Consider the following 144,179-nt stretch of genomic DNA (forward strand, 5'->3'; position numbering starts at 1 on the left):
TGCCCTCCCTCCAGTGTGTACTCCGAAAGAGTGTTTAGTGCAGCCGCTCACCTTGTCAGCAATCGGCGTACGAGGTTACTTCCAGAAAATGTGGAGAAGATGATGTTCATCAAAATTAATTATAATCAATTCCTCCGTGGAGACATTCACCAGCAATTGTCTCCAGAAAGTACACAGGGACCTGAGATGGTGGATTCCAGTGGGGACGAATTAATAATCTGTGAGATAGGGGGATGTACACAGTGAAAGGGGTGAGGAATCGGAGGATGATGATGAGGTGGACATCTTGCCTCTGTAGAGCCAGTTTGTGCAAGGAGAGATTGATTGCTTCTTTTTTTGGTGGGGGCCCAAACCAACCAGTCATTTCAGTCACAGTCGTGTGGCAGAGCCTGTCGCTGAAATGATGGGTTCGTTAAAGTGTGCATGTCCTGTTTATACAACATAAGGGTGGGTGGGAGGGCCCAAGGACAATTCCATCTTGCACCTCTTTTTTCTTTCATTTTTCTTTGCAACATGTGCTGTTTGGGGACTATTTTTTTGAAGTGCCATCCTGTCTGACACTGCAGTGCCACTCCTAGATGGGCCAGGTGTTTGTGTCGGCCACTTGTGTCGCTTAGATTAGTCACACAGCGACCTTGGTGCGCCTCTTTTTTTCTTTGCATCATGTGCTGTTTGGGGACAATTTTTTTGAAGTGCCATCCTGCCTGACACTGCAGTGCCACTCCTAGATGGGCCAGGTGTTTGTGTCGGCCACTTGTGTCGCTTAGCTTAGCCATCCAGCGACCTCGGTGTAAATTTTAGGACTAAAAATAATATTGTGAGGTGTGAGGTGTTTTGTAAAAAAAACACCCGAATCCAAAACACACCCGAATCCGACAAAAAAAATTTGGTGAGGTTTTGCCAAAACGCGTCCGAATCCAAAACACGGCCGCGGAACCGAATCCAAAACCAAAACACAAAACCCGAAAAATGTCCGGTGCACATCACTAATATACACATGCATCCAGTCACACACCTACATATATAGTCAACACTTAAACATACTCATACATAGAGACATGCCTCATTCCTGATTACCTCTTGCCTTATAGCATAGCCAGATTAAGGGGATGGATGCAGAGCATACTGTACCCCGGGCCCCCCCCCCTCATCAGCCCCACCCCCTGGCCAGAGCACAATGACATGACTAGCTTTTCCTCTTATACAGCAGTAGAACAGGCAGCCAGAATGCAGCAGGACAGTATGAAGTGCAGGCAGAGACACAGGAGTTTCAGGTTTTATGAGCTACAGATGGAGCCACACTCATCTAGTGCAGCTCCATCACAGGCATCCACTCCCGGCGGGAATAGGTGATCTGGCACCTAGCCCCACTACGGGAGTGCACAGATACACTCCCATTAAAGTGAATGGGTGAATGGGGCGCGTGCACATCTCAGATGCACGTGCACCCCAGGCGCGGCGATGGGCACGCCCAGGCACAGACGGAGCCATGATTAGCGCGGCTCCATCTGTATCCATGGAGCTTTCCGACTGGAGGAGAGATAGGAGGGTGAGAGAGCTTTATGTGACACAGAGATCCTAGCTTCTCCTCCTCCCTGCCTGGCTGTCTGAATTCTGTGTATACTGTTATCTAACCAGGGTCTAGAGAGACACACACACACACACACACACACACACACACACACACAGAGAGTCCTCCTGAGTCCTGTCCCAGGGTGTAAGTACTTCAGTACAGAGCCTCCTGTTATTTTTGCATGTGATAAAATAAATTCTAGATTTTATTTTTCTGTGTGTAGTTTAAGGTTGTTTAAGTTGTCTTTGTTCCACTAGAAGAAAATGTAGTAGTTGTCTTTTAATAAGGTGGTTCTATAAACAGTACCCAGGCATTAGTAAACTATTATTTTAAAACATTAAATGTGATATACATCATTGGTTTGAATTTAATATACATAATCCATACCTCCCAACATGACCCATTCCAGGAGGGACAAAATGCCCTCTATCTGGGCTTCCCTCTTAATTTATGATTGCAATCACCTATGTTGAACTTGAAATACCTTTCTTATCAATTAAATAGTTTAGTGACACCAATCATATATTAAGAGGGGAGTCCAGGTATAGAGCATTTTGACCCTCTGGGAAAGGGTCATGTTGGGAGGTATGCACAGTATAATATACATCTCCCTTCCCCCGGACCCCTGTCTTAAGTGCCCCAGGCACCCCCAAGGCTTAATCTGGCCCTGTTGTATAGGCTGGCTGCTGTATAGTCCTCATCACCATATGGGGAGATTTATCAAAGTTTGGAGAGTGATAAAATGGAGATAGCTAAAGTAACAACCAGTCAGCTCCTGTCATTTTGCTGGCTGTGTTTTAAAAATGAGTTAAGAGCAGATTGGTTTGTACTTTATCTCTAAGCTTTGATAAAACTCCCCCTGGGTCTGCAGCAGCTCCTCCCCTCTCTGCTGCTGGCGCTTACTGTTCAGTGTCGAGTAGACCCGCACACTGGTCAGACTCCACCGTCCTCTTCTCTTCACCAGCTCCCAATGCTGCTGCAATTAAAGGATGGGAGGCCCTGAGACATGTGTCACATATAGTGTAATAAAGGCAAGAGAAATAAGTCTGCAATCCTCCTGGGTCCACATTTTTTTTTTTGTGTGTGTAGTGGTGGTGTTGGAAGGTGTTTGTGTGTGTGTGTGTGTGTGTGTGTGTGTGTGTGTGTGTGTGTGTGTGTGTGTGTGTGTGTGTGTGTGTGGGGCGGGGGGGGGGGGTAGGGTGATGGGGAACACAGCGCAGTTCCACTGCTGGTGTGACAGATACTATGCAGAACCTGCATATGTGATCACCACCGTCTGAATTACATGCTGTTAGAGCCACAGGCACTATTACTATATGGTTATTCAAAGCTGAAAGGGCAAAGGTTAGGTACCAATCATTAGGCTTAATGAACAATTTTGGTGACGTATGCTTTTATTTTATATGCCATAGAAGATCTGATTCAGTTTCTGAATGCTGGGTACACACCTATACAATCGTCTTGCAGATCATTAAAGATACACAATCTCTTGGTGAGATATTGTAAGAGTGTGTATGCACCCACAATTATGTTTTAGTGCAAGAAAACTGTCCGTGTCTGCTGATCTGGTTATATGGAGGTTCTAAAGTGTATGCAACGTGATGATACAATGTCGGACAAACCTGGAGGTGTATATGCACCCTGAATAATTCTATCCAATGCTTCTGCAGATGCTCCACCAGTCACAATGTTTGTAACAGATAGTTTTGAGAGGTGAGGATTGCGAATGGCAATGTAGATGATAATAGTGTGCAGGTATGAATCTGCATCATGGGCACTTTCATCCTAAGTGTAATTGTAGGAAGAATCGCACCTCAAACATGATAACTCACACACTTCATACAATACACTCTCAAGCCCAACAACAATTTCATCATTCCATTTACACCGAGGAATGTTCCTTCCAATCTGTGACTCTTTCTGTCACCATTTTACCATACAGCAGGGAAGTTGCCTGTCTACCTGACGCAGTATACAGATATACATTGCAGAAAAGTTAATTAAGTACTAGAGATGTGCGGCGGGTGCTTTCGTGTTTTGTTTTGTTTTTTCGTTTTGGATCTGGATCCCCGCTCATGTTTTGCATGTGGATTGGTTTTTGGTTTTGGATGATTTTTGAAAAAAACATAAAAACAGCTAAAAACACAGAATTTGGGGGTAATTTTGATCCTACGGTATTATTAACCTCAATAACATTAATTTCCAGTCTATTCTGAACACCTCACTCCTCACAATATTGTTCTTAGGCCAAATGGTCGCTGGATGACTAAGCTAAGCGACACAAGTGAGCGGCACAAACACGTTGCCCATTTAGGAATGGCACTGCAGTGGCAGACAGGATGGCAGTTTTAAAAAATAGGCCCCAAAGAGCATATCATGCAAAGAAAAAAAAAGAGGTGCACCGAGGTTGCTGGATGACTAAGCTAAGCGACACAAGTGGGCGGCACAATCACCTGGCCGATCTAGGAGTGGCACTGCAGTGACAGACAAGATGGCAGTTTTAAAAACTATGCCCCAAAGAGCACATAATGCAAAAAAAACCAAAAGGTTCAAGATGGAATTGTCTTGGGCCCGCCCACCCACCCTTATGTTATTTAAACAGGGCATGCACAGTTTAATAAACCCATCATTTCAGCGACAGGTGGTCCCCCTGGAAAAAGCTTGCCAAGTTCTCCGAATCATAGCTAGCTACAAACATACCACCTCCATATTTGCTGACTTTTCACATTATGAGAAGAGGCAAGAGGAAGAGGACAGTGTCAAGAAGGTGATTAAAAATTAGAGAGGCATATGCAATCAGGAACAACACACAGGCTTTCACCTCCACTCCTATATTGGTGTGGAACAGAAAGGACGTCAACCAAGCAATTATTTAATTATTAATTACCACATTATCCTGACAAACTGAAAAACTAGGGGCCAAAACTTAATTCTCCATTTTCAGGGATTAAGATAATCTCATATTTAATTGTGGTATGCAAATAAACTGGTGCATACCACAGGATCAAGATTGAATATTTTCCCCTCCACCGAGTCTGGAGACTTATTTTGTGAAAATCTTGTGGGTTTCTTTTTTTCCCATTTTTTTTATTTATTTTTATTTACATATTTTGGGGCAGAAGCCTTATTTATGTTTTTCACAGCTCCCAATTACACGCATGTGAGCATACCTGTGTGTGCCAGTTACACGCATGTGAGCATACCTGTGTGTCTTGTTTATTTTATTCATATTAAGTACTAAGCAGGACTGTGCAGTACATTTTTTTGTTATTGAGCCCCTGCCCTAGTGGAGCTTACCACTCTACAGTTCAAACTCATTTCATACTATAAGTAGGACTGTGGGAGGAGGCAATACTAACCCCTGTGCCCACAGCATGCCACAGCCTGGCAAACCAGACATCTTCCTGGCTGTAAGCCACCATGAGACTCCATACTGGGCCTTATTCAGTAACTGTTTGTGCCTCACAGGAGCTCCTGGCCCATCTAGAGCTGCAGTGCAATGGAAAGCTGATGCAATGCAAGATCACTGAAACTCTGTTCCTCTAACACAGCGAGGTCTTGCGATAACCCTATGCAGGCCTTAGGAAAAGAAGATCCCTGTACAACAAATGCGCATCTTCTAAATAAATAATCCCAAAATGTGGAACGTCAATAATAAATCAAAATTAAGGTTGACTAATTGGAGCCATTCATTTGAGTGAGTCCCTAACATGAAATAATTGAGAAGAACCTCTCTGTAATGCTCCGGCAGAAAACATCATGTTTACCTCTCCAGCAGTTGTGCTGGATTATGATTCAGTCTCTTCTGAGTCACTCTGACTTTGGCCACAAATGGATCAAGTACAGCAGCACCCCTGGACTTATACAGCATAGGCAGCACCCCTGGACTGATAGGGTAGAGGGGCAGCACCCCATATAGGGCAGCACTCCTGGAATGATGTGGCAAAGAAAAGACGTGCAAGATGGAATTGTCCTTGAGCCCTCCCACCCACCCTTATGTTGTATAAACAGGACATGCACACTTTAACAAATAATTTCAGCGACAGGGTCTACCACATGACTGTGGCTGAAATGATTGGTTTGTTTGGGCCCCCACCAAAAAAGAATCAATTAACCTCTCCTTGCACAAACTGGCTCTACAGTGGCAAGATGTTGTCCTCATCCCCCCTTCAGTGTTCACATCCTCATCCTCACAGAGAAATAATATTCAAACAAAACACATCATTTAGGTGTCAGTGGACTGCTTATGCTATTACCCAAAGTTTCTGAACTTGACAATGACTTATGATGAATGCGCTGCAGGTGATGTATAAGGGAGGATGTTCCTAGGTGGTTAATGTCCTTACCCCTACTTATTATGGATTGACAAATGCAACAGATGGCTTGACACCTATTGTCTGGATTTGTGGAGAAATAATTCCACACCGAAGAGGTGGATTTTTTGGTATTTTGCTCAGTCATGACAATGGGCTTTTTCATCCCATGGCCGACAGCTGTCTACACTGGTGCCTTATTCAAGCAAACCACATTACCATCAGAATCCTCATCATCAACTTCCTCCGAAGTGTCAGCTTTACCCATATCCTCCTCATCCTGGTGTACTTCTACAGTGACATCCTCAATCTCAATATCAGCAACTGGACTGGCGGCACTCCTCACAGCACTTGCAGGGGGCATGCAACTGGTGGTAGGAACCTCCTCTTCCCATACAGTGTTGTGAAGGTCAGGCCTAGACATAGCAACCGCAGACAGTGCCAGCACCCCTGTATTTTCACAACACCCCTGTAATTTTACAGCATACAAGAAAGGGCCAGTGTACATTGATTTTCACTGCACCCTAGAATTATTACAGCATACAGACAGGGCCAGTGTACATTGATTTTCACTGTACCCTAAAATTATCACAGCATACAGACAGGGCCAGTGTACATTGATTTTCACTGCACCCTAGAATTATTACAGCATATAAGACAGGGCCAGTGTACATTGATTTTCACTGCACCCCTGAATTTTTATAGCATACAGGGACTGTGTAATGTTATTTGAACAGCAACACCCCTATATTTTACAGCATACAATAGTGTGCTTTTAATTTTTAACAACTGCACCCCTGAATTTTTATAGCATACAGGGCCAGTGTAATGTTATTTGAACAGCAATACCCCTATATTTTGCAGCATACAGCAGTGTGCTTTTACTCTTTAACAACTGCACCCCTGAATTTTTAGAGCATACAGGGCTAGTGTAATGTTATTTGAACAGCAACATCCCTATATTTTACAGCATACAGCAGTGTGCTTTTAATTTTTAACAACTGCACCCCTGAATTTTTACAACATACAGGGCCAGTAGCACCCCTAAATTTAACAGCATACAGGATCAGTGTGCTTTTAATTTTTAACAACTGCACCCCAGAATTTTTACAACATACAGGGCCAGCAGCACCCCTATATTTTACAGCATATGGGAGCGGTGTGATTTTAATTTTTAACAACTGCACTCCTGAATTTTGACAACATACAGGGCCAGCAGCACCCCTATATTTTACAGCATACAGGAGCAGTGTGCTTTCAATTTTTAACAACTGCACCCTTGAATTTTTATGGCATTCAGGGCCAGTGTAATTTTACTTGAACAGCAGCACCCCAATATTTTACAGCATACAGGAGTAGTGTGCTTTTAATTTTTAACAACTGCACCTCTGAATTTTTATAACATACAGGGCCAGCAGCACCCCTATATTTTACAGCATACAGGAGCAGTGTGCTTTCAATTTTTAACAACTGCTTCCCTGAATTTTTACAACATGCAGATTTAGCAGCACCCTTAGATTTTACAGCAGACAGGAGGAGGACATTGTCCCTGCACCCTGTGCAACACAGTGACAGCCAGGATAGCAACACCCATGCACAGCTGCAGCACCCGGCCATAACAGCACATGAAACACTAGTGACAGCCAGGACAGCACCCATAACACAGCACAGGTACACTGCAGTGACTGCAGCAGCACCCCTACAGAGCACACACTAACCCCAACGCCACCACCCACAGAGAGAGACAGAGTTCATTCTCCCTCACTCTCCAAGTCCAGAGTGAAAATGGCGGCGACGCGAGAATCCGACAGTGGGACGATCACATTTTGCCATGTTCTGGTTTCCGAGTCTAGCGGGAAGTCCTGAGCTGGACTCGGATCTGGACTCGGAACGGGATGTTCGTGGGGGGGGGGGGGGGGGTTCGGTTCTCAGGGAACCGAACCCGCTAATCTCTATTAAGTACCAACATATCCTCTCCATACAGACAGCTATAGAAATACTGCAGCAGTCCTTTTCTGTACCCCTGCAGCAGCAGCTGATCTCCTCCTCCATGTATTCTGCTAGGTACTGTATAACCCACCCTCCCTGTCACTCAAGCACTGCTCATCCTGGGCTGTTAGTTGCAGGGAGAAAGCCAGCTCAGATCAATGCTTCTTTTGTCTCAAGCTCTCATCCAGCCACTGTACTGAAGAATTGCAGAAAAATAAGGCATTTGCACAGTGACAGTGACCCACAGGTAAGCGTCTCTTTTTATCCAGCTTGCTTTTAGCACGCTGCACAATTAATCATTCCTGTTTTACTCTTCGTTGTCATTGTTTAATCTTCACCCTCACTTATGCAGTAGCTCTATACTGAGTATGTTTGTAAGTGCAATATATGAGCTGTGATATCCACAAAACATAAACACATTATAGTATATATTATTGGACGTGAAATCGTGAAATTCTAATTTGTTTAACAAAGTATATGATCACCTTTTATTGCTATCTATCTATCTATCTATCTATCTATCTATCTATCTATCTATCTATCACCTGTCATTATCGCTATCTATCTATCTATCTATCTATCTATCTATCTATCATCTAACATACATGCATATGAATTCTGTTTATTAGTATACGATAGTCATTCATACATTTTCTTCTGTCTAGTGACTTATGAATATTTTCTATTGCCTCCAAAACTCCTCTGAGACAAGTGAATTCCCCCTGCACCTGCATAATGCAGAATGTGGATCATCTACATGAAATCTCTTAGATTGGAAGTCTTTAGAGGAGTCTCAGATGGGGAAACAATTCTGAATCTGCTTTATTTAGATTTTTGGATATTAGATGGATAAAGGGGTTATTGCAGGGGTCAGTAGAAATCAGGGCGCGGGCATTAGTTGGTTGAGAAGAATTTCTTGGGGTTTTACTTTTCAGTCTGATTTGTAAATTATTTACAAACACTTGCCAGATGAAATTGATGCCTTCAGGAAGCTATTTGATGTGATTCTATCGTCTGATCGCCTCCATCCTCTTAATGGGTTTACTGGTAGACTCTGTGAATCAATTACAAGCTTTTAAGGGGAGTGTGTATTCCCTTCTGACAATCAGATTACAAGCAGCACTCCATGCTACCCAAATCTCTTATGAGGGTGCTGTGCACTTCCTCTCTAGTAGCAGGGAATGAGTCAGTGCCACTTGGCAGGGATGAGAGGAACTTTCAGTATGCTTTCCTGGAATAGGCAATGCAAAGTGTTCATTATTTGGGTTGAATGGAGGGGTGAGGGTGTTATTATTATGCTATGTAAAGTATATACATAAGAAGAAAAAGTAACAAGGGGAACGGCAGAGAGTTCCAGAGCATAGCATCCTGTCTGTTCCTGGGAAACTGGCTTATTTCCTGCTGATCTCTCAAGTCTCAGACTCATTATACCCTTCTCAATAGGCTTGTTCTTTCTGCTTATATATATATATAAAAAAAAAAAAAAAGAATAGGCTGTTTGAAAGCTCTCGGTGCTGAGTATAATAGGCACCCCACGTTTCCTGTTTTTTGTGTACCTCTCTTGACATTTTCCAAAGCAGATCTTTTGTATTTGTGGCAGTCTCTTCAGAGTGGAATTGCTACAATTAGAGAATAAAGCTTAGTGGGGTATAAGACATATGTTCATATAAATAGAGTGTTTCAGCATAGGCAGAAGGAATTTATATTGGTGCTAATACTCGGATGACTTTTTATTTTTGAGCTACTGATTAGTGGGGTGTGCACAGCTCATAGTACAGCAGAAAGCGTAGCTTGGCGCAGTGCACATGCTTTGTTTTGGAGATAAGATTTGATCTACTGTACCTGTAGCTGTCAGGATTTGTTCTGTCTAATTAGCTTCAGCAGCAGCTCATATTGTAATATAGTTGTTTTCTACACTCCTATCATGGGCTCCCCACAGTATCTGAGAGACTGGGTTATGGAGCACTGGCAGAAGCTTTTGTGCTATACTCTGCAACAACTGCCAGGTCAGCTACTGTAGGTCCTATATCTCCGGGTGAGATTAGTTATGTTTGCCGTGAGGATCTGCTTACTAAAGTCTGCTCCTAACCACTGGTCGTACATGGAGCCTGCTTTCTCCAATTCAAATTGTGTTGTCTGAAAACAACTTTCTAATGAGCACCTGGATGTGGGGAATCAGGATTGTACTCAGTCAAAAGGGATTAGCAGTTTCTCCAATTTACCATACAAACATGCAGATGTAAGCCTGTCCAGATAAAGGAAAAGCTTTTCCAATTGTTTATTTTGAATTAAAGTTATTTGAAATAAAGTTCAAATTGCAAACCTACATAGCCCTTCCATATCCGAGTGTAATACCCACTACTCCGGGGTATCTGTAACAGTAAGAAACAAGAAGCACAGCCAATATACCTTATTCACCATGTAATGTATGTGGCAATATGCAAGAAAGCCTGGATGCATGTTTTGCAGGTCTCCTCACAGAATCGCAAGTGAAATAATTAGCTCCACCTGTGGACCTTTTAAAAAGTGTCAGTGAGTAATTAATACACCTGTGCACCTGCTGGGTTACCTGCAATACATGCACTGTGTGGGGTCCTGAGGACCGAGTTTGAGAACCTATGATCTATACCAAGTAATGGTTACATTGTTATACATACATCAAATATTATTATTATTCTTCTTTTTCTTTATTTTTTTTTTAAGTGCCAACATACTGTAGCACTCATATCTATATGATCATGAGGTATACAGCAATATCAATCCTGCACTGTAAGAATAAGGCGGCACTCCACAGACTTTGTAAATGTACAAAATATGTTCTTTTATTATTTGATGGTAAATAGGATTGATCTATATTCTATTAAATGTAATGTTTTATCCATAATTAAGAATATGTAATGCATGAAAATAAAAATAATAAACATAAATATTCTAAAAGGGAAGGTAATGAGTATAAAACAGACAGTAAATGGAAGTACAAGAACATCATTACAGAACAGCACATAACTATTGTATATGGTTGTGCTACACCATGTGTTCTACTTTCTGCCACTAAATCATGCAGGTAGGGAGGTCTTCTAAAATACACTTTTCAGTATTTGATACTTTAGTAGTTAAAAATGTACAATACCAATGCAAAATGATTTAATTCTCACAATGGAATAAATGAAGAAACCCTGGAGTAAAATAAAGTATTGGATAAATTTACATAGAGGGGAAATTCAATTAGCCGTTTTCGCTGTACAATCTGAGATTTTATTGCAGACAGCGATAACTCCCTATTGAATTGTCCGTGAAAAACATATCAGAAATAATTAAGTATAGGTTTATCTCAAATTTCACTTTACTGCCTCTGAGCTGGTGATAAGCTTGGGGAAAATCCCTATTTTAAGGTAAAAATGTCCAGATTTGGTTTAGACACCACCCTGAATCACTAATTAGGCACTTAGAAAAGTTAAATTATTTTTAATTAGCCAATAATGACATGTCATTTTTGGGGACAAAAATGGCAAATTGATAGAAAGTATGGGACAGGTACATAGGGGTGCTAAGTGGGACAAGTGTTTTAGGCTTGCTGGTGGGAGTAATCTTTTTTTTTAGTTATTTATGTAAAATGGCCCAAATACATACATTAATACATTTTTATATACCCCCTATTTAATTTGAACACTTATTTTGTGGAAAAACATTGGCTTTCTCTAATTTTCCATTTTTTTTTAGGAAAATGGATATAACAGCCATTTGACCCAATTTATGTTCCCCAGATTTTTTTTATTATGACCACTAATAGACTTCTATACTGTTTTCCTATCTTAGTTTGCGTTTTTGGGGGTTACAAGCAGATTTCCAGATTTTCTCATACACTTTTGTCTAGTTTTGACTGCAAGAATTATCGCATGAATCCCCTTTTGGCAAATTTGCAATAGGGTAGGTCAACTCACATGAGCATGTAATTCTGTGATAAGCTGCTTTTCGTGGTAATGTTTTGGCAATGTCTTCGAAAAGTCTGATCGTAGAAAATTACTGCGTTATCGTGGCTAATTGACTTCTTCCTTTAATGTAAAAATATTGTATGCAGCATGAAACATTCTTATTCATTGCAAATTTTTAGATATTTTTATGCACAGTAGTCAAGTATGAGTATAAAACAGTCTATTTACATCATTGTGAAGTACATGTATAGAAAAACGAGAACATTTAAAATGAATCATTTGCATATATTGTATACAGCCCTATAATTATGACAAGTAGGAAATCAATGTGTCACCATGGAATGTAGCCAAAACTTATCTGAATATAATAGATATGCATCTACAGTATAGTGAAGTTTTACTCTTTTAACTAAATCTGAAAGCAGAGCTGGCCCTAACCAATATGATGCCCTAGGCAAGATTTTGGCTGGTGCCCCTAGCACCGCTGCTAGTTCTGCAGGAGATGCCTGGCATGAGTCAGCTGGCAGCTCAGCTAACGTTGGGCGCCTTTTGTTTATGAAAATGCATCTTATTTGCATTACTATGTGGCTAGGATGCACAAGCAGCTTCTGCTGATTAAAATGATAGGCAGCATGCCTATATTCTGTGTGCGACTGCGGCTGTATCTGCATACGAATTGCTACATTACAGTGATTTCCAGGAATACACGCAACGTAGCATTTCGTATGCAGATGCAGCCACAGTCACACACAGAATATAGGCATGCCGCATATCATTTTAATCAACAAAATCTGCTGGTGCCCCTAAGCATACCAAATGCCCTAGGCATTTGCCTAGTTTGCCTATGCCTAAGGTCGGCTCTGTCTGCAAGTAACAAATAGGGTTTCTGGCATTTAGCTCCTACTGACGTGTCGTACCTATTTTAAGAAACACTGGGGAGGTGGAGGATGTCTGTGTGTAGACTATGTTAATGGTGAATGTGACACATCGGCTTTAAGGTGTTCAGCATATTATGTTTTTGATTTATTAGTCTGTGATTACAGTTTTTCTTCTTAATAACATACAGTACCATATAATGAAGTCACATTGTCTCCTGATTAATTATGTCATTCCTATTTATAGTGTAAATATTTATTATTAAAATTAATGACCATGTAGTGTTATGTGGTTGTTAATATGAGTGGATCAAGCAGACTTAGGTATCTTCTGTTACTTCTCATATCCAACTTTTCTGTAAATACAGAGTTGCTCAAGAGTGAAGTTGAGAAAGTTTTCATAGTTGTGAGTAAAGTAGGTTAGGACAGCTCAAGGGTGAGGTGTATAGAGTAAAGGTCATAAAGGAACGGTAAACATGTACAACCACAGTCTTAATATTCATTTGTGTTGTCCTACGCCTACAATGTTAACGTGCACAGATTTATATTTTGGACAAGATCGCAGTGTGTGCAGTAGGGCAATATTTTACACTGGCTGGTGAGAAGAGTAGAATGGATTTTCTCCCCATAAAAGGCCATATATTACCTGTCAACCAAGAGGTCCCTGAGATCTGATCTGATATCCAAAGGGAAGCAATGTTCATTTCTAGGCATGCTCCAACCAATTTAATTAATAAAAAACCCTTCATGCTCTCAAAACTGACCCATAAAGGGAAGCTCGGTGTTCCCACAATCTCATGACAGATTTAATCAATACATATAGCTAATCTAAGCAGTATTTGAAAATAATAATGTAGAAGAGTTGAAATGAATGGGGGATGGTTGGCACGTGGTAGCGGGCTGGTTTTCATTGGGTGTTTTTACTAATTTAACACTTCTTATATTTGCAGTCAGTCACCAATCTTGAAAATAAAATAAATTTAAATTTGATTTTATGGGGATGTTTAGAAGTAAATGATCACCTTCAAACAACAAGGTGGACACGTGGGTGGACATAAAGAAGTAGTGCAGTTCTGAAGATTTGGCTGCACATAAATAACCAAGTATAGGTTCGAAATAGACTACTACAAGAGAACATTTTCTACTATTTCCATTGTCACTTTTTTAGCACTGTCAATAAACCAGTTTAATTTGCTTCTGGATTTCTTAATTGCATCTAGTAGAATTCACAATCATGGACATTGTAATCCAGGAGGCTACAGAATGTTGAACAGCAAATTCACTTCACATGGATTAGAATGGTTAGGAAAGAGTGAATCTGTCTTATGCCTGGAAACCGAACAAAAACATTGATGGATTTATTTGGTCTGGATAAAACACGGAGTGACAAGTGTTGGATCACTGAGTTGGATACAGCAAATTAATATAGTTTATTCCAACAACTACCGTACAAATCTAATACCATGAGAATCACCAGGTGCCGGGTGCCCCACCTATTGGCAGTTACATCAGCTCTCAAGAACACGCTTTACAGCATCCTGCAAGGCTTTACCAGCAGCTGAAGGCAATCATTTCTGAAAACAAGGAGAGCCCCAGAACATGTCTATATGGCAAACTATCCTGAGCCTGAAAACATTAATTAGTAGACAACAGGATCTGTCAGCAAAACAAGGTGGAAAATTGAGCTCCATTCATAATATAGAGACTATGGCAGAGAAGCCAGCCTCATTTCCCGGCACAAGGATGGAGGCAAAAAGCTAGAACGATAGATGAGGGTCTAGATGTGATTAGGTCTAGCCAATAAGATCAAAGGATTTGTGGAAATGTAATCGGCAACTAGGAAACAGCTTCACCTCGAGAAAGACTCAACAGCTGGTATCATACAACTTTAAGGCAATGGTGAGAGAAATAGACACACCAAGCACACTAGTCACTTAGAGGAATAAAGCTGTATCATTCGCACATGGAAAGATGATAGGGCCCAGTCTTCAGGAAATGTGCTTGAGAACAAACCTCACAGATTACTTCTCTTGATAACTTCCCATCCGTACCCATCACGACCAGTCTAAAGAGGTGGGGTATGATATAGTCACAGTCATCATATAGACAGTGATGAAATGTCGACATGCTAGAATGTTGACAGATTGTCCCTGTTGGACCAGTGGCGACTTGCTTGCTCCAGATGGCTGCAGTGGCTCCAGCAACATCTTCCCGGTCCTGTTGGTCATGTGCTCATCACTTCCAGATCAGACATCCGGTCCTCCAGCATTCTGGTAAATATTTCTCCCCTGTACCTAATCTTAATTTCTAACCCTAAATCTCCCTCTAGTCCAACCCTAACCCTAACTTCCCTCCAAATTTCGGCATTCTGATAATGTTACTACGTCGCCTTCGACATTTTAACAATGATGGCATTATAACTGTCGACATTGTTATGTCGGCAATATGATTGTTGCCATTATGTTTGTCATACCATTTGACTAAAACTAGGTACACAGTTGACAGATTAGAGAAACAACCACATTTTTTATAAGAAGAAACGGTCCTATAATCATCCTATGTCCAGTGTATACACTACTCATTTATTGTTCCTATCTGGACCATAATAGTCCCTAAAATTTGCTGAAGTGGCGTTTCAGATAATCTCTGTACACCCCACATTTGCTACACCATGGCCCTCATTCCGAGTTGTTCGCTCGGTATTTTTCATCGCATCGCAGTGAAAATCCGCTTAGTACGCATGCGCAATGTTCGCACTGCGACTGCGCCAAGTAACTTTACTATGAAGAAAGTATTTTTACTCACGGCTTTTTCTTCGCTCCGGCGATCGTAATGTGATTGACAGGAAATGGGTGTTACTGGGCGGAAACACGGCGTTTCAGGGGCGTGTGGATGAAAACGCTACCGTTTCCGGAAAAAACGCAGGAGTGGCCGGGGAAACGGTGGGAGTGCCTGGGCGAACGCTGGGTGTGTTTGTGACGTCAACCAGGAACGACAAGCACTGAACTGATCGCACAGGCAGAGTAAGTCTGGAGCTACTCTGAAACTGCTAAGTAGTTAGTAATCGCAATATTGCGAATACATCGGTCGCAATTTTAAGAAGCTAAGATTCACTCCCAGTAGGCGGCGGCTTAGCGTGTGTAACTCTGCTAAATTCGCCTTGCGACCGATCAACTCGGAATGAGGGCCCATATCGGCTTATTGGGCTGAGAGTGTCATGCAGCACTCCTGATATCAGGAAGAGATCTGACAGGTTTTGGAACGTTTGTTTGCTGTGTACACATGGGCCCTCATTCCGAGTTGTTCGCTCGCAAGCTGCTTTTAGCAGCATTGCACACGCTAAGCCGCCGCCTACTGGGAGTGAATCTTAGCATAGCAAAATTGCGAATGAAAGATTCGCAATATTGCGAAAAGACTTCTCTGTGCAGTTTCTGAGTAGCTCGTGACTTACTCTTCCAGCTGGTCATTCCGAATTGTTCGCTCTGTAATTTTCTTCGCATCGCAGCGATTTTCCGCTAATTGCGCATGCGCAATGTTCGCACTGCGACTGCGCCAAGTAAATTTGCTATGCAGTTAGGAATTTTACTCACGGCATTACGTGGTTTTTTCTTCGTTCTCGTGATCGTAATGTGATTGACAGGAAGTGGGTGTTTCTGGGCGGAAACTGGCCGTTTTATGGGTGTGTGAAACGCTGCCGTTTCTGGGAAAAACGCGGGAGTGTCTGAAGAAACGGGGGAGTGTCTGGGCGAACGCTGGGTGTGTTTGTGACGTCAAACCAGGAACGAAACTGACTGAACTGATCGCAGTTGCCGAGTAAGTGTGGAGCTACTCAGAAACTGCTAAGAAGTGTCTATTCGCAATTCTGCTAATCTTTCGTTCGCAATTTTACTATGCTAAGATTCACTCCCAGTAGGCGGCGGCTTAGCGTGTGCAAAGCTGCTAAAAGCAGCTTGCGAGCGAACAACTCGGAATGAGGGCCCCAGTGCGATCAGTTCAGTGCTTGTCGTTCCTGGTTTGACGTCACAAACACACCCAGCGTTCGCCCAGACACTCCTCCGTTTCTCCAGCCACTCCCGCGTTTTTCCCAGAAACGGTAGCGTTTTTTCACACACACTCATAAAACGGCCAGTTTCCGCCCAGAAACACCCACTTCCTGTCAATCACATTACGATCACCAGAACGAAGAAAAAAACCTCGTAATGCCGTGAGTAAAAAACCTAACTGCATAGCAAATTTACTTGGCGCAGTCGCACTGCGGACATTGCGCATGCGCTTTAGCGACTATCGCTCCGTTGCGAAAAAAAAATAACGAGCTAACAACTCGGAATGACCACCATTGTGCAAGAATCGGACCAGACAGCCGAGAATTGTTTGTTCGGCCAGAATATTAAATTTTTATTTTTTTATTTTCAGGTTGGAGAAGTGCTCATCTGCACCCTTCCCCGCTCCTCAGGCCATAAATACAAGCATTCAGTGACCCCTTTTTATTGTCATTGTTGTACTGTTCACAGTTTACACCATACAGAATTGGCTTTATCTAAGAGTATACTAGGGATTGTTGCCTGTTAGAACTGCAGGAGACTATAAGGGATGCGATTAAAATTCCAGCTGTCGGGATCCCGGCAGTCGGAATACCGACGCCAGAATGCTGACACTCATCAGAATGCCGACACTGCCGGGACAGCTCTAATAGAATGGGGTCAGCTGCTTTGAAAGTTAAGGTTTTGTCAATGCAAGTTAGATTGTTAACTTGCACGACGTCACACCTACAGTATTGCTAAATAGGCACCTTACATACCACACAGAATGACCAGCACACTTCAATGAAGATGCCTCCACAATCTGACAGCGACTCTTAGGTCTGTGCGGAAGTGGAAGGAGACCATTGTGCATAAATATAAAGATTTCTTTTTATTACGCAGTTTTGGATTCTTCTAAAATAAAAATAAAATAGTTAAGCACTCATAAAAAAATAGAGAGAATCTATAAAAACAACTAAAAATAGGATTTTGATTACCTACCGGTAAATCCTTTTCTCGTAGTCCGTAGAGGATGCTTGGGTCCACATTAGTACCATGGGGTATAGACGGGTCCACTAGGAGCCACTGGCACTTTAAGAGTTTCAGAGTGTGGGCTAGCTCCTCCCTCTATGCCCCTCCTACCAGACTCAGTCTAGAGACTGTACCCGAGGAGATGGACAACTTTGGATTTTACACAGATAGTGGCGAGATTCACACCAGATCACACATACAAGGCAAACCAAGCTAACCAGCCTGAAAACTCAGCAACGGCTGGACAAGATTACTTAACCAAGTAACCAAACAGTACTTAACCAAGAACTAAGCAGTACTAAACTAAGTAACCACTGCAGGATCATGAAGCGCTGGCCGGGCGCCCAGCATCCTCTACGTACTACGAGAAAAGGATTTACCGGTAGGTAATTAAAATCCTATTTTCTCTTACGTCCTAGAGGATGCTGGGGTCCACATTAGTACCATGGGGATGTACCAAAGCTCCCAGAATGGGAGGGAGAGCACGGAGGCTCCTGCAGAACTGATTGACCAAACTTCAGGTCCTCAGAGGCCAAAGTATCGAACCTGTAAAACTTAGCAAACGTGTTCGACCCAAACCAAGTAGCTGCTTGGCAAAGCTATAAAGCCGAGACACCCCGGGCAGCCGCCCAGGAAGAACCCACCTTACGAGTAGAGTGGGCCTTAACAGACATAGGACACAGCAATCCTGCCATAGAATACGCTTGCTGGATAGTGAACCTGATCCAGCGAGATATAGTCTGCTTAGAAGCAGGACACCCAAGTTTCTTGGGATCATACAGGACAAACAGCGAGTCCAATTTCCTGTGACGAGCCCTTACAACATCCAAGGACTTTGATGAAATTGAGGAGTCAGTAGCCACTGGCACCACAATAGGTTGGTTGATATGAAATGCCGACACAACCTTCGGAAGGGACTGCTGATGTGTCCGGAGCTCAGCTCTATCTTCGTGGAAGACCAAGTAGGGGCTTTTACAAGACAAAGCCCCCAACTCTAACACACATCTAGCAGAAGCTAAGGCCAACAAAGTGACAGCCTTCTACGTGAGAAACTTGACCTCAACCTCCTGGTGAGGCTAGAACCAATCTGATTGGAGGAAATGTAACACCACGTTAAGATCCCAGGGTGCCGTAGGCTGCACAAAGGGAGGCTGGATATGCAGAACCCCTTTCAAGAAAGTCTGAACCTCAGGGAGGGCAGCCAGCTGTTTCTGGAAGAAAATGGATAAGGCCGAAATCTGGACCTTCACGGATCCCAATCTCAGGCCTATATCCACACCTGCTTGCAGGAAGAGGAGAAACCGTCCCAGTTGAAACTCCACCGTAGGAAACTTCTTGGATTCACACCAAGAGACATACTTTTACCAAATGCAATGGTAATGTTTAGACATTACTCCTTTCCTAGCCTGTGTAGGAATAACCTTGCTCAGAATGCACTTCCGAGCTAATATCTGGCGTTCAACTTCCATGCCGTCAAACGTAGCCGCGGTAAGTCTTGATAAGCAAACGGTCCCTGTTGCAGTAGGTCCTCCAGAGGAGGAAGAGGCCTCGGATCTTCCAGCAGAAGACCCAGAAGATCCGCGTGGCCAGTCCGGAGCAATGAGGATTGCCTGAACTTGTTCTCCTTATGAGTTTTAGAACTCTTGGAATAAGTGGAAGTGGAGGAAACATGTACACTGACTGGAACACCCACGGAGTCACTAGGGCATCCACCGCCACGGCTTGCGGGTCCCTTGACCTGGAACAATACCTCCGAAGCTTCTTGTTGAGACGGGAGGCCATCATGTCTATTTGAGGTACACCCCAAAGATCTGTTACTTCCGTGAACACCTCCGGATGGAGATCGTGTCTGCTGAGGAAGTCCGCTTCCCAGTTGTCTACTCCCGGAATGAAGATTGCTGACAGCGCCACCGTGTGCTTTTCTGCCCAGAGGATAATTCTTGTTACCTCTGACATTGCAGCTCTGCTCTTTGTTCCACCCTGTCAGTTTATGTAGGCCACCGTCGTTATATTGTCCGACTGCAGTTGAATGGCTCGATCTTGCAGAAGATGAGCTGCTTGGAGAAGACCGTTGTAGACGGCTCTTCGTTCCAAAATGTTTATTTGAAGACTGGATTCCAGGCTTGACCACCTTCCTTGGAAGGTTTACCCCTGAGTGACTGCGCTCCAGCCCCGGAGACTTGCATCTGTGGTAATAAGGACCCTGTCCTGAATCCCGAACCTGTGGCCTTCCAGAAATTGAGGCATTTGCAGCCGCCACAGGAGTGAAATCCTGGCTTTCAGCGACAGACGTATCCTCTGGTGCATGTGTAGGTGAGGACCCAACCATTTGTCTAGGAGATCCAGTTGGAAGGACCGAGCATGAAACCTTCCGTACTGCAGAGCCTCGTAGGAGGCAACCATCTTTCCCAGAAGGCGAATGCACTGATGAACCGAACCCGGGTTGGCTTCAGGACATCACGGACCATTGTTTTAATCACCAATGCTTTGTCCTCTGGCAGAAACATCCTCTACACTTCCGTGTTGAGGATCATTCCCAGAAAAGACAATCTCCTTGTCGGCTCCAAATGTGACTTTGGAAGGTTCAGGATCCAAACGTGTTCCCTGAGCAGATAACTCGTGAGAACAATGGACTGCAACAACGTCTCCCGGGATGATGCCTTTATCAGCAGATTGTCCAGATATGGGATTATATTCACCCCCTGTCTGCGGAGGAGAACCATCATCTCGGCCATCACCTTGGTGAACACCCTCGGTGCTGTGGAGAGGCCGAATGGCAGTGCCTGATATTGATAGTGACTGTCTAACAGTGCAAATCTGAGATAAGCCTGGTGTGGTGGCCAAATCGGAATGTGGAGGTACACATCCTTGATATCCAGGGATAACAGGAACTCTCCCACCTCTAGACCTGAAATCACTGCTCTGAGAGACTCCATTTTTAATTTGAACTCCTTCAGGTAAGGAGGAAGCTGGATCACTCTGTTGCCAGCGAAACGCGTTGAGCTTATTCTTCCACCTGGACACCACTCTCCGACATCATTTATTGGGACTTTGATACTTTTGGCTACAATTGGACATTGTTCCTATCACTGGGAAATTTCTACAAACAAGGACCTGATCCACACATACAGCTAGCAATGGACTCTTCCTAAAGCTGATGCCATCATATACATCTACTGTGGAACTGGTAATTATCTTGTGTTACAGTGAATGCTATCTGGAGATTGACCTAGCCGTAACAACATATGTCCCAGAGGAGAGTGGATTCATAATAGATCTCATCCAGGGAGAGACTATGACCATAAGTGTTATTAATATTAGGTATTAGGAATCGATTCCTGGTTTTTTAATGGTTTAATAAATTGTTATTTTATATCCAGCAAACCGTCTTTTATAATTTTTACAGCCAGCGCTGGTACCTTGTGTGTTTTTTCTCCTTCAGGTAAGGGATCAACGATTTCAAGTTCAAAATTGGTCTGACCGAACCATCTGGTTTCGGTACCACGAAAAGGTTTGAATAATAACCGTTGTTTTGCATATGAGGTGGAACTGGGACAATGACTTGTGACTTTTCCAATTTTAGGATGGCTTCCCATAGGATAGCCCTGTCTGTCAACAAAGCTGGCAAGCCTGATTTGAAGAATCGGTGAGGCGGGAGTTTTTGAAACTCCAGTCTGTACCCCTGGGACACAATATCCTGTACCCAGGTATCCAGGCCGAATGACACCCAGACGTGTCTGAAACGTCTAAGCCTCGCATCCACCAGCCCGTCCTACAGGCTGTGCGGTCCACCGTCATGCTGGGGATTTTGAGGAACCAGAAGCAGGTTTCTGGTCCTGGGAGCCTGCGGGTGCAGGCTTTTTGGATTTTGCACGACCACCTCTAAAGAAAGTGGTAGGAGGCTTGGGCTTTTTTGCCTTAGCGGTCCGAAAGGACTGCGACACAGCTGAAGAAAATGGTTTCTTCGTAGAAGGTGTAGCAGAGGGAAGGAAAGGTGAAGGGAAGGAAATCCACGCATCCAACGCTTTCCCAAAAAGAGCCTGACCTGTGTAGGGTAGGTTCTCCACACTTCTCCTGGATTCCGCGTCTGCAGACCATTGGCGTAGCCAGAGTCCCCTGCGAGCTGAGACCGACATGGAAGATATCCGTGCAGTCAGCGTACCCAGGTCCTTCATGGTTTCCACCATGAACCCCGCAGATTCCTGTATGTTACGTAGAAACAATTCAATGTCACTTCTATCCATTGTATCCAAATCCTCTAGTAATGTGCCTGACCACTTTACTATGGCTTTAGAAATCCATGCACAGGCAACAGTGGGCCTTAACGCCACTCCTGAAGCAGTGTATATGGATTTGAGCGTAGTGTCAATTTTACGATCAGCCGGTTCTTTTAACGCAGTAGACCAAGGGACAGGTAAAACCACCTTTTTAGACAGTCTGGAGACAGATGCGTCAACTATGGGTGGGTTTTCCCATTTTTTCCTATCCTCCTCAGGGAAGGGAAAAGCAACCAGAACCCTTTTTGGGATCTGGAATTTTTTCTTCGGATTTTCCCAGGATTTTGCAAATATAGCATTTAATTCTTTTGACGCAGGGAAGGTTAGCAAGGCTTTCTTATTGTCAGTGAAGTAAGCCTCCTCAACCTGCTCAGGTGGCGTGTCATTAATGTTTAACACATCTCTAATGGCCTTAATCATGAGCTGCACCCCCTTTGCAAGGGATGCTGCACCCCTCAGCACGTCCCCATCACCGTCTGCTGTATCAGAGTCGGTATCCGTGTCATCTTGCATAATCTGGGCAAGTACACGTTTCTGTGGGAACATACTAGAGGATTTTGCAGGACTAGAAACAGAACCTGACCAAACTGCCATAAAGTTCTTTAACACCTGAGTTTCAGTCTCAGCATGAGCTACCCTGATAGAGATCTGAGAGATCATCCCCTTAATAGAGGACAAGTACTCAGGCTCATTAATTGGGATCTGAGACAAGACAATACATTCCTGTGTACATGGAATGGATTCCTCCTGAGAGGAAACATCCTCTGCAGCATATGACAGTCCCTAGACATGGCTTTGTGAGACAACAAACACCCACACCCACACACAGGGAAATGTCAGACACAGTTTCCCCCCAAGTATGCCACAGAGAAACACAGAGATTGAAGCCAACCCACACACAGCGCTTTCTGAGGTAGATATAAAACAACTACCTAGCGCTTACTGTGTACCTTAATAGACTACACAGTATTTACACAGCCCCCCCCCCCCACACACACACACTTCTACAACCCCTGGTACCGCACAGGATAGCTGGAGTTGCTTGGAGGGACAGCTCTCCCTGTCAGCATTTCTGTATAGGATCTGCAGGCAGGAAAATGGCGTTAAACGCTGCTGGGTCCGCCTTGAGGAGAAGCTCCGCCCCTGAACATGGCACTGCTTCCTGCTCTTCAATTCTTTATACTGGCCTGAGGATTTCTGCTGGCAGTGTAACCGAGGTCCCTGACAGGCTTGCTGACCAGTGTAGGGTATAGGCGCTGACTCAGGGCGCCCCTCACAGCGCTGCACTATGTACCGCTGAGCCTCCGAAATGCAGTTAATACTGCGCTCCCACCCTGTTGTCACCATCTTCACACCGGCTCTCCGCTTGCTGAGGGGGCTGGTGACTCACTTGCCACCGGAATCTTCTTGCTCTGTTAGGGGGTGGCGGCATGCTGCAGGAGTGAGCGGTTGCCTGGGGCGGTTAACGATCATCACTCTCAGGAGCTAATGTCCTGTCAGTGGAGATAGTGGCTCAAAACCCCTCAGGGCGGACACTACTCCCCCCCTAAGTCCCACGAAGCAGGGAGGCTGTTGCCAGCAGCCTCCCTGTGCCTAACTTAACTCTTAGAAAAATAATAAAACTAAAGAAGCTCTAGGAGCTCCCCTAGCTGTGACCGGCTCCTCCGGGTACATTTTCTAAACTGGGTCTGGTAGGAGGGGCATAGGGGGAGGAACCAGCCCACACTCTCAAACTCTTAAAGTGCCAGTGGCTCCTAGTGGACCCGTCTATACCCCATGGTACTAATGTGGACCCCAGCATCCTCTAGGACGTAAGAGAAATCATGTAATTTTATACCTGTTTATGTTAGAGATGAGCAGGCACAGTTCTCACTGTGAGTCCGCAGTGTGAATTTGTCATTTGTGAAAAAACAAAAGAGAAAGATTTTATTTTGTGTGTATTCAGGGCCAGGCCGTGTTAATAAATATAAGCCCTGTGAGTCCACGGTGTGAGTTGTCATTTGTGAAAAAAGTTAAACAAAAAAAGTTTTTATTTTTTTAAATAAATAGTTTTTGTTCAATAAGGCCCAGTAGGTGCCGTGCCACTGCGTTAATAAATATAAGCACTGAGTTGATATGGATCATGATCAGTCAATTTAAGAGCAGGAGCACCAACTAGGAACTAGTACTGCGGCTGGTGCCAGGCATGATAGTAATACAACCTCTACTAAAGGCAGTGCTGTGTGGTGAGGTGAAGCAGAGCCTTTCCTGTTATAGTTATAACTATATCAAGTATTTGAAAAAGACAAAGAATATATTAGAAATATCTTTTTTATATTATTCTAATCAGTTTATAGTCTAAATTCTGGAGTTAAAAGTCTATGGCAGGCCTATTCTGTCTGCACATCTCTGCTCAAAACTCTACCAAATTTCCTGGAGTTTATACTGCTGCACCTGTGTATAAGGGCCCTAATTCTAAGTTGATTGCAGCAGCAAGTTTGTTAGCAATTGGGCAAAACCATGTGCACTGCAGGGGGGGGGGCAAATATACACTGAAATTTAAATTGCAGTGTAAAAATAAAGCAGCCAGTATTTACCCTGCACAGAAACAATATAACCCACCCAAATCTAACTCTCTCTGCACATGTTATATCTGCCTCCCCTGCAGTGCACATGGTTTTGCCCAATTGCTAACAAACTTGCTGCTGCGATCAACTCAGAATTACCCCCAATGCCTACATGAACCCTTGGGCTCATATATGGTGTGTAAATCTGGCTCTGGTATTAGCCATTGCCTCCTGAGCCATTTACCTCACCACACGTCCCTGACTAAAGTTGGTCCAGGAGGCAGAAAGTTTAGGAAAGGACATCGGAAATCAAAATCTTTCACAATTTAAAAAAAGGGTAGAGGTGTCACAATAAAAACCTACAAATCAGTGCCCAAAAAAAGAACAAAAACATTTTTTGGTGGTTAATAATACTATAGGAACAAAATAAGTCCCAAAATATGTAATTTTAGCTGCTTTTATGAATTTTTGAAAAAAATACAGATCCAAAACCAAAACATGTGAGGGCAGTTTTGACAAAACCAAAACCCGCTGATGAATTTAAACCAAAACCAAAAAAACGGGGGTTGGCTCACATCTCTAGTTTATGAGCAATTCAAAACCCAAGTTTAGTTTTTAAATCCGAATTACAACAACAGATAACAGACCTGAGCTGGGACTCCGTTTCACTTGGAACCCGAAAGTGATTCCAAATTCGGCCTCGATTAGATTCGGAACCCCTAAGTTCGGGTGTGTTTGTATTTCAGGAAAACTGAACTACACATCACAAATAATATTACTGTTTCTGTGCCTCAGTCTAACATTTCATGAACAAAGTGCACACATAAATGAGCTTCTCCTCCAAAGTCAGAGGTTTTAAAATGAGAGATGTATGGTTCGGTTATCCAGAAATCTGAATCAAATTTTATGGATATGAACTGATCCAAACCCCTGTGCAGGATTTCCCGCAATTCGGAATTCGGACTTTAAATTTGGGATTGCAAAACTTACATTACATGATTGGAGCTGTTTTTATTGATTTTTATCAAAGATTATTGATGTTTTTTTAATCAATTTTTAACCAAACGAAAACACTTGAGTGTGGTTTTCCAAAACACAGTGATGAATTAGGCCCAAAACCAAAAACAATGATCTGCCCACATCTCTATTTAAAATTCAACCCTTTAAAAATATCCATGAAGACCTAATTCCTGAGTTATAGACAGCCATTCAGATGGGGGAAAATATGGTTAAAAGAGTGGAACAGTGCTTTTTTTTTTCTACATTTTTGCTTTAGTGATATTCATAGTGTTTCTTTATGCTGTAAAACCCTCATTTTTACAGTACAGGTATCTTTTAGGTTTTATAGTCCTTTCATTTTAAAAGTTTAAAATGTGCTCAATTAATAAAGATGAAAACATGATGGCCAGAATCAAAGCCATTTGAGACCAAACAAGAACATTGCTAGTTGCTACCAAAAGCATAGATTTCCGGGCTTTCTGGTCTAACTCCAGGGAGGAGGCTATTTGTATGGTAGAATGGGAGCACGGAAGTAAGAGAACTGTATTTAGCTGAAGCTTCATATGCATGTATGGGTCATTTTTTTTCTGTATAAAACTTTATAGGGAACAGTGCTTGAATGCACACTCTGCAGTTTTTTCAATGCAATGTGATTTCGGAAATGTCATGCATTTACAAAAGAAAACATGCTCTACTTACAAATACTGTACATGTGATTTTGATTTTTTTTTTCCTGCATCTTTTTTCATAGTTTAGTACTTTACATCTCTTCATATTTGTTATATTGGTGTCAATTCTCAAATTACATACTATACATGGATAATCCATATCTCCCAACTTTCAGACTGGATGATGAAGGACATTTGCACATGCTGTTGGCCAACAATAGGGGCGTGGCCTTGTGGTAAATGCCGCCTGAGAGCCATGCCTCCCATTTTCTGTCACAGTGGAGGTATGCCTAGCGCTTTGGGAGCTGCTGGTCATGCCTCCAGTCCCGCTCTCCACGGAATAGAGACTGTGCGCATGCGCACAGCATCTATTCACCAGAGAGGATGAATCCCAACTCCCCACCACCACAGGACACTGTGGTCTGCAGGTGGGACATCGAGACAGTGTCCGAAAAATGGGACTGTCCCGCCAAAATTGCGACTATAGGGAGGTATAGATAATCTGTGCAGCAACATAACAGGGCAGCAGTGTGCCCTGTGCCAGCCCTGACCCCTAAACCCATAATTACCGCCTTATACCGCATTATCTTTAAAGTACAATAACAGCCCTTGTGGTAAATCGCTGCCCTAGTGGGGAGATCTTCACATCTTTTGCATTTGTAAAAGATGTCTGCATGCACAGATCGACATTGTGATTTTACACAAACACTGATTGGTGAGCCAGCAAGGGGAGCGGAGAAGAGTGAGCCGGTCATAGCAGTGGTAAGTCGCCAGGGAAGCAGAGAAAAAGGAGCCAGCTGGGGGAGCAGGGAGCCAGCCGTTGGACCAGAGAAAAGCAGGAAGAGAATGTCTCTTTCCTGCTTTTCTCTATTTCTGCAGGCAAAAAGACACATAACACCAAAAATATGTATACTAGTAAAAAAGAATAATTATAAATACTCGCTTCTAAAAAAATATTTAAAAACAGTATCACAAGTTAAATATCAGACATAAAAATAAAGCAAAATAAAAATGTAATTCTCACTTAAAACTGTAACGTTCACAACATCTGACCGCTTTCTCAGGAATGTGCTTGATTTTTAACTTGTGATACTGTGTTTTTAAATTATTTGTATTTTTAATTATTCTTTTAGCCATTAATGTGTACAATATTGAAACCAATTATGTTATTTTTAAATTTTGTTTATGAGTGACAATAGTGAGTTGTATTAAGATGTCAATAATCGAGTTAAAATAATTTGATTGTTGATTAAAAATTTTTGTTGGATCATCCCTTATTTGCCATTTGTAGGCGACATTTAGTATTTGGGTAAGAGGATGGGTGGTCCCTTTTATATTAAGTACTGACATTGCTTGACTCCCATTTATGGAGAGCAAGGAACTATAGCAAGCACTGATTGGCTGGGAGTGGACACATAGCAACCGTTCCCACGCTTTCAGCCAATCAGCGCTTCCCAATTAATTTCAATGGCATTATATGTGAGTATACTGTCATTTTGCACTGGGACTGTACACAGTGTACAGCAAATGCCCACTACCCCATCCGCTCCAGTGTACACCAAGAGGGCTTCGGGACTCTCATGCAATCATGTGCATGAAGAAGGAAATTACATTTTAAAACCAATGTTGAAAAAGTGAATTTAGCCTATAGTGTCATACTTTAACAAATGGTACCATAATAAATGACCATGATATTACCAAAAACAATTGTGGTAATTATGGTTATATTTTATCATATCCAGGGTAAAATGTTTTGCAAGGGATAGCATAGCTCCACCATTTACAAATCACCCCTTTGTACCTTTGTAATGTATTCTTACAATGACTTTACTAAATTGCCAAATTGATCAGATAGAAACTGCATTGTAATTTTACAGTTTAGTCCAGAGGTTCCCAAACGCGGTCCTCAAGCCACCCCAACGGTCCTGGTTTTAAATGTATCCATGCTTGGCCACAGGTGACTTAATTAGCACCTCAGTCAATTTGATTTAACCATCTGTGCTGAGCCATGGCTACACCTAAATCCTGGACTGTTGGGGTGCCTTGAGGACCGCGTTTTGGAACCTCTGGTTTAGTCTAATGATCCTACATTGAATATTCAGTAAAAAATGTATTTTCCTGTCTCAGATCACAATTGTTATTCATGTCTGTGGACGTACAGTCTGATTAAAAGCTATTGTTCAAAACTGATGTGTGTGCAACCAGCTTTATTTCTCTAACGTCCTAGTGGATGCTGGGGACTCCATAAGGACCATGGGGAATAGACGGGCTCCGCAGGAGACAGGGCACTTTAAGAAAGAATTAGGAATACTGGTGTGCACTGGCTCCTCCCTCTATGCCCCTCCTCCAGACCTCAGATAGAATCTGTGACCGGACAGAGCTGGGTGCACTTTAGTAAGCTCTCCTGAGCTTGCTAATAAGAAAGTATTTTATTAGGATTTTTTATTTTCAGAGAGATCTGCTGGCAACAGACTCTCTGCTACGTGGGACTGAGGGGAGAGAAGCAGACCTACTAACTGCGGATAGGTCATGCTTCTTAGGCTACTGGACACCATTAGCTCCAGAGGGATCGAACACAGGAACGCACCCTTGGTCGTCCGTTCCCGGAGCCGCGCCGCCGCCCCCCTCGCAGAGCCAGAAGACAGAAGCCGGCGGGAGAAGCAAGAAGACTTCAAAATCGGCGGCAGAAGACTCCTGTCTTCATATGAGGTAGCGCACAGCACTGCAGCTGTGCGCCATTGCTCCCACATTACACCCACACACTCCGGTCACTGTAGGGTGCAGGGCGCAGGGGGGGCGCCCTGGGCAGTAATTAGAGACCTCTTGGCAAAGTGGGCATATATACAGTTGGGCACTGTATATATGCATGAGCCCCCGCCATTATTTTACACAAAATCGCGGGACAGAAGCCCGCCGCTGAGGGGGCGGGGCTTCTTCCTCAGCACTCACCAGCGCCATTTTCTCTCCACAGCTCCGCTGAGAGGAAGCTCCCGAGGCTCTCCCCTGCAGAAGCACGATAGAAGAGGGTGAAAAAGAGAGGGGGGGCACATAAATTTGGCATAAAAACAATGTATACAGCAGCTACTGGGTTAACACTACGTTACTGTGTGATTCCTGGGTCATATAGCGCTGGGGTGTGTGCTGGCATACTCTCTCTCTGTCTCTCCAAAGGGCCTTGTGGGGGAACTGTCTTCAAATAGAGCATCCCCTGTGTGTGTGGTGTGTCGGTACGTGTGTGTCGACATGTCTGAGGTAAAAGGCTCCCCTAAGGAGGAGATGGAGCTAATATGTGTGTGAGAGGGTGTCTCCGTCGACAACGCCGACACCTGTTTGGATATGTGTAAGTGCTAAGGTGAATTTATTGCACAAAAGATTAGAGAACAGACAGGAAATCTACCCATGTCTGTCCCTATGGCGCAGAGACCTTCAGAGTCTCACAATGCTCACTATCCAAAATAATAGACACTTATATCGACACGGAGTTTGACTCCTGTGTCGACTACGATAATGCAAAGTTACAGCCAAAAGGGCAGAAAAGTATTCAATATATGATTATTGTAATAAAGATGATTTGCATATCACTGATGACTCATCTGTCCCTGACACAAGGGTACACATTTTAAGGGGAAGAAAGCTGAGGTAAATTTCCCTCCTCTCATGAGGAAAAAGAGCGGGAATCTCCAGACAAGAGACTGCAGCTTCCCACAAAGAATTCTCCACTAGGGCCAGGATGTGATGGGAATCTTCCCCTAGGGTGTCACGTTTGCCCAAAAGGTAGCCCTAGCTATTCTCAGGGATCCTGCAGATAGCGTGCACATTTTGGTACACTACTCAGACCGGCGATTGTGTCGGCATGGGTTTATAGCGCTGTGGCGGCGTGGACAGGTACCTTATCAGCAGAAATTGAGACCCTAGTATGTATATACATATATATATGTATATATATATATATATATTAAAGATGCTGTCTTAAGAGATATATATCATAAAACATGCCCAAAGAGACATGAGTATACTGGGTCCTAGAGGCAAAGCTATGTCGATTTCTGCTTGACGTATCCTGTAGAATATGCAATGGACAGATGATGCCAACTTAAGGGGCATTTGGAAGGCTGAGGATTGTGTGGAGAAGGGTTCTCGGACCTGGTCTCCACAGCTATAGCTGGTAATTCTTGATATTTTGCCTTATATTCCTGCACAGCCTAGGAAAGCACGTCATTATCAAATGCAGCCTTTCGAACAAAGAGACAAGAAAGTCCGAGGTGCGTCCTTTCTTGCCAGTGGCGGGGGCAGAGGAAACCAGCTGCACAACACAGCTAGTTCCCAGGAACAGAAGTCCTCCCCGGCCTCTACGAAAATCCACTGCATGTCGCTGGGGCTCCACAGGCGGAGCTAGGCCCGGTGGGGGCACGCTTTCGTAAGTTCAGCCACATGTGGGTTCACTCCCTGTTAGATCCCTGGGCAATAGATATTGTGTCTCAGGGATACAAGCTGGACTTTGAGAAGATGCCTCCTCACTGCCGGCCCTGCCGGCTTCCCCCCCCCCCCCCCCCGAGAGGGAAACAGGGTTAACTGCAATTCACAAATTGTATCTTCAACAGGTGGTGGTCAAGGTTCCCCTCCTTCAACAAGGAGGGGGTTATTATTCGACCATGTTGTAGTCCCGAAACCAGATGGTTCGGTCAGACCCATATTGAATTTAAAATCCCTGAACATATACTTGAAAAGTTCAAGTTCAAGATGGAATCGCTCAGAGCGGTCATCGCAAGGGAGGGGGATTTTATGGTGTCTCTGGACATAAAGGATGCTTACCTTCATGTCCCCGTTTATCCACCTCATCAGGAGTACCTCAGGTTTGTGGTACAGGATTGTCATTACCAATTCCAGACGTTGCCGTTTGGTCTGTCCACGGCACCGAGAATATTTACCAAGGTAATGGCAGTAATAATGGTGCTCCTGCGAAAGCAAGGAGTCACAATTATCCCATACTTGGACGATCTCCTCATAAAGGCGAGGTCCAGAGAGCAGTTGCTGATTAGTGTAGCACGCTCTCGGGAAGTGTTACAACAGCACGGCTGGATTCTGAATATTCCAAAGTCGCAGCTGATTCCTACGACGCGTCTGCCCTTCCTGGGCATGATTCTGGACACAGACCAGAAGAAGGTTTTTCTCCCGACGGAGAAAGCTCAGGAACTCATGACACTGGTCAGAGACCTCTTAAAACCAAAACAGGTGTCGGTGCATCACTGCACGAGAGTCCTGGGAAAGATGGTGGCGTCATACGAGGCCATTCCCTTTTGCAGGTTCCATGCGAGGACCTTTTCAATGGGATCTGTTGGACAAGTGGTCCAGATCGCATCTACAGATGCATCGGCTGATCACCCTATCCCCCAGGGCCAGGGTGTCTCTTCTGTGGTGGCTGCAGAGTACTCACCTTCTCGAGGGCCGCAGGTTCGGCATTCAGGACTGGGTCCTGGTGACCACGGATGCAAGCCTCCGAGGGTGGGGGGGGCAGTCACTCAGGGAAGAAGTTTCCAAGGGCTGTAGTCAAGTCAGGAGACTTGCCTTCACATCAATATCCTGGAACTAAGGGCCATATACAACGCCCTAAGTCAAGCGGAGACCCTGCTTCACAACCAATCGGTGCTGATTCAATCAGACAACATCACCGCAGTGGCTCATGTAAACCGCCAAGGCGGCACAAAGAGCAGGGTGGCGATGGCGGAAGCCACCAGAATTCTTCGATGGGCGGAGAATCACGTACGAGCACTGTCAGCAGTGTTCATTCCGGGAGTGGACAACTGGGAAGCAGACTTCCTCAGCAGGCACGACCTCCACCCGGGAGAGTGGGGACTTCATCAAGAAGTCTTTGCGCAGATTGTAGGTCGTGGGAACTGCCACAGGTGGACATGATGGCATCCCGCCTCAGCAAAAAGCTACAGAGGTATTGCACCAGGTCAAGAGACCCTCAGGCGATAGCTGTAGATGCACTGGTGACACCGTGGATGTTCCAGTCGGTTTATGTGTTTCCTCCTCTTCCTCTCATACCCAAGGTGCTGAGAATCATAAGAAAAAGAGGAGTGAGAACAATACTCATTGTTCCGGATTGGCCAAGAAGGACTTGGTATCCAGAGCTGCAAGAAATGCTCACAGAGGGCCTCTAAGGCAGGATCTGTTGCAGCAGGGACCTTGTCTGTTCCAAGACTTACCGCGGCTGCGTTTGACGGCATGGCGGTTGAACGCCGGATCCTAGTAGAAAAAGGGATTCCGGATGAGGTTATTCCTACGCCAATAAAGGCTAGGAAGGACATGACGGCTAAACATTATCACCGTATACGGCGAAAAAATGTTGCTTGGTGTGAGGCCAGGAATGCCCCTACAGAGGAATTCCAGCTGGGCCGTTTCCTTCACTTCCTACAGTCGGGAGTGACTTTGGGCCTAAAATTGGGGTCCATTAAGGTCCAGATTTCAGCCCTATCCATTTTCTTTCAAAAAGAACTAGCTTCTCTACCTGAAGTTCAGACGTCTGTACAGGGAGTGCTGCATATTCAGCCCCCGTTTGTGCCTCCAGTGGCACCTTGGGATCTTTACGTGGTGTTGAGTTTCCTGAAATCGCACTGGTTTGAGCCGCTTAAAACCGTGGAGTTAAAATATCTCACGTGGAAGGTGGTCATGCTATTAGCCTTGGCTTCGGCTAGGCGTGTGTCAGAATTGGTGGCTTTGTCACATAAAAGCCCCTATTTGGTTTTCCATATGGACAGGGCAGAATTGCGGACTCGTCCGCAATTTCTGCCAAATGTGGTGTCATCTTTTCATATGAACCAACCTATTGTGGTGCCTGTGGCTACTCGTAACTTGGAGGATTCCGAGTTACTGGATGTAGTCAGGGTTTTGAAGGTTTATGCAGCCAGAACGGCTAGAGTCAGGAAAACTGAGTCGCTGTTTATCCTGTATGCATCCAACAAGCTGGGTGCTCCTGCTTCAAAGCAAACTATTGCTCGCTGGATCTGTAACACGATCCAGCAGGCTCATTCTGCGGCTGGATTGCCGCTTCCAAAATCAGTAAAAGCCCACTCCACAAGGAAGGTGGGCTCTTCTTGGGCGGCTGCCCGAGGGGTCTCGGCATTACAGCTTTGCCGAGCGGCTACTTGGTCAGGTTCAAACACCTTTGCAAAGTTCTACAAGTTTGATACCCTGGCTGAGGAGGACCTTGTGTTTGGTCATTCGGTGCTGCAGAGTCATCCGCACTCTCCCGCCCGTTTGGGAGCTTTGGTATAATCCCCATGGTCCTTACGGAGTCCCCAGCATCCACTAGGACGTTAGAGAAAATAAGATTTTACTTACCGGTAAATCTATTTCTCGTAGTCCGTAGTGGATGCTGGGCGCCCGTCCCAAGTGCGGACTTCTTCTGCAATACTTGTATATAGTTATTGCTTAAATAAGGGTTATGTTATGGTTGCATCAGGTTTGTCTGATGCTCTGTTGTTGTTCATACTGTTAACTGGGTAAATTTATCACGAGTTATACGGTGTGATTGGTGTGGCTGGTATGAGTCTTACCCTGGATTCCAAAATCCTTTCCTTGTACTGTCAGCTCTTCCGGGCACAGTTTCCTTAACTGAGGTCTGGAGGAGGGGCATAGAGGGAGGAGCCAGTGCACACCAGATAGTACTAAATCTTTCTTTAGAGTGCCCAGTCTCCTGCGGAGCCCGCTATTCCCCATGGTCCTTACGGAGTCCCCAGCATCCACTACGGACTACGAGAAATAGAATTACCGGTAAGTAAAATCTTATTTCTCTATCGTCCTAAGTGGATGCTGGGGTTCCTGAAAGGACCATGGGGAATAGCGGCTCCGCAGGAGACAGGGCACAAAAAAGTAAAGCTTTTACCAGATCAGGTGGTGTGCACTGGCTCCTCCCCCTATGACCCTCCTCCAGACTCCAGTTAGATTTTGTGCCCGAACGAGAAGGGTGCAATCTAGGTGGCTCTCCTAAAGAGCTGCTTAGAGAAAGTTTAGCTTAGGTTTTTTACTTTACAGTGAGTCCTGCTGGCAACAGGATCACTGCAACGAGGGACTTAGGGGAGAAGTAGTGAACTCACCTGCGTGCAGAGTGGATTTGCTGCTTGGCTACTGGACACTAGCTCCAGAGGGACGATCACAGGTACAGCCTGGATGGTCACCGGAGCCGCGCCGCCGGCCCCCTTGCAGACGCTGAAGAGAGAAGAGGTCCAAAATCGGCGGCTGAAGACTCCTGAGTCTTCATAAAGGTAGCGCACAGCACTGCAGCTGTGCGCCATTTTCCTCTCAGCACACTTCACACAACAGTCACTGAGGGTGCAGAGCGCTGGGGGGGGCGCTCTGAGAGGCAAATAAAAACCTTATTAGAGGCAAAAAATACCTCACATATAGCCCACAGAGGCTATATGGAGATATTTAACCCCTGCCTAACTTCAAAAATAGCGGGAGACGAGCCCGCCGAAAAAGGGGCGGGGCCTATCTCCTCAGCACACAGCGCCATTTTCTCTCACAGAAAAGCTGGAGAGAAGGCTCCCAGGCTCTCCCCTGCACTGCACTACAGAAACAGGGTTAAAACAGAGAGGGGGGGCACTGATTTTGGCGATATTGTATATATATAAAAGATGCTATAAGGGAGAAACACTTATATAAGGTTGTCCCTATATAATTATAGCGTTTTTGGTGTGTGCTGGCAGACTCTCCCTCTGTCTCCCCAAAGGGCTAGTGGGTCCTGTCCTCTGTCAGAGCATTCCCGGTGTGTGTGCTGTGTGTCGGTACGTGTGTGTCGACATGTATGAGGACGATGTTGGTGAGGAGGCGGAGAAATTGCCTGTAATGGTGATGTCACTCTCTAGGGAGTCGACACCGGAATGGATGGCTTATTTAGAGAATTACGTGAGAATGTCAACACGCTGCAAGGTCGGTTGACGACATGAGACGGCCGACAATCTATTAGGACCGGTCCAGGCGTCTCAGAAACACCGTCAGGGGTTTTAAAAACGCCCATTTACCTCAGTCGGTCGACACAGACACAGACACGGACACTGAATACAGTGTCGACGGTGAATAAACAAACGTATTTCTCATTAGGGCCACACGTTAAGGGCAATGAAGGAGGTGTTACGTGTTTCTGATACTACAAGTACCACAAGAAAGGGTATTATGTGGGAGTGAAAAAACTACCTGTAGTTTTTCCTGAATCAGATAAAATAAAATGAAGTGTGTGATGATGCGTAGGGTTACCCCGATAGCAAATATTGGCGTTATACCCTTTCCCGCCAGAAATTAGAGTACGTTGGGAAACACCCCTTAGGGTGATAAGGCGCTCACACGCTTATCAAGTGGCGTTACCGTCTCCAGATACGGCCGCCCTCAAGGAGCCAGCTGATAGGAAGCTGGAAAAATATCCTAACAAGTATATACACACATACGGTGGTTATACTGCGACCAGCGATCGCCATCAGCCTGGAGATGCAGTGCTGGGTTGGCTTGGTCGGATTCCCTGACTGAAAATATTTTATTCATGTAGAGCATTTAATAGGATGCATTCTATATATATGTATGTGAGATGCACAGAGGGATATTTGCTCTCTGGCATCAAGATAAGTGCGTTGTCCATATCTCCCAGAAGATGTCAGGGACACGACAGTGGTCAGGTGATACAGATCCCATACGGCAGATGGAAGTATTGCTGTATAAAGGGAAGGAGTTATTTGGGGGTCGGTCCATCGGACCTGGGGACCACAGCAACAGCTGGGAAATCCAACCTTTTTTACCCCAAGTTACATCTCAGCTAAAAAAGACACCGTCTTTTCAGCCTCAATCTTTCCTTTCCCATGAGGGCATGCAGGCAAAAGGCCAGTCATATCTGCCCAGACATAGAGGTAAGGGAAGTAGACTGCAGCAGGCAACCCTTTCCCAGGAAAAGAAGCCCTCCACCGCGTCTGCCAAGTCCTCAGCATGACGCTGGGGCCGTGCAAGCGGACTCAAGGTGGGGGGGTAGTCTCAAGAGTCTCAGGGCGCAGTGGGATCACTCGCAAGTTGACCCCTAGATCGTACGAGTATTATCCCAGGGGTAAAGATTGGAGAGTCGAGACATCTTCTCCTCGCAGGTTCCTGAAGTCTGCTTTACCAACGGCTCCCTCCGACAGGGAGGCAGCATTGGAAACAATTCACAAGCTGTATATCCAGCAGGTGATAATCAAAGTACCCCTCCTACGACAAGGAAAAGGGTATTATTTTTCCACACTATATTGTGGTACTGAAGCCAGACGGCTTGGTGACACATAGTCTAAATCTAAAATGTTTTGAACACTTACATAAAAGGTTCAAATCGAGATAAAGTCACTCAGAGCAGTGATAGCGAACCGGAAAAAAGGGGACTATATGGTGTCCCTGGACATCAAGGATTACCTCCATGTCCAAATTTTGTCCTTCTCATCAAGGGTACCTCTGGTTCGTGGTACAGAACTGTCAATATCAGTTTCAGACGATGCCGTTTGAATTATCCACGGCACCCCGGGCCTTTTTACCAAGGTAATGGCCGAAATAGATGTTTCTTCAAAGAAAAAAGGCATCTAAATTATCCCTTACTTGCACGACCTAAAAAGGGCAAGTTCCAAAGAACAGTTGGAGGTCGGAAGAGCACTATCTAAAGTAGTTCTTCGACGGCACGACTGGATTCTAAATATTCCAAGAATCGCAGCTGTTTTCCGACGATACGTCTGCTGTTCCTAGGGATGACTCTGGACACGGTTCAGAAAAAGGTTTTTCTTCCCGAGGAAAAAGCCAAGGAGTTATCCGACCTGTCAGGAACCTCCTAAAACCAGGAAAGGTGTCTGTACATCAATGCACAAGAGTCCTGGGAAAAATGGTGGCTTTTTACGAAGCAATTCCATTCGGCAGATTCCATGCAAGAATTTTCCAAAGGGATCTGTTGGACAAATGGTCAGGGTCGCATCCTCAGATGCACCTGCGAATAACCCTGTCGCCAAGGACAAGGGTATATCTTCTGTGGTGGTTGCAAAAGGCTCATCTATTGGAGGGCCGCAGATTCGGCATACAGGATTTGATCCTGGTGACCACGGACGCCAGCCTGAGAGGTTGGGGAGCAGTCACACAAGGAAGAAACTTCCAGGGGGTATGGACGAACCTGGAAAAGTCTCTTCACATAAACATTCTGGTACTAAGAGCAATCTAAAATGCTCTAAGCCAGGCGGAACCACTCCTGCAAGGAAAACCGGTGTTGATTCAGTCGGACAACATCACGGCGGTCGCCCATGTAAACAGACAGGGCGGCACAAGAAGCAGGAGTGCAATGGCAGAAGCTGCCAAGATTCTTCGCTGGGCGGAGAATCACGTAATAGCACTGTCAGCAGTGTTCTTCCCGGGCGTGGACAACTGGGAAGCAGACTTCCTCAGCAGACACGATATTCACCCGGGAGAGGGGGGTCTTCATCCAGAAGTCTTCCACATGCTAATAAACTGTTGGGAAAGACCAATGGTAGACATGATGGCGTCTCGCCTCAACAAGAAACTGGACAAGTATTGCGCCAGGTCAAGAGATCCACAGGCAATAGCTGTGGACGCACTGGTAACACCTTGGGTGTACAAATCAGTATATGTGTTTCCTCCTCTGCCTCTCATACCAAAGGTATTGAAGATTATACGGTGAGGAGGAGTAAGAACAATACTAGTGGCTCCGGATTGGCCAAGAAGGACTTGGTACCCGGAACTTCAAGAGTTGGTCACGGACGACCCGTGCCCTCTACTTCGGAGAAGGGACCTGCTACAACAGGGTCCCTGTCTCTTTCAAGACTTACCGCGGCTGCGTTTGACGGCATGGCGGTTGAACGCCAGATCCTAAAAGGGAAAGGCATTCCAGAAGAAGTCATTCCTACCTTGATTAAGGCAAGGAAGGAAGTCACCGCGAAACATTATCACCGCATTTGGCGAAAATATGTCGCGTGGTGCGAGGATCGGAGTGTTCCGACGGAGGAATTTCAACTGGGTCGTTTCCTACATTTCCTACAATCAGGATTGTCTATGGGTCTCAAATTGAGATCTATTAAGGTTCAAATTTCGGCCCTGTCAATATTCTTCCAAAAAGAATTGGCCTCAGTTCCTGAGGTACAGACTTTTGTTAAAGGAGTACTGCATATACAGCCTCCTGTGGTGCCTCCGGTGGCACCGTGGGATCTAAAAGTAGTTTTAGATTTCCTCAAATCCCATTGGTTTGAACCATTGAAAAAGGTGGATTTTAAATATCTCACATGGAAAGTGACTATGTTACTGGCCCTGGCTTCCGCCAGGAGAGTATCTGAATTGGCGGCTTTATCTTATAAAAGCCCTTATCTAATCTTCCATTCGGATAGGGCAGAACTGAGGACTCGTCCGCATTTTCTCCCTAAGGTGGTATCAGCGTTTCACCTGAACCAACCTATTGTGGTGCCTGCGGCCACTGGCGACTTGGAGGACTCCAAGTTGTTGGACGTTGTCAGAGCCTTAAAAATATACATTTCAAGGACGGCTGAAGTCAGAAAATCTGACTCGCTGTTGATACTATATGCACCCAACAAGTTGGGTGCCCCTGCTTCTAAGCAGACGATTGCTCGTTGGATTTGTAACACAATTCAACTTGCTCATTCTGTGGCAGGCCTGCCACAGCCTAAATCTGTTAAGGCCCATTCCACAAGGAAGGTGGGCTCATCTTGGGCGGCTGCCCGAGGGGTCTCGGCATTACAATTCTGCCGAGCAGCTACGTGGTCGGGGGAAAACACGTTTGTAAAATTCTACAAATTTGATACCCTGGCAAAAGAGGACTTGGAATTCTCTCATTCGGTGCTGCAGAGTCATCCGCACTCTCCCGCCCGTTTGGGAGCTTTGGTATAATCCCCATGGTCCTTTCAGGAACCCCAGCATCCACTTAGGACGATAGAGAAAATAAGAATTTACTTACCGATAATTCTATTTCTCGGAGTCCGTAGTGGATGCTGGGCGCCCATCCCAAGTGCGGATTATCTGCAATACTGTACATAGTTATTGTTAACAAATTCGGGTTATATTGTTAAGGAGCCATCTTTAAGAGGCTCTTTCTGTTATCATACTGTTAACTGGGTTTAGATCACAAGTTGTACGGTGTGATTGGTGTGGCTGGTATGAGTCTTACCCGGGATTCAAATTGCCTCCCTTATTGTGTACGCTCGTCCGGGCACAGTACCTAACTGGAGTCTGGAGGAGGGTCATAGGGGGAGGAGCCAGTGCACACCACCTGATCTGGTAAAAGCTTTACTTTTTTGTGCCCTGTCTCCTGCGGAGCCGCTATTCCCCATGGTCCTTTCAGGAACCCCAGCATCCACTACGGACTCCGAGAAATAGAATTATCGGTAAGTAAATTCTTATTTTTCTTACTTATAAAATTGCCCTTGTATCATTTCAGCAGCTAAGTCATCAGTTTGTTTGTTTCTTTTTTCTTCTTCTCTGTCCTTAATGAACCTGCTTCAGCTACTAAAATATCCTAATTGCCAGAAATGAAACAGTAAACTGAAAAATCATCAGATTGTGCAACTCGATGTTAGATTGTTTCAGTGCACATCTTTTAATTAATCATTTATGATTAATTCCAATAGCACTCCACTTGTCAGGAGCATAAACACCATCATATATCATCCCCCTACCATGCTTAATGCACGTACGCATCCAATTCCCTTAAATAGAAAAACAACCACAAAAAAAACTTCACTTCATGTACACTTTTAATTCAAGACTTCAGTCTGTGTTTGTTGTGGTCTTTTACACAATCAATAGCAAGTTTCCAGTCACTGGCATTTCTATAATGGGTGCAGTGTGTGCAGTGCACACGGGCCCCTGAGTCCAGAGGGGGCCCACACCGCACACACTGCACCCATATTTTTAATACTCAACCTCCGGAGTCCCGACGTCACCGCCGCTGTTAAAACCCCCGTGAGTTCTGCGCATGCGCAGCAGAGAAGTCTCTCGGAAAATAGCCACCACGCCATTTTCTCAGAGATCTGCGCATGCGCAGTATAGTCTGAGCCCTCTAGTGCTCAGACTCTACAGCGCTACTGCATAGAGGAGGGGGCCCGTACGGAGGAGGCAGCACACGGGCCTCCTCCTCTCTTAAAGCGGCCCTGTTTCCAGTGGTGGATTTTACCTAGGGGCAGCTGTAAAGAACCCCCAGCAAAGACAGCCTAGCAGTAGCAATGGCTTCCTATTGGATGCGCTTTTTGCTAATCACATGATGGAAAGACGGTCCCAGCTGGAGGTATTTTCTCCCCCTGTGGGAGATTTAACAAAGCTTGGAGAGAGACGAAATGGAAAGAGATAAAGTACTAATCAGCTTCAGTCATGTTACAGGCTATGGGGGTAATTCCAAGTTGATCGCAGCAGGAAATTTTTTAGCAATTGGGCAAAACCATGTGCACTGCAGGGGGGGCAGATATAACATTTGCAGAGAGAGTTAGATTTGGGTGGGTTATTTTGTTTCTGTGCAGGGTAAATACTGGCTGCTTTATTTTTACACTGCAATTTAGATTGCAGATTGAACTCACCACACCCAAATCTATCTCTCTCTGCACATGTTATATCTGCCTCCTCTGCACTGCACATGGGGGGTCATTCCGAGTTGTTCGCTCGGTAAAAATCTTCGCATCGCAGCGATTTTCCGCTTAATGCGCATGCGCAATGTCCGCACTGCGACTGCGCCAAGTAAATTTGCTATGCAGTTAGGATTTTTACTCACGGCTTTTTCATCGTTCTGGCGATCGTAATGTGATTGACAGGAAATGGGTGTTACTGGGCGGAAACAGGCCGTTTTATGGGCGTGTGGGAAAAAACGCTACCGTTTCCGGAAAAAACGCAGGAGTGGCCGGAGAAACGGGGGAGTGTCTGGGCGAACGCTGGGTGTGTTTGTGACGTCAAACCAGGAACGACAAGCACTGAAATGATCGCAGATACCGAGTAAGTCTGGAGCTACTCAGAAACTGCTACGAGGTGTGTAATCGCAATATTGCGAATACATCGTTCGCAATTTTAAGATGCTAAGATTCACTCCCAGTAGGCGGCGGCTTAGCATGAGCAAATCTGCTAAAATCCGCTTGCGAGCGAACAACTCGGAATGACCCCCATGGTTTTGCCCAACTGCTAAAAAATGTCATGCTGCGATCAACTTGGAAATTGGAATTACCCCCTATGTTTGAAAAATGACAGGAGCTGGTTGGCTGGTACTTTATCTCTCTCCAATATTTGATAAATCGATGATACTGCCAGTCTGGATGCAGTTCCAATAGGAAGCCACCCCCCTGTTATAACAGCATCGCTATCTAGCTTCTAGGGGTGGCAGCAGACATAACCCTTAGAAGCCTGTGTACTGTTAATTTGTGCGCATGTGCAGGATCGCAAACTCACGCATGTTCACATTTCAGATATGCAGGCCACCCTGTGAAATAGTGGGAGGAGCCGCTTCTGCTAGTTTCCTGTTAGTGGGCCTTCTACAGAGTTGAACACAAGTCCCAACGCGAGCTCAGGGAAAACAGAAACCTACCGTGGAGCAGAAGGACATGCCCAGGAGCCTAGTGAATGCAAGTATGGATGATGATAATTTACATAGGCTGACAGGGACTAATTTGTAATCAACACAGAGTTGGGCCTATGCATAAATATGCCTGCTTTCCAATGTATACAACTCTGCCTGCTTTCCAGTGTATACAACTCTTCCTGCTTTCCAATGTATACAACTCTGCCTGCTTTCCAGTGTATACAACTCTTCCTGCTTACCAATGTATACAACTCTGTCTGCTTTCCAGTGTATACAACTCTTCCTGCTTTCCAATGTATACAACTCTGCCTGCTTTCCAATGTATACAACTCTGCCTGCTTTCCAATGTATACAACTCTGCCTGCTTTCCAATGTATACAACTCTGTCTGCTTTCCAGTGTATACAACTCTTCCTGCTTTCCAATGTATACAACTCTGCCTGCTTTCCAATGTATACAACTCTTCCTGCTTTCCAATGTATACAACTCTGCCTGCTTTCCAATGTATACAACTCTGCCTGCTTTCCAGTGTATACAACTCTTCCTGCTTTCCAATGTATACAACTCTTCCTGCTTTCCAATGTATACAACTCTGCCTGCTTTCCAATGTATACAACTCTGCCTGCTTTCCAATGTATACAACTCTGCCTGCTTTCCAATGTATACAACTCTGCCTGCTTTCCAAAGTATACTACTCTTTCCAATGTGTACAACTCTGGTGCAAGTGCCCAGTGACAATGTTGACCACTATAAGATGAACAGCGATGAAAAGCGTACGGATGGGAGCTGTCTGACCACAGAAAAGTATACAACTCTGCATACAGAGGGGGGTGCAGACCACACCTGGATGTCACCCTTCCAGGGGGTAAACACCAAACTATTGGCTCCTCCCCAAGTGTCAGGGAACAAGGTGCTGCACTGTGACATTATCATGCAACAACTCCAGGAATGCCCCCACGAGGCCACGCCCTAGATAAATGTAAATGGAGGCTTCCCGAGAGGTCACACACCTTTTTCGCTAATGCAGGCTTTTTGGTATCATCAACATCAGTTCCGCCACTGTGCATATGACTGAATGTATACGATTAGTCCTGTGTGCATAATACAGGAGCAATTCCGACTTTTCCGACTTTGTTGCAGTCAGCTCTCAACAGCCCCATGTTTTTTAGTAGAGAAAGAAACTATTCTGTCAGCTGCTCTTCATCCTTACTCACTTTATCATGCAACACCATGACTTTGATATGCAAATTGTTCCAACAACTCTTTCCAACCTATATATTTTTTGTTCAAAATATTGATCTGGATATGTCTTTTTCTCATTTTTGTTTTACCCATTGTTTGTCTTAACCTGCTATGATCAGTGATTTAAGTGGAAACTTGGAAGTGATGGCATGGAAAAAGTGAATGGAGTTTTGGGATGAAAGCAGTAGGAGTGGTGGTAGGGTATACCGCCATATGTATTCCGGCCCACTTCCACCACCGGCTCTTATGTTAGCTCTTCATTTACACAATTGAAAACGGACTTTTCACTGCATCTTATGCAGCATAGAGTTTTTACTTTTAAGTGTTTTTCATATTTTATGAGTAGGTATAAAAAAGATACAAATGAATACCCCCTTATACGTTGGCCCTATAGATATTTTAGTTTTACTTTATATTTAATAATAAACAGTTACAGGCATCTATAGATTACAAATAAAGTATATAGAATCCAGGTATAATGGATTCTTTAAGTTACACAAATGTAGGAGACCAAGGGGGTAATTCTGAGTTGATCGCAGCAGCACGTTTTTTAGCAATTGGGCAAAACCATGTGCACTGCAGGTGTGACAGATATAACATTTGCAGAGAGAGTTAGATTTGGGTGGGTTATTTTGTTTCTGTGCAGGGTAAATACTGGCTGCTTTATTTTTACACTGCAATTTAGATTTCAGTTTGAATACACCCCACCCAAATCTTACTCTCTCTGCACATGTTATATCTGCCTTCCCTGCAGTGCACATGGTTTTTCCCAACTGCTAACAAAAATCCTGCTGCGATCAACTCAGAATTACCCCCCAAGTGTATAAAGGTACACGCTTATTAATGGGCCTTGGGCCTAATTCAGAGGTGATCGCAGCAGCAAATTTGTTAGCAGTTAGGCAAAACCATGGTGGTCATTCCGAGTTGATCGCTCGCTAGCAGTTTTTAGCAGCCATGCAAACGCTATGCCGCCGCCCACTGAGAGTGTATTTTAGCTTAGCAGAAGTGCGAACGAAAGGATCGCAGAGCGGCTACCAATTTTTTTTTGTGCTGTTTCTGAGTAGCTCTAAACCTACTCAGCGCTTGTGATCACTTCAGACTGTTCAGTTCCTGTTTTGACGTCACAAACACGCCCTGCGTTCGCCCAGCCACGCCTGCGTTTTTCTTGGTACGCCTGTGTTTTTCCGAACACTCCCTGAAAACGGTCAGTTGACACCCAGAAACTCCCACTTCCTGTCAATTACTCTGCAGTCAGCAGTGCGACTGAAAAGCTTCGCTAGACCCTGTGTGAAACTACATAGTTCGGTGTAATAGTACGTCGCATGTGCGCATTGCGCCACATAAGCATGCGCAGAAGTGCCGTTTTTTTGCCTCATCGCTGCACAGCAAATGAATGCAGCTTGCGATCAACTCGGAATGACCCCCATGTGCACTGCAGGAGGGGGCAGATATAACGTGCAGAGAGAATTATATTTGGGTGGGGTGTGTTCAAACTGAAATTTGGATTGCAGTGTAAAAATAAAGCAGGCAGTATTTACCCTGCACAGAAATAATATAACCCTTCCAAATCTAACTCTCTCTGCAAATGTTATATCTGTCACACCTGCAGTGCACATTGGCCCTCATTCCAAGTTGTTCGCTCGCTAGCCGCTTTTCGCAGCAGTACACACGCTAAGCCGCCGCCCTCTGGGAGTGTATCTTAGCTTTGCAGAATTGCGAACGAAGTATTCGCAATATTGCGAAAAGATTTTTCTGTGCAGTTTCTGAGTAGCTCGAGACTTACTCTTCCAGTGCGATCAGTTCAGTGCTTGTCGTTCCTGGTTTGACGTCACAAACACACCCAGCGTTCGCCCAGACACTCCCCCGTTTCTTCAGCCACTCCCGCGTTTTTCCCAGAAACGGCAGCGTTTTTTCACACACTGCCATAAAACGGGCAGTTTCCGCCCAGAAACACCCACTTCCTGTCAATCACACTACGATCACCAGAACGAAGAAAAAACCTTGTAATGCCGTGAGTAAAATACCAAACTTCTTAGCAAATTTACTTGGCGCAGTCGTAGTGCGAACATTGCGCATGCGCAGTTTGCGGAAAATCGCTGCGATGCGATGAAAAAGAACGAGCGGTCAACTCGGAATGAGGGCCATGGTTTTGCCCAACTGCTAACAAATTTGCTGCGATCAACTCTGAATTACCCCCCTAGTCATTACCACTAGTGGGCCTGTTACACATGCGGGAGCGCTAGTGTCTGCATGTCTTATGTAAAGGGACAATCATTATTAGGGGCCCGATAGGGCTGACTAATATTCAGCAAGCTCCAAAACTGACAGTTTTCAGACTTAGTTTCTGTGAACCAGCACTGTTTTCAGACGACACTAGTTCTCAGAGCCTGTCTTCCTATGGGAAGGATTTCCAGGGTAGCAAAGAGGGATCCGAGTGGACCCCTCTGCCCCCTGTCGCTCAGTGTGACTTTTGGCTGGATGCATGAGTGACCTAAGGCTGAAATGGCACTGGGGGTAATTCCAAGTTGATTGCAGCAGGAATTTTGTTAGCATTTGGGCAAAACCATGTGCACTGCAGGGGGGGGGGGGGGGGGGGGCATATATAACATTTGCAGAGAGAGTTAGATTTGGGTGGGTTATTTTGTTTCTGTGCAGGGTAAACACTGGCTGCTTTATTTTTACACTGCAAATTAGATTGCAGATTGAACACACCCCACCCAAATCTAACTCTCTCTGCACATGTTAAATCTGCCTCCTCTGCAGTGCACATGGTTTTGCCCAACAGCTAAAAAATTTCCTGCTGCGATCAACTTGGAATTACCCCCACTCTTAAGCATCATTGCTACATTACTTTCTCTTGCAGTCATACTGATCGTGGGGGAAGCTGCTTTTTGGAGCAGCTGTCCCCTCACTGGAACAATATTGAATTGCTCCAGTAATTTTGTATCTACCGCCACAACTTTGTGATAAATAGGCCTTTAAGACTATAGAATTTTTTTTTATTTGAACTAAGAAATAAAATCCAGAGGTCTTGTGGGCAGGCCTTAAAGTGGTCCTGGAGAGGTGGGGGAACTCATTTACCCCTCCACCTACCCACCCCCCTTCACATTAAGTGGAGCCAGTGCTAGTGCTTTCGGCAGCACCCTGCAAACTATAAATTAGTGCCCTACTTCTCATATTTTATAAAGGGACATTGATCTCACAAAGAAGCAGCGTGGTCACATAACAGTACCCCCGATACAAATTACACCACAAAGTAGCACAATCTTATTCACATTATACCACATGTAGTGCCCCTGATTCATATTACACCACAGTAATGCACCTTATTCAGGTTACATCACTCAGTAGGGTCCTTTATTCACATTGCACTACACAATGGTGAATTAAGGGCCCGCTTTAACCCCTGCTTGTGGGGATAACATGAGTAGGATGGCAGGAAGGGTGAGGAATAGAGGCTCTGTTCGTCACCTTGGAACCCTAAGCCCAATCATTCTTTTAATGCTATTGTTTTGTTGCTTTTAGCAGCTCTATTATTTGATTAAAGAAAGTACTTGCCTCAATAACCGGAAAAAAAATGTAAATATATATTGACAATTTCACATAAATCACTCTAAGCTGTTGTCCAATTCTGCACAGTCCTTTCTACTCCCTAAACGGGTTTGAATTTTGCACCAGCCCAGAGTTGCCAATATTTGGGTCTTATACTATACTTTAATTGGGATATGTTTTCCACCTCTATGTTGTATAAAAAAGTGCATTTATAGTCTCACTCCTACCAATATAATATAAAGCATCATACACTCATAATTAATAGTCCCTTTGTCCCTATGTCCCTCACTTGCATGATTCATTTAAGTCATAAATGTGATTAAACTGTACAGTAAATTTAACAAAATGGGTGGTTCTCATGCCTCTTGGATAAGACCCGCTCATTGCCCTTCTGGAGGTTCTCCGCACAACTGGGGGTATATTTAATAAAGGTTGACTTTCATCGTTTTCAAATCAATAAAAATCAATGTAAATCAATGTTGTGTTTCCATTTCTAAAACTCACATTTAATAACATTTATAAATTTATATAAAAAAAAACATCCATCAGTAAATGTGTGTCTTAGCCCTGGAAACACATCGATTTAGGTCAATTTCAGTGATTTCAAACTGATGAAAATCGACCTTTGGTAAATATACCCCCTAGACCAGTGGTTTCCAAACTTTTTTGAATCACGGCGCCCTAGAATATCAGAATTTTTTTCACGGCACCCCTAGGTGAAAAATTTCTTATTGAGAAATTTAGAAAGAAATATTACATTAAGTAGATCGCGTTTATATGTCATCCTTAGGGTCAGTTGTGTGGTGAGGGACAAGATTTGCTTCTGTTTGGCCACATATTTTATGACTGGCAGCCATCAGCACTGGTTTTGCCTATTATATTGACCATGAATAATTTGAATTGGTCCTGGACCACCAACCCAGGGCACCCCTGCAAGTGTCCCGAGGCACCCCAGGGAGCCACGGCACACAGTTTGGGAACCTCTGCCCTAGACTCATATTTAAGTTGCAGAGGCATCTACCTCAAGGTGGGCAGGCTGGACCATCCAGATGCACCAGTGCAAAACCCATGTGATACAGCCTAATAGTGAACACAAATATAGAAATCATTTTTTTAAATTTATGTACACATAAACATATATACATACAGCACAAACATATACACAGACACACAAATATACAATATATACTGTATATTTATATATGCAAACATTTTTGTTTCATGTATATCAGTTGCAATTTGGTTGCAGTCCTGAAAGATAGATGTTACAATACAAAGGGCATACATAGATTACCACACCTTGACGTGTCACGCTGAATTCTTAATTTGCCTGTGTGACAACTGCTACAAAAGATGAGTTTGGCCTTTAGGCTGCTTGAACATGCAGTAAGCAGCGTGATAGGACTGCGGTAATGAGCAAATTCAGCAGTCAGTGAACTTAGAGAGACCTTGGAATAAAAGACAAATAGCTATGGAATTGCTTCTGAGACAATGAAGGCATGCAAATCTAATAACAAATGTATATATTACACAGAAATCATAATATGGAATGCTACACCAACAGGCTTTCTGGTCAGATCTCAAAAAAAGAAAAAATGAAGCGCCTGTGTCTGTATTTGACCAATTAGTAAAAATTAAGTATCTACCAGAACTCACGTTCGCTTCACTCAAGGGGCTGTATACACCCCTAAATTATGCAATAGTTAAACCAAAAGAAAAGAGGAGCGCTCATGTGTTCATGATAAACACCCAATAAATCTATTCAGAGCCGGTAAATAAATAAAAGTAATTTATTCAATAAAATTATACCAATTATATTTATCAAATAACAGTTTAAAATTAAACCCAATAATAAATAATATCGTGCTGGCCAGCAGTTTCAAATTATAACAAAAACTGTTAAAACTTCCCTCAGTAGGGAATCAGTGCACTGAGAAAAAAGTATCAACAAATAGTAACTCTGTATCATTCAGTGATAGTAACTGTTCCCTGCATAAGGGATCAATGCACTAGGAAAATTGTCCTGTTGGACCATCAGCGTGTATTAACTTTGTATCAGTCAAATGGTAACTGAAGCACGTTGAATGGAAAAGGTGTAGCGGCAGATAACAGTTTGTACAAAGTGTCCGATTACCTCCCTGATGGAACTCACGGTGTGGTCCTACCCCCGATAACCGAGCGTCCTCGGTTAATTATGTTATCCACGGGGGGTGCCTCTCGTGTCACCGGCTGTAAATTGCTCCACAAAAGGGGGGATATGATGTCACGGACTTGCAGTGCTGACGCCTGTTTAGGCAGATGTGCTGATAATAGCGGCGGGATGGACAGATGGCAGTGTCCCGTAACGACTCCCGCTCTGCTTCGCTATACACCTGTAGGTTGATAGAGAACACTGCTGCAGCTTCACAAAGTGGGCGGAGACTGACGCGTTTCGTCACGAAATCACGTGACTTTTTCAAAGTGATACCTCCTCACCCAAACGGAGTTACTTTTAAAAGTATTAATTAGTATTAATTAGTATCTACAGCTGTAAAGTTCACAAGGGTTTTAAGCACCTGATTACCCAGCGATTTTACCGGCTCTATACAGGATAACATAATTAACCGAGGACGCTCGGTTATCGAGGGTAGGACCACACCGTGAGTTCCATCAGGGAGGTAATCGGACACTTTGTACAAATTGTTATCTGCCGCTACACCTTTTCCATTCAACGTGCTTCAGTTACCATTTGACTGATACAAAGTTAATACACGCTGATGGTCCAACAGGACAATTTTCCTAGTGCATTGATCCCTTATGCAGGGAACAGTTACTATCACTGAATGATACAGAGTTACTATTTGTTGATACTTTTTTCTCAGTGCACTGATTCCCTACTGAGGGAAGTTTTAACAGTTTTTGTTATAATTTGAAACTGCTGGCCAGCACGATACTATTTATTATTGGGTTTAATTTTAAACTGTTTTCTGGTCAGATCTGTATGAGACAGAGAAGAATAAATAAGTCAGTATATTAACATTATATAAATACTAGATATTGGGCCTGACGCACAGTTGTAAGCAAACCTGATGGTTTGCATACAACTCCGACGGTGACAGATCTACACATTGTTCTGCAAGGTCGTACACAGTGCCCTAAGCTGCAGCATAACTGACATGTTGTGGCTGTTTGGGGGTGGAACGGGAGATGACGGGGATTGTAGCAGAAAAATGAGAGTGTATTGCCTCCCCTTTTTGGGGCGTGCTGAAGGCAGTATGTCCTTAGACGTAGCTTCAATGGCTTCAGCTGCGCAAAAATCCCCAATCATTCTAGGTAACCCGAAGGTTACTCAGATGATCGATGGTCACACCGATGATCCAATGCTGCGTCCTCGGACACAGCAGCAGATCACAGAAGCCGGTAGGAGGCATCTATTTACACAAGACACCTCCTGCGGCATCAGCATAATTTCACAGTAGTGACTGAATAGAGTACAACATAAAATGAGGGCCACTAAAACCCTCCTGATATCTGTTGTTCCCCTCACCTGATCTTCCTCTCTGCATTTCATCCTAAAGACCATGACAAAACTAATCTTCCTCTTTCACCGGCTCCCCATTATCCCCTGTGTCCATTCAGCTACTAACCCTCTCATCAATGTTCTCACCAATCCTCCCTTTCATACATTCTTGACTTCATCATAATATACATTTGCTCTCATCAATTTACCTCTAGAGATCCCTGCTAATGAGATATTACTATCTAGAGGGGCTATGGGTGGATAGATAGAGGTTGAGGAGAACAGAGTAGAGGAGTGTAGATGCTGGGGATTAGGAGGAGGGGAGGTAAGCTTCAATGCAGAAAATAAGTTAAAGGGCATGTTTAAAGGCTGGGAGGCAGCAGGTAAGTTTCATTGGGCTAGGGAATGCAATCAAGAGGTTGTGCGCAGCACAGGAGAAGTCCTGTAGGTCAAGAGTGGAAGGAGGTAATCAGAAAGGAGGCAATCATTGGCAGATCAATGTGGGCAGGAGGGAGTGTGAGAGGAAATGAGGCTGGAGAAGTAGGGATACATTTTATTCTGAGAGGACGAGGGAGCTCTTGAAGTGACTGGCAGAGAGGAGTAGCAGAGGTAGAACGAGTCTGAAAAATGGTGGGAATCAGAGTTAAGGAATGATTGTAAAGGAGTGAGAAGGAAAATGTTAAGGCCAGAGAGTGGTAGGTTAGAGTGGTAGGTTGTTTTTATGTGTCATTTGTATTTTATTTTTAATTTGTATTAGTGTTCAGTTAATGAATTCCGTTAGTTAATGTATATTTAGAAGCAGAGAAGAATGTACATTGCATTACTTCTGTAACATTTCTGGCAAGGTAGCTCAGTTTACAGAATAACTTTCTCGCTTCCTTCTGTATTTTCCAGCCCAGTTGTTCATGCAGTACCTCCTGTACCAGCTTTTTCAGCATAGTTACATTAGAGAAGCTGTGATTAGTGGTATTAGTTAGTAGAGATGAGGATAAATGTTCCAAGAGCATTTGGCATTGGAAGTCGCAGCTATGTAAAATGCAGGGCCGCTGAGGGTAACATAGTAACATAGTATCTGAGGTTGAAAAAAGACAATTGTCCATCGAGTTCAACCTATTTGTGGTCTCCTATGCATGATGATTTGACTAAAATTTCTGACTAATGCTGCTGTCAGCCGTTGCATTTTATCCCTATTTATAGTAACTATAATGCATGACTATGCACCATACCCCTGGATATCCTTATCCATTAGGAATTTATCTAACCCATTCTTAAAGGTGTTGACAGATTCCGCCATTACAACTCCCTCGGGCAGGGAATTCCAAACACGTATTGTCCTTACCGTGAAAAAGCCTTTACGCCGTATTGTGCGGAATCTCCTCTCCTCTAACCTGAGCGAGTGTCCACGAGTCCTCTGTGTTGATCTAACCAAAAACAGGTCCCGCGCAAGCTCTGTGTATTGTCCCCTTATATATTTGTAGATGTCGATCATATCCCCTCTTAGTCTCCGCTTTTCCAATGTAAACATGCCTAGTCTTTCAAGCCTTTCCTTGTATTCCATCGTCTCCATGCCCTTAATTAGTTTGGTCGCCCTCCTCTGTACCTTTTCAAGCTCCAGGATATCCTTTTTGTAGTACGGTGCCCAGAATTGTACACAGTATTCAAGGTGTGGCCTCACTAGTGATTTATATAACGGGAGTATAATACTCTCGTCCCTAGCATCAATACCCCGTTTTATGCATGCTAATATCTTATTAGCCTTCTTTGCTGCAGTCCTACTTTGGGTACTACTGCTTAGCTTGCTATCTATGAGGACACCTAAGTCCTTTTCCAGTACAGAATCCCCTAATTTTACCCCATTTAGTAGGTAGGTGTAATTTTTGTTCTTGTTACCACAGTGCAATACCTTACACTTGTCTGTGTTGAAGCGCATTCTCCATTTGTCTGCCCATGCTTCTAATTTAACTAAGTCGTTCTGAAGAGACTCGGCATCCTCCTCTGTATTTATAGCCTTACACAATTTGGTATCATCTGCAAAAATTGACACCATGCTCTCTAGACCTTCTGTTAGGTCGTTAATGAAAATATTGAACAATAGCGGTCCTAATACTGAGCCTTGCGGCACACCACTTAGCACTTCAGTCCAAGTTGAAAAAGATCCATTAACCACAACGCGCTGCTTCCTATTATCTAACCAGTTTTTGACCCAAGTGCATATTGTGCTTCCTAGCCCTGATTCTTGTAGCTTGTAGATAAGTCTCATGTGTGGTACAGTATCGAACGCTTTGGCAAAGTCTAAAAAGATTACATCCACGTCTTTACCCTGATCTAGGTTTGCGCTTACTGTTTCATAAAAGCCAAGTAAGTTGGTTTGACAGGATCTGTCCTTCATAAACCCATGTTGATTCCTTTTAATGACCTTATTGGTTTCAAGGAACTTCTGAATACTATCTCTTAGAATACCTTCCAATACTTTCCCCACTATAGATGTAAGGGTAGCTGGGCTTGGTATAGAGAGTACTCATCCATTAGCTGCCTCTCCAGTGGTATTAAGAAGTAAGCGGGCAAATACGCACAAGTCTGCATTCAAACACTTTGTGCATCTCTTCTCTTGGAGGGCATGCACAGTGTTGCATGCGCAGAGTGATTGTATGCAATTTACACTATGGAGACTGGAGTAAGTCCAACTCAGCATTATCTTATAGTGTATATGTATAACATGGATTAAAGTTCCTGAAAGAAATCCAATGCATGAACATAATTGACTTTAGAACTAAGGATACTCAATAAAATTCTGAAATATACCATTATATACATCTGCCTAGAAGATTATGAAACTGCTGTGTTGTCCACTGTGGGTTACAGGCTACTAGCTTGTGAGGTCACAACCCGTCCTGCAAGAAAATCATCTTCCCAGTTGGTAATAACTTTCATGAAAAACATGTAACTGCTGTTTTCATTTATCTGGTTGCTCTTATCTGACCTAGAGTCTGTTATCTAGGGATTTGCAGGGAATACATACCTTATACCGGGAGCCGGGATCCCGGCAAAACCAGTATGCCAGGAGCAGGGTGAGCACTAGAAAGCCCCTTGCAGGCTCTCTGCTGCACTCGCCACGCTTCGGGCACGGTGGCTCGCTGCGCTCACCACAGGATCTATTCTTTCTCTATGGGTGTCGTGAATACCCGCAGAGGGAGAAAAGCCTGTGGCGCCAATATTACGGCAGCAGCATTTCACCGCCTGTCAGGATTCCAGCGTCGGCTTTGTGACCGCCGGGATCCAGACAGGTGGTCTTATGATTGCCTCCCATTTGCAGGATACTTGGGATGTCGATTTGAGATACCACCTCTGTACCTGGAACAAGGCTTGGCTCTTTGATCTCAATTACAGACGTACTGTATTTAAAGGTACATCTCTACTTAGACCTTTTTTGTTTATTTGTTTTAGTTGAACAGCAAGTCTTGTACCTTATTAACATGAATCTAGCAATTATTTTCTAGGATGTCCTCCTATAACTCCATATTCTATGTGCAAGAATAGGAGGGAGATTTGCAAAGCTGTCACTCTAAGTCACTATGCTGGAATGCATTTGTGTTTTAGTTGTTTCTGAGTATAGAGCAGCTTCCTGATCTCTAAGTCAAAGCCCTGGCCCCATGTGCATGATGGCAGGCTAAGGAGGTGTGTTATGAACATTGTCCCCTGTGCATATCTCCGGCAAAATGTCCATTTTCCTGGAGGTTTCTTCTGAGGTGACCACAGCTGGTCACAGGATAGGTATATTGAATAGATGCAGGGTGAGAGATGTGGGCCCCCAAAGAAGCCCTTGTGAACCGCACACCCATCATAGATATGTCACTGGAAAGAGTTGTTCTGAAACCTCTCTGCTTACATACAGTATGTCACGTGATTGTGACCCATGTCATACTAGTCACTGTAAACCATTAAAGGCAACTTGAAGAAAGAAAGTATGTCTTTCTATGGGAAGTAGTTGGCTTGTCAACATCGTAATGTCAGCAAGTGCTACTTACAGCATTTTACGCCCACCAGCAGTGCAACTGTCAACATGATTAATTACCATCACGTTGACATTTGTACTGTCGGCACACATAAAATGCTTTAAGTTGCTACTTGCCGACATATCAATGTCTGCGTTCCTTTGTTCCAATAATCGACATTCATAAGCCGTATGTATCCTCTTTCTACAGACAACCAGAGTGATTTATAACCCACTGGGGATTATTCATAGCTGGACCCAGTCGCGGCCTCAGTTGCTGTGTTCGCACCCGGAAGGATCTGATCTCATAGTGATTGACAAGCGATGCGCATCTGGGGGCAGTGACGTGGTGTTGGGGGTGAGGAGAGCAGGGAAACACAGGCGTGTCATTCCCAATTTTTGGGGGTGGTCCGATGACTGTGATAGGAAACATGGAGCCAGACTGCCTGCATATGCAGCCATGATATGCAGTCAGGGGTCAACCTCTATTTGAGTTTTTTTGTAATGCGAGCGCAATTGAATAGTGGTCATATCGCCGGGCAGCACCATACATGCTAGCGGCCCCAGCAGGGCAGCACTTGTCAATTATGTAATTACTTTTACTTGCAGCTACCCCCTTTTTGAAGCCCAGCATCTCCTGACTGTCCCTGTCTCCTACCCCACCCCTTTTTTTCGCTAATACCTATACAGCATTCATGGACTTGACTTGAGAGCTCTTTGGTGTTCAGTCACACTGTCCTTTATTACATTTCGAGATGCTGATGTGCCAAGGATGTTCCTATTGGACAAATAGGAGGAGCAAATTCTCGTTCTGGCAGAGGGTAGCAAAAAGTCTAGTTACGGCTCTGGCCCACAACATGTGATTTAAGTGGTCACAGATTTTACTAAGATTGCAAAATCTGCGACTAAATCTGAATATCCCCCATTATTTTTTAATGGAATTGCAACTTTAATCTTAATGGTTACAACCAGTGGCGGATCCAGGGGGGGGGGGGGGGGGGGCACGCAGGCCCGTGCCCCCCCTGTCATGTCTGGCACTTTTAAAAAAAACAACAGAGCAGTCCCTTTTAAAAAGAAGTGGCGGTCGCAGACGGCGCCCGCCGCGATGAAGGGTCTGGCAGCGGCGGCGGCAGAGCCGGATTAAGGGGGGGGGCCTGGGGGTAAGTACCCCGGGCCGCCCAATCTAAAAGGGCCCCCCGCCGCAGATCGGATCTCTCTTCAATCCGATCTGCGGCGCTGCGCTTACGTGTCCCGGCTCCTCAGCCCCGCTGCCCTGTCCCTGATGTCCTCCTCCTTCTTCAGTGCAGCCTGCGACACGCCAATGACTGAGCCGCAGGCTTGCTGAGCCGGACAGCAATTGGACAGCTGAGCCGTCGCTCAACTGCCCTGACTAAGAGTGCTCTAAGAGCGGTAGTCAGGGCAGCTGAGCGGCGGCTCAGCTGTCCAATTGCTGTCTGGCTCAGCAAGCCTGCGGCTCAGTCATTGGCGCGCCGCAGGCTGCACTGAAGAAGGAGGAGAGATACGTGGAGCCCCGGAGGCTGTAGCTATGTTTGCGTCCTTGGAGGAGAGGCCGAGAGAAGCCAGCTCTCGGTCTCCAATTGAACAGTACTGCCCGCCAGCAGCATAACCACAAATGTAAGGCTGGCTAAATTTTAATATTTTAATATATTTTATTCTTGGTCATATGTTCATATATATATATATATATATGTGTATATATGTATATATATGTCTATATATATGTATATATGTATGTATATATATATATATATGTATGTGTTTATATATATATATATATATATAGATACTCTGTAATCAAATAAAAAAGAAGGAGCGCTCTTGTGAGGCCACGCACACCTTCATGGGGCCGCACGCCTTCGACATGCACAAGGTGCCCCCCCTGTCATTTTTTCCTGGATCCGCCCCTGGTTACAACTGTTATTGGCACAGCAACATCCAATGTACCCGACATTAAAATGTTTCATTATCAGCCATGGAAGCAAAATGCAGTGTTAAGTGTTACTCTAAAATGTCACTGTAGCTCTGTTAAAAATAAAGTATATTACCTCCCTAAGAGACATGTGTGTGTGTGGGGGGGGGGCGGGGGTTTTGGTCATTACAGAGAGACGAAGGTCCGCCAACACTAATGTGACATCACTATAGCCACTTGTGGGAAATCCACCAATCAACACGCTGCATTTTTGTACCCTCTCAGTCAATCTGTCAAGATAATTTAGAATTAGCAAAAATGGAAAACTGAAGCACATATGCTCATTTGTACCGATGCTGTTCCCACCCTCTGCAAAACTGATGAAAGCTTTTATAGGGTGTTGAAGTGTAGAGTGAAAGTGCTGCTTGAAATGTACTTGTCGTAAAAGTAGGAACACTTACACACACAAAAGAAGCATTGTGGATGTACGAGCTGTGCCGTAAACAGCTGCAGATGAGCGACAGAGAATGGTGAACATCATTTGTTATATAATATTAGGCATATTAATCAGCTCAGTAATGCACAGCCTTTACTACAGAATATATTAATGTAAATACTGTATACAGAGTATATATATATATATATATATATATATATAAAACTATATTTCATAATAAAACTATGTTATAAAACTGTAAGGGTTGAGCCTGTACCTAGCAATTTTTGGGGAGAGATATATTTCATGGACCGTTTATGAACTATGAAGACAAACACATTTTGTTTTCCGGAATTTCTGTCTCTCTATTCATTCCGGCATCGCAAAAAAACTACTGGATGAATTTGGATCGCGTTTTCACTATTATATAACTTGACCTAGAAAGAAACTAAGGTATGTATGAAATCAGGGAGAGGAGCAATAAAGGAGAAACCAGACAAATGCAGTGTGCAGGCTTCTAAAGTCCAAAATGACTACTGTACATGTATATAAATAATATAGAGTGTATATATATATATATATATATATATATATAGCAATATATATAGTAATACATACATGCAGTGTATATATATATATATATATATATATATATATATATAGTGTTCACTCTAGGGCACGGGCAGGGCAGGGCACGGGTCCGTGAGGGGCACAAGCGCCAAAAAGGGGTGTGGCCACTTGCACGTAATGCAAGTGGGCGGTTCAGTCCACAGACGGGGGCGTGGGCGGCCGGCGGCGTCACTGTTGGGGGCGTGCCCAGCACCTACGGAGTTGCTGGGCTTCCCCCAAGCTCTCTGACAGCGTGAATGCGCTCGGCATCTTTACACGCTGAGAGGGCAGAAAGCGGGCGGCTGTTTTAGCAGGGCGCCGCAGAAAGGGCAGGGCGGGTTTTGCCCTTAAAAATTGGGCAGGGCGCGGTGCCCTGCTAAAACAGCCTAGCGTGAACACTATATATATATATATATATATATATATATACACACAGTATATATAGTACCACTGAGCAGGACACAGTCCAATATCAGGCACTGCACTCCAGGTTTTGGGAAAAAAAAGGGACTTTATATATTGCATTAGTGCAATGGAAGCACTTTACATCACATTCCAATATAGGTCAATGGTGCATTTTTGGGCCATGTGTCCATCAGGACCACTAGAGTTTATTCCACATGATTGACAATACTAAATTCCCTTGTCGTATAAACAACCCTTTATGAAGCTAAGAACACTGTACGCTGTTTACTTAAGAAGTACCGTAATGGTACGCTAGTTGCGTAACGATCGCTCAGCCGTAGGCGAGACGCTCAAGCGTCACGTTCGCTCACGGCCCAGCGATCACAGGACACGTTATTGGCTATGACTAGAGTAATGATTCGCTATGGCGTAGCGGACGCTCGAGACCACGAGGAGATCACCAGCGGCGCAGACGCTCACAACGCTATACCTTTATGTCTAAACCTTATACCAATGAAATACACGGAATACCTTAATGTGAATACAGGGTGTAAGTGCAACCTTGTGTAACCTGACTAACTACAAAGCTGCTTGAGCGTCACCGACGCTCAAGTGAACACTTAACACTATAGAAAATACACAGATACTGGTTTAGGTTCCAAAGCCTATTAACTGTATTATATCTAGTATACTTGTAAAAAGGGGATAACAGTACAAATGATACACTACAGTATAACAGAGACTTCCTAACCACAGAACTAAACAATACTATCTAATACAATACAATACTAGTCTAGGGGAGATACGAGAGAGAGAGAGAAGGGAAAGAGAGAGAGAGAGACGGAGAGAGATGAGAGAAATTGGCTCACAGAAAGACAATGATAACGGAGAGAAACTTACGCACAAGGGTAAACGATCGCATGCGCCTGGACATCCAGCACCCGATTCTCAGCAATGAGAACCGTTGAAGAGTGAGAGCTGGATGTGGTCGGCCTGCCTATTTATGCCCCACACACAATGCAATCCTACAGTCCCTATAATCCCATTGTCCATTGGACGTCGGAATTCGGCCCTGCATCATAACAAAAGGTCATAGGTTGATTCATACAGGTGGGCTGTGACGATTTCAAACAGCTCAGGTGGGTGGGGAACTAGGTTTCCCGCCGCATACCTGAGTATGAGTAAATAGTAGAAATGGACATAAACTTCTTATGTCCATAACTATTCGCACGAGCGATTAATACGCTCCAAACCAACACCGGAATATTGCTAATTAAATACTCTTCCGATGGGTACCAAACACTGCTGTATGATTCCTGTTAGACCCTTCGTACGATACAAAGAGGGATTCCTTAGCTCAGGGACCTTCTATATTAACCAAACTTTCAGAAACTATCAAAGGGACCATGATCTATAAACTACATTAATTGTGAAAATATGTAACGAATGAGTCGCACGCTACGACTACATAAACTCTACCGTAAATACGCATACCGCGCCTGCGAGTGCACGCTATTGCGGGTATGCGCCTTCACGGGAGAGCGTACGCATGCGCAGCATGGACCAGTGTGCGGTGCAAATATGGCAACGTGCATAGAGACATTTTTCTGACTTTGACAGTCCACCCTTTGGCAGTCAATAATAACTGCCACAAAACATTTAAGGAGAAAAATGCAAGTCAGGGGTTAATTGATTTCCATGGTGGGGTAAGGAAGAAGAGAGGAGTAGGTGTGAAGAGGGTATGACCTAGTGAGAAAGTAGAAGCATGTGTGTATGAGTCCATGTTTGGAGGGTCATGTATCATCGTGCCGTACGTGTTGTAAATCAAGCTTCGAGGTATTGCGAAGTATACATTTGAATTCCTTCTTATCCTGTGGTACAGGTCTGTGGATGGGCTGTCAAACTTTACCGAGCTCTTTTCGGCTGTGGTTGTAACAAAATGGGGGAGCACATTTTAGTTGATGATACATGAATGGGGGAGGTATGTGGTTGCTGATATCTGTGCCTGTATTCCCTATCGTCTATGTGTGTCATTACCTGAGGGTTGTAGAGATGAAGATAAAGAACACTTATGGAAAATGCAATGATATTCTATGTCAGGGAAATGTACATCTGTCGTCGAAGTTGTGTTCGGTATCTGTTGAGAGTCGTCTTCTTTGCGCTGTATTGCTCCTTGGGCATGAGCAAATAGCTTTGTCTGAGCCATCAGATTTACAAAAAATGTTGGGCTAGCGTGAGTTTAAAAGTACTAGGGAAACTGGGGATCCATGGCAAAGTTCATCAAGTGTCCATATTTAAAGTTGTCAAATCTTCTTCTTTGGTCAATCCGTTGTCTGTATACATCTCGTCTCGTCAGCTTCCTCGTCCAAGGGGGTCTTTGTATCTTGGAGAAAAGCAGAAAAAAAAACAGGTGAAAGAAACGGACCGTATAATCGCATTTTCATCACATCCTGGTTTCTATCATTGGGTCATAAATCAAATCCAGGTTAATTACAGTTTCCTCGCTCCTCAAGCTCATCACTCTTGTACTTTGTTTGCACCTCATTAAAGCCTGCCCGCATCTAAATATCAATCCAATCGATATAACGACACCCAAGATACATAGTAGTAACTTTCCAACATCCATTATGACTCCTTGAGCCCAGTCCCCCAAACCGGAGAACCAATTTCGCGGGTTCAACCATGACACCCAACCAGTCAGCTCATTACCTACAGCAGCAAGGGTGAGATTGTGTTTTCGACGAAATTCCCACTTCAATTGGAGAATATCATCCATCTTTTGGTCTATGACCTCTACCGGATCCTCGGTGCTATTTGTGATATACGTGCAACACTTTATGCCGTACTGTGTTGCCAATGTAACACAATATCCGCCTGTTACTGCTGTAAGATAATTAAGAACCATCCTATGCTGAACTAGTTCTGTTTTATAAGCTTGAAGTTCTCTTCCAGTGTATCTAAACGTGTCATCATACATTTCAGTGATATTATCTAACAAATTGGCGAGTGCGGAAATGTATCTATAATTCATCACTCCCCGAGCGGTACGAGTGAAATCTAACGCTACCAGAACCTGAATCCCGGTGGATTCATGGATAAGATCAGAGGCCGGATGCTCTAACCTTTCTGACAGTTGTCTTTTAACTCGGTGCTCGTAATGAGTGTGAGTATAAGGAGCTTGGGCACCACGGTGTATGTCTTTCATTTTGTCATGTGTTACAGTCATCACTTCAGGCAATACTTTTCCAATATAACACAATCCTTCAGAGTTTGGGGCAAGCCACTTGTACGCCTTTCTCCCGCATATGAAATATGCATCATCGGGGAGAACATATGGGACGGAGAAGGACATGACCATGTTACAAACCTTCCAGGTGAAATCTCCTGACCCTAATTCTTCCATCTGTCTAATGCACGTATCAGTTTGTACGATATGTGCACAGTATCCTGGTGATACCTCTCCAACTCTAGTAATCCTATTTCCTAAGGTATATCGATACCGAAAAGATTTTCCTCTACTGGCTATGTGGCGTACCAGCTCTGTATCTGTAGGCATTCTATCTGCTCTGTGTGAAAAGGTCATGGTAAGGTTGCTCCATGACACTTCCCAATTTCCCGGTTTTCTGGGATTGGAGATGTTGAAACATAAGAGGGACCTATCCACATGGTATTGGTGGAGCTTCAAACTAGGAGGGCTGGAGATATTAAACCTCCGGTCCACCGGTCTCCCACCACTTAGCTCAAGTACCTCCCCTAACGTTAAAGGAAATGGTACTAGCCCTGATTTGCTATGACCCTGAGGTACTTGAGAGCATACCCAACAATCTGTTTGGTTTAACACATTACCCACTAAAGAGTGATAGTCACTCAATGGATGCCGGTCTATATGGATATTAAAACTAGATTGGCATTTCTTTATGCATCCATCTTCAACCAGATTATCACAGAGCCTACAGATACAATTTTCTTCAGCTAACAATCCATCACAATTTCTTCTATCGGATCGTTTTCTGATACTCGCCTTTGCTTGTTGGTTTGGTTGATCTTGGAAAACTACGCCTCCATCATCATAATCGGAGCCCATTCCAGAACCTCTCTCGACCTCTATGGTACTCTCGCCGGAACAGACTGCTCTGGTCAACATCATGGTTAACATCAAAATCCGGATCACAGTCTCTTGGGGCAAGTCCATCTTTAAGGAGGAAATAGAGAAGAATGAGAAGGGGGAAAAAAGAAATTTCAAGGAAGAGGGGATGGGAAGTGGAGAAAAACAATAAAAGGGAGAAGGGAGTCGACAACTGCTTTCGGTCTTCAAGGCTCAGGTGCCGCCTCAGTCCTCCTGGAACAGACACTCCAGTGATACAACCTCTACCATCTGTTCCTTATCACGGGACTTCTCTGGATCAGCAACCTTTTTGCAGTGGGATGAATGGACCCAAGTCTCTCTCTCAGCCACCTTCAATGCTGTGGTGCTAGTCAATAAGACCTGGTATGGTCCTTCCCATCTATCAATAAGACAACCTGAGCGTAGAAAATTTCGTATCATTACATAATCCCCAGGTTCAATGTCATGACAATTACTATCTGGTAAATCAGGAATCATCAACTTCAGATTATCATTTTGATTCCTCAACTGCTTACTCATGTTAATTAAGTACTTTACAGTTACTTCATTGTTACATTTCAAATCATCCTGAGGGTTAATCATGACATGCGGTTGTCGACCAAACAAGATTTCAAAAGGAGACAGATTAAGAGGGGACCTGGGAGTGGTTCTGATGCTATACAAAACAATGGGTAAAGCTTCTGGCCACGTCAATCCTGTCTCTGCCATTACTTTACTCAATTTATTTTTAATAGTGCTGTTCACTCTTTCGACCTTCGCGCTCGCCTGTGGACGGTACGGAGTGTGCAGCTTGCTATCAATTCCCATCAACTTACACATTCCTTGAAAGACATCACCTGTAAAATGGGTACCCCTATCACTTTCAATGATTCTAGGGATACCATATCTACATACAAATTCCTGCACAATTTTCTTAGCGGTAAACATAGCGGTATTTGTAGCTGCTGGGAAAGCTTCGACCCAATTCGAGAAAACATCTATACAAACAAGTACATATTTCAAATTTCGACATGGGGGTAATTGAATGAAGTCAATTTGTATTACCTGGAAAGGGCCGCCGGCAGGTGGGATATGGGATGGTTCTGTAGGTATTGCTTTTCCAATATTCTTTCTCAGACAGGTAAGGCATGACATTGCTCTTTTACTCGCATGAGAGGAGAATCCTGGGGCGCACCAGTATGCTCTTACCAATTTGCACATCCCCTCCCTGCCTAGATGAGTCAGCCCGTGAGCTGCTTCAGCCAGACATGGAAGGTATGCCCTGGGGGCCACTGGTTTACCATGTCCATCCGTCCAGAGCCCTGAGGACTCCTGGCCATATCCCTTTGCCTTCCAGACTGCTCTTTCCTGTGTGGAACACAAATTCTGCATCTCACACAACTTTTGTGTGTTGATGGTATTAAATACCATCAGTTGTGTGGTGTCTGTCTGTATGGGGGTAGCAGCTGCAAGCTTTGCGGCTTCGTCTGCTCGGCTGTTACCAAGGGATACTGGGTCTTGGCTATATGTATGTGCTTTACATTTGATAACAGCCACTCTGTCGGGTTCCTGTATCGCTGTTAGAAGCCTTTTTATATATGCTGCATGTGCTATCGGTGTACCAGCTGCCGTCATGAAATTTCTGAGGCGCCATAGGGCTCCGAAATCATGTACTACCCCGAAGGCGTATCTAGAATCGGTGTAGATATTGGCTGACTTACCCTTAGCCAATTCACATGCTCTGGTTAGGGCGACCAGTTCAGCAACCTGGGCTGAGTGAGGTGGGCCTAGCGGTTCCGCTTCTATGGTGCCTTGGTCATCTACGACTGCGTATCCAGTACACAAGTCTCCCGAGTCTGACTGTCTATGACAACTACCGTCCGTGTAGAACGTTAGTTCTGCATCTTCCAGTGGGTTGTCACTGATGTCAGGCCTTGCGGTAAAATTTTGGGTCAAATATTCCATACAATCATGTGTATCTCCCTTTGCATTAAATCCTCCTTCCCCATCACTCTCACCTTCCACCCTTTGTGTCTGACCAGGCACACCTGGGAGAAATGTTGCAGGATTTAATGCACTGCATCTCCTTATGGTGATGTTTACTGGGGCCATTAATGCCAATTCCCATCTTGTAAACCTTGCAGATGAGACGTGTCTGGTTTGGGCAGAATTCAATAAGGCAGATACCGCATGCGGTGTATGGATTGTGAGGTTGTGGCCTAGCACGACATCTTCGCTTTTTGTCACTAGCAATGCTATCGCCGCAACGCTACGCAAGCATGTGGGGAGGGATCGCGCTACCGTGTCTAGCTGGGCGCTGTAGTATGCGACTGGCCTGCTGGCGTCACCGTGTTTTTGGGTTAGTACACCTGCTGCGCACCCAGCACTTTCTGTTCCGTATAGTTCAAAGGGTTTCCCATAGTCTGGCATACCTAGTGCTGGTGCCTGTGTTAGGCATTGTTTGAGTCTCTCAAATGCTGTTTCGGATTCGTCTGTATGCGAAATCCGATCAGGTTTGTTTGAGGAGACCATTTCCTGCAAAGGTAGCGCCAATATGGAAAACCCTGGGATCCAATTACGGCAATACCCACACATTCCTAAAAACGTCCTGATCTGTTGCTTGGTTTGTGGCAGTGTCATGTCTCTAATGGCTTGGATTCTATCAGCGGTCAGGTGTCTCAGTCCTTGTGTTAGACAGTGTCCCAAATATTTTACCTTAGTTTGGCATAATTGTAACTTGTCTTTGGAAACCTTGTGACCTGTGTCTGAAAGATGAAACAGGAGCTGTTTCGTATCCTTCAGAGATGCTTCCAGTGAATCTGAACACAGTAATAAATCGTCCACATACTGTATCAATACTGATCCACTGTCTGGTTGGAAAGACTGTAAACAATCATGCAAAGCCTGAGAAAATATACTTGGACTATCTATGAAACCTTGGGGTAACCGAGTCCACGTGTATTGGACTCCTCTGTATGTGAATGCAAACAAATATTGGCTGTCAGGGTGCAGAGGTACCGAAAAGAAAGCGGAGCAGAGGTCAATAACAGTGAAAAATTTGGCAGTGGGAGGAATTTGCATTAGGATGACAGCTGGATTAGGCACTACGGGGAACTGACTCTCAACTATTTTGTTAATCCCCCTTAGATCCTGCACTAGCCTGTAACCCCTCCCCCCACTCTTTTTAACAGGGAAGATGGGACTATTGGCTGTGCTGGACGTTCTTACCAGAATGCCCTGTTGCAGCAAGCGTTCTATTACTGGGAAAACTCCTAACTCCACCTCTGGCTTCAGAGGATACTGTGGGATTTTTGGAGCTATCCTACCATCTTTTACTTGTACAACTACTGGAGCTACGTTTGCCATTAATCCAGTGTCCTGTCCATCCTTTGTCCAAAGTGACTCTGGTATCTGAGATGTCATCTCTTCTACTTGGGATGGGTTCCTATTTGTCATAATGGAATGTGACATTAATTTTGATGGGGAGTCTAACATGTCTCGTACCTCCTGAGCGTGATTCTCAGGAATGTCCAAGAATACACCTTCAGGAGTACAATAAATGACGCAACCCATTTTACATAGTAAGTCTCTACCCAGGAGATTAGTTGGTGCTGATGCAGCCAGCAAAAAGGAATGCTTGGTATGCAAAGGCCCTATTGTAATCTCGGCTGGTTTGCTAACAGGGTAGTGCTGGACTACTCCTGTTACTCCCATGGCTGGAATTGTCCTACCAGTGGTTCTCATGCCCACTGTCGAATTTATCACTGACTTGGCCGCCCCTGTGTCTACAAGAAAGTTTAAAGTTTTACCAGCTACATTGATTGCAATCTCTGGTTCGCTTCCAAGACTGGCAATCAATTTAACTGGCTGCAGATTACAGGTGTGGCCACACCCCTATTGGGTATGCTGACCTCCCTGAATCCCATTGGCAGCAACTACTTGTGGGGGAGTTAGCTGGGAACTACCAGAGGCCTGCCAGTCTCTGTTCGGGGGATATCTTTTTGTTTCCCCTGTATGTGGCTCAAAACTCCGCCTCTGTGGACCCTGCTCCCAATGTCGTGTGTTGTGTTGTTGTCTAGGGGGTTGAAAAGATCTTTGTACATTCTTTGTTCTACATTCTCGTGCAAAGTGTCCCGGTCTGTTACAAGAAAAACATGTTATTACACTTGCCTTACCCACAGGATTCGGTGGTACATACGCAGGCTGCCTTGTGGTCAGCGCCTGTATACTTACGGACATCAACTTATCACTTTGCGACTCCCTGTGTCTAGTGATGTTTTTGTCGTGATCAACAGCAGCCTCTCTCAAGGTGGACACTGACAGACCTCGCCAACATGGTTGTGTGGTCTGTACCCTAGCTTTTAATGTTTCTTTCAAACCATCCATCAGTACAGATACTGCTACTTCTCGATGGTTTGGGTTGGTCTTAATGTCTTCTATACCAGTGTATTTTGCCATTTCTGATAGTGCCCGGTGGAAATATTCTGCTGCCGTTTCGGACTCCTTTTGCTTAATGGAAAATATTTTATTCCATTTAACAACGGCTGGGAAATACTCCTTTAGCTGTAAATTTATCCTTTTTACATTATCCTGGTCGTACACATCTGTAAGCGGTACATCTTTATCTAGTCCACAATCAGCCAAGAATTTAACTGAGTCGACATTGGAAGGTAAGCAAGCTCTTAGCACTATCTGCCAATCCTTATTATTGGGCTCTAAAGTGTTTCCTAGATCCCTGATGTATTTTTGGCTTGCCACTAAATCTTTTCTGGGGTCTGGGAATTCAGACACTATGGTCCTCAATTCCATTCTAGTGAACGGGCAATACATGGCAATGTTCCTGACGGGTGTGGCTCCTGATGCATCTGTTTTCCCATTGGGAACTACTATCACCTTTACAGGAGCAATTCTAACAGCCTCTTCCTGTATAGATTCTACAGCTTGTTGTGGTACAATTGTTTCAGTGTAATGCATGGTGCCGTACTTACCCGTTGACACGACCTCACCTATCCCTCCGCTAGGGGCCTTAACTAATCTCGTGGGTGGTGCAGTTCCTACTGTGGTTTCTGATATGGTGGCCGCTAGAGAGAGCGCTGAAATTGTTGCCGAATCTTCTTCTTGATCACACTCCTGAGGAAGGTTCAAAACAGGGTACATCTTGCACGGGTTAATACTTGCATGAGTTATTTGGTTAACATCATTAACATTTACAGGGTTACTAAGAGTTTGTGTTTTACAACCCAGTGCGTTTCTCTCCGTAATCAACTTCTCTCCTGCAATGTATGGTGGAGGTGGAGCTGTGGCTATCAGCTTCCTGACTGCCCCAGATCCCGCCGCCAGAGCCAAACCTCTCTGTATCTCACCTTCCTGGTGCCATAACTGTAAGTAGTCATGATGCTGAATTCGTCTCTTTGATGATTTTACGAGACATATCCTCCTCCTTAAATTTTGTAACACGTCTGGACTGAAGCTACCTATTCTTGGGAATTTGTCCCTGTCTTGTACAGTCATTCTCTCCCATTCATCACATAAAGATTCGGTGTGAATTCCATATTTTTCACACATTACATATCGTGCCGACCCAACTGGTCGGTTCACAGAATCAACCTGAACCAGGGTTGATCGCCCCCTACCTGAGCAACTGGCCCCCATAGTCTGCAGGTGTTGCTTAGTCCTCCTTGGATTTCTGTATCAAGGTTTTCAGCAAGCCTTTACAGACAACCAAATTACTCCACAGTAGGCCGGCGGTGGCGGTTTACCGAGTACCCCACTCACTCGCCCACCTCGACCAATACGACCTGATCACACCGATATGGTGCTGGCGTACTCGATACAGGGCCCCTATGGAACCTTCAGTTTACTGGAACATATGAGGGTTACCCGCAGGACACTTACTCTTTCCAGTAAAGGTGGGGTTGTTAGATAGTTCCTGAGTGACCAGCGAACTTCCCTTCCAAAAATAAAAAATTACACAAATCACGTCAGAATGTACAGATAGCGTTTGTGACCACTTTACTCTAATGGTATTAGGTCAGATTACTAACTACTGCACACAATTACGTGTGGTCCAATCGTTCAGTACACAAGCACTACTTGTCATGTACTGAAAGATCAATGGAATCGATGTTTCCGGCCGCGATTCCTTCAGCAAGAGCTTATGGCCTATATGGGTTCTGCACCAACACCCCAGGCGTTGTGCCACTGGACTTTTATAGCGGACCTCTTTAGTACCTTACGACCTCCTGGTCTTGTTACCTTCTGTTAATGACCTCCTGGTCTGTTACCTTATGGTCCGCTATACTCTAATGCTCAAATATTATTTAACCAGGGATGCCTCCCTAGCCACCGTATATGTCACTTACACGTGTGTCCCTTGACGAGTACCCGACTTTCCTTTTGGTTCCACCTTAAAGTTATATAAACTTTTGTATACAAAACCACACTCACTCAACACATGTACACTTTTGTTTCTATATCTATTTCTGCGCAGAAATTGTCTTCAGTCCAACAGTGTTACTAATTAGGAGCAGGATCTGTTAAACTAAATTTCAGATTTTCCAAAAACAGATTTGCGTTATTTACCGCGTCGCGTTATTTACCGCTGTGCGTTACTTATCGCCTTTGCGCTAATTATCGCTTTGCGCTAATTCAACTTTTCGTGACTTGAGCTACGTGGGCGTAACCAGACGCTACGTTGCGTAATGTACGCTGCGTGCGTCTGCCGTTTGGATTGCGTACGCAAGTCTTTTGTTAGGGACACGTGTACGCAAAACAAAGATCCACCGTAACACAATTTCTACCTTTATCAATGTAGATGATCCCTGATCATCTACCGCACACCACACTGACTGTCTTATCTCCCAGACAAGCCGTGTGTTGGTCTATACTTTAACTATTACCTCTACTATGAAATAACAGCAAATCTCTTTTTGCACTTTCTATCAACTATAAAACTTGGCAAACAGGAATAGTGATATACGAAATTTGAAAAAGAAATACAGATAAATGTATGCGTGCGTGTATACGCAAGACAGAAGAAAAATAAAACAGTTTTAAAAGACACAAGCGTTTTGTTCTTACTTCCGGTTCCCGGATTCCTTCAGCACTCTTTATCTAAGCGAAGCAGACGCTTATCCAATCAGCACTGCAAGGAATATGATCCCGCCCTTTGCTGATGGATAATGTCTGCTGATCTACCTAGTGCAGATATGAGAAGGATAGGACGAGTCCCCAATTGACAATACTAAATTCCCTTGTCGTATAAACAACCCTTTATGAAGCTAAGAACACTGTACGCTGTTTACTTAAGAAGTACCGTAATGGTACGCTAGTTGCGTAACGATCGCTCAGCCGTAGGCGAGACGCTCAAGCGTCACGTTCGCTCACGGCCCAGCGATCACAGGACACGTTATTGGCTATGACTAGAGTAATGATTCGCTATGGCGTAGCGGACGCTCGAGACCACGAGGAGATCACCAGCGGCGCAGACGCTCACAACGCTATACCTTTATGTCTAAACCTTATACCAATGAAATACACGGAATACCTTAATGTGAATACAGGGTGTAAGTGCAACCTTGTGTAACCTGACTAACTACAAAGCTGCTTGAGCGTCACCGACGCTCAAGTGAACACTTAACACTATAGAAAATACACAGATACTGGTTTAGGTTCCAAAGCCTATTAACTGTATTATATCTAGTATACTTGTAAAAAGGGGATAACAGTACAAATGATACACTACAGTATAACAGAGACTTCCTAACCACAGAACTAAACAATACTATCTAATACAATACAATACTAGTCTAGGGGAGATACGAGAGAGAGAGAGAAGGGAAAGAGAGAGAGAGAGACGGAGAGAGATGAGAGAAATTGGCTCACAGAAAGACAATGATAACGGAGAGAAACTTACGCACAAGGGTAAACGATCGCATGCGCCTGGACATCCAGCACCCGATTCTCAGCAATGAGAACCGTTGAAGAGTGAGAGCTGGATGTGGTCGGCCTGCCTATTTATGCCCCACACACAATGCAATCCTACAGTCCCTATAATCCCATTGTCCATTGGACGTCGGAATTCGGCCCTGCATCATAACAAAAGGTCATAGGTTGATTCATACAGGTGGGCTGTGACGATTTCAAACAGCTCAGGTGGGTGGGGAACTAGGTTTCCCGCCGCATACCTGAGTATGAGTAAATAGTAGAAATGGACATAAACTTCTTATGTCCATAACTATTCGCACGAGCGATTAATACGCTCCAAACCAACACCGGAATATTGCTAATTAAATACTCTTCCGATGGGTACCAAACACTGCTGTATGATTCCTGTTAGACCCTTCGTACGATACAAAGAGGGATTCCTTAGCTCAGGGACCTTCTATATTAACCAAACTTTCAGAAACTATCAAAGGGACCATGATCTATAAACTACATTAATTGTGAAAATATGTAACGAATGAGTCGCACGCTACGACTACATAAACTCTACCGTAAATACGCATACCGCGCCTGCGAGTGCACGCTATTGCGGGTATGCGCCTTCACGGGAGAGCGTACGCATGCGCAGCATGGACCAGTGTGCGGTGCAAATATGGCAACGTGCATAGAGACATTTTTCTGACTTTGACATGATTTAATCCACATTCTAGCAGTAATGCAACAAACAAGACAAGGGCCCTCATTCCGAGTTGTTCGCTCGGTAAATTTCATCGCATCGCAGCGATTTTCCGCTTAGTGCGCATGCGCAATGTCCGCACTGCGACTGCGCCAAGTAAATTTGCTATGAAGTTAGGATTTTTACTCACGGCTTTTTCTTCGCTCAGGCGATCATAGTGTGATTGACAGGAAATGGGTGTTTCTGGGCGGAAACAGGCCGTTTTATGGGCGTGTGGGAAAAAACGCTACCGTTTCCGGAAAAAACGCAGGAGTGGCTGGAGAAACGGGGGAGTGTCTGGGCGAACGCTGGGTGTGTTTGTGACGTCAAACCAGGAACGACAAGCACTGAACTGATCGCAGATGCCGAGTAAGTCTGAAGCTACTCTGAAACTGCTAAGAAGTTTGTAATCGCAAAATTGCGAATACGTCGTTCGCAATTTTAAGATGCTAAGATTCACTCCCAGTAGGCGGCGGCTTAGCGTGAGCAACTCTGCTAAAATCGCCTTGCGAGCGAACAACTCGGAATGACCTCCAATATTTTATTCTTTGGAACTTTAGGTCCTGTAGTTGTCAAAAGGCTGCACCCCTAAATATAAACAAGAATTTTGTGGTGTACAGTAAGGGGACAAATCTAATTGGTACATTACTAATAGTGTTAACTTGTGCAATGATCCATTTTCCCAGTCCCCCTTCCCCTTGAAATTTGTTTATCAAATAATCAAGCAATGATAACTGGGGCCCTCTGTGTCATGTCTGCTTAGTGGGTGATCGTGGCCCCGCCCGCTGGATTTGTGGGAACCCAAAGCAGGTGCTCATGTGCATCAACAACAAACTGTGGGTTCACTACAACCGATACCACGCTTAGCCAAGCTGTGACTCTCAAGCTGTTGTGAAATTGCAAGTCCCAGCATACTCTCCCACTGATTGGTTGGTAAAGCATGCTGGGACTTGTAGTTTCACAACAGCTGGAGAGCGACAGGTTGGCCAGGCCTGACCTATGCCCTCTGCTGCTACAACAGCTTCACCTCTGTCCCTGATGAAAATATCAGCAAAATCACATTTCACATTTGCAGACATTTGCCTTCACAGAAGTCCTGTAGGTCTACTAGTAGAACACATATTGCTGTCAGCCAGGTATCTTTTCTAGATTACACCATACTTGCCTACTCTTCCGGAAGTTATGGGAGGCTCCCGATTTTTGGGGTAGTCCCCCCCCTCCCCCACCCCCCCCCCCCGCACCCCAGGAAGAGCAGGCATATCTCCAATATCCTGCCCACACCCTAGTGATGCAGGCACGAAGGAGAGATACTCTGCGGTATTCGCAGTCGGTGTGGTGGGGGAGGGGCTAAAATGATGTGAATCGCGTAATTTGATGTCAAATTCCGGTCCCACCCCTCGAAGTTCCCTGCATTTCCCTAACTTAAAAGTAGATAAGTATGGTTTAACTTCATACTAATATGTTGGTTAGCTGGATATAGTAACTACGTTGTGAATAATTAACACAATACATTTGCAGATTTACAGTGCTATCCATAATAATTCCTTTCTCACTTCACCAGCATGTGAGCCAGATAGACGGTGGGATGTAATGCTGTCCGAGATCGCTGGAGGTGCGGGTGCCGGCAGATCTCTGAAGTTTTTTTAAAGGGACAATCACTTACAAGGCAAAACCATGCATTCTAAGTAGTGATGTGCACCGGACATTTTTCGGGTTTTGTGTTTTGGTTTTGGATACGGTTCCGCGGCCGTGTTTTGGATTCGGACGCGTTTTGGCAAAACCTCCCTGAAATTTTTTTGTCGGATTCGGGTGTGTTTTGGATTCGGGTGTTTTTTACAAAAAAAACCTCAAAAACAGCGTAAATCATAGAATTTGGGGGTCATTTTGATCCCATAGTATTATTAACCTCAATAACCATAATTTCCACTCATTTCCAGTCTATTCTGAACACCTCACACCTCACAATATTATTTTTAGTCCTGAAATTTGCACCGAGGTCGTTGGATGACTAAGCTAAGCGACCCAAGTGGCCGACACAAACACCTGGCCCATCTAGGAGTGGCACTGCAGTGTCAGACATTATGGTCGATTTAAAAAATAGTCCCCAAACAGCACATGATGCAAAGAAAAAAAGAGGTGAACCAAGGTCGCTGGACGGCTAAGCTAAGCGACACAAGTGGCCGACACAAACACCTGGCCCATCTAGGAGTGGCACTGCAGTGTCAGGCAGGATGGCACTTCAAAAAAATAGTCCCCAAACAGCACATGATGCAAAGAAAAATGAAAGAAAAAAGAGGTGCAAGATGGAATTGTCCTTGGGTCCTCCCACCCACCCTTAAGTTGTATAAACAGGACATGCACACTTTAACAAACCCATAATTTCAGCGGCAGGGTCTGCCACACAACTGTAACTGAAATGACTGGTTGGTTTGGGCCCCCACCAAAAAAGAAACAATCAATCTCTCCTTGCACAAACTGGCTCTACAGAGGCAAGATGTCCACCTCCTCCTCATCGTCCGATTCCTCACCCCTTTCACTGTGTACATCCCCCTATCTCACAGATTATTAATTCGTCCCCACTGGAATCCACCATCTCAGGTCCCTGTGTACTTTCTGGAGGAATTGATTATAATTCATTTTGATGAACATCATCTTCTCCACATTTTCTGGAAGTAACCTCGTACGCCGATTGCTGACAAGGTGAGCGGCTGCACTAAACAATAAACATTCTATCGGAGTACACACTGGAGGGGGGGCAACTTAGGTAAAATAAAGCCAGTTTCTGCAAGGGCCTCCAAATTGCCTCTTTTTCCTGCCAGTATACGTACGGACTGTCTGACGTGCCTACTTGGATGCGGTCACTCCACCATTCTTTCAATGGTGAGAGAATCATATGCAGTGACAGTAGACGACATGTCAGTAATCGTTGGCAGGTCCTTCAGTCCGGACCAGATGTCAGCACTCGCTCCAGACTGCCCTGCATCACCGCCAGCGGGTGGGCTCGGAATTCTTAGCCTTTTCCTCGCACCCCCAGTTGCGGGAGAATGTGAAGGAGCAGCTGTTGACGGGTCACGTTCCGCTTGACTTGACATTTTTCTCACCAGCAGGTCTTTGAACCTCTGCAGACTTGTGTCTGCCGGAAAGAGAGTTACAACGTAGGTTTTAAATCTAGGATCGAGCACGGTGATCAAAATGTAGTGCTCTGATTTCAACAGATTGACCACCCGTGAATCTTGGTTAAGCGAATTAAGGGCTCCATCCACAAGTCCCACATGCCTAGCGGAATCGCTCTGTTTTAGCTCCTCCTTCAATGTCTCCAGCTTCTTCTGCAAAAGCCTGATGAGGGGAATGACCTGACTCAGGCTGGCAGTATCTGAACTGACTTCACGTGTGGCAAGTTCAAAGGGTTGCAGAACCTTGCACAACGTTGAAATCATTCTCCACTGTGCTTGAGTCAGGTGCATTCCCCCTCCTTTGCCTATATCATAGGCAGATGTACAGGCTTGAATGGCCTTTTGCTGCTCCTCCATCCTCTGAAGCATATAGAGGGTTGAATTCCACCTCGTTACCACCTCTTGCTTCAGATGATGACAGGGCAGGTTCAGGACTGTCTGCTGGTGCTCCAGTCTTCGACACACGGTGGATGATTGCCGAAAGTGGCCCGCAATTCTTCGGGCCACCGACAGCATCTCTTGCACGCCCCTGTCGTTTTTTAAATAATTCTGCACCACCAAATTCAATGTATGTGCAAAACATGGGACGTGCTGGAATTTGCCCAGATGTAATGCACGCACAATATTGCTGGCGTTGTCCGATGTCACAAATCCCCAGGAGAGTCCATTTGGGGTAAGCCATTCTGCGATGATGTTCCTCAGTTTCCGTAAGAGGTTGTCAGCTGTGTGCCTCTTCTGGAAAGCGGTGATACAAAGCGTAGCCTGCCTAGGAACGAGTTGGCGTTTGCGAGATACTGCTACTGGTGCCGCCGCTGCTGTTCTTGCTGCGGGAGGCAATACATCTACCCAGTGGGCTGTCACAGTCATATAGTCCTGAGTCTGCCCTGCTCCACTTGTCCACATGTCCGTGGTTAAGTGGACATTGGGTACAACTGCATTTTTTAGGACACTGGTGACTCTTTTTCTGATGTCTGTGTACATTTTTGGTATCGCCTGCCTAGAGAAATGGAACCTAGATGGTATTTGGTACCGGGGATACAGTACCTCAATCAAGTCTGTAGTTGCCTGTGAATTAACGGTGGATAACGGAAACACGTTTCTCACCGCCCAGGCTGCCAGGGCCTGAGTTATCCGCTTTGCAGCAGGATGACTGCTGTGATATTTCATCTTCCTCGCAAAGGACTGTTGGACAGTCAATTGCTTACTGGAAGTAGTACAAGTGGTCTTCCGACTTCCCCTCTGGGATGACGATCAACTCCCAGCAGCAACAACAGCAGCACCAGCAGCAGTAGGCGTTACACTCAAGGATGCATCGGAGGAATCCCAGGCAGGAGAGGACTCGTCAGACTTGCCAGTGACATGGCCTGCAGGACTATTGGCTTTCCTATGTAAGATGGAAATTGACACTGAGGGAGTTGGTGGTGTGGTTTGCAGGAGCTTGGTTACAAGAGGAAGGGATTTAGTGGTCAGTGGACTGCTTCCGCTGTCATCCAAAGTTTTTGAACTTGTCACTGACTTATGATGAATGCGCTGCAGGTGACGTATAAGGGAGGATGTTCCGAGGTGGTTAACGTCCTTACCCCTACTTATTACAGCTTGACAAAGGTAACACACGGCTTGACACCTGTTGTCCGCATTTGTGTTAAAATAATTCCACACCGAATAGGTGATTTTTTTTGTAATTTGACCAGGCATGTCAATGGCCATATTCATCCCACGGACAACAGGTGTCTCCCCGGGTGCCTGACTTAAACAAACCACCTCACCATCAGAATCCTCCTTGTCAATTTCCTCCTCAGCGCCAGCAGCACCCATATACTCATCCTGGTGTACTTCAACAGTAACATCTTCAATTTGACTATCAGGAACTGGACTGCGGGTGCTCCTTCCAGCACTTGCAGGGGGCGTGCAAATAGTGGAAGGCGCCACCTCTTCCCGTCCAGTGTTGGGAAGGTCAGGCATCGCAGCCTACACAATAGGACTCTCCTTGGGGATTTGTGATTTAGAAGAACGCACAGTTCTTTGCTGTGCTTTTGCCAGCTTAAGTCTTTTAATTTTTCTAGCGAGAGGATGAGTGCTTCCATCCTCATGTGAACCTGAACCACTAGCCATGAACATAGGCCAGGGCCTCAGCCGTTCCTTGCCACTCCGTGTCGTAAATGGCATATTGGCAAGTTTTCGCTTCTCCTCAGACGCTTTTAATTTTGATTTTTGGGTCATTTTACTGAACTTTTGTTTTTTGGATTTTACATGCTCTCTACTATGACATTGGGCATCGGCCTTGGCAGACGACGTTGATGGCATTTCATCGTCTCGGCCATGACTAGTGGCAGCAGCTTCAGCACGAGGTGGAAGTGGATCTTGATCTTTCCCTATTTTACCCTCCACATTTTTGTTCTCCATTTTTTAATGTGTGGAATTATATGCCAGTATCAATAGCAATGGCCTACTACTATATATACTGCGCACAACTGAAATGCACCACAGGTATGGATGGATAGTATACTTGATGACACAGAGGTAGGTAGAGCAGTGGCCTACTGTACCGTACTGCTATATATTATATACTGGTGGTCAGCAAACTGTGCAAAACTGAAATGCACCACAGGTATGGATGGATAGTATACTTGACGACACAGAGGTAGGTAGAGCAGTGGCCTACTGTACCGTACTGCTATATATTATATACTGGTGGTCAGCAAACTGTGCAAAACTCAAATGCACCACAGGTATGGATGGATAGTATACTTGACGACACAGAGGTAGGTAGAGCAGTGGCCTACTGTACCGTACTGCTATATATTATATACTGGTGGTCAGCAAACTGTGCAAAACTCAAATGCACCACAGGTATGGATAGATAGTATACTTGACGACACAGAGGTAGGTAGAGCAGTGGCCTACTGTACCGTACTGCTATATATTATATACTTGTGGTCAGCAAACTGTGCAAAACTGAAATGCACCACAGGTATGGATGGATAGTATACTTGACGACACAGAGGTAGGTAGAGCAGTGGCCTACTGTACCGTACTGCTATATATTATATACTGGTGGTCAGCAAACTGTGCAAAACTGAAATGCACCACAGGTATGGATGGATAGTATACTTGACGACACAGAGGTAGGTAGAGCAGTGGCCTTCTGTACCATACTCCTATATATTATATACTGGTCGTCAGCAAAATTATGCACTGTACTCCTACTATATACTACAATGCAGCACAGATATGGAGCGTTTTTCAGGCAGAGAACGTATAATACTGGTGGTCACTGGTCAGCAAAACTCTGCACTGTACTCCTCCTATATAATACTGCTGGTCCCCAGTCCCCACAATAAAGCAGTGTGAGCACAGATATATGCAGCACACTGAGCACAGATATGGAGCGTTTTTCAGGCAGAGAACGTATAATACTGGTGGTCACTGGTCAGCAAAACTCTGCACTGTACTCCTCCTATATAATACTGCTGGTCCCCAGTCCCCACAATAAAGCAGTGTAAGCACAGATATATGCAGCACACTGAGCACAGATATGGAGCGTTTTTCATGCAGAGAACGTATAATACTGGTGGTCACTGGTCAGCAAAACTCTGCACTGTACTCCTCCTATATAATACTGCTGGTCCCCAGTCCCCACAATAAAGCAGTGTGAGCACAGATATATGCAGCACACTGAGCACAGATATGGAGCGTTTTTCAGGCAGAGAACGTATAATACTGGTGGTCACTGGTCAGCAAAACTCTGCACTGTACTCCTCCTATATAATACTGCTGGTCCCCAGTCCCCACAATAAAGCAGTGTGAGCACAGATATATGCAGCACACTGAGCACAGATATGGAGCGTTTTTCAGGCAGAGAACGTATAATACTAGTGGTCACTGGTCAGCAAAACTCTGCACTGTACTCCTCCTATATAATACTGCTGATCCCCAGTCCCCACAATAAAGCAGTGTGAGCACAGATATATGCAGCACACTGAGCACAGATATGGAGCGTTTTTCAGGCAGAGAACGTATAATACTGGTGGTCACTGGTCAGAAAACTCTGTACTGTACTCCTCCTATAATACTGCTGGTCCCCAGAATAAAGATATTTGCAGCCCCCTGAAACAAAGTGAGAGGACGCCAGCCACGTCATTTCCAATGCACGAGTGAAAAATGGCGGCGACGCGCGGCTCCTTATATAGAATCCGAATCTCGCGAGAATCCGACAGCGGGATGATGACGTTCGGGTGCGCTCGGGTTAACCGAGCAATACGGGAGAATCCGAGTATGCCTCGGACCCGTGTAAAATGGGTGAAGTTCGGGGGGGTTCGGATTCCGAGGAACCGAACCCGCTCATCACTAATTGTAAGTGATTGTCCCTTTAAAAAAAATTCAGAGATTGGCTGGCATCCCGCACCTTCGGTGATCTTGGACTATATTACATCCTGCTTAATAAGTTCCTTTCCATACTGGGGTTAAAATATATATTTTTTTTTTTTGTCAAATAAATTTTATCGATTTTCAAACAAGAGTATAGTCTCTCCAATAGTCACAGTAAAATAGAATGACAATGAATATAGAAACAAAAAACAAAAAAAATGAAAAAATATCATATCAGAATGAAATAAATGAGATATTGATGACATATCTCAATGACATATAAGAATAAAATAAATGTAACATTGAAATAACTAAATAATCGGAGTGAAGTGCTATAGTGCCAACAGAGAAGAAAAATTAAACGTGAAACACATAGGGAAAGGAAAAAGGGGAGAATAATATACCATTTCAAATCAGATGTCTGCTTCTGACAATTACAACGAAACAAATGAAGGTACATATGTAATCCCCAAAGGCAGCAGGCAGTCGTCGAAGTAGATTCCAGGAGGTATTTTCAAATAATTTAAGAATATGATTCAGAGAATGTTCATCTAGAGTGTTAATAAAAAATTACCATTTTTTGTAGAATTTTTCTATACCATTTTCGATGTCAGGAATAGTAGTCCATCTGTCATAATACAATACCTGCATCAATTTTTGTTTTACCTCTGGTAAGGATGGCATCAGGGGCGCATTGGGATGGAAAACCTGCCCGGGAAAATTTATGGAAGCAGCCCTAATTGGGGTGGGGACAGTGGAGGGCATGGGGTCTGTTGAGGAGAGTGGGATCCCTCATAGGGCTTGAATCTCAATTGGACGCAGTTGCAGCCTTCCTTCATACTTACCTACTTTGCTGCCCCTCCTCCTCCGGGAGGGGGCGCATAGGGGGCGTGGCCAGCAGGAAGGTAGGCTGTCCAGGAGGCGAGACATCACAATTAAATCATCAGCGCGAATCGCATCATCGTGTCCACCTTAGACTGCCCACTTGTACTTTATCGTGGGCGGCCTAGGGAGGTGTGGGGGGCTGGAAGGGAAAGCGGGATACTTGCCCACCTATCCGGGGGGGCTGGGGTCACCACTGATTTTCAGGAGCCTCTCGGCCCTTCTGGGAGGGTAGTCAAATATGCTTCCTTACGTCTTTTGCTGCAATTGTGTCTGCGGCTAATGTTTCTACAATGCCCATCCCTGGTGTACATCCGTACTTCTAAATAGGCAAGGACCGAGATACCCACTTTCAGTGACTACAGGCTCTGCAGTCATGCTTTGTACGCCATCAGTGATCGCTCCATTGAAACTTTCACCATCCCTATGCTGGAGGGTAGGGTATGTTCCGGAGGTCAGGGGATAGGGTATGTTCAGAGATCGGGAGGTTGGGGGGGGGAATGGGTAGGGGTAGGGTATGCTCCAGAGGTCGGAGATGGGCAGGAACTATATGCAACTGTCCCTGGGAGGAGGATGGGATAGCTTAACGCCTGCAACTGTAGCACCACTGCTTCCAACTAATGGCACCCGGAACTTTCCTGCCCTTGCATACACTGTATGCTCTTGCATGCACTACACATTGCTTACAGTACACTGCAAATCATTTACACTGCACATCACTTACACTGCATATCAATATCATACAATTTTTTACACTGTATATCACTTAAGTTGCATATCACCTACACCAGGCCTGGCCAACCTGTGGCTCTCCAGCTGTTGTAAAACAACAAGTCCCATCATGCCTTGCCACAGTTTTGCTATTAGGGAATGCTAAAACTGTGGCAGGGCATGCTGGGATGTGTAGTTTCACTACATCTGGAGAGCCACAGGTTGGCCAGGCCTGACCTACACTGTACATCATTTACAGTGCACTGTACTGTACATGACTTAAACTGCATATCACTTATACTGTATATCATTTACAGTGCACAGCATACTCCTTACGGAATCAGTATCTAGTGCCGGTGCACGGGATCCTGGCATTCATAATACCGACGCCGGGATCCCGATGTATGAAATAACGACAGGGGTGAACAGAGGCTATTTCCCCCTCTCCCCAACCCCCTAACCCTCTGTTCCCACAACCTAACCCTAACCTCCCCCCTTAGTGCCTGACCCTAAACACCCCCCTGGGGGTGCCTAAACCTAACCCTCCATCCCAGCTGACTAAACATAACTGTCTCTCTCCCGCAGTCTGACACTAACCCCCTTCCCGGGGGTGCCTAACCCCCCCCCCTGCGCAATCTAACCCTAACCTACTCCACCGCCCACAGCCTAAAACTATCCCCCCCCTTCTCATCCCTAAACCTAGCCCGCCGGCTGTTCTTACGGTCGGGATGCCAATGTCGGTATCCAGCCCGTTTCAGAGTTCTGGCATCAGGATTCCAATGGATATTGGGATTCCGGTGTCGGTATTTCGACTGCCGGGAACCCGACAGCCGGCATCTTCACCGCATCCCTCTTTACGGTGCACTACATATTGTTTACATTGCAAATCATATACAGTACATTTAGTTTAGACCAGTGGTTCTCAAACTCGGTCCTCAGGACCCCACACAGTGCATGTTTTGCAGGTAACCCAGCAGGTGCACAGGTGTATTAATTACTCACTGACACATTTTAAAAGGTCCACAGGTGGAGCTAATTATACCACTTGCGATTCTGTGAGGAGACCTGGAAAACATGCACCGTGTGGGGTCCTGAGGACCGAGTTTGAGAACCTGTGGTTTAGACTATACATTATTTACATTACATATCACTTACACTGCATATAACTTTCTTTGGGAGGCATTTGATATGCCAGCTGTTGGGATCCCGGCGCTCAGGATACCGTCGCCGGGATCCCAACAGCCGGCATAATGTAGTCGACCCCTTTCTTTATATATCACTGTACTGCATAGATTACATAAAATATTGCTTACTGTAATGCAGTAAATGGGCTTAATCATAATAAATATATATTCGACTATAAGGCAGCACTTCAGCCAGTAATAAGTAAAAATGTAATACAGTCATCTTTTGAGATCAGTTTAGATTGGAGCCCTCAAAACCATTATGAGGCTGCATCCAATTGGACAGCCTTATCACATAGTGACTCACTTTAAATATAGACGCGGCAGCCCGTTTTTCACAGATCCTTTGATGAAGGAAGCAAGACTTGCCAGCTCACAGCATGCGGAACTGTGAGGTATGACACACAAGCTCTGCAAAGGACCTTGGGAAGAGCTGCCTGTGATTGGGCATGCTCGGCAGTCATCCCGCAGCCATCTTAGTTCAGGGCACATGGAGCCGCAGAAGCTGCCTGTTGCCTGGTCGGAGCTGCTGAGCTCCCATCACAGCAGAGGGGGAAGTGATGCCACAGACCGGCCTACCAGGGACTGGTCCGGCGTCCCATCGGACCAATCCACTGCTGGAGGGATTTGTACGATGAGTCCAATGTATAAGAATATTTTTTTTTGCAATGGTAATGATTACTACCAGCAATCGAAGTCTGTATTTCTTATCAGGGCCCAAATCCCAATTCTTAAAATTCCAACAAATACACGCCAAGGGATCAGGAAGTACGAGAGTGGAAAACATGGAATTGATAAATTGAATAACCTTATGCCAAAATCTTTTGACTTTACCACATTCCCACTCACAATGAATAAAAGAAGCATGGTACATTTGACACTTAATGCAGGCACCGGATTCAAGAGTTGTCATATATTTCTTTTGTGCAGGAGAAATATATGCCCTATGTAGCATCCTAGTATGAACTTCCTGTAGATAGGAAGATTGCAAAAATTTAAGAGTAGTATCATATTGGGATAGCAGATCTGGTAATAAACTGATATTAGGGACATCTATAGACCATTTCTGCAAAGTAGGTTACCAATAGGATGTAAACCACTAAATAGAGAAAGTGCCCGAATTGTGACCCAGTTGACAATATCTGGTGGTTCCCGTTGATGTGCATCGCTGCTGCTTCTGAGGCTGATAGTTGGGAGAAAGGAGGACGCTATACGCGGCGGCTTGAGGACGGGAGCATACTCAGCTGACAGGCGCCGGCGGTGCGCTGAGCTCCAGGAGCCGGACTGTCCTTTCCCCATAGCCTACAAGGTGTGTGCACTGCTTATTGGAGCTATTACAGTGGGAGACGGAGGACACCACGAGCGGTGGTCAGAGAACGGGAGCCGTATTATACAACAGGTGCTTGCGGTGCACCGAGCCCCGGGTGTTCGATTTATCCTCCAGGATTCAGGATATCTCCCATAAGTAAAGAATCTTTCTTTTTGCGAGCACATGGATAATTCCATCAATTGGTAAAAAACTCCATCTATACTATACTACATGATATTTAATCCAAGAGATATTTAAGCACACCTAACGGGACTGTCCTATTTAGGAATACAATAAAATAAGGACATCAGTATCTTTACAAATATTGGATTAATCCACTGTGGTCAATTATAATAATTTAGATATATGATCCACATCTTATGCTCAATTAATAATATTAATTATCATTTTATTATATTTTATATTGGGTTTTTTTATATATGCGCATATTAATTAAGTTAATTTTGTGATTTTTTTTTTGTGTTTTACATGATTGATTTCATGGATATTAAAAAATATTATAAAAGAATTAATGTATTGAGTATATTCATGCCCTGTTGAATATAATTAATCATATTAGCGCGAGGAGTCTTTTAGAATTTTACCAATAGGATGAGGCTGACAGAGAAGCCAATGGCACTTACAGTAAACTTATTTTATAAGGGATAGAAGAGATAAGTTTAAGTAGAGAAAGGAAAATAGTTGCTGTACTGTCAGTTGTCGCCGGAGTGGGTAGAGACTGAATATAATGTCGAGCTTGGAGATACATGTAGAAATTATGAACTGGGAGGTGAAATCGGGACTGGAGATCAGCAAATCAAAGTAAACTGCCACCAGGATCAAAAACTTTTGCAATTGAGGCTAGACCTTTTTCTTTCCAATGAAGAAATGTAATATTAGATAACAATGGGGGGAAAGCCAGATTCCCCCATAATGAAATGTATGGGGAGTAAAGGGGATTAACATTTATTTTTTTAGTTATAGTAATCCAGGCTTGGTAAGTATCTATGAATAAGGGATTTTCCTTAACAAAAACTGGTATGTCTGACAATTTAGAGTGTACTAAGGCATTTGGAGAGTAAGGAGCAAATAATGCAGAATCTAATTGATTATCCGCATAAGAACTAGCGACGAGCAACCAATCACTGATTTACTGTGTCGAAAAAATATTGCATTAGAATATAAAGCTCGGTCAGGGAACCCTAAACCCCCCTTCTTTTGAGGCAGCCTTAACTTCGCAAAAGCAATTCGCGGTCGTTTCCCCTGCCACAGAAAACGGAAGAAGAGAACATTCAAAATCTTGATATCTTTGGCAATAAGTCGAATCAACAACATCTGCGTAAACTATTTTTTGGGGGGAAATAAACTTTTAATAGCATCTAACCTACCCAAAAGGGAAATAGGTAAAGACTTCCATTTGTCGGAGTAATTCTTCAATTTAGCAATGATTGGGATAAAGTTTAATTTATAAAGATCTAATAAGACTGATGATATATGGATACCTAAATATTTAATTGACGAATAAGTAGTATGGAAAGATTGAAGGACAGATAATGATTTAAAATATGAGGGTGAACCATGGATAGGGAGGATTTCTGATTTGTCCAAGTTGACCTTGTAACCAGATATGAAACTAAAAGAGGAAATAAGGTTAAGGAAAGCAAGTAAGGAGGTTGCAGGATTAGAAAGAAAAAGGATCATGTCATCCGCATATAATGATACTTTGAGAAGTTTAGATCGAATATTATACCTTCAATTAAAGTCAAATTTCTATAGCGATCGCCAATGGCTCTATGGCGATGGCAAATAATAGAGGGGACAGAGGACAGCCTTGTCTTGTACCCTGAGAAATAGCAAAAGGCGCAGATATAGAGCCATTACAGGATATTTGTGACAGAGGGGTATGATATAGAGTTTGTAAAATTGATATATAAGCAGGAGGGAAGCCAAATAAGTGAAGAGACGTGAAAAGGTAATTCCAATTAACAAGGTCAAATGACTTTTCGGCATTGAATGAAACCACTATCTTAGGGGATGTAGAAACTGAAGTGTTTGAGTGATGGATTACTGCCAACATTTTCCTTACATTACCCACAGAATGTCTACCTAAAATGAAGCCAGTCTGGTCAGGATGGATTATCCGAGGCAAATATAATTTCAGTCTATCAGTAAGGATCTTTGTAAATAGTTTGTAATCATCATTTAATAAGGAGATTGGCCTGTAAGATCCAGGAAGTGACAAGTCTTTGCCCGGCTTAGGGAGTAACTTAATGACTGCTGAATTAAAATAAAGTGGTACAGAGTGAGTAAGAATTATATTATTATAAAATGCCACCAAATTCTCCCCAAATCGAGGTAACAAAATCTTATAAAATTCAGTGGATAGGCCATCCGGACCAGGAGCCTTTGAGGGTTTAGATTGTTGAATCACTCTTGTAACATCCTCAATTGTGACAGGGGCCTCGAACAGTTGCGAGAATTCCTCAGGAAATTGAAGAAGGGGTGGAAATGTCCAAGAATCTGGGGGATCATCCTCAGTTAGGGAAGATCCCTTGGTAAGAGGGTCCGAATAAATTTTGGGATAGAAGGATTTCCTAATATCGGTGATTTGGATGCTCTAGTCTGCCATAGAGCCATCCTCGCAACGTAGTGGGTGTACAAACATAAGTGGCTGAGAGCCTCTTAACAAGTTAGAAAGGAGTTTTCCTATTTTGTTTCCGTATCTATGGAATTTATAGTTAATGGAGAAAAGGTAACTATCACTTTTAATTTTAAAATATTCATCAAAATGAATTTTTGCAGTGGTGTATGCTAATGTATTAGATGGATTAGGGCCTGATTTAAACATCTGAAAAGTATCAGTTAATTTGGTTTGTAAATCAAGGTAAGATACAGCCAAATGTTTGTTCTCATCCACCACATATGAGATAATGACTCCTTGGAGGACTGCCTTACCAGTTTGCCAAAATAAGTAAGGCTCTGAACTCACACAGTCTAATTTCACATGTTTAAAATCCATCCATGCGAACTCAGTTTTCTTGCAAAATAATATGGATTGGGAGAGATAATTGGGGAACTTCCTCAATCTAAAAGGGCCTTTATCTATAGTAGTCTGACGAGTAATCCACACCAGCGCATGGTCAGATAGGCTTATTGGTTCAATGGTAACGTCATGCACATTTGGAAATAGAGAGGAGGCTAACAATATAATCAATTCTGGATAAAGTCTGGTGGGCTGCCGAAAGGCAAGTATAATCCCTGTCAGTCGGATTGATAGCTCTCCAAACGTCAACTAAACAAAGTTGCTTAGAGAACACTGGGACCCCTAAATTCAGGAGGGCAATGGGGGATTTCTGTGTCATAGATTTGTCTAGTACAGGAGAAAAAAATAGGATTAAAATCTCATAATCCTAACATGATCAAAGAGCTAGAACTATACAGTAACAGCTTGGCAAGTAAAGAAGTAAAATAGGATTTTCTATAAACATTCAGTGCATAGACTGTACATAATATGTAAGGAGAATTATTAAGTATTATCGCTGTGATCAGATAACGACCATCTGGGTTAGCTTCTGAAGAAGAAACAGAGACAGACAAGGACTGTCTAACTATTATGGCTACTCCATGGGATTTAGAATTATATGGAGCTGCTGCCAACGACTTCCAACCTAACATCTGTAACTTTGAAGTTTCATCAGCTGTTAAATGGGTTTCTTGGAGACATACGATATCCAATTTCTATTTGGAGATATAGGTAAGTACCTTACGTCTTTTGGCTGGAGAGTTAATACTTCCCATATTCCATGTACCTAGTCGGACTTAAATTAATGTAATAGGTGAGTTGTACAGAGACCAAAATATAACAACCAATCTGGACCTACCGATTAATGAAATAAAGAAAAAGGGGGGGAAGGGGAGGAAACAAAAGGAAAGAGACATTCAGACAAACAGGGGGAAGACAATAGATAACAAATGCAATTCAAAGTAAACATAACAATTACTATTAGAAACATGGTAAGTGATAAAAGTATCACAACTAAATGCAATGAGTAAGATAAGCCTTACAAGGCTAAACATAGAAGAGTGACAATGGAAAGGCCTCAATCCCAGTCACTAAATGCAGAATCAACAATATAAATAACAAGATTTGATATCTTATAATCATACAGTTTCAAGCTAGACATGAGGGGATTACTTCAATATTGTTATTAGAATGGACTAAAACACAATATCTAAAAAGACATTAGAACATATGCGATAAATGAAGGCGGTGTAAGCCATAGCAACAATAAAATGTAAACCAGTATAACTAGATTTTAACCATAAAGATTATATGCAGTGATATTTCAAACTTGTGTATATCAGTGAGCATCAGGAGGAGGGTCTGCAATGTTCGCAAGAGATAAAGAATGTCTTTCATTCACCAGAAAAGCCTCTGCATTGGCAGGGGTATTGAAATCTTTGTAAGATGATCCACTGAAAAGTCTGAGTCTGGCAGGGTGTCACGATCCGGGTATCTGGACGCCATTACCTGCCTTTCAGATGTCTCCTGAGGCTCGCTCAGCGTTCCAAGGCCGGATCTCATCTGTGTCCACATACTGCACATCCCTCCTGTCACGCTGAGATGCTGTCACAGTGGCGCCATGTTTGAATCCTGCATGGCGTCTCCCGTTCTCCGCGGCCTCCGCTGCCGCTCCTGTGTTATAGGTGCAGGTTGTCAGTGTGGTGTTCCTTGCCTGCCGCGGCCTCCGTTGTCATCCACGAGTATCAGCATACATTTCTCAGTCTGGCGTCTCCTGTCCTCTGCGGCCGGCGCCGCTGATAAAGCTAAATATTTATCTTACTTAAAACCCTTTAAGAGGTCTAAGAACACTCTACGCTACTGACGTATGGAATACCGTAAGGGTACGCACGTTGCGTAACAATCGCTTAGCCGTAGTCGAGACGCTCAAGCGTCACGTTCGCTCACGGCCAAGAGATCACAGGCAGGCACGCTATTGGCTGCCGACTAACGTAATGATACGCTATTAGCGTAGCGGACGCTCGGGACCACGAGGAGATCACAAGCGGCGCTGACGCTCACAGTGTAAAACCTTTTATCTATACTATAAAACAATGTATTATGCAGTAAACCTTGGTGTAGTGATAGGGTGTAGATGTAACACAGTGTAACCTTATTAACTTAAAAGCTGTTCGAGCGTCTCCGACGCTCTGAGAATACTTAGAAATATAAGAAATACACAGATACCGATCTTAGGTTCTAACACCTTCTATGAACGTTCTATTTGCAAAAGAATAATACAATACAAGTCATACACTACCAATATAACATAGACTAACTAACCAGATAACTACACAGGAAATACAATACAATACAATTACGTTTAAGGGAAAATGAGAGAGAAAGAGGCTCACAATAACAATAACAATAAAGACAATATGATTGCGGAGAAAACTTACGCACAAAGGGAACGATCGCATGCGCCTTTCTGAATATCCAGCTCCCGATTATCAGTGATGAGAACCGTTGAAGAGAGTGAGCTGGATCAGATCGGCTTGTCTATTTATGCCCCACACACAATACAATTCAATGGTCCCTACAATCTCATTGTTCATTGGACACAGGAATTCGTCTTCGCATTATAACAAAAGGTCATAGGTTGATTCATACAGGTGGGCTGTGTCTATTTCCAACTGCTCAGGTGGGTGGGAAACTAGGTTTCCCGCCGCATGGATAAGTAAGTGCAAATAATAGTAAATGGACATAAACTTCTTATGTCTATAACTATTCGCACGAGCGATTAATCCGCTTCAAACCAACACCGGAATATTGCTAATTAAATACTCTTCCGATGGATACTAAACACCACTGTATGACCCTTGTCTGACCCTTCGTATCAAACAAAGAGGGATCTCTTTGTCCATGAACATGCTATATTAACTAAACTTTCAGAATCTATCAAGGGGACCATGATCTACAAAATACATTATATAGTTAAAATATGTAACGATTGAGTCGCACGCTGGGCACACAGAAACTCTACCGTAAATGCGCATACCGTGCGCCTGCGGGTGCACGTAACAGCGGGTATGCGCACGCACGAGAGAGCGCACGCATGCGCAGCGCGGACCTGTATGAGGTGCAAATATGGTAGTGTGCATCGTGATATTTTTCTGACTTTGACAGTCCACCCTTTGGCAGTCAATAATAACTGCCACTTTCTAAAACATTTCAAAAAGAGAAAAATATATGTCAGGTGTAAATACATTTCCATGGTTGGGTAAGGGAGGAGAGAAGAAGGTGTGAAAAGGGTATGACCTAGTGAGATAGCAGAAGCATGTGTGTATGAATCCATGTTTGGGGGGTCATGTATCATGTGCCGTACGTGTTTTAAATCAAGCTTCGAGGTATTGCGAAGTATACATTTGAATTCCTTCTTATCCCGCGGTACGGGTCTGTGGATGGACTGTCAAACTTTACCGAGCTCTTTTCGGATTTTGGTTGCAACAAAATGGGGGAGCACATTTTAGTTGATGATACATGAATGGGGGGGGGGGAATATGTGATTGCTGATATCTGTGCCTGTATTCCCTATCGACTATGTGTGTCATTACCTGAAGGTTGTAGAAATGAAGATAAAGAACAATTATGGTAAATGCAGTGGTATTCTATGTCAGGTTAATGAACATTTGTCGGTTGAAGTCTTGTCTGGTGTCTGTTGAATGCAGTCTTCTTTGGGCTTTTGCCAAAAAGTGTGGGCAAAAAGCTTTGTCAATGTCCATAGACTTACAAAAGTGTTGGGCTAGCGTAAATTTAAAATTTCTAGGGAAACTGGGGGTCTATGGCATAGTTCATCAATTATCTGTGTATAAGGTTGTCAAAACTTCTTCTTTAATCAATCTGTTGTCTGTATACAGGATCATCAAATTCCTCGTCCAAGTGGGTCTTTTTTACCTTGGAGAAAACGGAAAAACAGGTGAAAGAAACGGACCGTATAATCGCATTTTCATCACATCATTGTTTCTACCGTTGGGTCATAAATCAAATCCATTGGAATTACAATTCCCTCACTCCTTAGACTCATTACCCTGGTACTACGTTTGCACTTCGTTAAAGCCTGAACGCATCTAAATATCAAGCCAATCGTTATGACGACACCCAAGATACATAGGAGAAACTTCCCTACATCCATTATGACTCCTTGAGCCCATTCTCCTAAACCAGAGAACCAATTTCGCGGGTTCAACCATGACACCCAACCAGTCAGCTCATTACCCACAGCAGCAAGGGTGAGATTGTGTCTCCTGCGAAATTCCCACTTTAATTGGAGAATGTCATCCATCTTTTGGTCTATGACTTCGACCGGATCCTCTGTACTTTTCGTAATATATGTGCAGCATTTCACGCCGTACTGCGTTGCCAGTGTGACACAATATCCACCTGTCACTGCTGTGAGATAATTAAGAACCATTCTATGCTGAACCAGTTCTGTTTTATAAGCTTGAAGCTCTCTTCCAGTATACCTAAAAGTGTCATCATACATTTCTGTGATATTGTCTAGTAAATTTGCAAGCGCAGAGATATACCTATAGTTCAGCACTCCTCTAGCGGTGCGAGTGATATCTAACGCGATTAGGAATTGAATCCCGGTGGATTCATGGATCATGTCAGAGGCCGAATGCTCTGTCCTTTCTGTCAGTTGCCTTTTAACTACGTGCTCGTAATGGGTGTGAGTATAAGGAGCTTGGGCACCACGGTGTATATCTTTCATTTTGGCATGTGATACAGTCATTACCTCAGGCAGTACTTTTCCAATATAACACAATCCTTCAGAGTTTGGGGCAAGCCACTTATACGCCTTCCTCCCGCATATGAAATATGCATCATCGGGGAGAACATATGGGACGGAGTAGGACATAACCATATTACACATCTTCCATGTGAAATCTCCTAACCCTAATTCTCCCATCTGTCTAGTACACGTATCAGTTTGTACGATATGTGCACAGTATCCTGGTGATACCTCTCCAACTCTCGTAATCCTACTTCCTAGGGTATACCTATATCGGAAAGATTTTTCTCTACTGGCTATGTGGCGTATAAGCTCTGTATCTGTAGGCATTCTATCTGCTCTATATGAAGAGGTCATGGTTTGGTTACTCCATGACACTTCCCAATTTCCCGGCTTTCGGGGATTGGAAATGTTAAAACATATTAGGGATCTATCCACATGATATTGGTGGAGCTTCAAACTAGGAGGACTGGAGATATTAAACCTCCTGTCCACCGGTCTCCCACCCTTTAGCTCAAGTACCTCCCCTATCATTAAAGGAAATGGTACTAGCCCTGATTTGCTATGGCCTTGAGGTACTTGAGAGCATACCCAACAATCTGTCTGATTTAACACTTTACCCACTAAGGAGTGATAGTCACTCAATGGATGCCGGTCCATGTGGATGTTAAAACTGGATTGGCATTTCTTGATGCACCCATCCTCAACTACATTGTCACAGAGCCTACAGATACAGTTTTCTTCAGCTAACAATCCTTCACAATTCCTTCTATTGTCAATGCTATCGGATCGTTTTCTGATACTCGCCTTTACTTGTTGATTAAGTTGTTCTTGGAAAACTACGCCTCCATCTTTGTCATCAGAACCCATTCCAGAACCTCTCTCGACCTCCATGGTACTCTCGCCGGAACAGACTGCTCTGGTCAACATCATGGTCAACAGGAAAATCCGGATCACAGTCTCTTGGGGCAAGTCCATCTTATAGGAGGAAACGGAGAAGAATGAGAAGGGGGAAAAAAATAGTTGAGGGAGAGGGGATGGGAAGTGGAGGAAAACAATAAAAGGGAACAGGAAATCGACAACTGCTTTTGATCTTGTGATCTTCAATGCTCAGGTGCCGCCTCAGTCCTCCTGGAACAGACACTCCAGTGATACAACTTCCTCTACCGTCTGTTCCTTATCACGGGACCTCTCTGGATCAGCAACCTTCTTACAATGGGACGAATGAACCCAAGTCTCTCTCTCGGCAACCTTCAATGCTGTAGTGCTAGTCAATAAGACTTGGTATGGTCCTTCCCATCTGTCAATAAGGCAACCTGAGCGTAGAAAATTCCGTATCATTACATAATCCCCAGGTTCAATGTCATGACAATTACTATCTGGTAAATCAGGAATCACTAACTTCAAATTATCATTTTGATTCCTTAGCTGTTTACTCATGTTAACCAGGTACTTTACAGTCACTTCATTGTTACACTTCAAATCATCCTGAGGGTTAATCATAACATGCGGTTGTCGACCAAATAAGATCTCAAAGGGAGACAGATTAAGAGGGGACCTGGGAGTGGTTCTGATGCTGTATAGTACAATGGGTAAAGCTTCTGGCCATGTCAATCCTGTCTCTGCCATAACTTTGCTCAGTTTATTTTTAATAGTGCTGTTCACTCTTTCCACCTTCGCACTCGCCTGTGGACGGTATGGAGTGTGCAGCTTGCTATCAATTCCCATTAACTTACACATTCCTTGAAAGACATCACCTGTAAAATGGGTACCCCTATCACTTTCAATTATTCTAGGGATACCATATCTACATACAAATTCCTGCACAATTTTCTTAGCAGTAAACATAGCGGTGTTTGTGGCCGCAGGAAATGCTTCGACCCAATTTGAGAATACATCTATACAAACAAGTACATATTTCAAATTTCGAGAAGGGGGTAATTGAATAAAGTCAATCTGTATTACCTGAAAAGGGCCGCCTGTAGGTGGGATATGAGATGGTTCTGTTGGTATTGCCTTTCCGATATTCTTTCTCAAGCAGGTAAGGCATGACATTGCTCTCTTACTCGCATGAGATGAAAATCCTGGGGCGCACCAATATGCTCTTACCAACTTGCACATTCCCTCCTTGCCCAGAGGAGTCAGCCCGTGTGCTGCCTCAGCTAAACATGGGAGGTATGCTCTGGGGGCCACTGGTTTACCTTGTCCATCCGTCCAGAGTCCTGAGGACACCTGGCCATATCCTTTTGCCTTCCAGACTGCCTTTTCCTGTGTGGAACACAAATTTTGCATTTCACACAACTTCTGTGTGTTGATGGTATTAAATACCATCAGTTGTGTGGTGTCTGTCTGTCTGGGGGTACCAGCTGCTAGCTTAGCAGCTTCGTCTGCTCGGCTGTTACCAAGTGATACTGGGTCCTGGCTATATGTGTGTGCTTTACACTTGATAACAGCCACTCTGTCGGGTTCCTGTATCGCTGTTAGAAGCCTTTTGATGTGAGCTGCATGCGCTACCGGTGTACCAGCTGCTGTCATGAAATTTCTGAGGCGCCATAGGGCTCCGAAATCATGGACTACCCCGAATGTGTATCTAGAGTCGGTGTAGATATTGGCTGACTTGCCCTTAGCCAATTCACATGCTCTGGTTAGGGCGACCAGTTCAGCAACCTGGGCTGAGTGAGGTGGGCCTAGCGGTTCTGCTTCTATGGTGCCTTGGTCATCTACGACTGCGTATCCAGTACACAAGTCTCCCGAGTCTGACTGTCTGTGACAACTACCATCCGTGTAGAAGGTAAGATCTACATCTTCCAGTGGGTTGTCACTGATGTCAGGCCTTGCGGTGAAATTTTGGGTCAAATATTCCATACAATCATGTGTGTCCTCCTTTGTATTAAATCCTCCTTCCCCACCACTCTCATCCTCCACCCTTTGTGCCTGTCCAGGCACACCTGGGAGATATGTTGCAGGATTTAATGCACTGCATCTCCTTATGGTGATGTTTACGGGGGCCATTAGTGCCAATTCCCATCTTGTAAACCGCGCTGATGAGACGTGCCTGGTTTGGGCAGAATTTAGCAAGGCTGACACTGCATGTGGTGTATGAATTGTGAGGTTGTGACCTAGCACTACATCTTCGCTTTTCGTTAGTAGCAATGCTATTGCAGCAACGCTTCGCAAGCATGTGGGGAGGGATCGCGCTACCGTATCTAGCTGAGCGCTGTAGTATGCTACCGGCCTGCTGGCATCACCGTGCTTTTGGGTTAGGACGCCTGCCGCGCAACCAGCACTTTCTGTTCCGTATAGCTCAAAGGGTTTCCCATAGTCTGGCATACCTAATGCTGGTGCCTGCGTTAGGCACTGTTTGAGTCTCTCAAATGCCATTTTGGACTCGTCTGTATGCGAAATCCGATCAGGTTTGTTTGAGGAGACCATCTCCTGCAAAGGTAACGCTAGAATGGAAAATCCTGGGATCCAGTTACGGCAATACCCACACATTCCTAAAAACGTTCTGATCTGTTGCTGGGTTTGAGGCAGAGTCATGTCTCTAATTGCTTGAATTCTATCAGCGGTCAGGTGTCTCAGTCCTTGTGTTAGACAGTGTCCCAAATATTTTACTTTAGTTTGGCATAATTGTAACTTGTCTTTGGAAACCTTGTGTCCTGTGTCTGAAAGATGAAACAGGAGCTGTTTCGTATCCTTCAGGGACGCTTCCAGTGAATCTGAACACAGTAGTAAATCATCCACATACTGTATCAATACTGATCCACTCTCTGGTTGGAAAGACTGTAAACAATCATGCAAAGCCTGGGAAAATATACTTGGGCTGTCTATGAATCCTTGTGGTAATCGAGTCCATGTGTATTGGACTCCTCTGTATGTAAATGCAAACAAATATTGGCTGTCAGGGTGCAGAGGTACCGAAAAGAAAGCGGAGCAGAGGTCAATAACAGTGAAAAATTTCGCAGTGGGAGGGATTTGCATAAGGATGACAGCTGGATTTGGCACTACGGGGAACTGACTCTCAACTATTTTGTTAATCCCCCTTAGATCCTGCACTAGCCGGTAACCCCGCCCCCCACTCTTTTTCACAGGGAAGATGGGACTATTGGCTGTGCTGGATGTTCTTACCAGAATGCCCTGTTGTAGCAAGCGGTCTATTACTGGGTAAACTCCTAACTCCACCTCTGGCTTCAGAGGGTATTGTGGGATTTTTGGAGCTATCCTACCATCTTTTACTTGCACAACTACTGGAGCTACGTTTGCCATTAATCCAGTGTCTTGTCCATCTTTAGTCCAAAGTGACTCTGGTATCTGGGATGTCATTTCTTCTACTTGGGATGGAGTCCTATTTGTCATAACGGTATGTGTCATTAATTTTGATGGGGAGTCTAACATGTCTCGCACTTCCTGAGCGTGATTCTCAGGTATGTCCAAGAATACACCTTCAGGAGTACAATAAATGACGCACCCCATTTTACACAATAAATCTCTTCCCAGGAGATTAGTCGGTGCCGATGCAGCCAGCAAAAAGGAATGCTTGGTATGTAAAGGCCCTATTGTAATCTCGGCTGGTTTGCTAACAGGGTAGTGCTGGACTACTCCCGTTACTCCCATGACTGGAATTGTCTTACCAGTGGTTCTCATGCCCACTGTCGAATTTATCACTGATTTGGCCGCCCCCGTATCTACAAGAAAGTTTAATGATTTACCAGCTACATTTATTGCAATTTCGGGTTCACTTCCAAGACTTGCAATCAACTTTACTGGCTGCAGATTACAGGTATGGCCACACCCCTATTGGGTATGGTGACCTCCCTGAATCCCGCTGGCAGCAACTACTTGTGAAGGGGTTAACTGGGAACTGCCAGAAACTTGCCAGTCTCCTTTTGGGGGATATCTTTTTGTTTCCCCTGTATGTGGTTCATAACTCCGTCTCTGCTGACCCTGATCCCAATTTCGTGTGTCATGTCGTTGTCTAGGGGGTTGGTATGATTTTTGTGAATTTTTCACTCTACAGTCTCGTGCCATGTGTCCCTGTCTATGACAAGAATAACAAGTTACCACATTTGACTTACCCACAGGGTTTGGTGATTTATACAAAGGCTGCCTTGTGGTCAGGGCCTGTATACTTACGGCCATTAATTTATCACCTTGTAATTCCCTGTGTCTGGTGATATTCCGATCGTGATCAATAGCTGCCTCTCTCAAAGTAGCCACCGACAGACCTCGCCAACATGGTTGCGTGGTCTGTACCCTTGTCTTTAATGCTTCTTTCAAACCATCCATTAACACAGATACTGCTACTTCTCTATGGTTTATGTTGGTTTTAATGTCCTCTATGCCTGTGTATTTAGCCATCTCTAATAATGCCCTGTGAAAATACTCTGCAGCTGTTTCTGACTCCTTTTGTTTAATGGAGAAAATCTTGTTCCATTTAACTACAGCTGGAAAATACTCTTTTAACTGTAAACTTATCCTTTTTACATTGTCTTGGTTGTACACATCTGTAAGAGGTACATCCTGATCCAATCCACAGTCAGCTAAAAATTGAGCCGAGTCGACATTGGAGGGTAAACAAGCCCTCAGCAATACCTGCCAGTCTTTGTTATTGGGCTCTAAAGTATTCCCTAGGTCTCTGATGTATTTCTGGCTAGGAACTAAGTCTTTCCTAGGGTCAGGGAATTCAGACACTATGGTTCTTAATTCCATTCGGGAAAATGGGCTGTACATGGCAATGTTCCTAACAGGAGTGACTCCTGAAGTGTCAGTTTTTCCATTTGGCACTGCTATTACCCTAACAGGATTAAGTCTAGCAACATCATTCTGTGTAGATTCTACAGCCTGTGGTGAAATGGTTTCAGCATAGTGTATGGTGCCGTACTTACCCGTAGATACGACCTCACCTGTCCCTCCGCTAGGGGCCTTTGTTACTAATCTTAAGGGTTGGGCCGTGCCTACTGTAGTTTCTGATATGGTGGCTGCTAGAGAGAGAGCCGATATTGTTGCCGATTCGTCCTCTTGATCACACTCCTGGGGAAAGTTCAAAACAGGGTACAACTTGCACGGGTTAATACTTGCATTGGTTAACTTATTAACATTATCTTTAACATTTATACAGTTGCTAAGTGTTTGTTTGTTACACCCTAGTGCGTCATTCTCCGCAACCAATTTCTCTCCTGTTATGTAAGGTGGCGGTGGTGCCGTGGCTATCAGTTTCCTGATAGGGTTAGATCCCGCCGCCTGAGCCAATCCTCTCTGTATTTCACCCTCCTGTTGCCATAACTGCAAATAATCATAATGTTTGATCCGTCTCTTTGTTGATTTAATGAGACATATCCTCCTCCTTAGATTTTGTAACACTTCTGGGCTAAAGCTGCCTACTCTTGGGAACTTCTCCCCGTCATGTACCGTCATTCTCTCCCATTCATCACATAAAACTTCTGTGTGTGAACCGTATTTTTCACACATTACATACCTTGCCGACCCGATTGGTTGGTTTACTGAATCAACCCGAACCGAGGTTGATCGCCCACTACCTGAACAATTGGCCCCCATACCTGCAGGTGTTGCTTTCTTCAGCGAACCCTTACAAAACCAAAATGTTCAAGATAGGCTGACGGTGGCGGTTTACCGAGTACCCCACTCACTCGCCCACGCCGACCAATACGACCTACACACTGCCCTAGTGCTGGCGAACTCGACCCAGGGCCCCTGCGACCTGAACCGCTATTTACTGGAACATGTGAGGGTGATCCGCAGAGCACTTACTCTTTCCAGTAACTATTGGTTGCTGGATAGTTCCCAAGTGACTGGCGAACCTCCCTTAAAATAAAAAAAATTACACAAATCACGTTAGAATGTACAAATAGCGTTTATGACCCCTTTCGTACACAAATGGCACTGGGTCAGATTACTAACTAATGCACACAATTACGTGCGGTACAATCGTTCTGCACATAAGCAACAAATCTTATGTGCGGAGCGACCAGTGGAATCGAAAATTACGGCTGCGAATTCCTTCAGCCAGAGCTTTATGGCCTATATGGGTTCCGCACCAACCCTTCCTGGTGTTGTGCTACTTGTCTCTATAGCGGACTTCTTAGTCTGCTGTACCTAGACCTCCTGGTCTGTTCCGGACCTCCTGGTCTGTGCTACAGTAGACCTCCTGGTCTGTTATACTCTACTGCTCAAAAAAAAATTGTAGAACTTATATAATTGCAAACACTCACTCACCACATGTACACTTTTGTTTCTATTTCTATTTCTGCGCAGAAATTTTCTTTCCTTTAGACCAGATGTGTTGTAAATTTGGAGAAGGATCTGTTAGTCTAAATTTCGGACACTAAAATAGACTTGCGCTATTTATCGCGTTGCCACCTTTTCGCCTGTTAAAATAACACTAGCGTGTGATTTGAGTTATGTGGGCGTACCCGGACGCTCCGTTGCGTAATATACGCTGCGTGCGTCGGCCTTTGAGTTGCGTACGCGAGTCTCAGCCCTTTGTTAGAGACATGTGTACACAAAGCAAATATCCACCGTAACACAATTTACACGTTTATCAATGTAGATGATCCTCGATCATCTACCGAACACCACACCAATCTCTCCTTGTATCTTTAGGTAGAGCTGCGTGCGCGCTTTGCAATTTATCCCTTAATGTATTACTTTTACACTTTAACTATGAAATAGCGACAAATCTCTCTTAGCACGTTTATCAATTATAAAATGGCAAACAGGAGAGTGATATATGAAAATACACGAATAAAAGAAATGCAGATATGCGTGTGTGCGTACGCAAGACAGAAATAAACAGTTTTAAAAGATACTAGCGTGTTGTTCTTACCTCCGGTTCCGGATTCCTTCAGCACTCTTTACTAAGCGAAGCAGACGCTTATCCAGACAGCACTACGAGGAATATGATCTCCCGCCCTTTGCTGATGGATAATGTCTGCTGAAATTACCTAGCAGAGATATGTGAAGGACGGACGAGCCGCCAATTGATAAAGCTAAATATTTATCTTACTTAAAACCCTTTAAGAGGTCTAAGAACACTGTACGCTATTGACGTATGGAATACCGTAAGGGTACGCACGTTGCGTAACAATCGCTTAGCCGTAGTCGAGATGCTCAAGCGTCACGTTCGCTCACGGCCAAGAGATCACAGGCAGGCACGCTATTGGCTGCCGACTAACGTAATGATACGCTATTAGCGTAGCGGACGCTCGGGACCACGAGGAGATCACAAGCGGCGCTGACGCTCACAGTGTAAAACCTTTTATCTATACCATAAAACAATGTATTATGCAGTAAACCTTGGTGTAGTGATAGGGTGTAGATGTAACACAGTGTAACCTTATTAACTTAAAAGCTGTTCGAGCGTCTCCGACGCTCTGAGAATACTTAGAAATATAAGAAATACACAGATACCGATCTTAGGTTCTAACACCTTCTATGAACGTTCTATTTGCAAAAGAATAATACAATACAAGTCATACACTACCAATATAACATAGACTAACTAACCAGATAACTACACAGGAAATACAATACAATACAATTACGTTTAAGGGAAAATGAGAGAGAAAGAGGAAGAGAGAGAGAGAGATATGGCTCACAATAACAATAAAGACAATATGATTGCGGAGAAAACTTACGCACAAAGGGAACGATCGCATGCGCCTTTCTGAATATCCAGCTCCCGATTATCAGTGATGAGAACCATTGAAGAGAGTGAGCTGGATCAGATCGGCTTGTCTATTTATGCCCCACACACAATACAATTCAATGGTCCCTACAATCTCATTGTTCATTGGACACAGGAATTCGTCTTCGCATTATAACAAAAGGTCATAGGTTGATTCATACAGGTGGGCTGTGTCTATTTCCAACTGCTCAGGTGGGTGGGAAATTAGGTTTCCCGCCGCATGGATAAGTAAGTGCAAATAATAGTAAATGGACATAAACTTCTTATGTCTATAACTATTCGCACGAGCGATTAATCCGCTTCAAACCAACACCGGAATATTGCTAATTAAATACTCTTCCGATGGATACTAAACACCACTGTATGACCCTTGTCTGACCCTTCGTATCAAACAAAGAGGGATCTCTTTGTCCATGAACATGCTATATTAACTAAACTTTCAGAATCTATCAAGGGGACCATGATCTACAAAATACATTATATAGTTAAAATATGTAACGATTGAGTCGCACGCTGGGCACACAGAAACTCTACCGTAAATGCGCATACCGTGCGCCTGCGGGTGCACGTAACAGCGGGTATGCGCACGCACGGGAGAGCGCACGCATGCGCAGCGCGGACCTGTATGAGGTGCAAATATGGTAGTGTGCATCGTGATATTTTTCTGACTTTGACACCGCCATTGCAGTTATGTTTCCACATGGTTTCCTAAACCAGTTTTCCCTCCAAGTTCTAACATGGGTGCAGCCATGTTGGATTCAATCACATGCTTCAGTTTCTCCAATCCACTGCCTCTGGAAATCTGCATAATTGCCCAGCCAATACCTGCATTGCTGCAGGTATAAGTATCCTGTGCCTGGGCCAGGAAATGGTCAGTGCTTTGTTTGTCATACCTTGTTCCAGTCTCTCTCCTGTGGTTGTGTTTCCAGGTTCCAGCTCCTGTCTCCAGCATCCACTAAAGAGACCCGCACCTGCCTACCATCCTGCGGTGCAGTCTGACTCTGCAGTCCTCTGTGGCTGATCCAGTTTCCAGCTTCCAGCTATTTCATTTGCTTCCAGCAGTATCCACTACCACCGGTAATCATCCTTCAACTCCTCTGTTTCCACGCTCCCTAGCATCTTATTATATTCACTCCGTGTTTCATTACCTGGCTGGTTCCACCCAGCATTCATTCAGTGACTTTATCATCTGGCTGATTCCATTCCGCATCCACTCTGTGTCTTACCACCTGGCTGGTTCTATCCAGCAATTACAACAGCTGATTCAAGTTACCAGCTTCATCTGTTCCATCTACTGGCATGTTCCTTGGATATCTTCACTACTACAGCCAGGCCTGGTAAGGTTATTCCATCTAAGGACTTTAACAACTGTTCCTAACCTACCAGTGTCCTGTGAAACCATTTCATGGTCAGAGTGCTCCAGGAATCATATTATTTATCATTGCCATTTTTATTATTTGCTGTCTGTTGTTACACGGAGTTTGTGAATAAACTTTTAATTTACTTTTACCTGGTTGTCATGGCCACACCTTCGGGTTTCCTTTTAACACTTACATGTCCAGGGGTCTGATTAAACCTCCCCGGTTTAAATTCCTCTCAGCCCCTACAACTGAGGCTTCCTCCTGTCAGCTAAAACCCTCAGTTGTGACAGTAAGCACTGACCATATGAATCCAGCTGGAGACCAGGATCAAGCGGCCAGGCCGATGCAAGAACTGGCAGCCCGACTTGAACATCAGGAGGCTGCACAAGGCCACATCATCCGCTGTCTCCAGGATCTCTCTACGCGGCTGGACGGGATTCAAACGACCCTCCGTGGACCTGGCACGTCCGGTGCGTCCACAACAGTGACACCAGCTGTAACCCCACCCATTTCCATTCCACGTCTTCATCTCCCAACGCCAGCAAAATTTGACGGATTTCCAAGGTTCTGCAGGGGATTTCTTAACCAATGCGAAATCCACTTTGAGCTTCAGCCTGGCAATTTCCCCAGTGACCGTACTAAAATTGCCTATATCATTTCCCTTCTCAGTGGCTCAGCCCTTGACTGGGCATCACCTTTATGGGAGGAGTCTGATCCCCTGCTGTCCTCTTATACGGACTTTGTGGCAACATTCAGGCGCATCTTCGACGAGCCAGGCCGGGTAACCTCTGCTTCATCTGAGATTCTCCGTTTACGCCAGGGAACACGTAATGTGGGACAGTATCTCATACAGTTCAAAATCCTGGCATCTGAACTGGCATGGAACGACGAGGCCCTGTATGCTGCATTCTGGCATGGCTTATCAGAACGCATCAAGGATGAGCTAGCTAACAGAGACTTGCCCTCTAAGTTGGATGAGCTAATTTCTCTTTGCACGAAGGTTGATCTACGTTTCAGAGAGAGAGCAACTGAGCGAGGAAGATCGTCTGCTCCAAAATCTTCTGCTCCTCCTCTTCGTCAACCATCTCCATCCAAGGATGAGCCCATGCAAATTGGCCATTCCCGTCTATCTCCCGCTGAGCGCCGAAGACGTCTCTCTGAGTCTCTCTGTCTCTATTGTGCAGCTCCGTCTCACATTATCAATGCCTGTCCCAAACGTCCGGGAAACTCCAAATCCTAGCTCGCCAAGGAGAGGGCCGGCTAGGAGTAATGATCTCCTCTCCATCTCCTCATGATTGTAATCTCCCAGTCTCGCTTCAAATTGCTCAACGTTACAGGAACATCATTGCCCTCCTTGATTCCGGAGCAGCTGGGAATTTCATAACCGAAGCTTATGTTAAACGGTGGTCCCTACCCACCGAGAGACTTCCTTCGTCCATCTCCTTAACTACAGTAGATGGCAGCAAGATTTTTGACGCAGTTATTTCTCTAAGGACGCTACCAGTTCATCTGAGAGTGGGAGTTCTTCATGCAGAATTTATTTCCTTCCTAGTGATTCCAAGAGCCACACATCCAGTGGTTTTGGGCCTTCCATGGCTCCGTCTCCACAATCCGTCGATTGACTGGACGACTACGCAAATACTAGCATGGGGTCCCTCCTGTGCAAAGACTTGTTTGTTCAAAGTGCTTCCTGTTTGTTCTTCTTTCCCCAGGTCGTCTGATGTTCCACCTCCTCCATATCAAGACTACACGGACGTGTTCAGTAAAGCTTCTGCTGATATCCTTCCTCCTCATAGAGAATGGGACTGCCCAATTGATCTCATTCCAGGGAAGGTTCCACCTCGAGGCCGAACTTACCCGTTGTCTCTGCCTGAGACGCACTCCATGGATGAGTACATCAAAGAGAACCTGGCGAAAGGTTTTATCCGACCTTCTTCTTCTCCAGCTGGCGCAGGCTTCTTCTTCGTTAAGAAGAAAGACGGTGGTCTGCGACCGTGCATCGATTGCAGAGGTCTGAACGACATTACCGTCAAGAACCGGTATCCTTTACCTTTGATTACAGAGCTCTTCGATAGAGTCAGCGGAGCAACCATCTTTACAAAGTTGGATTTGAGGGGTGCCTACAATCTCATCCGGATCCGTGAGGGTGACGAGTGGAAGACCGCCTTTAACACCCGTGATGGACATTATGAGTACCTCGTCATGCCCTTCGGATTGAGCAATGCTCCAGCTGTCTTCCAGCATTTCGTGATTGAGATCTTCAGAGACATCTTATACCGCCATGTCGTGGTTTATTTAGATGATATCCTCATCTTTGCCAATAATCTAGAGGAACATCGTTTCTGGGTAAAGGAGGTTCTGTCCCGTCTCCGTGTCAGTCATCTCTATTACAAATTGGAGAAATGTGTCTTTGAAGTTAAATCCATTCCGTTTCTAGGTTACATTGTGTCCGGTTCCGGACTAGAGATGGATCCTGAGAAACTACAAGCAATCCAGAATTGGCCGATACCCTTAACCCTCAAAGGGGTCCAGAGGTTCTTAGGGTTCGCCAATTATTACAGAAAGTTCATACGAGACTTTTCCACCATTGTGGCGCCTATCACTGCATTAACCAAGAAGGGTGCTAACCCGTCCAAGTGGTCTGAAGAAGCTACGCAAGCTTTTCATGTTCTAAAAAACGTTTCATCTCTGCACCAGTTCTGAAACAGCCCGACACCGACTCTCCTTTCATCTTAGAGGTGGATGCCTCCTCCGTTGGAGTAGGAGCGGTGTTATCTCAGAGGGCTAAAGATGGCCATCTATATCCTTGCAGTTTCTTCTCCCGGAAGTTCTCCCCAGCTGAGCGCAACTATGCCATTGGCGACCAGGAGTTGCTAGCCATCAAGCTCGCTCTAGAGGAGTGGAGATATCTGTTGGAAGGAGCTTCTCATTCAATCACGATACTTACTGACCACAAGAATCTTTTATACCTGAAAGGCGCACAATGTCTTAACCCTCGTCAGGCCAGATGGGCACTTTTCTTTTCCAGGTTCGACTTTAAGCTCCAGTTCTGTCCGGGCTCTCAGAATCGCAAGGCCGATGCCCTTTCCCGCTCTTGGGAGCAAGAAAACGAGTCAGAGTCTTCAGACAAGCATCCTATTATTAATCCGTTGGCATTCTCCACGGTAGGGATGGACTCTACGCCCCCACCAGGGAAAAGTTTTCCTGAAGCCGGTGTTGAGGAAGAAGCTCATGCATTGGGCCCATGCTTCCCGTTTTGCCGGACATACAGGCATTCAGAAAACCCTTGAGTTTATCTCTAGGTCCTACTGGTGGCCAACTCTGAAGAAGGACGTCAAGGAGTTTATTGCCTCTTGCCCAAAGTGTGCCCAACACAAAGTCCCCGCCAGTCGCCTGCGGGGCAACTGGTTCCATTATCTGTTCCCAGTCGACCGTGGACCCATTTGTCGATGGACTTTGTCACAGATCTGGCTATATGCAACAAGTTTAATACCATCTGGGTGGTAGTTGACCGGTTCACCAAGATGGCACATTTCATACCCCTTACCGGTCTTCCGTCAGCTTCCAAGTTGGCTCAAGTTTAAAAAAGGGAATTACCGCGCTGTTGCCGGGATTTGAGTGTTTGAGCTGCCCTGAATAAAAGGAATAATTTAAATAGATGCTAACATTATGTTAAAACAAGGCGCTTGTAATAATGTGTATTCTATTTTGCAACAATTAAATGTTGCAATACTGTAGTGCAATACCTGTAAAAAAGAAAAGGATTAGTGATGTTTACAGCTCCTTTTATGTTTATTTTCAGTCCTGCCGGATTTTTCTATAATACCGGCTCCTTATCCCATTAAAATCTCTGTACGGGGTGATGGTTACCCTATCTTTCCCTATACTACCCACCTTGTGCTCAGCAGTGGTGGGACGAGATCTTTACTCCAAGCGGTGAAGTGTTTCTTCTTCGTGACCGCTGCTTGTTTCAGCTCCGTCTCCAATGTGCCGTGCTGTGCTGCGGCGGCTGCTCGGAATCCCGGCTTGTGAGGTGGAGGGGAGAGAGGTTGTTTCTTCTATGCACTCCGTCCCCAGTGCGCCGTGCTTTGCTGCTGCGGCCGCTCGGAATCCTGGCTTTTAAGACGGACGGGAGGGATGATGTTTCTTCTGTGCACTCTGTATAGCTAAGAGTGCACGGACCGTAGAAAAGCTTTCAACGCGTTTCGGACTGCACGTCCTTTATCGAGGATATCACTGGTTTAGCCTATCTTCTTATTTATAAAAAAAACTGTATTGAACAAATGTTAAAAAACGGGGTAGTCCCTCCCCGGAAATGATGTAAAAAATGGTGGTTTACACATGGCCCAGTTAAAAGTATCAGGTATTGCACTTAAAAAACGTATTGCACTTGAAAAAAGATTGTAATAAAGGTGTATATATTATTTTAAATAAAAATGTGTGGCTATTCAGTTATTCTATAAGAAGAAAGAAAAAAAAATACTTTCATCAAAAAACATTTTTTTATTATACATAAAAGGAGCTGTAAACATCACTAATCCTTTTCTTTTTTACAGGTATTGCACTACAGTATTGCAACATTTAATTGTTGCAAAATAGAATACACATTATTACAAGCGCCTTGTTTTAACATAATTTTAGCATCTATTTAAGTTGGCTCAAGTGTTTATCCAAGAGATCTTCCGACTTCACGGTCTCCCTGAAGAGATCATCTCCGATCGTGGAGTACAATTTGTAGCCAAATTTTGGCGAAGTTTGTGTCAAGCCCTCCAAGTCAAGTTAAAGTTTTCTACAGCTTACCATCCTCAGACCAATGGTCAAACCGAGAGGGTGAATCAGGACTTGGAGGCCTTCCTCCGCATTTACGTGTCTTCCTCCCAAGATGACTGGGTTCAACTCCTTCCTTGGGCCGAGTTTAGCCACAACAATCAATATCATTCCTCATCCTCCTCAACACCATTCTTCATCAACTATGGATTTCACCCTAAGGTTCCAGAATTCCAACCGCTTCCAGCAACTTCTGTTCCAGCAGTGGATGTCACCTTGCTTCAGTTTTCAAACAACTGGAAGAATGTCCGCGCAGCCCTGCTTAAAGCCTCATTTAGGTACAAGAAGTTTGCCGATAGGAAGCGTAGAGCGGTTCCTGCTCTTAAGGTGGGTGATCGAGTATGGTTGTCCATGAAGAATTTGAGGTTGAGAGTTCCCAGCATGAAATTTGCTCCTCGTTACATCGGTCCTTTTAAAATTGAAGTCATCAATCCTATTGCTTACAGACTCCAGTTACCTCCCTTTTTGAAAATTCCCTGTTGAAACCGCTGATCCTGAATCGGTTTCATTCTGCACTTCCTCCAACTCCTAAAGTTCAGACTCAACGGGGAATCGAGTATGAGGTGGCCAAGATTCTGGACTCACGTTTCCGTTACGGTCAGTTGCAGTATCTTATTGACTGGAAGGGCTATGGTCCTGAAGAACGCTCTTGGACCAATGCGTCTGATGTCCATGCTCCTGCCTTGGTCCGGAATTTCCACTCGAAGTTTCCTCTAAAGCCTAAGAAGTGTCCTGGGGCCACTCCTAAAAGGGGGGGGGGGTGCTGTCACGATCCGGGTATCTGGACGCCATTACCTGCCTTTCAGATGTCTCCTGAGGCTCGCTCGGCGTTCCAAGGCCGGATCTCATCTGTGTCCACATACTGCACATCCCTCCTGTCACGCTGAGATGCTCTCACAGCGGCGCCATGTTTGAATCCTGCATGGCGTCTCCCGTTCTCCGCGGCCTCCGCCGCCGCTCCTGTGTTATAGGTGCAGGTTGTCAGTGTGGTGTTCCATGCCTGCCGCGGCCTCCGTTGTCATCCACGAGTATCAGCATACATTTCTCAGTCTGGCGTCTCCTGTCCTCTGCGGCCGGCGCCGCCATTGCAGTTATGTTTCCACATGGTTTCGTAAACCAGTTTTCCCTCCAAGTTCTAACATGGGCGCAGCCATGTTGGATTCAATCACATGCTTCAGTTTCTCCAATCCACTGCCTCTGGAAATCTGCATAATTGCCCAGCCAATACCTGCATTGCTGCAGGTATAAGTATCCTGTGCCTGGGCCAGGAAATGGTCAGTGCTTTGTTTGTCATACCTTGTTCCAGTCTCTCTCCTGTGGTTGTGTTTCCAGGTTCCAGCTCCTGTCTCCAGCATCCACTAAAGAGACCCGCACCTGCCTACCATCCGGCGGTGCAGCCTGACTCTGCAGTCCTCCGTGGCTGATCCAGTTTCCAGCTTCCAGCTATTTCATCTGCTTCCAGCAGTATCCACTACCACCGGTAATCATCCTTCAACTCCTCTGTTTCCACGCTCCCTAGCATCTTATTATATTCACTCCGTGTTTCATTACCTGGCTGGTTCCACCCAGCATTCATTCAGTGACTTTATCATCTGGCTGATTCCATTCCGCATCCACTCCGTGTCTTACCACCTGGCTGGTTCTATCCAGCAATTACAACAGCTGACTCAAGTTACCAGCTTCATCTGTTCCATCTACTAGCATGTTCCTTGGATATCTTCACTACTACAGCCAGGCCTGGTAAGGTTATTCCATCTAAGGACTTTAACAACTGTTCTTAACCTACCAGTGTCCTGTGAAACCATTTCATGGTCAGAGTGCTCCAGGAATCATATTATTTATCATTGCCATTTTTATTATTTGCTGTCTGTTGTTACACGGAGTTTGTCAATAAACTTTTAATTTACTTTTACCTGGTTGTCATGGCCACACCTTCGGGTTTCCTTTTAACACTTACATGTCCAGGGGTCTGATTAAACCTCCCCGGTTTAAGTTCCTCTCAGCCCCTACAACTGAGGCTTCCTCCTGTCAGCTAAAACCCTCAGTTGTGACACAGGGTATATCAGGGCAAATTTACGTTGTTCCGCCACCAAACGGGAACAGATAGGAGAAAAGGCTTTCCGGGCTCGAGTTAGCTCAACTGAAAAATCTTATAAGAGGTATAGTTTTGATGATTCCCATTGTATACATTTCTTGTTACGTGAGGCAGACCATATTGCCTGTTTGTGTAGGTCGTTAAGACACCGAAATAATACAACTCGAGGGCGGTTAGATGTAGATGAAGAATTTTGGCCCACCCTGTGAGCTCTTTCAATGATAAGGTCATGGCATTCAGGTTCAAACCCTAGAAGAGTAGGAAGAGTATTTTGCACAAAGTGAACTAAGGCCGGGCCTTTGAGTGATTCTGGAAACCCCACCAGATGAATGTTGTTCCTACAGGAAGGATTTTCAAGGTTGTCAACCTTGTTCAATAGTTGGTAATTATCTTTCTCCAATTTGGGAACTACTTGTGTCAGATGAGAAACGTCTTGAAATAAATTACCGACTCTATGTTCAGTTTCTTCAACTCAGTGAGTGAGATGCTGTAGTTCAGATGTAATGTCAGAGATAGCTTGGGACAAAAGTGGACCCATGGTCGATTTGATAGCTTCTACCACGTTGTTGTAAGTAACATGAGTCTTGAAGCGAAACTGATTTGATATGATGTCATATTTGGACCAGCTCTCCTTTTCTCCTGATGTTGTTGAAGGGGCTGCATTAAAGCAGGAGCAGAGAGAAATGTTTATATATAAATGGCAATAAAGACAATAGAATACTAGGAAGGGCACAATATGTATCAATATCAAAATGTCTCTGGTGAAGTGACTGTGATGAGGCCTCCAAGTAAGGCTATCTGTACATTGTACAAAAGTAGTTACTTGTCAAATCATGTAAATGATTTTTCCTGTGAATGAATCCCAGCAGGCATAGACAAAGGGCATCACCATTTAAATACAGTTACTTTTAATATCATGTTTGTATATTATTTATGTATGCACATTTTTTTCACATACTCTATGGGGTATATGCAATTGTGGTCGAATTCCCGAAATTGTCGAATTTCGGGAATTTTTCGCCAAAAAAAAAAATCGACAATGCAATTCAGTACTTTCCGACAAAAAAACGGACTTTCAAAATTCGACTTTTGACAAATTCAACTTTTTTGCAATGATACAAGTGCTGCAATTCGACCAAAGTCTATTCAATGGAAGTTTGGAAATTCGACAACAGTGCTTTTAGACAGTAAATTCGTCATTTTCAATCCGCCACACTTTATAGGGTGAAACTAATAAAAAAAATGTAAAACATGTTTTTTTTGTGTGTTTTTTTCTTGGTAATATCATATCTATTTATATTAGAAGGGATTAGGTACTTGGTTTGTCTTTTTTGGAGGCACAAGTATTATTTATATATTTTTTAAAATAATATTATTTTGTTTTTTGGATGGAATGGTAAAATCCCTGAAAAAAATGGCGTGGGGTCCCCCCTCCAAAGCATAACCAGCCTCGGGCTCTTCAAGCTGGTCCTGGTTCTAAAAATGCGGGGAAAAAATTGACAGGGGTTCCCCCGTATTTTTAAAACCAGCACCGGGCTCTGCGCCTGATGCTGGTGCAAAAAATACGGGGGACAAAAAGAGTAGGGGTCCCCCGTATTTTATACACCAGCATCGGGCTCCACTAGCTGGACAGATAATGCCACAGCCGGGGGTCACTTTTATGCAGCGCCCTGCGGCCGTGGCATTAAATATCCAACTAGTCACCCCTGGCCGGGGTACCCTGGGGGAGTGGGGACCCCTTCAATCAAGGGGTCCCCCCCCCAGCCACCCAAGGGCCAGGGGTGAAGCCCGAGGCTGTCCCCCCCATCCAAGGGCTGCGGATGGGAGGCTGATAGCCTTGAGAAAAATGTCAGAATATTGTTTTTTCCAGTAGTACTACAAGTCCCAGCAAGCCTCCCCTGCAAGCTGGTACTTGGAGAACCACAAGTACCAGCATGCGGGAGAAAAACGGGCCCGCTGGTACCTGTAGTTCTACTGGGGAAAAAATACCCAAATAAAAACAGGAGACCGACACCGTGAAAGTAAAACTTTATTTCACACGTCGACACACACATACTTACCTATGTTCACACGCCGACATCGGTCCTCTTCTCCAAGTAGAATCCAGGGGTACCTGAAAAGAAAAGATAAATACACTCACCTCATCCATGGTCCAGAGGTAAATCCACGAACTTGTCAAAAAAACAAACCGGACACCCGTACCACACGGACTGAAAGGGGTCCCATGTTGACACATGGGACCCCTTTCCACGAATGCAGAGAAACCCCCCCATGACAGCTGTCACTGAAAGGTCTCGTAAGCCAATCAGCGAGTGCAACGTCCTTGCACTCTGCTGATTGGCTCTGTGCGCATCTGAGCTGACAGCGCATCGCAAAGCCTCTCCATTATATTCAATGGTGGGAACTTTGCGGCTAGCGATGGGGTCACCCGCCGGTCAGCGGCTGACCGCGGGTAACCCCACCACTGACGGCAAAGTTCCCACCATTGAAAGTAATGGGAGAGGCTTTGCGATGCGCTGTCTGAGGTCACACGCGCACAGCCAATCAGGTGAGCGCCACGGAGGTAGCGCTTCCTGATTGGCTGAAGGGACCTCAGTGACAGGAGTCACGTGGTGTCCCGGCATTCGGGGAAAGGGGTCTGATGTGTAAACATGGGACCCCTTTCAGTCCGGCATGGTACGGGTGTTCGTGTTTTTTTTTTAACAAGTACGTGGATTATCTCCCGGACACTGGATTGAGGTGAGTCTAATTTTTTTCACAGGTACCTCGGATCGTCGGAGACTGTGACAGTCGGCGTGTCAACATAGGTAAGTATGTGTGTGTCGGCAGTGTGTAATAAAGTTGTACTTGTCAAGGTGTGTGTCTCCTGTTTTTATTTGGGTATTTTTTTTCCAGTAGTACTACAGGTTCCAGCGGGCCTGTTTTTCTCCCGCATGCTGGTACTTGTGGTTCTCCAAGTACCAGCTTGCGGGGGAGGCTTGCTGGGACTTGTAGTACTACTGGAAAAAACAATATTCTGTCATTTTACTCAAGGCTATCAGCCTCCCATCCGCAGCCCTTGGATGGGGGGGACAGCCTCGGGCTTCACCCCTGGCCCTTGGGTGGCTGGGGGGGGACCCCTTGATTGAAGGGGTCCCCACTCCCCCAGGGTACCCCGGCCAGGGGTGACTAGTTGGATATTTAATGCCACGGCCGCAGGGCGCTGTATAACAGTGACCCCCGGCTGTGGCATTATCTGTCCAGCTAGTGGAGCCCGATGCTGGTGTAAAAAATACGGGGGACCCCTACTCGTTTTGTCCCCCGTATTTTCTGCACCAGCATCAGGCGCAGAGCCCGGTGCTGGTTTTAAAAATACGGGGGATCCGCTGTCAATTTTGACCCCGGATTTTTAAAACCAGGACCAGCTCGAAGAGCCCGAGGCTGGTTATGCTTTGGAGGGGGGACCCCACGCCATTTTTTTCCGTGTTTTTCCCGTTTTTTCCCATTTTTTTTAAATTGCGGCAAAATCCGGCAAATCGGACGTTTTTCGCCCGCGGGACTGTCGAATCCGTTTTTCATTGAATATGGTGAATTCCGGCAGCCACCTGCCGGAATTCACCTGTCGAATTGTGTCGAATTAAAAAACGGTGATAATTTGCCACGATTCGCTGTGAATTGCATATACCCCTATACCTTTAAACTCATAGTAGGGACCTTCACATACCTACACTTTATTCACTTTACTATCACTATTTTGGCCAACAATATACCAACAACCTCTTATGACATATTATATTTTATTATACTGTAATGATCGTTTACTGCATCTGCACCTTCTTTGTCTGTGTATACTACTTAATTCTCAGCAGCATAGCACCTTTCATTACTGGAGGGTGTACAATTTAGAACCATTTCCCCTACTATGTATATGTGTAGAAATACACACCTGAGGTCTGAGAATGCAGCAAATCTGGATTGCCCCCCTCCCCCCACCACCCTCTGTTTTTAAGCAGGGAAACCAGCATTGACTGCACTGTGACACAGGCATAATTCTAGGTAAGTCCTATTTATTTATATATAGTGTCAGAAAATTTGGGGTTGGCATTTGGACGTGGGGTCCCCCATGCCTGTTCTGGCTGGTCTGTCTCAGGGCATCACCATTTAAACACACAGTCACTTTTTATATCATGTTTGTCTATTATTTATGTATGCACATTTTTTTCACATACTCTCTACCTTTAAACTTTTAGTAGGGAACTTCACATACCTACACTTTATATCACTTTACTATCACTATTTTTTAGTGTGATACCCTGGGGGGTCCTTTGCTGGATCATGTTTGGGGGTTCCCTGCATTCCAGATGTTGGCCCCATAGTGTTAGGGACCTGCTCGACAAGAAGTGACCTGTTCGATTGGTGGGCAGGTACCTGTTCGATTGGTGGGCAGGTTGATATCATTGGCCAACGATATACCAATAACCTCTTATGACACATTATATTTTATTATACTGTAATGATCGTTTAGTGCATCTGCACCCTCTTTGTCTGTGTATACTACTTTATTCTCAGCAGCATAGCACCTTTCATTACTGGAGGGTGTGCAATTTACAACCATTTCCCCTCCCAGCAGGCATATGCAGAAATCACTGACAACTGAGAAATGAAGGGCTGCAGCCTGACCAGCAGACCGACAGGCCTCCTTTGCAGAATATTGAAATCTTCAGTGATATAAAGCCGGGTTATGAGACATATGGAAATAAAGTTCACAGGGTATTTGTGGCACGGGTGGAAGTTGACAGAATCCACGTGTAGCTGCAGACCGGGTGAAGAGGGATATAATTGAATGTATGAATCAGTATTGTAACACTAGAGTGTTCAGTACACCTCAGCCTAAATCAAATAGTTGGTACAGAGTCCAGGAAAATGAATGGGTCAACTGCAATATTCCTATTAATAGTGATGCAGAGTTAGTTGTGGGCAATAAGTATCATATCCAGGCAAACAAAAAAATCTGAATGCAGGAGTTAAGAGTGCCGCCGCTGTAATGTTCTGAATAATGATAATGGCACCTGTTGCGCCTCTTACCTACCCTACAATGTAGGGACGTTTTGTGGGGAAAGTTAGGAGAGGTAATGGCCGCAAAAGGCACTTATATGTAGGTGTGTGCAGGAGCTCAGCAAAAGTACTACTGCTCCCAGTCCCAGTCAGGCGACGCCCCCAGTTAAAATATTTTTTTAAACAAGAGATCAAGGGGGCGTGGCCTGGACGGGCATGGAGTAGCACTTGCACTGTGCAGCTCTCCAGCCACTTAATCCTGTTTTAATATCCCGTACTCCCCCCCCTGGGTCTAGTACTGGGGCCATCGCTCCATAAACATCTCCTGTCCCCCCTGGAGCGGGTTTGAGCCAGCTGCCGCGGATTCCTGTGGTCCTGGAGCCCTATATGCCTGGCGGGCCCTGACCTACGCTGGGCTGGCATGTGAGGCCGCTACCTCGCGCTCTCGTCTTACCGGAAGTCCGGCTCCTGCTACCCGCCGCCGCCCGCTTTGGCCAGCCATGTCCCTGGTGAACGGGAGTGCGGGACTCTCATCTGCCACCCCGTCAGCCTGTTGGAGTGTCCGGGGGGTGTCTTGTGTGGGGCTGCCTGGACCACCCTGATTGCCTGGAAGGAGCAACACCGTGTTGTCCAAAATGGTGAGAGGCCGTCAAAATAGTGCGGTGGCGGGAGCGATGGATAAGTTTGTCCGTAACCCTGGTCCTCAGCAGCAGAGGGGAGAGACTAAGATCTGATGCATCGCCCCCATCTCCTGCGTATAGTTCCGCCTCCTCTGACCCTCCGGATGCTGCACTGCAGAGAGTATCGGATGCGGTGACTGCCAGCGAGGCGCATCTAGCTGATAAAATTGGGCAAGTGCAGTCTGATCTCTCCATTATTCATCAGGACCTTCAGCGGGTGAGAGAGAGAGTGGGAGAGGCTGAGACCCGTATATCCAATGTTGAATACTCTGTCGGCCAGCTGGGTCGTCGCACTGATGCTTTGGAATCTCACTGCCACTGATTAAACAGTCCATCCTAATATGGAAATTGGTGCACTCTGTGATGCATGGTCACGGTGTTGATCCTGATACCCCACTAGATAATGCTTACGGGTTGCCGGAACTGTGTCAACTTCAGGTCCGGGAGGTCTGGGGAAACTGGGGAGTGTATTCTTTGGGCCATTTATATAGTGGTGGGATCCTTAACTCATTCCACAACTTCAATAAGCGCACAATGTCCCCTCAGGGTTCTTCTTTCGATTCCTTCAGCTGAGACACGCTTTAGCTGCCCAGTTTCCGAATGGCCCTCCGGTCCTCGTTGATTCCCAGGTCAAATTAATGCTGCAGACGCTGGACTCGGGACACCTGGTTTCTAATATATATGGCCGCATTCTCCAGATGCCCCATACTGACCCTCTAGCTTCTCTTCGGAGTAGGTGGGAGTCGGATGTGGGTCTGTTGTCAGATGATGCATGGAACACTGCTATGGAATCCCATCGGATCTCCACTTCCTCTGTTAGATACCAGCAAATACAATTATATATACTGCATAGGGTGTATATGACCCCGGTGAGGTTAGCACATATTGGGGGGTCTCATAGCTCACGGTGCCCTAAGTGTGGAGCCATGGGTGCCGACTTCTGGCATCTGCTTTGGTTGTTCCCTAGCATATCTTCGTTCTGGAAGGCTGTTATACGTACCATAATTGATACAGGTATCCCCTCTTCCATATTCACGCCTGTGCTGTGTACACTGCTGATTGTGGACGAGGAAGCTTTAGACCCACCCAGCAGGTGATATGTCATCAATTTATGTGCCCCGGCTAGGGTCTGAATAGCCCGGCTGTGGCTGGCTGGTGAGGCCCCGGCACCTAGGGCTTGGATATCTCTGGTCAACGAAACTATTGCACACAAAAAATTCGTGTTCCTGGCTAGGAAGGTGGAAAGAAAATTGTTTACAATATGGGGTAGGTGGATGGACTCCAGATATTTTAAGGATAAATAAAGTTCAGATTTGTATTTATTTTCTTATTTTATTCTGGGATGTTTTGGAGGTGGGTACTCTCGCGGCCGGCCTTGCTATGTTGTATTTCGATATACTGTGTTTACTCTGCTATGCTTATGCCTATATTGGAAGTGGCTTGTTTGGGTTGTGTTACTCCCAGAAGCCGACGCTTTGCGACTGTATGACCCATGAGACAATTTACCCGCTTGATGTACCATGGGCCTTATGAATGTACCGCTGTCTATGTTTTTTGTTTGTTTTTTTTGTGTATGTTTGTAGTCTTCAGTTTGTTTTTGTGTAAGTTGTTAATGTAAAATCAAAAACTCAAATAAAAATTATTGAATTTAAAAAAAACAAACAAGAGATCAAGTAAAATGGAAAAGAAACAATTAATTATAAACTTTCTTTTAAGATACCTAAATACATGCCAGCATTTAAATATTTCATATTAACAATGTTAAGTGTATGTTATTATTTATGAATGGGCTAATTATTGCATAGAATTAATGTGGCCTTTATTGATTTATTTCAGTTTGACCATCACTACCAGACCAGATAAATTTCATGGAAGGACCTCACCGGTGGATCTCTAAGATGTAATAACATTTGTGATCCCTTCATAGATCTTCACAGGGTCCCCAACATTGCTCATGAAATCATGTCAGGACTTGGTCCTTCAGTTGCATTGCCAGAAGAAATGGGGAACGGGACTTTTCTGGAATTATTCCCCACCTCTCTTTCAACTTCAGTGGATTCCTCGTCATCGGCAACCAATCGTTTATCAAACGTTTATGTATATGTGTCCATCTTTCTCAGCCTGCTAGCTTTTCTCCTACTGCTGCTAATCATTGCTCTTCAAAGACTAAAAAATATTATCTCCTCAACGTCGTCTTATCCAGAATATACTAGTGATGCAGGGAGCTCCTTCACTAATTTAGAAGTTTGTAGTATCTCCTCCCAGCGGTCTTCTTTTTCTAACCTTTCTTCATAAGAAAAGATAAAATAGAATTCCTAAAGAAAGGGAACGTGGAAATATTGCATGTGACTCACACCTTTGATTCTGAATAGACATCCCTCATTCTCTTTGAAATGATGCTGCTTTTTAACTCAATTTTGCTTTTGTCGTTTATTCGTTTCATCTGCTCCGTACCCAATTTCAGTTAACTTGAATGTTTCCGTTGTTAAATAAACTTATAAAGCAAATGTAGTCCCTCTAATCAGGCACTCACGGAGATCAAAACTTTTTAGGTTTAGAACTTTTGATGTAAACAGCAACCTGAGCTTTTACACCTGCATATAACCTACTGCACGATGTGAATGTACGTCTGTGAGTCTTATGTTTGCTGTTAAGATTTTACATTCATGAGTTTTCGGCAGATATGTTCATTTTTAATAGAGCACAATTTTGAGAGTATATTCTCTGTAATTCTGCATTCTTCTGTAATCTTGCATCAGCAAGAATAATTATAGCTCAATGCGCTGTAGTATTAACCGAATGGCATGTAAAGTATTGGCACTGCATTGGAACTACTCACCCAATTAGAGGCATAGCCAGCTGGCTATAATGAGGCAACTGGAGGCAGCTGTCTAGAGCAGAAAGTTTTGGGGACGCTCCAAATATAGGAAATCATTAAAAAAACAAAAGTCTAAAGAAGTCGTTTCTAGTGGCTTTGGTATATTAAGTTGATAGTGAGCAGGTCAACAGTCATAATGTCAACATTAGACTGTCGACATTTCATAAGTGTCAACATGCTGAATGTCTGCATAGTGAATGTCGACATTCAGCATTTTTGACACCTATGAAATGTCAACACGGTCACAATGTCATCAATCTACATGGTCGAGTCACATTACTATGAGCACCAGCTAATAGCCAGAGTATCCACTGTGTGCAACATGGCAGCAGCTAGGCAGGCTGAACTGTCGTTAAGACACATGTCTGGTAGGCCCAGGTTCATTTTGACACTGTATCTCATCGGTCGGCCCTCACGCACCTTTGTAGCCGACGTTCACCTCTCACATCAGTTGCACGTGGTGCTCTGCAGTTTCCACGTTGGTTATTCACAATGGTACCATTTGTTCAGTTACAATACACCTTCATCAAAGCAGCACACGGACAATTTACAAACTGCGCTGTTTCAGAGATATTGCCACCCTTGGCCTGAAAGCCCATAATCATCCCTTTTTGCAACTCGGATAAATCGCCTCTTTTTTCCATGAGAGCAATGAGTGATATGTGTGGAGACAGCACTTCGCACACTTTATATACCCACTATAAATATACAGGTTGAGTATCCCATATCCGGAATGCTCGGGACCAGGAGCATTCCGGATATGGGATTTTTTCCGGATAACAGATTACCTGTTATCTGTATGGGTTTCGGGGATCCAGCGAGTCGGCAGGGGGGACCGCCGTGAGCCCAGCACGACGGCGAGGGTCCCGGGGGAACTGGCGCATCAGTGGGGGAGTCCGAGGGGTCAGTGGCGGGTACTGGGAGTCAGTGGCGGTGAGGGAATGGCTGCAAAGCCACTCCCCCACCTGTCTATGATTGGCCACAGACTCCAGTGACGTCATGACGCCGGCCGCGTCATGACGTCACTACAGGACTGAAATATTCCGGTTTTCGGAATATTTCGGTTAACGGGTGTCCGGATAACGGATACCCGACCGGTACTCACTTTCCCCTAATGCCTCCCTAACCCTCCCTTCTAGCAGCCTAGACTTAACCCTCTCCCCCTTCCCCCACAGCTTATCCCTAACTCTTCGGTGGTACCTAAACCTAATCCCCCTGCCCGCAGTCTAAACCTAACCCTCCCCTCCCTGCAGCCTAAACCTAACCCTCCCCGGGAATGCCTAAACTTAACTCCCCCTCCCTGTAGCCTAAACCTGACCCTCCCCTCCCTGCAGCCTAAACCCTCCCCACCCCTCCCTGAAGCCTAAACCTTACCTAACCCTCCCTGCAGATGCCTAAACCTAACTCTCCCTCCCGGCAGCCTAACCCTGACCATCCTTCCCTGCAGTCTTACCCTGGGGTAATTTAGAATTGATCGTAGCAGCAAATTTGTTAGCAGATGGGCAAAAGCATATGCACTGCATAGGGGCAGATATAACATGTGCAGAGAGAGTTAGATTTGAGTGGGTTATATTGTTTCTATGCAGGATAAATACTGGCTGCTTTATTTTTACAATGCAATTTAGATTTCAGTTTGAACACACGCCATCCAAATCTAATTCTCTCTGCAGATGTTATATCTGTATCCCCCCCTCCCCCCTGCAGTGCACATGGTTTTACCCATCTGCTAACAAATTTGCTGCTACAATCAGGTCTGAATTAGGCCCCCTAACCCTCCCTGCAGCCTAACCCTACCACCCTCCCCCCACCCTTGCCGCCTAAACCTACCCCTGTGGCTTACCTCTCAGGCTGGCTGGAAGAAGTTCGTTCAGGATTCCAGTGGTCAGAATTCTGGCGCCGGGCTTGTGATCCAATTCAGGATATAGTGGCAGATGCTCAATTAACAGTAACCAGATTTAAATCCCACACAATATTAGAATTCAGAGATCTCAGTTACATATATTTGCGCAAATGTGTTAATAAGCCCCAAAGCCGCATCAAGGCCTCTCTGTATATTTGGGGTCCCTAGCGCTATATCTAGGTGCAGGGTGTGGCACCCCAAAAAATTAGCATAAGCCAGAAAGCCCAGGGCAGCATAACAGTGAAAAAACTATAGTGTTAATAAATTAGTGTTAGGAAGCCGAGTCTATGTCATGACATGTATTGATATTCATCTATGTCAGGAGATATTTTTACATGGGTCTATGTCATGACATGTCTTAACATATATCTACAGTATATTCATGACATACATTGATGTTCATATTGATATTTATGACATATATCGATATAGTCTATGTCATGACATTTATGATATTCATCTACATCTTGACATATATCGACTCTGGTCTATCTCATGACATGCCATGACATATATCATTATGAGTCTATTTCATGACATGGGTCTATGTCATGACATATATTGACATGGGTCTTTGTCATGACATGTATAGACATGGGACATATATAGTGGCAGATGCTCAATTAGCTTAGTGATATCATTCAGGTGCTTGAAAGGGAGGGGTATTTCTAAGCAAGAAAAAAAGGCATTTTGTTTCCCCCAGCACCCAAAATGATAACAGTAACCAGATTTAAATCCCACACAATATTGGAATTCAGAGATCTCAGTTACATATATTTGCCCAAATGTATGAATAAGCCCCAAAGCCGCATCAAGGCCTCTCTGTATATTTGGGGTCCCATGCGCTATATCTAGGTGCAGGGAGTGGCACCCAAAAAAATCAGCATAAGCAAATATATTTAACCCGAGATCTCTGAATTCTAATATTGTGTGGGATTTAAATCTGGTTACTGTTATCATTCAGGGTGCTGGGGGAAACAAAATGCCTTTTTTTCCATGCTTAGAAATACCCCTCCCTTTCAAGTACCTAAATGATATCACTAAGCTAATTGAGCATCTGCCACTATATATGTCTGTTGTGAGAGGCAGAGAAGTTCCTGCATTAGGAGGAGGTACAGGCTCTGACATGCCATATGGAGCATTATGGGGTTGCTCCAAGGTAGGTAGCTCTTAGCTTAGATATATTGTAGTAAGGAGCCATTATCATGTGGCTCCTTGCTGGTTAATCATAGACCCAGATTGGGGTAATGAGGTGTGAGGTGTGGTGCCCCTGGACTGGCTGAGCTGGATGGCTTTAGTGTGGCATACCTTTACATTCCATTAACACTTATCACTTATTCATTTCTTTACTACTATTTCTCCATTTTAATTACATCTCATTTTTGTATCACTTTCTTTATAGTTTCGGTTTCCTAACACTAATTATTAACACTATAGTTTTTTCACTGGTATGCTGCCCTGGGCTTTCTGGCTTATGCTGATTTCTTGGGGTGCCAAACCCTGCACCTAGATATAGCGCTAGGGACCCCAAATATACAGAGAGGCCTTGATGCGGCTTTGGGGCTTATTAATACATTTGCGCAAATATATGTAACCGAGCTCTCTGAATTCTAATATTGTGTGGGATTTAAATCTGGTTACTGTTATCATTCAGGGTGCTGGGGGAAACTAAATGCCTTTTTTCCATTCTTAGAAATACCCCTCCCTATCAAGCACCTGAATGATATCACTAAGCTAATTAAGCATCTGCCACTATATATATTTGTTGAGCTGAAGCTACATCTGTGAGAATGCAACCTATGATTATCGGACGTGCAGGTGCAGAGATATGCGCAGATCATGCGCGGCTGCGATTTATCACGGATTCTGAAGTGCAAAAATATGGAAATGGTAGTTTAAGCATTCCCCTTGTGCACTACCGTGTAACGGATTTCACAAGCCTTGTGATGCACACTTGCATATGTGAGCACTGCTCAAGTGCGCTGAGGGGGAGATTTGATTACTCCACCATCGGTCACAAAATAAACTCCTTAAGAAGCCCATGGCTGGCACACATCACCTGTGGCTGTGGTCCTGGGAAAGAGATTGCAGCTGCATGCCGAAATACGCACAACTTGGCTCCTTTCACTATTTATAGGTAATAAAATATTTTTAGATCAATGTTATCATTTAAGTAAATCCATAGAACTACTTATATATAAAATGGAAACTTTTCTAAATACATGCAACTTCATTGGCCTGCCCCGAAAACAGCCATAATACATCTGTGTTTCCTGCAACACTCCCCCCCAATGCCGCGTCACCACCGCCTGACGCCCATCGCCTGTCAATCATGAAGCGAACCCATTCTGCTAGCATGCGCACTGCAGCCGCAGTGTGTGCAGATGTCTAAAAATCGTCTATTTGCGCTTAGTGTTATTAACACATATTCAAAATTCATGTGATGGACTTTGGAACATGTGCGCTACGCATAATGTATAACCACAATAATGGTAAGGCCGCCTTCACAGGCTGCAAGCAGAGGCACATGTTCACCATATATAATGTTATGCAAATATTTTTGTTATACTTTATTTATACAGTGCTAACATATTACATGTCTCTTTGCAAACAATGGCCCTCATTAAGTTTGCATCGCAGTGTACCAAAAATCGTAATCGATCGATTTTCTGTACACTATGCATGTGCTGCAGCTGCATTGCGCACGTGTTTGCATTCATGGTGTGATCGCATCCCTGAAGGATGCAAACACACTATGAGTGACAGCGGTGGCCAACGAGGGGACAGTGCTGCGGCATTGCACGGGGAAGGGGGTGTTCGCAAAAATGGGGGGCGGTGTTGGAGCATTTTCTGCGGCTGCAGGAAGTCATCTTTAATTTCAGCATCAGCGATGCAATCTTTTTTTCAAAATCTGCAATCCAAACTGAATAGAGTCTAATGTTTTGAAATCATTTACATCTATGCCTGCCAAAATGGAGTTTACAGCATATCTTCTATGACTGTGATACATTATTTGTAGGGATGAGCGGGTTCGGTTCCCTGAGAACCGAACCCTACTGAACATTACGCCCGAGCGCGGATCCGAGCCCGGCTCGGGACTTCCCGCCAGACTCAGAAACGAGAACGGGGCAAAACGTCCTCATCCCTCTGTCGGATTCTCGTGTGTTTTGGATTCCATATAAGCGTCATCGCCATCTTCACTCCAGTCCTGGAGAGTGTAGCGAGAGGACGTGTCTCCTCAGTGTCTGTGCGGGAAAGTGGTATGGCGCGTGGAGTGGCAACCTCCTCTTATGTGTCATTCTAGTGCTGTCTTGTGCTGCATCAGTCCAGTGGTGGTATCTTGTGCAGCTATAAGGCCACTGCTGCTGTATAAGTCCAGTCCAGTGGTGCTGTCTTGTGCTGCATCAGTCCAGTGGTGGTGTCCTGTGCTGCCATAAGTCCAGTGATGCTGCTGTATAAGTCCAGTGCAGTGGTGCTGTGTTGTGCTACATCAGTCCAGTGGTAGTGTCCTGTGCTGCCATAAGTCCAGTGGTGGTGTCCTGTTACTGTACTGCCATAAGCCCAGTGCTGCTGTATACGTCCAGTGCAGTGGTGCTGTGTTGTGCTGCATCATTCCAGTGGTGGTGTCCTGTGCTGTCATAAGTCCAGTGGTGGTGTCCTGTGCTACCATAAGTCCAGTGGTGCTGCTGTATAAGTCCAGTGCAGTGGTGCTGTGTTGTGTTGCATCAGTCCAGTGGTGGTGTCCTGTGCTGCTATAAGTCCAGTGGTGGTGTCCTGTGCTGCCATAAGTCCAGGAATACTGCCGTATAAGTCCAGGGGTACTGCCATATAAGTCCAGTCCAGTGGTGACCTGTATAAGTTCAGATGTACTGCCTTATAAGTCCAGGTGTACTGCCATATAAGTCCAGTCCAGTGGTGCAGCGTATAAGTTCAAGGGTACTGCCATATAAGTACAGTGATACTGCCGTATAAGTCCAGGGGTACTGCTCTATAAGGCCAGTCCAGTGGTGCAGCCGTATAAGTCCAGTGGTACTGCTGTATAAGTCCAGGGGTATTGCCGTATAAGTTCAGGGGTCCTGCCGTATAAGTTCAGTGGTACTACCTTATAAGTCCAGGGGTACTGATGTATAAGTTCAGGAGTACTGCCGTACAAGTCCAGTGGTACTGCTGTATAAGTCCAGTGGTACTGCAGTATAAAATCAGTCCAGTGGTGCAGCTGTATAAGTACAGGGGCACTGCCATATAAGTCCATGGGTACTGTTGTATAAGTTCAAGGGTACTGCCATATAAGTCCAGTGGTACTGCTGTAGAAGTCTAGTCCAGTGGTGCAACCATATAAGTTCAGTAGTACTGCCGTATAAGTTCAGGGGTACTGCCGTATAAGTCCAGTGGTACTGCCATATAAGTCCAGTGGTACTGCCGTATTAGTCCAGTTGTACTGCCGTATAAGTCCAGGGGTACTGCCATATAAGTCCAGTGGTACTGCCGTATTAGTCCAGTTGTACTGCCGTATAAGTCCAGGGGTACTGCCGTATAAGTCCAGTCCAGTGGTGCAGCCGTATAAGTTCAGGTGTACTGCCGTATAAGTCCAGGGGTACTGCCATCTAAGTCCAGTGGTACTGCCGTATAAGTCCAGTGGTACTGCCGTATAAGTCCAGTGATACTGCCGTATAAGTCCAGTGGTACTGCTGTATAAGTCCAGGGGTTCTGCCATGTAAGTCCAGTCCAGTGGTGCAGCCGTATAAGTTCAGGAGTACTGCCGTATAAGTCCAGGGGTACTGACATATAAGTTCAGGGGTACTGCTGTATAAGTCCAGTCCGGTGGTGCAGCCGTATACGTCCAGGGGTACTGCCGTATAAGTCCACCAATATTGTGAATTTTTTGAGGCGTGCAGGAGATACTGTCGGTGGTCCGAAAAATTGCGGGCCACTTGCGACATTCAGCCACTGCTTGACACTCCTAGATGGGCCAGGTGTTTGTGCCGCACACTTGTGTCAATTAGCAAAGTCATCCAGCTACCTCATTGCACATCTTTTTCTTCTTTGCATGATGTGCTGTTTGGGGCCTAGTTTTTAAATCTGCCATCCTGTCTGACACTGCAGTACCAGTCCTAGATGGGCCAGGTGTTTGTGCCGCCCACTTGTGTCGCTTAGCAAAGTCATCCAGCTACCTCGGTGCAACCTTCTGGCATAAAAACAATATTGTGAGATGTTCAGAATAGATTGGAAATGAGTGGAAATGAATGCTATTGAGGTTAATAATACCGTAGGATCAAAATTACCCCAAATTATGTGATTTTAGCTGTTTTTAGGTTTTCAAAAATCATCCAGATCCAAAACCAAAATATGAAAGGGTGGTTTTGACAAAACCAATCCATATACATATATATATATATATATATATATATATATATATATACTACACACACACATACTATAGAGATATATACACATGTATATAACATTTTATATATATTTAACTATATATAGGTGTATACTGTGCATATACATGCATACATATGTATACAACACACACATAGATATATAGATACAAAAACATGTATATGTGTATACTGTATATAACTATATGTGTGTGTAGTGTATATACATATGTACTGTGTGTGTGTATATATATATGTATATATATATATACACCCACATATACATATATTTTTATATATGTGTATATATACCGCTACGTATCTAGTGTGTGTGTATGTATATATGTATATATATATATATATATATATATATATGTGTGTGTATATATAGACAATCAATGGTGCGGCACTCACAGACTCTTGATAAATAAATCACAGGCAGTACTGTGCAGCGGGAGTTGCCAGCCTGCTGTACTGGTTACATACTCTGCTTATGTGTCCACGTGGAGTGCACCCGGTTACTGCACCCACCGCCGCTGGACCCTGCAGGGCGCCCACGTAGGGTGCAATGCACACAGTTCCCATAGCCGCCACTGGAGCCCACCGGACGCCCTTGTGTGGTGCACCTGGTTCCCGAACCTGCCAGCGCTGGAGCCCGCCGGGCGCCCACATGGGGTGCACCCGGTTAACATAGCCGCCACCACTGGAGCCCACCAGGTGCCCACGTGGGGCGTGCCCAGTTCCTGCATCCAACGCCGCTAGAGCCCGCTGGGCGCCCACGTAGGGTGCGTCCAGTACCCAAACATTCGGCTGCTGGAGCACACAGTTCTCTACCTGCTTTTTGAAAATGGCCTCATTTTATTGGCATCATCAGAGTGACCTGTTGTAAGTATTTTGGTGCTAAACCCACCTTCAGATACATCTGACTAAAAATATGCTTTTATGTATGTTCATAACTTTCTTGTGTACCTCCTGAGGGCATATTCCTCCACTTCTTCATTAGGCCCTTAATGTTTACTGTGGAGCATAAAATGGTGTCAGGGGCATTACACTGATACTCTAGGGCACCTTGATTTAAAAACGTTTGGGAACCACTGGTAGAGGAACTGATATCACTTCCAGGGAGGCCAGGCGTTCCAAGTTGGCCACATGTAGGGCCTAATTCAGATCTGATCGCAGCAGCAAATTTGTTAGCTAATGGGCAAAACCATAGGGCTAAATGTGTTTTCGCACAGCGGGCGATCAGGTCTGAACTACGCATGCGTATGCACCGCAATGCGCAGGCGTGACGGACTGCAACAACGGGGATACAAACGCTGAAGCGATTGCAGCGGCTGAGTTAGTCCTGGGCTGTGCAGACACTGCACAAAATCAGTTTGTACAGCTCGGCAGCACGTCATCGCACACTTGCACAGCTAAAATACACTCCCCCTGTAGGCGGCGACTATCTGATCGCAGCAGTGCAAAAATCGCCTGCCAGCGTTCAGGTCTGAATTACCCCCCATGTGCACTGCAGGGGAGGGGGGGGGGCAGATATAACATGTGCAGAGAGAGTTAGATTTGGGTAGGTTATTTTGTTTCTGTGCATGGTAAATACTGGCTGCTTTATTTTTACACTGCAATTTATGTGTTGGCGCTGTTGGAAATAATTGAGCATTTAAGTGCTGGGTTTTCTATTTTTTAAACACATGCATACATACACGCATACACACATAAAATATATATACAGCACTGATCACACCCCATATCAGTAGCCACACACCCACCATGCTGGTCACACCCCCTGCAGTGGCACATAATAGGCCCTTCAGAAATTTCAGCTCCAGGCCCATGAGGACCTTAATCTAGCACTGGTATCGGATCATGGCCCTCATTCCGAGTTGATCGGTCGCAAGGCGAATTTAGCAGAGTTACACACGCTAAGCCGCCGCCTACTGGGAGTGAATCTTAGCTTCTTAAAATTGCGACCGATGTATTCGCAATATTGCGATTACTAACTACTTAGCAGTTTCTGAGTAGCTCCAGACTTACTCTGCCTGTGCGATCAGTTCAGTGCTTGTCGTTCCTGGTTGACGTCACAAACACACCCAGCGTTCGCCCAACCACTCCCACCGTTTCTCCGGCCACTCCTGCGTTTTTTCCGGAAACGGTAGCGTTTTCAGCCACACGCCCCTGAAACGCCGTGTTTCCGCCCAGTAACACCCATTTCCTGTCAATCACATTACGATCGCCGGAGCGAAGAAAAAGCCGTGAGTAAAAATACTTTCTTCATAGTAAAGTTACTTGGCGCAGTCGCAGTGCGAACTTTGCGCATGCGTACTAAGCGGATTTTCACTGCGATGCGATGAAAAAGAACGAGCGAACAACTCGGAATGAGGGCCCATGTGTACACACTACAAACGATGTCACACGATGTCTAGAAACAAAGTCATCACTGGAGTTCAAAACCACACAATATCACCTCATCAGGACTGCATGCAGTCTGACGTACGACGTCGCATGCGATCCGTGGGAGCGAGCATCATACGTCAGATCATGCATACACATTATGCAATATCATTTAGGACTGAACAATGAGGGTAATTCAGACCTGATCGCTAGGGTGCGTTTTTTGCAGATTTTTCATTGCAGCTCCTGAAGCCGTGAGGAAAAGTCCACATCTATCGCTTAGTGCGTAGGGTAAATACCGCTAATTGAATCGGCCAGCATGGGTAATTAGCTGCAGAGTAATCCCTACGGATAATTGGATTTCCCCCCTAAGAATAAACTATTTGGAAGAGACTATAATGGACATTATGCAGGGAGCTAATTTAATATGAGTTAATATCTCTTTAGGCACTGTTTACATTGGTGATTTGTGGATAGCATATCAAGAATTGATGACGTGTTGCCACCATTGTGGGGGAGGGACAAGGCCTGGATCTCCATCAGAGTACATAGATTTTCTGGCCTCTTGGCAGCTCCTGTGGCGGCCGGCTTGCACGATCCCATGAGTCGATGGCGTTGGACACAGATCGGATCAGTAACGCCTCCTGTTGCATTACCATATTAGTGCTATCGCTGCAGCTTCCATGCCATGTAAGCAGCAATTATACTGTAGCAACTCCAACCAGGGCCGGCTCCAGGCCTACTAGCACCCTGAGCGAGAAAATGTAAAAGTGCCCCCCCCCCCATGCGCGCGCAGAAGCCGCGCGCGCTCCTGGAAAAGTGGGTGTGGCCTCCTGAAAAAGTGGGCGTGGTCTCGTCCCCCAGCAGTGTCAGCTACACATGACATGCCCTCCAGCAGTGCCAGCTACACGTGATAGTGTTCACTTTTTAGGGCAGGTTGCTGATCACAGGGAGGGCACATTTTTAAGTTAGGTGGGCAAAATGATGTACATACTGTAATGCTTGTTGTTCCCATTTCCACACGCTAAAGCATGGACAGTGCGCGCAAAAATTTAGGGGAGTTACTTCGTGGGGAAGGTGCGTAGCCACATTATAGTGGCAATTCACATTACACCACACAGTAGTGCAGCTAGTACACATTGCACCAGGTAGAACCTCCTATAAGAGCACGTTAGACACATTGCGCCAGGTAGAGCACTGAGACACACTGCCCAGCCACAGACGCCTAGCGGGAACACTACATGATATGCCCCCCAGCAGTGCCAGCTACACATGACATGCCCCCCAGCAGTGCCAGCTACACATGACATGCCCCCCAGCAGTGCCAGCTACACGTGACATGACCCCCAGCAGTGCCAGCTACATAAATGGCCACACAGTTCCAGATGGATAAATGCCCCCACAGAGCCAGATATGCCCCCACGGAGCCAGATATGCAATGCCCCCACAGAGCCAGAAATGCCCCCACAGAGCCAGAAATGCCCCCACGGAGCCAGATATGCCCCCACGGAGCCAGAAATGCCTCCACAGTGCCAGAAATGCCCCCACAGTGCCAGAAATGCCCCCCACAGAGCCAGAAATGCCCCCACAGTGCCAGAAATGCCCCCACAGTGCCAGAAATGCCCCCCACAGTGCCAGAAATGCCCCCACAGAGCCAGATATGCCCCCACAGAGCCAGATATGCCCCCACGGAGCCAGATATGCAATGCCCCCACAGTGCCAGAAATGCCCCCACAGAGCCAGAAATGCCTCCACAGTGCCAGAAATGCCCCCACAGTGCCAGATAAATGCCCCCACAGTGCCAGAAATGCCCCCACAGTGCCAGATAAATGCCCCCACAGTGCCAGATAAATGCCCCCACAGTGCCAGATAAATGCCCCCACAGTGCCAGAAATGCCCCCACAGTGCCAGAAATGCCCCCACAGTGCCAGATATGCCCCCACGGAGCCAGATATGCAATGCCCCCACAGTGCCAGAAATGCCCCCACAGTGCCAGAAATGCCCCCACAGAGCCAGAAATGCCTCCACAGTGCCAGAAATGCCCCCACAGTGCCAGAAATGCCCCCCACATAGCCAAAAATGCCCCCTGTGTGCCAGGAATGCCCCCACAGTGCCAGAAATGCCCCCACAGTGCCAGAAATGCCCCCCACATAGCCAAAAATGCCCCCTGTGTGCCAGAAATGCCCCCACAGTGCCAGATAAATGCCCCCACAGTGCGGATCCCCCCCCCCCAAAATACCTGCGGCGCTGGGGAGGAGTACTGCTGTCCGCCTGTGTGGGAGTGCTGGCGGGTGGGAGTGCTGGCGGGCGGGCGGCCGGGCGAGTGAGCCTGAGCCTGGGTCCGGGTGCGGGCTGGCGGGCGGGCGGCCACTTGTGCAGGCGGGCTATGCGCGGCGCCGGCGTCTGACGTTAGACACCGGCGCCGCGCAGCGCGCATAGCGCACACACAGCGCGACGGGCAAATGCTGCAGCTGCACACACACAGGGCGGCTCCAGCATTGAATATGGCGGCGCCAGCGCGCGGCGCCCATTAAGGGTGGCGCCCTGCGCGGCCGCTCTATTCAAACATGCCTAGAGCCGGCCCTGACTCCAACTACAACTGAATCGGGCCCATTGTAAGACTGTGTATGCATCTGAGATTATGTTTTGTCTGAGGAAACCAGTCTCATCTGCTCATCTGACTTTATGTTCATACTATTTCTCAGACAAACACGGAAATGTGTATGCACTACCAACCATGCTGTGCAGTGCTTCTGCTCTTGCTCCTCCAGTCACCATGCTGTGCAATGCTTCTGCTCTTGCTCCTCCAGTCACCATGCTGTGCAATGCTTCTGCTCTTGCTCCTCCAGTCACCATGCTTTGCAATATTTCTGCTCTTGCTCCTCCAGTCACCATGCTGTGCAATGCTTCTGCTCTTGCTCCTCCAGTCACCATGCTGTGCAATGTTTCTGCTCTTGCTCCTCCAGTCACCATGCTTTGCAATATTTCTGCTCTTGCTCCTCCAGTCACCATGCTGTGCAATGCTTCTGCTCTTGCTCCTCCAGTCACCATGCTGTGCAATGTTTCTGCTCTTGCTCCTCCAGTCACCATGCTGTGCAATGCTTCTGCTCTTGCTCCTCCAGTCACCATGCTTTGCAATGCTTCTGCTCTTACTCCTCCAGTCACCATACTGTGCAATGCTTCTGCTCTTGCTCCTCCAGTCACCACGCTGTGTAATGCTGCCGCTCTTGCTACTCCAGTCACCATGCTGTGCAATGTTCTGCTCTTGCTCCTCCAGTCACAGTCTTTTCAGCAGATGTTTCTGACAGCTGCAGATGGCAGATTGCAAGGTAGAGTGTAATAGTATGTATGCATCTACGTGTTCATCTGGACATTCATCGTAATTGTAAGATCGGTATCTGCAAAATATATCTGCAATTGCTGTGCTGCAGGGCTGACCCGATATGCCTTTGAACGATGTTGTTCACAGACATATCGGTGTACACACCCGCCAATGCACTACAGATATGTCACCCGTTCAATGGATATAACCCTCCCTCAAGTGCCTAACCCTAACCTCCCATCACACCCTAAGGGCTAAAACACACTACCCGGCTTTTGCCGGCCGGGAAAAAGCCGGACGGCTTTTTCCCGTGCCGGCATTGTAGTTAACAGTGTGAGGGGTAGGGAACCTTCACACTGCACGGCCCCGGCCCGGCTGCCGGGTTGCAGCCGGGTCTCACCACTGGAAAGTCCGTCTGCCGGGCGGGCGCCGGGCCATCTTTGCAGCCAGTAAACCGTGTGTGTGAAGGGGAGCTTTCACACACAACGTTTTTTTCTGAAGCCGTGTCTGATGCTGCGCATGCGCACAGCATCACACACGGCTCAAAGCCGTCCTGTGTGACAGACACTGCCGGTTTCTCCTGGATGGCAAAAAGCCGGACAAAGTTTGTCCGGCTTTCTGCCATCTGGGTAAAAACCGGAGTGTGTGTTACAGCCCTAACCCTAACCCTCCCACCCACAGCCTAACCCTAATGTCAACATTCTGACATCGTTGACATTTCATCTGTCAGCATTCTGAGAATGTCAACACATTAGACATTGTTACATTTTGATATTGTTGTGTCAACATTGTTATTGTCGACCTTTTACCTTCCGTGAAAACAGTTGCATCTCATGTATGATGTGGATCTAGCGTCACCATTATCCCCAGTGGGGGTCATTTAGGCACCCATCATTGCAAAGTACTGATTTTCGACACTTTACGCATGTGCAGGACCCGTTGTGCACGTGCATGAATGGGTCCTGCAGCATAGGACGGGGAGAGGACAGTGATAGGTTCTGTTTAGAAATACTGATGCATGTCGCTGTTTAGGGCGTGGGAAGAGGCCCGAGAGCTCCATCGTAGGACTGAGGTTTCCTGGCCCCTGCGACGCGTGGCTTGCACGGGTGCCGCAAGCCGCCCGATGGTCAGTGCTTTAATCGGATACAGCTCAGATCATTAGTGCAGCAGGAGGTGATTGCATGTAATAGACGCCTCCCACTGCATCTACATACAGCGCCAAGGAAGCCGCAGTGATAGCACCTGAATGATCCCCAATAACTGAACTTAGTTTCGTATGCACTGGAACACCACACATCTAAAGCATTTACAGTGAAATACTTAGTTCCACCTTCTTTCTGTCGCCTCATTTGCACTTATGTGTACAACCTTTGATATTTACAGTTACAGACCTGATCGCTGTTGTGCAAATTCGCACAGCGGACGATTTTCGAATGAATGTGCATCGCAATGCGCAGACGTGTCGCCAAACAGCGACAGGATGATGCGGAAAGATAGATTTTAAGGCATTCGTGAGGTGATTGACAGGAAGAGGACATCTGTGGATGGTAACTGGCCGTTCTCAGGGACTGTCAGTAAAAACGCAGGCGTTCCCAAGCGCTTTCAGGAAGGGTGTGTGACATCAGCTCCAGCCCCGATCAGCCTGATTGTATCACACTGTAGGAGTAAGTCCTGGGCTATGCATAGGCTACACAGTATGGAAAAATCATTTTTGGTGAGTGAGTTGTGAACGGATTTGCAGATGTCCGCTGTCTGGCGGAATTTTCGCACAGCGTACACATGCATTCACACACTTGCACTGGGCGGGTTTTCACTCTCCCTGGGCGGTGACTATCTGAGCACAGGCCTCTGCAAATTTGCAACACAGCAATCAGGTCTGAATTAGGCCCAGAGTTTGTGGAGCTACATAAAACTCTAGCAGTAACTTTGCTCATTATATGAACATAACAATGGGGGTGATTCAGACCTGACTGAAGATATGCGAAAAAACGCACATCTATGATCTTTTTCTCTGACATGCGGACATGCAGGGGGACGTCCGGCATAGGGCAAGTCCACCCGCATGCCAGATTCAGCTCCCCCCCCCCCCTTCCCAGCAGATGTGCAAAAGCATTGCACGGCCGCAATGCTTTCACATGGTTCAAGTAGCCCTCTGCCTACGCAGCCTAGTTGAGAAGGCAGACAGCTACCTGCCATGTTTTGTGTTGCAGCGGCTGCGTGTGACATCACGCAGCCTCCGTGACCCACCCCCAGCAACGGTCCGGACATGCCGGACACATCGCATCTCACTGAGGGGGTAATTCAGATCTGATCGCTGCTGTGCATTTTCGCACAGCAGGCGATCAGATCCGAACTGAGCAAGCGTCTGAGCCGCCATGCACAGGCGCGTCAGATGTCTACAATGTGCATCAGCTGTCAGCGACGGGATGGTGCAAAGGCTCCATGTGCATGGGTGGTTGCTAGGTGATTGACAGGAAGAGGCCGTTTGTGGGTGGTAACTGACCATTTTCAGAGAGTGTCCGTAAAAACACAGACGGGTTCAAGCGTTTTTAGGGAGGGTGTCTGACATCAGCTCCGGCCCCGATCAGCAGGATTCAATAGCACTGGAAGAGTAAGTCCTGGGCTGCGCAGAGACTGCACAAACTGATTTTGTGCAGCTCTGCAACACATAGGAACGCACACTTGCACAGTGTAAATACACTCCCCTGTAGGCGGCGACTATCTGATCGCAGGACAGCAAAATTAGCAGCCCTGCGATCAGATCTGAATTACCCCTGGGTGCGCACTTGCAGTGCGGCTTATGTACGTGCGCACACTTTCTCCGGGCAACAGAATGCGAACGCTATTGCTGCAGCGTTCCAGTCTTAATTAGCCCAATTTTAGCATTCTGAGCAAACACTGCAAAACACTAGTTTGCAGGAATCTATGACCTGCAAACTCTCTTTGTTCTAGGGAATAGGATTGCCACCTAGCAACAGCTGGTAGGTTAGGTGCAAGCCTCCCTGATGATTCGCTGGAAAGGTATAGTGAAAGAAAACTTTCACTTACCTTTCCACAGCCTGGGGAGAGCAGGGGACAGCAGGGGTAGCGGCCGCTGAGGGACCCGTTTGCGCGCATTGTGCACATCATGGGAGGGTGCGCGCACCGCCGGGCACGCACGCGCGCGCTGGGCACATGCGCGCGCACCCTATAAGGTGCTAGGCCCCGCCCCCAGAGATTAGATTTTACGGAAGTTTACAGATGGCAATCCCAACTAGAACAAGAGAGTAAATTTTTTAAGGGGTAAGATCACCCTAGCTCTTGTAACCTAGTAACAAAGGACACGGGAGACCATATATATGCAGAAACTAAATGTGTTTACTAGAAACCCTTCAACAGTAATACAGGTGATAAGAAAAAACAACTGGCGATGGCCAAGAAAGAACTGTTATGCTGTTGTGAAAGTAGCGTATAAGCAAAGCTCCTGCAACTTGCAGAGCTTATTAAAGATATTTGTAAGGCTATTTTTGTTCTTTAGGTTGCTGCGGCTGCGGCTGCTTCTTCGGACCTTTTGGAGCGCCTGAAATTCAAAGAGAAAAACAGGCATAATTATTAATGACTGTTGTCAGAGATTACAACCAACAGACCTAGCAAGGTATAGGGTGGGTAGGGTGGGAGCTGTTGCTAGGTGGCAATCCTATTCCCTAGAACAAAGAGAGTTTGCAGGTCATAGATTCCTGCAAACTAGTGTTTGTTCGTCGGGAGGCTTGCAACCTAGCAACAGCTGGTGGGTAGACTACCACATACCTGGTGGTTGCTCTAAGGAATTCTATCCTTTGAGTATCAGAAGGCCTCCAATAATATTTCACGAAGGTACGAGTGGACGACCAACGTGCGGCCTGCATTATGGATTGTAAGGTTAAGCCTCTAGCCGCTGCCGATGTGACGGCGGCTCCGCGGATGGAGTGTCCCTTGAAAATGGAGGTATCTATTCCTGAGCTTTGCATGGCAGAAACTATCCATCCCCTGATTGTAGAGGGGCTGGCCGGACGAAAAAGGCTTTCGGCATGTGATAAAAAGATTAGAAATGTTATCTCTCCATGGAGCTGTTGTTGTGAGGTAAGCGGATAAGCACTCAACTATGCAAAGATCCCTGTCTGACTGGTGACTGACTAGGTCAAACTCAACCAAAGGGTTTTGAATGGAACTGGTCTTTGTGTGACCTTTAAGGATGATATGGAACCCCATTGGAGTGGTGGTCATCCAGGGTTCAGATGTGTCTATTAAGGAAAGTTCGACTCCTCTGGCTGCGAAAGCTAGTGCTAGTAGAGAAGTCAGTTTTCTTGAAAGATTGGAGATGTCGGAATTTGAAGGTATTGTGCCTAAATAATTTAAGAAAGGATTAATGTCCCACGTGGAAGAGTATCGCGGACATGGAGGCCTAGACAAGAAGATACCTTTGAGTAATCTAAGGTACATCTTGTTTTCTGTAAGGCCTGGAATGAGAAGAGCTAGGGCTGAGCCGTACGACCGTATGGTGGCGGATGCCAGGCCTGACTCAAACTTAACGGCTAGGAAGTCTATCGCTAAGTTAGGTTCAGTAAGAGAAGCCGAAGGAAGATTTTGAGAAGCTTGCCAAGACATAAACTCATTTATGATGGACTGGTACCTGGATTTTGTTCTGGGTGTAAGGGAAGCATTTATCAAGGTTACTGAGGCTGTCGAGAGGTTAGTGGTGGTCAGCAACCGTGTAATGTCGCTATCCACATGCAATGTGGAAGTTCCTGAAGGAGGTTGGGAGTCCCTTGGAAACAATCCTTGGACATGCCTAGGGGAAGCTTGGGTCCCTTGCGAAGAGGGTTGATCAAGGGAAACCAAACTTGGGAAGGCCAAACGGGGTAACCCAAGATGAGTTGAGGTACTCTATCTGTCTTGATCTTGTGAAGTACTTTCAGTAGCATAGCTGGGGGAGGGAAAGCATATGGGAGGACTAGATCTGTCCACGGAAAGGACATTGCGTCCGAGTGGAGAGCCCCTTGAGTCCATATTTTGGACACAAAGGTTGGGACCTGTGTGTTCGATGGGGTTGCAAACAGGTCTACTTGCAGTTGACCAAAGGTTTTCACGATACTGGTGAAAATTTCCGGTCTCAGAGTCGCCCGATCCAGTGCTAATTTCTTCCTGGATAAGGAGTCAGCTAACTCGTTTAGCTCTCCTGAGACGTATGTTGCAGAGAGGAGTATGGACCTTTCCACCGCCCAGTTCCAGATGTCTATAGTTTCTTGACAGAGAGTCAGGGATCGAGTACCCCCCATTCTGTTGAGGTAGGACACTGCAGTCCTGTTGTCTAGACATAGGAGAACTGAGTTGTTCTGGAAGGTTGGGGGAACTAGAGAGGAAAGTGCTAACTTCGCCGCCCTCAATTCTAATAGATTGATGTGCGCCGTCGATTCTTGAGTGGACCATCTTCCCTTTACCGCTCGGTCTCTTGTAACTGCTCCCCAACCTGAGAGGGACGCATCTGATGTGATGACAATGTCTGGAGGAGGCGGTAGGAGAGGTCTGGGCGATGGCAGCCGAAGGTCCCTCCAACTGCGAATCTCTTTGAGAACTAAGGGTGTCAAGAGGATTTTGTCTGACCAAGTCCATCCCCGACGAAGGAGAGCTGAAAGAAGAATCTGAAAGTGTCTGCAGACAAGGGGAGCGTTGGAGAAACCCAGGATCTAAAGACCTTATTTTTCCTATGACTCTGGCCAAGTCCCTCAGCGAGAAACGGTGTTTCAGGGTTCGAGTTACGAAGTCTTGAATGTCTATCTACTTGTCTGAAGGAACTGCTATCGAAGAAGGGGTATCTAGTAAGAAACCCAGAAAAACAATTGACTGGGTGGGTGTTAACATGGATTTGTCGTAATTTATAGTAAACCCTAGGTTCTGGAGGAGAGAAAGAATTAGTTCTTTGTGAAGCAGAAGGGTTTGGTCTGCGTGGACTACTAACAAGTCGTCTAGGTAGATTATACAACAGATCGCTTTCTGGCGAAGGTGAGAGATCACTGCTTTCATAAGACGAGTGAATGTATAGGGTGCGTTGGAAAGGCCGAAGACCATGACGGTCCACTGATAGAGAACGTCTTTCCACAGGAACCTTAGAAGTCTTCTGTAGTTTGGGTGCATTTGAATTGTGTGAAAGGCCTCCTTGAGGTCTATTTTGATACAGAAATCGTTCTTTGTTAGTAGGAAAGGTATGTCGGCTAAGCCCTTCATACGGAAAGAGCGAGGTTTTATGTGTCGGTTGAGAGATTTGACATTTAAGACTGGTCTGTATGAACCGTCCTGTTTTCTGACGGGAAAAAGGTGACTGACCCAGACTCTTGTGGAAATGTCTGCCAACTCTATCTTGCCTAGCTATAGGGCAAGGGATAGGACTCCATCTAATAACGGACTGCCGTTTTTTGAACAGGGGAAAATTTGTCGTGGAAAATGTAAAAGGGGGAGGGATAAACCTTTTTCCATGATTTTTAGCAACCACCTGTCTTTGGTAATCTGCCTCCAGGAGGCTATTGCCTGGGAAAGACAAGGAGAAAGTTGCAAAGTAAAGTGACTTACCGTATCCTCTGTCTTTCCTGGGGGCGTATGTGCTGCCGGACCCTGTGCCTCTTGCGGTCCGTGTTCGGGGAGGGCCACTTCTGTGAGCTCTGGGAGCGCCTCTGTAGTCTCTGTCCAGCTGCTGGCTCCCGCAGGACGACCCTCCTGATGAAAGGACCACCTGGAAGGCTGAGGTCCTTTAAGGTCTGTGAAGGATTTGCAAGCTTTATAGCGAACCTTCACTTCGTTTATGAAATCGGGTCCGAAAAGGTCAGAATCTATCAGATTGGGGACATCTACTGGTCTGGGTGCTAGGTTAGTTAGCCCTGCATTAGCTAGCCAGTGAGTTCTACGTGAGTTTGATATGAAATCAAATGTCTGACCAATTATTAAGGTAGCCCTACTAATAGCCTTTATGAGTGCCATTTTAAAAGCTACCAGGGAATCTAGGAAGCCCACTGAGATGCCTTCTTTTTCTTTTTCTGCTTTGTCAAGGACAAATAATAAAGGACCGGCGGCGTCTGAAACCTTAAATTTAATTTTTCTCAGCAATTTATCCATAGTGTCACTCTGGACTTTTTCCCCCACGAGTGAAGTTAAAGCCGGATCGATGTCTGGGGCAAATAGGGCCGGAATATCTGGGATGCCAGTGTGGTTACGGAGAACCATATCATCCTCCTTAACGAGTGCCGTTCTAAAGGCTAACTGGGCGAAATTGTATACTTGAGAGCGCTCACTCAGAGCCCAGTGGGCTGAATATATTTTAGAAGGTGGCATTCTACCCGCTAAGGCTACACAGGCCATCTGCAAGTCACTATATTCGCCTCTGCGAGAGGATGCGCTAGTCCTGGTTACTTCCTCTGACTCCCAATCTACTGGAGGGTAACCAGTTTCCCTAAATGCGTGGGAAAGGGGGGTTGTATGACTATGACTAGTCCCCTTATGAGTGCGGTCCTGCGCAGGTTGCCGATCAGTAACAGGGAATGTATGTCGGCTGTGGGCAGGAGATGGGGGTCTGCTATGGCCCTTAGAGGTATTCCAAGCACTGGCAATACCTGGGAAAGAGATGTTTTTACCTGAACAGGCATCTCTAGAAGAAACATGGTCAGTGTGTTTCTTTTTACTTGTGCACTTTCTCACCACTCTGTGAGAATATGCAGGAGGCAGTGGCGTAACTACTGCCCCCGCAGTCCTCGCGGTGGCTTGGGGGCGAGGGGCTGCGGGGGCGCCACTGATTTAGAACAGATTGACATGCGGACGAGCGTCCGCATGTCAATCTGCGATCTCCTCTCCCTCCCTGCGGTGCCTGCTCCCCCGCCCCCCCCCCCCTATGTGTTGGAGGGACACGAGCGCATCGCGCGTCTCTCCTGTGTCCCTCCTGGCTCTCCCCCGGCCGGTCTAAGGAAGCAAGTGCCGTTCGTGAGCTCTGATTGGCTCACGAACGGCACTTCCTTTATTAGACCAGCCGGGGGAGAGCCAGGAGGGACACAGGAGAGACGCGCGATGCGCTCGTGTCCCTCCAACACATAGGGGGGGGGGGAGCAGGCACTGGGGCATATACCCGGCACTGGGGACATATACCGGGCACTGGGGGGCAGATCTGGCATCTGGCACTGGGGACATATACCTGGCACTGGGGGGCCTATACCCGGCACTGAGGGCATGTACCTGGCACTGGGGGCATATACCTGGCACTGGGGGGGCATATACCCGGCACTGGGGGCATGTACCTGGCACTGGGGGCATATACCCGGCACTGGGGGCATGTACCTGGCACTGGGGGCATATACCCGGCACTGGGGGGGCATATACCTGGCACTGGGGGGGCATATACCTGGCACTGGAGGCATATACCTGGCACTGGGGGGGAAGCAGGCACTGGGGGGGAATATCTGGCACTGGGGGCATGTACCTGGCACTGGGGGCATATACCCGGCACTGGGGGGGCATATACCCGGCACTGGGGGCATATACCTGGCACTGGGGGGGCATATACCCGGCACTGGGGGCATATACCTGGCACTGGGGGGGAAGCAGGCACTGGGGGGGAATATCTGGCACTGGGGGCATGTACCTGGCACTGGGGGCATATACCCGGCACTGGGGGGGGCATATACCCGGCACTGGGGGCATATACCTGGCACTGGGGGGGCATATACCCGGCACTGGGGGCATATACCTGGCACTGGGGGGGAAGCAGGCACTGGGGGGGATATCTAGCACTGGGGGCATATACCTGGCACTGGGGGCATATAACTGGCACTGGGGGGGGGCATGTACCTGGCACTGGGGGCATATACATGGCACTGGGGGCATATACCTGGCACTGGGGGCATATATCTGGCACTGGGGGGGAATATCTGGCACTGTGGGAGAATATCTGGCACTGGGGGGGCATATACCTGGCACTGGGGGCATATACCTGGCACTGGGGGGGCATATACCTGGCACTTGGGGAATATACCTGGCACTGGGGGGGCATATACCCGGCACTGGGGGCATATACCCGGGACTGGGGGGGCATATACCTGGCACTGGGGGGGGAAGCAGGCACTGTGGGGGAATATCTGGCACTGGGTGCATATACCTGGCACTGTGGGGGAATATCTGGCACTGGGTGCATATACCTGGCACTGTGGGGGAATATCTGGCACTGGGAGCATATGTGACACTGGGAGCACGGCCCTAGCAACAAGCACTACCCCCTAGCAACGAGCATGACACCCAGTGCATGAAACCCCTGGCAACGAGCATGACATCCTGGCACCGTGCATGGAACCAAGAGCATGAAACCCCTGGCAACGGGCAGGTAATTTAAAAGTAATTGGAAGCCTTACTGTAGAACTTAATGTGTAATGGGCATTACGGTGTGTGGCATAATGTATCACGGACATTGCAGTGTGTGTCATAATGTATCTGGCATTACGGTGTGTTGTATACTATGTCACGGGCATTGTGGTATGTGGTATAATGTCTCAGGATCATTGTGGTGTGTGTCATACTGTGTCACAGACATTGTATGTGCTATAATGTATCAGGGGCATTGCAGTGTGTAGCATAATGTATAACGGGCATTGCGATTCCTGTCATAATGTGTCACAGGCATTACGGTGTGTGGCATAATGTGTCGGGGGCATTACGGTGTGTGGCATAATGTGTCGGGGGCATTACGGTGTGTGGCATAATGTGTAGGGGGCATTACGGTGTGTGCATATTGTGTCATGTGCATTATTGTCAGTGATCGCAAAAACGCGCTATGGCGCGTATTTTACCCAGAAACAGCCGCCCGGGACTCACATTTAGAAGATGAGCGGGTCCCACAGGACGCGCTCATCTGAATATGTGTTTGCATGTGTTAAGCCTGTCAGCGGAATGCAGGAGGTGACTGGCTGTTTCCTCGGCCAATCACCTCCTGTAGTCTCCATCCAATCACAGCCTGCAGCATCTTCCGCTTTGAATCCTGCTCCCCGCCAGCACATGAATCTGTGCTGCAGGGCTGACAGACTGGCCCCGCTCATCCGGCTCCACTGCCGCTCTGCCGCCAGCACCCTCCTCTGCGACTGGGAGTACAGCTCCGGATCTGCCCGCCGCCACCCCCCTACCCGAGACCCGCTGAACGCCCCACCGAGACCCGACAACTACCTTCCAGCAGGAGCCGGCCGGGCTGCACAGCTCCCGCTGTAGGTAAGCAGTAGACAGTGCTGCATCGCCCCGCTTCACCTGGAGTAGCTGGTGCAGATGCGGGATGTCCGGGGGCTGCAAGCTCCGTGTGTGCAATGTGAGGCCGATCAGAGTGTCAGGGCCTCACTGACACCATTTTTCTGACAGCACAGTGCAGTGAGTGCACTGGCACAAGTAGCCAGCCCGGCGCCGCAGCATGAAGGAGCTATCTGTGAAATCGCAAGCAGAGGCTGGCAAGAAGGAGCTCCTCCGATCGCTTCCCCTGACGGGCTGGCCACTGCTAAATATACCAGTAATCAGTACAACTGTGCAGTGACACTGACTTTCCCATTGCACCTGGGGCTCCACTACTTTGACACAGTTGGAACTGATTATCGGTATATTTAGCAGTGGCCAGCCCGTCAGGGGAAGCGATTGGACGAGCTCCTTCTTGCCAGAGAACAGCCTCTGCTTGCGATTTCACATAGAGCTCCTCCAGGCTGCGGCTACTACAGGCGCAGGCTGGCTACTTGTGCCAGTGCACTCACTGCACTGTGCTGTCAGAAAAAATGGTGAGTGTCAGTGAGTTGCTGCTGGGGGCGGAGCCACTTGTGTCAAACGGCCCCTTCGTGCAACTGGAGGTGATAAGTGAGTGGTTACTGCAATGTGCCTCAGTGCTCTACCAGGCGCATTGTGTATAATAACGTGCTCTACCAGGCGCATTGTGTATAATAACGTGTTCTACCTGGCGCAATGTGTATAATGTGTTCTACCTGGCGCAATGTGTATGATAACGTGCTCTACCTGGCGCAATGTGTATGATAACGTGTTCTACCTGGCGCAATGTGTATGATAACGTGTTCTACCTAGTGCAATGTGTATGATAACGTGTTCTACCTGGCGCAATGTGTATGATAACGTGCTCTACCTGGTGCAATGTGTATAATAACGTGCTCTACCAGGCGCAATGTGTATGATAACGTGCTCTACCTAGTGCAATGTGTATAATAACGTGCTCTACCAGGCGCATTGTGTATAATAACGTGTTCTACCTAGTGCAATGTGTATTATAACGTGCTCTACCAGGCGCATTGTGTATAATAACGTGTTCTACCAGGCGCATTGTGTATAATAACGTGCTCTACCAGGCGCATTGTGTATAATAACGTGTTCTACCTGACGCAATGTGTATGATAACTTGCTCTACCTAGCGGCAATGTGTATGATAACTTGCTCTACCTAGCGGCAATGTGTATGATAACATGCTCTACCTGATGCAATGTGTATGATAACGTGCTCTACCTGATGCAATGTGTATGATAACGTGCTCTACCTGATGCAATGTGTATGATAACTTGCTCTACCTGATGCAATGTGTATGATAACGTGCTCTACCTGGTGCAAAGTGTATGACGTGCTGTACCTGGTGCAAAGTGTATGACGTGCTGTACCTGGTGCAAAGTGTATGACGTGCTGTACCTGGTGCAAAGTGTATGACGTGCTGTACCTGGAGCAAAGTGTATGACGTGATCTACCTGGATCAGTGTGCATAGGAGGTTCTACCTGGTGCAATGTGTATAAGCGCCACTACTGTGTGGTGTAATGTGAATTGACACTATTATGTGGTCACGCCCCTTCCCTATGAAGCCACGCCCCTAATTGCGGCGCACCTACGGCGCGCACTACCTGTTCTTTATGGTCTAAGTGGTCTAACACCAATTCACTTTCTGCCTAAGGGCACCAAAATGTCTAGTTACAGCTCTGGTGCAGGGTGTCCTGCATGCTACACAGCCAAGCAGCATTGTCACCCCCATCCCCCCCATCTTGCAACACTTTTGTAGTGTCCAAACAAGATTAAAATTAATAAGAACCTTCATTCCGATGGGACCCAGAAAAAGACCGGTAGGACCCCAATTTTTAAAAGTGAAGGGTCCCTGGGACCCACTTTTTTTTTGGCTCAGCGCGATCACTGATTGTGTGTGGAATAATGTCTAAGGGCCATTGCAGTATGTGGCATAATGTATACTGGGCATTACTCTAAGGAGGAAAAATGACAAATAATGTAAGGGGCATGAATCAGGATTATTTTTCTTTCCTGTGGTGGCCAACGTCTGGGCGTGCAGGTTGCAAAACTGGGGTATAAGGTAGTCTTTTCCTGCAATGCCACGCCCTCCACGCAAAGCCATGCCCATTTCGACAAAGCCACACCCCTTTTTGCCAGCACGCGCCTGCGGGCATTTTTTTACCTTTGCTAGTGCCAATTACGGGGTGTATGGGGGGGGGGGGGGGGCGCCGAAGGATTTTTTGGCTTGGGGGAGAAAAATTTCTAGTTACGCCACTGGCAGGAGGAGAAGGAGTCTCAGCATTCTGACTGACTTCTCCCTCCTCAGAGCTGTCCCTGTTGTCATCCGACCTGACAGGGTTAATAATTTTTCTTCTTTTAAATATAATATCCTCATCTGAGGAAGTTGATGTGTCGGCAGCTTTGTCTAGGCTCTTCCTAGAAGGCTGCCTGCCTCTCTTGCTGCGCTGTGGGGACACAATGAGAGTGTCTGTGGCTGATACAGACACTGTGTCCTCCATTGTCAGCGCTGAGGTAAAATCTAATCTCTGGGGGCGCGGCCTAGCGCCTTATAGGGTGCGCGCACGCGTGCCCGGCAGTGCGCGCGTGCTCCCGTGACGCGCGCAATATCACTACCCGCGGCTCTGTCCCCGCTCTACCCAGGCTGTGGAAAGGTAAGTGAAAGTTTTCTTTCACTATACCTTTCCAGCAAATCGTCAGGGAGGCTTGCACCTAACCCACCAGCTGTTGCTAGGTGGCAAGCCTCCCGACGAACAAACAATGAGTGTTTATTGCGATCTGTAACCTAGAATTAAATCTGTGTGATGCAGTTCAATATTAGATAACTTTATTAGCAACTTGCAATTAGGTTGCAGTGATTTGTTCTGAAATTAATGCTTTCAAATTTAAAGTAGATGAAACACAGCAAAACTATTTTATGTATTAAAAATAATGATAGCTAAGTTCATTTTATAACCCTCAGCTGACTTAACATATTACGCTTGGATCTTTATTATGTAAAACATTCCCTAAAGTATATTTCTTATGCATACATAGGCTTGCTGATGTGAAGATCATAATGTCACTTTTATTTAAGAAATATCACAATGAGATAAATAAACCTTTTATATGTTTAAACAAAGTGCAGTTACTGCTATTATCAAATCCCCAAATGTGCAGTATGTTGTGACAGGCGTGAGGGAGAGTTTTTAGTCGGTAACATAGGCATAAACAAACACTGGGACATGTATTTCTCCTTCTAGCCTGGAAGCTGCATGATTTACAAACTGGCACAGATCAAAAGATATCTTTCTTTCCTAACAATAATGATGGAGACGAGTTGTGTAATATTCGAGACTAGGCAAGCTAGAGACAATTGTCCATTAATATAACAGTGGTATGCAAATATTATACAACTAGATCAGTGATTTTCAACTGGTGTGCCGCAACTAGTGCACAAGTTTGCGGGATAAGGTAAGAACCAGAAAGGAAAAAACAATGGTTCCCTAATGCACACTGAGTGAATAATGGCCCTCATTCCGAGTTGTTCGCTCGGTATTTTTCATCGCATCGCAGTGAGAATTCTCTTAGTGCGCATGCGTAATGTTCGCACTGCGCATGCGTCAAGTAACTTTACTAAGAAGAAAGTAATTTTACTCACGGCTTTTTCGTCGCTCCGGAGAACGCATTGTGATTGACAGGAAATGGGTGTTACTGGGCGGATGTACGGCGTTTTAGGGGCGTGTGGCAGGAAACGCTACCGTTTCCGGAAAAAACGCAGGCGTGTCTGGAGAAACGGTGGGAGTGCTTGGGCGAACGCTGGGTGTGTTTATGACGTCAGCCGGGACCGAAAAGCACTGAATTGATCGCACAGGCAGAGTAAGTCTGGAGTTACTCAGAAACTGCTAACTCGGTTTTGATCGCAATATTGCGAATACATCGGTCGCACATTTAAGATGTTTAGATTCACTCCCAGTAGGCGGCGGCTTAGCGTGTGTAACTCTGCTATAATCGCCTTGCGAGCGAACAACTCGGAATGAGGGCCAATATTCCTACATAATAGTCAGATAATACGGAGATCTTGGTTGCGTATATCTGCAGATATAGGGTTAAGCCCCCAGGCCGATCGACAAGGCCTCTCCGTCACTGGGGGTCCCTAATATTAGGTATGGGTCCGGGGTGCAGGACCCCATAATGTCGGCACAGGTCGGCTACCCCAGGTCAGCACACAGGTGAGAGTTAATAGGGTTAATAAGAAGCACAGAAGTGCTATGTGAGTGGTGTGATTAAAATAATACAAAAATATATACAAAGTGATAGGGAAACTCATAAGTGTTAATAAAGTGTTAGGGTGTGCCGACCTGAAACAGCCCAGCGATACCGACACAGGGGCCACCACACCCCACACCCACCCCATAAATAATTCCAAATATGTCTGGGTTGAATTCCCAGTGTAAGGCCACATGGTAATGGCTCCTACAGCATCTGAGAGCCAGCTTACCTGGGGATACCCCTGACTTCCCCCTATGGCAGTCTAGAGTCAGCAATCCCTCCTAATGCTGACCCGTTCATGCCTCTCAATACAATGCAAAAAAAAAAATGGTGAACTGCTCAATCAGATAGTGATGTCACTCAGGTGCTAAAAGGGAGGGGTAATTCTGTGAAGGAAAAAACAATGGTTCCCTAATGCACACTGAGTGAATAATATTCCTACATAATAGTCAGATAATACGGAGATCTTGGTTGCGTATATCTGCAGATATAGGGTTAAGCCCCCAGGCCGATCGACAAGGCCTCTCCGTCACTGGGGGTCCCTAATATTAGGTATGGGTCCGGGGTGCAGGACCCCATAATGTCGGCACAGGTCGGCTACCCCAGGTCAGCTGTGTGCTGACCTGGGGTAGCCGACCTGTGCCGACATTATGGGGTCCTGCACCCCGGACCCATACCTAATATTAGGGACCCCCAGTGACGGAGAGGCCTTGTCGATCGGCCTGGGGGCTTAACCCTATATCTGCAGATATACGCAACCAAGATCTCCGTATTATCTGACTATTATGTAGGAATATTATTCACTCAGTGTGCATTAGGGAACCATTGTTTTTTCCTTCACAGAATTACCCCTCCCTTTTAGCACCTGAGTGACATCACTATCTGATTGAGCAGTTCACCATTTTTTTTGCATTGTATTGAGAGGCATGAACGGGTCAGCATTAGGAGGGATTGCTGACTCTAGACTGCCATAGGGGGAAGTCAGGGGTATCCCCAGGTAAGCTGGCTCTCAGATGCTGTAGGAGCCATTACCATGTGGCCTTACACTGGGAATTCAACCCAGACATATTTGGAATTATTTATGGGGTGGGTGTGGGGTGTGGTGGCCCCTGTGTCGGTATCGCTGGGCTGTTTCAGGTCGGCACACCCTAACACTTTATTAACACTTATGAGTTTCCCTATCACTTTGTATATATTTTTGTATTATTTTAATCACACCACTCACATAGCACTTCTGTGCTTCTTATTAACCCTATTAACTCTCACCTGTGTGCTGACCTGGGGTAGCCGACCTGTGCCGACATTATGGGGTCCTGCACCCCGGACCCATACCTAATATTAGGGACCCCCAGTGACGGAGAGGCCTTGTCGATCGGCCTGGGGGCTTAACCCTATATCTGCAGATATACGCAAC

The 144,179-nt window shown here is 45.4% G+C and overlaps 2 protein-coding genes across 4 annotated transcripts; both read left to right on the forward strand.

The window, feature by feature from the left end:
- The first annotated feature begins 7,849 nt into the window (after window positions 1–7,849).
- On the forward strand, window positions 7,850–115,060 carry SERTM1 (serine rich and transmembrane domain containing 1). Of its 3 annotated transcripts, XM_063957041.1 has the most exons (3): window positions 7,850–8,122; window positions 41,682–41,841; window positions 114,179–115,060. In XM_063957041.1, the coding sequence occupies exon 3, from the start codon at window positions 114,305–114,307 to the stop codon at window positions 114,635–114,637; it is 333 nt and encodes a 110-aa protein (XP_063813111.1). In that variant the 5' UTR covers window positions 7,850–8,122; window positions 41,682–41,841; window positions 114,179–114,304; the 3' UTR covers window positions 114,638–115,060. The 3 variants fall into 3 exon arrangements, with proteins under 3 accessions (XP_063813111.1, XP_063813109.1, XP_063813112.1); XM_063957039.1 differs by lacking the exon at window positions 41,682–41,841; XM_063957042.1 differs by lacking the exons at window positions 7,850–8,122; window positions 41,682–41,841 and adding an exon at window positions 110,651–110,663.
- Window positions 115,061–127,530: 12,470 nt separating this feature from the next.
- Window positions 127,531–128,229, forward strand: LOC134990732 (uncharacterized). Its single transcript, XM_063950712.1, has one exon. The coding sequence runs from the start codon at window positions 127,531–127,533 to the stop codon at window positions 128,227–128,229; it is 699 nt and encodes a 232-aa protein (XP_063806782.1).
- Window positions 128,230–144,179: the final 15,950 nt, after the last annotated feature.

Source organism: Pseudophryne corroboree, chromosome 2 (assembly GCF_028390025.1).
Source record: "Pseudophryne corroboree isolate aPseCor3 chromosome 2, aPseCor3.hap2, whole genome shotgun sequence".
NCBI lineage: Eukaryota > Metazoa > Chordata > Amphibia > Anura > Myobatrachidae > Pseudophryne > Pseudophryne corroboree.

Bases quoted from the DNA above. Each gene is read 5' to 3' on its own strand.
- SERTM1 (XM_063957041.1), top strand. From the start codon at position 114,305: ATGTCAGGACTTGGTCCTTCAGTTGCATTGCCAGAAGAAATGGGGAAC.
- LOC134990732 (XM_063950712.1), top strand. From the start codon at position 127,531: ATGTTTTGTCTGAGGAAACCAGTCTCATCTGCTCATCTGACTTTATGT.